At 41.5% G+C, this 139,650-nt stretch overlaps 10 protein-coding genes, 1 long non-coding RNA gene and 3 other non-coding genes across 24 annotated transcripts in view; 8 read left to right on the plus strand and 6 right to left on the minus strand.

Annotated features, from left to right (window-relative positions):
* Nucleotides 1-1,806: 1,806 nt before the first annotated feature.
* chd4b (chromodomain helicase DNA binding protein 4b) lies at nucleotides 1,807-26,037 on the minus strand. Of its 3 annotated transcripts, XM_005455452.4 has the most exons (40): nucleotides 25,755-26,036; nucleotides 25,216-25,376; nucleotides 24,612-24,736; nucleotides 23,065-23,319; nucleotides 22,841-22,956; nucleotides 22,619-22,718; nucleotides 22,318-22,528; nucleotides 22,103-22,224; nucleotides 21,845-21,968; nucleotides 21,489-21,661; nucleotides 20,730-20,975; nucleotides 20,219-20,422; nucleotides 19,907-20,118; nucleotides 19,020-19,151; nucleotides 18,681-18,780; nucleotides 18,373-18,564; nucleotides 17,792-17,992; nucleotides 17,470-17,607; nucleotides 17,183-17,304; nucleotides 16,901-17,074; nucleotides 15,605-15,746; nucleotides 15,273-15,522; nucleotides 15,053-15,177; nucleotides 14,868-14,960; nucleotides 14,631-14,772; nucleotides 13,362-13,531; nucleotides 13,009-13,198; nucleotides 11,119-11,205; nucleotides 10,134-10,225; nucleotides 9,869-10,002; nucleotides 9,335-9,479; nucleotides 9,069-9,225; nucleotides 8,450-8,535; nucleotides 8,106-8,346; nucleotides 6,623-6,679; nucleotides 6,223-6,393; nucleotides 6,013-6,121; nucleotides 4,972-5,104; nucleotides 4,674-4,869; nucleotides 1,807-3,063 (listed from the first exon to the last, which is right to left on the minus strand). In XM_005455452.4, the coding sequence occupies exons 2-40, from the start codon at nucleotides 25,277-25,279 to the stop codon at nucleotides 2,861-2,863; spliced, it is 5,934 nt and encodes a 1,977-aa protein (XP_005455509.1). In that variant the 5' UTR covers nucleotides 25,280-25,376; nucleotides 25,755-26,036; the 3' UTR covers nucleotides 1,807-2,860. The 3 variants fall into 3 exon arrangements, with proteins under 3 accessions (XP_005455509.1, XP_005455510.1, XP_019220376.1); XM_005455453.4 differs by having other exon boundaries at nucleotides 13,021-13,198; nucleotides 25,216-26,036; XM_019364831.2 differs by having other exon boundaries at nucleotides 2,947-3,077; nucleotides 25,216-26,037.
* Nucleotides 26,038-26,305: 268 nt separating this feature from the next.
* Nucleotides 26,306-39,555, plus strand: wnt4b (wingless-type MMTV integration site family, member 4b). 6 transcript variants are annotated; one of them, XM_025911494.1, is made up of 12 exons: nucleotides 26,306-26,690; nucleotides 30,268-30,458; nucleotides 35,306-35,402; nucleotides 35,502-35,544; nucleotides 35,788-36,015; nucleotides 36,271-36,507; nucleotides 36,611-36,695; nucleotides 36,814-36,945; nucleotides 37,239-37,381; nucleotides 37,474-37,614; nucleotides 38,483-38,645; nucleotides 38,741-39,555. In XM_025911494.1, exons 5-12 carry the CDS (start codon nucleotides 35,980-35,982, stop codon nucleotides 38,908-38,910), a joined length of 1,107 nt encoding a protein of 368 aa, XP_025767279.1. In that variant the 5' UTR covers nucleotides 26,306-26,690; nucleotides 30,268-30,458; nucleotides 35,306-35,402; nucleotides 35,502-35,544; nucleotides 35,788-35,979; the 3' UTR covers nucleotides 38,911-39,555. The 6 variants fall into 6 exon arrangements, with proteins under 6 accessions (XP_025767279.1, XP_025767280.1, XP_003450628.1 ...); XM_003450580.5 differs by having other exon boundaries at nucleotides 26,310-26,690; nucleotides 30,268-32,705; nucleotides 36,354-36,507; XM_025911495.1 differs by lacking the exon at nucleotides 30,268-30,458.
* A 1,097-nt stretch (nucleotides 39,556-40,652) lies between these two features.
* Nucleotides 40,653-46,832, minus strand: cdc42l (cell division cycle 42, like). Its single transcript, XM_003450581.5, has 6 exons — nucleotides 46,694-46,832; nucleotides 44,244-44,348; nucleotides 44,023-44,095; nucleotides 43,796-43,905; nucleotides 41,879-42,076; nucleotides 40,653-41,757 (listed from the first exon to the last, which is right to left on the minus strand). The coding sequence occupies exons 2-6, from the start codon at nucleotides 44,346-44,348 to the stop codon at nucleotides 41,668-41,670; spliced, it is 576 nt and encodes a 191-aa protein (XP_003450629.1). The 5' UTR covers nucleotides 46,694-46,832; the 3' UTR covers nucleotides 40,653-41,667.
* A 1,186-nt stretch (nucleotides 46,833-48,018) lies between these two features.
* mlf2 (myeloid leukemia factor 2) lies at nucleotides 48,019-55,662 on the plus strand. Its single transcript, XM_005455457.4, has 9 exons — nucleotides 48,019-48,350; nucleotides 50,892-50,906; nucleotides 50,996-51,107; nucleotides 51,214-51,249; nucleotides 52,712-52,765; nucleotides 52,880-53,008; nucleotides 53,257-53,416; nucleotides 53,615-53,830; nucleotides 55,198-55,662. The coding sequence occupies exons 1-8, from the start codon at nucleotides 48,307-48,309 to the stop codon at nucleotides 53,824-53,826; spliced, it is 762 nt and encodes a 253-aa protein (XP_005455514.1). The 5' UTR covers nucleotides 48,019-48,306; the 3' UTR covers nucleotides 53,827-53,830; nucleotides 55,198-55,662.
* On the minus strand, nucleotides 55,303-60,702 carry LOC112848119 (uncharacterized). Its single transcript, XR_003222061.1, has 2 exons — nucleotides 60,640-60,702; nucleotides 55,303-56,250 (listed from the first exon to the last, which is right to left on the minus strand). It is a non-coding gene; the product is annotated as an uncharacterized LOC112848119 (long non-coding RNA).
* LOC100690209 (gamma-enolase) lies at nucleotides 56,535-63,364 on the plus strand. Of its 3 annotated transcripts, none has more exons than XM_003450583.5 (13): nucleotides 56,535-56,680; nucleotides 57,234-57,319; nucleotides 57,479-57,574; nucleotides 57,712-57,770; nucleotides 59,231-59,300; nucleotides 59,423-59,556; nucleotides 59,648-59,870; nucleotides 59,945-60,142; nucleotides 60,660-60,736; nucleotides 61,100-61,224; nucleotides 61,312-61,420; nucleotides 62,530-62,588; nucleotides 62,762-63,364. In XM_003450583.5, the coding sequence occupies exons 2-13, from the start codon at nucleotides 57,235-57,237 to the stop codon at nucleotides 62,829-62,831; spliced, it is 1,305 nt and encodes a 434-aa protein (XP_003450631.1). In that variant the 5' UTR covers nucleotides 56,535-56,680; nucleotide 57,234; the 3' UTR covers nucleotides 62,832-63,364. The 3 variants fall into 3 exon arrangements, with proteins under 3 accessions (XP_003450631.1, XP_005455511.1, XP_005455512.1); XM_005455454.4 differs by lacking the exon at nucleotides 56,535-56,680 and adding an exon at nucleotides 56,712-56,880; XM_005455455.4 differs by lacking the exon at nucleotides 56,535-56,680 and adding an exon at nucleotides 56,712-56,876.
* A 7,774-nt stretch (nucleotides 63,365-71,138) lies between these two features.
* Nucleotides 71,139-80,149, plus strand: atn1 (atrophin 1). The gene is given in 7 exon segments (XM_019364684.2): nucleotides 71,139-72,785; nucleotides 72,922-73,138; nucleotides 73,274-74,638; nucleotides 74,641-74,779; nucleotides 76,388-76,531; nucleotides 76,706-76,886; nucleotides 79,393-80,149. Coding segments are annotated over 7 exon segments (3,606 nt in total). The 5' UTR covers nucleotides 71,139-71,259; the 3' UTR covers nucleotides 79,427-80,149.
* Nucleotides 80,150-93,512: 13,363 nt separating this feature from the next.
* On the minus strand, nucleotides 93,513-94,950 carry LOC102081247 (zinc finger protein 92). Its single transcript, XM_005455462.4, has 2 exons — nucleotides 94,545-94,950; nucleotides 93,513-94,433 (listed from the first exon to the last, which is right to left on the minus strand). The coding sequence occupies exons 1-2, from the start codon at nucleotides 94,705-94,707 to the stop codon at nucleotides 93,748-93,750; spliced, it is 849 nt and encodes a 282-aa protein (XP_005455519.1). The 5' UTR covers nucleotides 94,708-94,950; the 3' UTR covers nucleotides 93,513-93,747.
* Nucleotides 94,951-97,790: 2,840 nt separating this feature from the next.
* tpi (triosephosphate isomerase B) lies at nucleotides 97,791-102,758 on the minus strand. Its single transcript, XM_003450585.5, has 7 exons — nucleotides 102,554-102,758; nucleotides 100,631-100,754; nucleotides 99,245-99,329; nucleotides 98,981-99,113; nucleotides 98,755-98,840; nucleotides 98,588-98,675; nucleotides 97,791-98,510 (listed from the first exon to the last, which is right to left on the minus strand). The coding sequence occupies exons 1-7, from the start codon at nucleotides 102,660-102,662 to the stop codon at nucleotides 98,392-98,394; spliced, it is 744 nt and encodes a 247-aa protein (XP_003450633.1). The 5' UTR covers nucleotides 102,663-102,758; the 3' UTR covers nucleotides 97,791-98,391.
* LOC112848289 (U7 small nuclear RNA) lies at nucleotides 100,112-100,167 on the plus strand. The gene has a single exon (XR_003222332.1). It is a non-coding gene; the product is annotated as a U7 small nuclear RNA (small nuclear RNA).
* A 1,193-nt stretch (nucleotides 102,759-103,951) lies between the features above and the next one.
* LOC112848288 (U7 small nuclear RNA) lies at nucleotides 103,952-104,007 on the plus strand. The gene has a single exon (XR_003222331.1). It is a non-coding gene; the product is annotated as a U7 small nuclear RNA (small nuclear RNA).
* A 779-nt stretch (nucleotides 104,008-104,786) lies between these two features.
* On the plus strand, nucleotides 104,787-104,842 carry LOC112848287 (U7 small nuclear RNA). The gene has a single exon (XR_003222330.1). It is a non-coding gene; the product is annotated as a U7 small nuclear RNA (small nuclear RNA).
* A 1,533-nt stretch (nucleotides 104,843-106,375) lies between these two features.
* Nucleotides 106,376-111,019, minus strand: LOC100690935 (triosephosphate isomerase B). The gene is made up of 7 exons (XM_003450586.3): nucleotides 110,807-111,019; nucleotides 108,281-108,404; nucleotides 107,490-107,574; nucleotides 107,239-107,371; nucleotides 106,987-107,072; nucleotides 106,820-106,907; nucleotides 106,376-106,742 (listed from the first exon to the last, which is right to left on the minus strand). The coding sequence occupies exons 1-7, from the start codon at nucleotides 110,913-110,915 to the stop codon at nucleotides 106,624-106,626; spliced, it is 744 nt and encodes a 247-aa protein (XP_003450634.1). The 5' UTR covers nucleotides 110,916-111,019; the 3' UTR covers nucleotides 106,376-106,623.
* An 11,776-nt stretch (nucleotides 111,020-122,795) lies between these two features.
* Nucleotides 122,796-139,650, plus strand: part of lpcat3 (lysophosphatidylcholine acyltransferase 3) — a 17,769-nt gene continuing 914 nt past the window's right edge. The window contains exons 1-13 of one of the 2 annotated variants that reach the window (XM_005455464.4): nucleotides 122,796-122,952; nucleotides 126,113-126,220; nucleotides 128,431-128,537; nucleotides 128,948-129,041; nucleotides 129,219-129,256; nucleotides 131,471-131,649; nucleotides 131,781-131,889; nucleotides 131,996-132,082; nucleotides 132,315-132,478; nucleotides 136,360-136,549; nucleotides 136,814-136,969; nucleotides 138,899-139,042; nucleotides 139,118-139,650. The exon at nucleotides 139,118-139,650 is cut by the window's right edge and continues 914 nt beyond it. In XM_005455464.4, the coding sequence (XP_005455521.1) occupies nucleotides 122,868-122,952; nucleotides 126,113-126,220; nucleotides 128,431-128,537; nucleotides 128,948-129,041; nucleotides 129,219-129,256; nucleotides 131,471-131,649; nucleotides 131,781-131,889; nucleotides 131,996-132,082; nucleotides 132,315-132,478; nucleotides 136,360-136,549; nucleotides 136,814-136,969; nucleotides 138,899-139,018 (1,437 nt within the window). In that variant the 5' untranslated portion in view covers nucleotides 122,796-122,867 and the 3' untranslated portion in view covers nucleotides 139,019-139,042; nucleotides 139,118-139,650. The remainder of the gene's footprint in view (nucleotides 122,953-126,112; nucleotides 126,221-128,430; nucleotides 128,538-128,947; nucleotides 129,042-129,218; nucleotides 129,257-131,470; nucleotides 131,650-131,780; nucleotides 131,890-131,995; nucleotides 132,083-132,314; nucleotides 132,479-136,359; nucleotides 136,550-136,813; nucleotides 136,970-138,898; nucleotides 139,043-139,117) is intronic. The other variant, XM_003450645.5, reaches the window with a different exon arrangement.

Genomic DNA, 139,650 nt, shown 5'->3' on the forward strand with positions numbered 1-139,650 from the left:
CTTCATTACCGGCCCAGTAACCCTCCCGCCCTGTAATTTACTCCAATTTTCTTAATTAGGATTCTATCTGTGGAAGAAAATGTGCCTGTTCCTGCCCCGCTTCTTCTCTGCTCTTCCTCTAACAAACTCTTCCATACACAAATTCTCTCAGGTTTTTCCACCTCGCTGCATTTGCTTCCATGTAAATTCCACTTTGTCTTTCCAGGTTTGCATGCAAATTATGGCATGTTTTGTGTGCGAGAACAGTATCAGACTGTTCTGAACGTGCACTTTTTTTGTGCATGCAAACGTTACAAATTAAAGAAAAAACCTTCCTTAATGCAAGTTTTTTAACGCCCCTTTATAAAAAAATAAAAAGGAAAATAATAATCTATGACCATCTGAGCCACTTCGTGACAGCGCGGCTGAACATGTATGGCCAACTTCCTTTAAAATGGTCCCTGAACACCTTGAAACCTAACTTAGAAACAAGAGTGGATGTGTAGTAAGGCCTCTGCACATTTGACGATATGGATTATCGTGTAATTTTAGCATAAAATTCCCTCTAGAAGAAACTGACCATTTGTTTTTAGTTTCTCTAACATTTTGATTGTATTTCAATGATAACTTGAAGCTAAAACTGTATATAAAGGGTCACTTGATAAATAAGATATAACTTATCTGAATCATTTTCTTTTTTTGCTGATATTAACTCAAAATAAGGTTTAAAAAATCTCCTGGAAGTCACACCTCTTCCACCATCTTTCATTTCCCCCCAGGTTTCAGTTCAGGAGTGTTTTTTGGTTTTTTTTTAACTTCATTTATTTCTGTCTCATAACTAGTTTTACTAAAGACACAAACCTCATGGTGACCTTAGAGGAAAAAGCCAGGAGGGTATCTCGCAGTCTCATTCGCGTACACGCAACTTGCGCGTGCATGTTGGCAAACAGGACAGGGACACGCCCCCTTCCCCCCCAGAAAGAACACATGGCTGAAGAAAGTAATTTAAGGTCATTTTCAGTGTTACCTGTGTCTCTTTAAACGGGAAATAAATGAAATGTTACTTTATTTATTTCACCGAGGTTTAAGTAAATCAATCGTTTTATACTTTGCTGTGAGTTAAAGACCTTTGTTTGTGTCTAGCTGACGGTTTAATTGAAATATGTATGTTTACATTTTCTATGACAGCCGGGCATTCATCATCCATGCAGATGCGTCTTCTGAGGCACTGCTCAAAAAATTAAGGAAGCACTCGATCATCCCAGTACGACACGGCGTCAGTTAAACTTCAGGGAAATCAATCTGTCCTGTTAGGAAGCGTAACCAATGTGAACACGATACAGAGGTGGAGAGGCAACAATGTGTCAAAAATGTGCCATCCTTGAGAAGCTGGATTACCGATGAACCTAAAATAACTGCAGGTACAATCACCTCATGCTAACTGTCGTTGCAAGGAGACGCAAAAAAGCAAAACCAGAGAAAATTGAGTTTTCTGTGTATATATATATATATATATATATATAGTGTCAGTGGCCACTTTGTTGGGTAAATTTGTTAAACTGATTGTTTAAATTGAGATTCGAGTAGCATGTCTACAACTCTGGTTTTACTAAAAATGAACCTATGAATAACGTGTCTAGTGTCTAAATAAATTTTAACAGTAAACCACGCAGAGTTTGGCGTTGTCACTCTTCACAGAACTTGCCATCCCTTTAGTATCAACGCTCACATGGCTAGAAACAGAAGTAGAAGAATGCAGTGCTCAAGAAAAAAAGGAGAACCAAACGTATATAATCAGTTTAAAAATAAAACGTGGTAACAATAAGAAACTGTTGAGTTTTTTTTATTGTAGTCCATAAAAACAAACAGCAATGATAAAAACAACAGGGTGGTAACCATAATAATAATATTCAATAATGCAAAACAACATAACAATAGACAGTAAGAAATTAAATTAACTTAAGATTGCCATCAACCTCAACGCCATCCCATGTACCTAAAAAGCTGGGGAGCTATTGCGAGTTTGTATTACAGGAGACTTCCCATGAAGCAAATCTGTGGTGCAGTTAGGAATGTCAAGGTGCTGTTTGGGTTTGTGAGCACAAAGAGTTGATCCCCGACTGGGTCACCCGTCGGATCAGGCAAGAGTTTGAGAAGGACGGAAGAAGAGGTAACAGATCTGACTGACTGACTGATACAAAAGTGACAGTAACACCTTCTCAGTGTCGGGGCATTCTGCAGTAGAGATGCATGTCACTATGCCCTGTTTAACACACACATACATACAAGAAAACACACACACCTTCACTCTCCATACACACATACAGATGAGGACATTAGAGTTAAATGACTTCTAAAAAAACATACAAACAAAAATTTCACAATTTCCTAAAGGTGAAAACAAGCACAATAAAATCCCTTGAAGTCTGGAATAATCCAAAAGTTACCACAAAGCACCAGTATACTCCAAACATGCTGCTTTCCCTCCGGTCTAAGCCTCTTCTGCTTCATTATACATATAGTTACACACACATGTTAGATCCTGCTGGAAGGACAGGTCAGTTCAGTGTTCAGGACAGAGGGGTTCAATCTGATTCCCAGTGGAGGAGAAAGACGTCTGTATCTAGTCTGCCGCAAAGAAAGAGAACCGATTCTTACATTCGCTCCCACCCTACATCTACAGTCCCAGTCTTTTCAAAATAAAGTCCAGCAGCACAGCTGATGCTCTTCTGAGTCCGGAGATGGGTTGTGGGTGCAGAGGAAGAAGTACTAACCTGACTGTGCTGTACATGGTGGCTGAGGGGGAGGAATTCTGCTACATGGCGGTGAGGTGAGTGCGACTGGCCTCGTTTGGGGAGTGTGAAATGTGCGAGGGGATTGGTCAGCGCGGCACCTGCATCTGCTGTGCGGTCTGTGATTGGTTCTGAGCGGTGACCTCGGGGCCCCGGCTGGCCAATCGGCTGAGAATATTCCTCTCGGACATTTGTAGCCGCACGGCCACGGGGGGTATCCTGGCGATGGTAGCTGGGAGACGGGTGACGTCGGCCTTCATGTCGCTCAGCAGTTCCTCGAGCTGTTTGAGAACTAGAAATGCAGCACAGAAATCGGCATAACAGGGGTGAGCAGTCAAATTTTGGTTTTTGGTTAAAATTAACAGCGTGGCATGCCAAAAAGCAGCAGGGGACAGAAAACAGTAAGGATGGGTTTGTAAAACTTTAACAGGAATCTTCCTGTTAAAAGGAAGTTTTTCCTTCCCACTCTCGCCAAAGTGCTGGCTCATAGGGGGTCGTACGATTGTTGGGTTTTTCTCCGTATGTATTATCGTAGGGTCTATCTTACAATATAAAGCGCCTTGAGGCGACTGCTGTTGTGAATTGGCGCTGTGTAAATAAAATGGAATTGAACTGAATTAAATATGGAGCACAAGAGTTACACAGTATCTCTCCTTCAGTACCATTTGTAACATTTCACCAACACTCATAAAATAACGACAAATATAAACCTTACACATTTCCCAGATTGAGCTCTGTGTGAAATCAAGCTTGGAGGCAAAAGTGTCTCATCTCGTTCCAGGCCCATTAAAGATGCACTGAATCCATATTTGTGAGTTTATAAGGCTCTTTTTCCTGAATTTGAGACAGTTTACCTCTAGACAACAATGTAATTGTACAGTGTGGATGCAGGGGTTTTTTGCACTTGATGCTAATTTTTGTTTATGGCGGAAATGTCTGTTTATGTAAAGTAAAACAATACTGGTGATGAGTTAAAATATGATGGAATATAATGGAGTTTTTGGACAAATATTTACTACAGATTGAAATGCATTACCTACACAGCCCTTTTCTCAGTCAGAAAACGTACTCTGGTAATTGAAGCAATTGAAGCGGAACTTTTAAAGCACTGAAGAATGTCCAATATGTCTGCCTTAAAAAATTTCCAACGCTCCCTCTGTTTGTTTTTAAACAGCGTGTGTAGCTGAAGTTGTCTACTGTCAAACAACTCAAAAAACCATGACCCAGACATGAAAAAGCAATTATTCTAATCGTTGTAGTGCAGTTTTTCAAAATAACATAGAGAATTGAAAAATACAGAGAAAGCATTTCAAAAACCAGAGCACCAAAAGCAAAACACAAGAAAAAAAACACATTACTTTCACCATTTCATCACCACTGGATTGTGAAATAAATACATTTCTTCATCATTCATTCACTATTCAAATGACCTTTAAACATTACTGTTTTCACCAGACTCACATGCTTCATCAGCTCCACGATGTCTTTTTTAAATAAATATAAAATATGTCGCATTATTGTTTCATGCCATTTAATAAAAGTAGTCTTAGTGTTAAACAGCCCCTGGCCCAACGCCGGCACAGTGGGAGAAAACTGAGCAACTATGACTGCTGCTGCTATAACTGAGACACTTTTCATTAGAAGGAGGATAATTACTGTGAGTTCATTGATGTCTAGGCAGCTGCAATTACGTATGTCATTATGTGCATATACTGTCATTTTGGTGAAGAAGCACCTGCAAGCAGCTGACTCTGCAGTTACTTGGTAAAAGGAAACCATGTGCAGAATAATGTCCCTTGACAGTCCCACTGTTTTAATCACGAGACTTCTCAGTGTTACAGATATAGATTTTAAGTCAGTGAGAACTTTCGCTTTACTTTTCTGATTTGTAACGTGTCTCACCTTTATGCAGCACTGCATTGGCAGGCTTGTTTCCAGACATTGACTCTTTGCTGAGATGCTGGTGGGACTCGGCGAGACACTCCACCTCACTGAAACGTGTGTTTAGGGCCATGGAGGGGTGAGCCGGGTCCTCTGTCATGTTCAGGTAGGCCGCCCTGCGCAGCTGCTCCTCGATCACAAGCGCCTGCTCGAGTAACTGTACAGGAAACGCATGTGGACCAGACGTGCTCAGTGAGATATGACACGCAGACAAACATTCACACAGAGAACTCAAATGATAACCGTGTACTCGTTTCACCTTGAACCTGCGGGCCAGAAACTTGTTCTTGATCTCTAGGAAGTTGCCTCTGCTCATCTCCCCTTTGAAGGGCTCATTGAGGATGGCAAACCTCACATCGTTCTGCACATCCTGCCACCGAGCGTAGCCGTGTCTGAGAGACGCCAAAGTCAAGAATAACAACACAGGTGTGTCTGGATGGTCAATGCCATTTAGAACAGGGTAACAATTTGGGTGGAAAGACTTTAAACATACATCACTGTCCTTCATTCAATTAATAGCAGAGCTATTTCCAGAAGATGAACGCCTCAAATCACACACTGGTTTCGGGACATCACCATGTAAGCTTCTTTTTTTTTGTTTTTTTTGTTTTTAGACATAAGTGACCATAATTGGACAATCCAGTGAAAGAAATCTATGCTGACTGTATGATCAAATAGAATAGTTGCACAAGTAAGTTTATCTGTCAGATAATTTAACTAAAATGCTCCAAAAGGCATTAACAGCACAAACATGGAGAAGTCCAGTTCAGTTAAAGTTAGCTATCAGCTACAGAGTCTACACCGGCACACCTGTCATTTTAAGCAGCTAAGCTCCTACATTTAAACCAAAAGAACGCATTATATGTTTCTGTAGCAGGCAGCAACTATGTGGCTCTACAGACACTGACCAATTAGCGGAAATGCAATTTTTGGCACTTGTGTATTGATTTTTCAGCCCTAGAGGCTGCTACTGGTCGAAACCACTCAAACCACTTCATAGAATTGATATCTATATAAATCCAGGCACATTTTAATGGATCAATATTAGCTAAATCCTCTCTTTATTCAATTCTGTGGTCAGCCTGAAACAGCCTGCTCCTCCTTCAATTGACTTAATATGAGTGTGAAATTTACAGTCTGTAAATGTGAAATGATATTTGGTCACCCTGGTGTCACGAAACCTGTTTATAAACCTGCAACAACTTTTTGCACCTTGTTACATTCTCTTAACAGAAGACAGCAATAACCTATGAAGAGTGAAGAAGAGTGTGTTAAAGATATTGTCCGTCTGAAAGGATACTGTATGATGCCAGCAAGCAGCCAGTAGTCATGGCGGCGGTGCCAAATCTCAAAGGTCTTCTTGGTGACGGTAGCTGCTCTCTCCTCATTCTGCCACAGAGAGTGAAGCTCTGGAAAGCAAGGCAGGAAGGTCAAAACAGGCAGAAACGAAACAGAAGAAAAGAGAAGAGAAAGAAGAGAAAAAAGTGTGAACGGCTGCATGTGTGTCCACCTGTGAATCCTCCGTCAGCGATGTTGAACATGAACCTCTGCTTGGTGGCTTTCTTCTTCTCTTCACTGACATTAACCACAGGTGCAGCTGTTCCTCCGTCTTTGGCGTTCTCTCCATTCTGCAGTTTGCCAGACTCGTCTGGTTTCACACTGTCCTTCTCCTCTTTTTGTTCTAAAAAAAGAAAAAAATTCTAATTAAACATTTTAAAGCGGTGTGAACAAAATCCTTGTGTAATAACAAGCCCAGAATTCATCAGCTGAGGAGTCGAAATCTTGTAAAGTATACATTTAAAGCGCAGCTCAATCTTAAAAGGTCAAAAATAGCAGAGAAGGTTTGTTCCAGTGCTGTCATCTGTGCTTCAAATGTAAGACAGAGTGTAGGTGTTTGACTCAGAGCTAACCTTTTTTCTCCTCTGTAGCTGAACCACCTTCCATTTTCTCATCTTTGCCTTCGTCAGCTAAAAGAAGAGAAATAAAGTTAAAGACTGAGAAGGTGAGAAAGGAAAACCAGAGAATACTGTACGTTGTTTAACACAAGATAAGATGATATAGGATTGGGAAATTCACATTATTACAGCTGCAAAATCAAGAGAGCAGGAAAAGTTAGATTCAGCATTAACTTTAACAATAGCACTATACAACAATATATGTGTGTATACGGTTGTACCCACATATACATGTGTGTGTGTGTATATATATATATATATATATATATATATATACACACACACACACACACATCTTTTAGCAGCAAAATGGGATCTTGCATGGTGTAGTGGTTGAATGTTTCTATCAGGACACAGAGTAAAGAAAGCATTGTGCAGTTTCATTGTAACTATTGCAGATTATGATATAATAGAACCCAGCGTGTGCATATATGTATACACGTGTGTATTTTTAAATGTGGTCTGCTGCTGTTGTGCACTGTCGAAGGAACAACCTCCTAAATCTCCCCTTCACACACTGTAGGTGTGGCCAGCCTGTCACTGAAGGAGCTGCTCAGTGCTTTCAGGGTGGTCTGCACGGGGTGGGAGGTGTTCTCTAACAGGGATGACCGCTTCGCCACCATTCTCCTGTGGCTCACTACCTCCACTGCTTTAAGAGGACATCACAGAACAGAGCTGGGCGTCTTGATCTGCTTGTTCAGTTTCTTTTTGTTACCAGCAGAGATACTGCTGCCCCAGCCCAATGCCATCACAGAGTCATAAAAGGTCTTAAGGAGCTCCCCCTGCACTCCCAAAGACCTACGTATCTGCAGCAGACACATCCTGCTCTTTCCTTTAAATGGCATTTATGCTGTTAGTCCAATCCCATTATTGATCACATGAACATCACCATCCATGTTTTCTATCAAGAGATGGTCACATGGAGCAGTAAGGGTGGATTTTTCCCTTTGCCCCATAAAAGTGCACATTCTGCTCGGCTTATTTTTTATTGAAGTTGTTCATTAAGACAATTGTTATGTCTCAGATTCACCTGACCTCTAAGTGCAGTCTGTATGCACCCATGAGGATGTGAACATTCTGGATCTCCAATTTTTTTATTTATACAGGTAAATCTCACGAAGTCTCATTTTCAAGAGCGACCTGTTCAATAGTATACAACAAAGTACTGAGACAAAATATCAATTCTACTAAACATGGATCAAAGCTTTTTAATTTTGTAACGTTATTAAAGTGGAGTGAGACTATAAAACTGACAATGGACCACAACTGAGACGTAGCTTAAAAGTGACCTCCAATGGTCCTGTACTGTGCCTTTAAATGTGAGTAAATAGGACTTCCATGAGAAAACCAGAATAAAAATGGATATTTTGCAGACTAAAAGGCCTTAAAAGCTTTTTGTACTGTTAAAAACAGATGTTACAATCATCTTGTGCCTCACCTCTAGACCTGCCCTCCACTAAATCCATCTTGCTCTCTGAACCTTCACCCTTGATCTCGGCAGAAGCGTCCTTCTCCACAGACTTCTCTTCTTTCTCTTTGCTCATGTCTTCAGCTTCTTTCTCTTTCCCTTCAACTCCATCTGTCTCCTTCTCTCTGTCCTCCTTCTCTGCAGCAGAGTCTGCTTCCTCTTTCTTGTCCAGAACCGGGGATTTTTCAGACTCATCTGGGATTTCAATAATCTAGGCAAGAGATGGACAAAATAAAAGGAGATATATCTTCAAACTGTGCAATAGCTAAAGTGAAAGCAGAAGTTGATGATACGGATATGAGAGCAGAATTTACCTCTGGATCATCTGCCTTCTTTGCAGCTTTGCCATCCTCTCCCTCCTTCTTCATGTCTTCCTTGTCCTCTGACTTAGACAAATCCTCTGAAGACAGAAAACACATATGATATTACAGATATGGGGGATGTGCTTTCCTCTGTTATGTGTACAACTAATTAGGATTCCTATTTAACATTTAATCTTAACAAGTGTGTGTTTCTTGGTTTATAACTTATTCATTGTAGTCTTTCTGAATGCATCCACAAGAGGGAGCAAATCTGGAAAATCTCTGCGGGTCAAAACAAACCTGATTAAATAATTACCTCTGAGGGCAAAACACGAAAAATATCTCTTACATATCAAACAGTTATTTCAGGGTTACCAGGTGAATTGAGTCTTAAACTTAGAATTCACATTACATCTGGTTCAAAACTAAGGTCAAGCATGTGGTGATGAGGTTACAGCTCAGAGGAAATGACAATGTGTTTCATCGTCACGAGTGTCCCCTTCTTACAACATGTAGTCAAAGTGTCAGAAACCGAGTCTAATTATAATGCATGCATCATGTACTGAGTCTAAAAAATGTTAACATTTGTTTAAAAAGCTCAGTAGTGAGTGCAAATAGTGTGTGTGTTTACCTGGCACAGGAGTGTTGGGCTGTGTGTCTGCAGGGGTCCCTGTGGAAGGAGTCTTTGGGTCTTCTCCTGCAGCCAAAGCTGCGGCTCTTTTGTTTTCCTCCAGCTCGGCCATCCAGGGCATCGACCACTGACCATTCACATGTTCAAACTCCTGCACCTGTTAAACAACATGTGACTCAATGATTAAGAGTTTGGATAATTTAGACCACATTCTCAAGCAGGATGACACTATTTTGACCATTTCTACCGGAGCTGTTGAACCATACCTTTTTCCGTATGAGTGACATCACACCGATGCGAGTGAGCACGTGCTGTCTTGACAGACCCTCCCGAGGGACGCCGTCAGCAAACGTCTCGGCTCCGTCGGCCCCCGGCTCACAAAGGTGACGCATGAACAGAGACACATAGGCCCTGCAAAGAAAGCATGACATACTGAATAAATTTGAGCCAGGTGTATTTTATATTAGACATGCAGAGAGACAACATGCTAATTAAGCTGAATGTAACTATCCTGCTAGTATTTAGTACTAAGAGACTTCAAGTTCAAATGGCTCAGTTACCAGTTTTAACAATAATTACTTTAGACAGTTGGCCAATTTATAAAACTGTCATTAATGGAACAGCTTAAACCTTTAACTGTGTAGACAAGTTTACAAATTTTAGCAGATGATTGATACTAAAATTTAGCACGCAAAAGTTTTCAATTAAGTTTTGGTTCATACCAAAAAAAGCACTTTACCTCGATATTAGACTGCACACATAACAGTCGGAAAATGACAAAAAATACCCATCAGACTCACTTGAATTCTTTCTCTGACTTTCCTCGTAGGTCTCTGACCAGCCACTGGTTAGTGAAGGCATCTTGGGGAGGCATCCCATAACGCATCACTGCATTTAAGAAAGCCTTTCTCTGCCGAGCGTTGAATCCCAGCACCTGACAAGTAAGAGGTCAAAATGCAAAAGAAAAGCTTAATAGAAAGACAAAGAAAGATGTGATTCCTCCACCACTGTGCACTTAATTTTTGCACATTCACTCCTGTCTTGGGGAAGGAACCAAAAACTCACCTCGATGTTCCCACCAACCCTGGCCAACAGTGGGGGTAGAGGCTTGTCCCGGTCGTTCCTCAGCCCTTTGCGGTTTGGTCTGCGGGCATTGGCTATGAGCAAAGAAGCACGGTTAGTTAGTCTGTCTGAAGGTCTGAAAGTCAGCGCCAACTCCATCGAACCCATGAGGATGAAAAGTTCAACAGTAAATTTTGCATGATGCATGATCGTGTGTGCACTTATCGTCCTAAACTTTCCACTTACGGCTCATTGGCTCACTCTGATCCTGCTGACGCTGACCCTCTCTCCACACTTTACAATAAATGCTTCTTGAAGCGCAACACTTTCAGAAAATTTACTACTGAAAGCAATCTGGCAGTACACATCATTTAATAAAACTCCAGTTACAGTAAGAATAATACAACTGGCATATAAATGCACACCTTATTGCACCTTCTAATTGGAAAATAAATTTTATACAACATGTTTATTAACTGATACAAATTTAATAAATACAAGTGAACAGTTATATAAACAATTAATATAAACACAAACAATTTAATCTGCAAAGCGGGCGGCTCAGAGGACTGGGAAACCGTTGATTTTAATTTTCTTTCCCTGTTTCCTTCTCTTATGCTTTTTCCTTTTCTTTTTCTTTCTGCCTTGCTTTGCCTCTCTACGCTCAACGCAGATGATGCAGTCACATTTCCTTATTCGGCAGTTGTTGTTGAGGTTGTCAAGGAGGATATCATAGCTCTCGTCTGAATCTGAATAAACATCTGCGGGGGTGTTGGAAGGATGTTAGTGAATTATGCATCTCAGATGTGGAAAGACTTCTTATCATCTGTTATTAATCTGAACAGGAACTTCCGCCTCCATGTCAGCTTGTTATCATCAATAACTTCACTCAACTCCATCTTTATGACTAATGCCAAACTCCTCAGAGCACATACGTCCCAGTGTGAAAGCTCTTACGCCCCATTCCCAACTGTTGTAACCAACTTACCTTCAGTCCGTTCATCAAAGTCCTCATCGCCCTCCTCTGAGGCCACCGAGTAATCGGACTGGTTATCCGACTGATCCTCCTGCCAGTCTAAAGAGACCACAGAGAAATGATGAGATGAGCGAGGAGAAAACACCAAAAAAGGACAAAACTCTTCCCCACCAGGTCTGAATCTAACTGATCAACAACGAGATAAAACTACACGTACGAGTACACAATAAAAGTATCTCCTCGCAGATGTTTAATAACAGGTTAGTAAGAGTTCAACCAGTAGGGGGAGTTACTGTGTTAAAACTGCATTTCAACTACTAGATTACTGCCACTGATTAGCTTTGACTGCTGCAATAAACAAAAAGAAAACATCCTTCGCTGATCTTGTTAATGTTTACACAGCTATATACAAGTGAAAAGCCTACTGTGCCTCTAACAGCATTAGTTTTTGGTTTATTGGGGGGCTGACACAGAAAAAAAAAAAAAACCCAGATCATTAAAACAAAACTAGTTCAACTGCTTCTGTGTTTTGCAGTGTGAGGTTTGTTTCTTCATAACTGTGCAATCACTCTCCCAAAATAAGCTCTTAAAACGTGAAGCAGAAGGGTTAGAGAGAGGACTGGAGCTTTGGTGATTTTATCAATAAATCCTAATACATGTCCATGTTATTGCTTTTCCTGGACCTCAAAAATCTACAAAAGCTACTAGAAATATACAATGAATAGTATGGACGTTTTTATATAATTAATATTAAAACTTAACATATTTGAACAAAACCTTGTTTAAAGCTGCACTTATTACAATCGCCATGGCTTTTTGTTTCCAGCTCTGACAATGGAGTTCACTGAATGGAATAATGTTTGAGAGCAAATAAGCACTGAATGAATGGAATACTGGCAACTGATGATCGATTTCCTCCTTTTATTAATGTTTGGGTGTTTTTCTGCAAGTTTCACGATGTAAAACTATAACATCAAGATTTTGCACCCCTGAGTAATGTGCATGATCTCCCCTTCCCCCTCTATGTCTACACTACGTTTACACTCAGATAGAAAAAAAGAAAAGAGGTCAGTTGAAAACCAGTGGAGGCCTGTTGTTCCCCACACAGGAAATTAATGATAAATAAAAAAAAGGTTGCAGAAAAAAGTTGAATCTCCCTGCGATAGACTGCACTCCATCTCTCTTCTTATGAGAGCTGGGACAGGCTCCAGTCCAACTCCCCGGACCCTGCGGTTAAATTGGTCGGATGGATGAGGAGAATAAAAAGCAAATAGTCCGTGACAGATGCATTTTCTCATGTCTGTGCAATCAGACATCATACAGACTATACTCAGAGCTGGCAGGTTAATCTCCACTTAATGTGCGATCACACACAGCTCAGCTGAGTGACATCTAAAAAATGTTTATCAGCACATGAGTGAAAATGGCTGTTGTGTTGTTTGCTGTGCCCTATCACACAGTCTTCCTGTGCATCCAGCCAAATCTGCTGCTGCCCCCTACTGTTTTAATGCTAAGCCAACGGCTGTACTGTAATAATATTCCCTTTGTGCCATTTTCTAGTCGGAGCAAATTACATCCAGAAAAGGGGCCTAAAGTACCTACAATGTGACTCAGTCTATCCGCCTATTTTGTGTGAACTTAACTCCTAAAGGAAGGTGACATATTTCTGGCTTAGTGAGAGGTCTTATCCTTCTAATAAATAGATTTTAAACTGGTCTAAACATTTAAAAATAACATCAACTACCACATTTCTACACCTGACCACAAACTAAAACATGCCATAATCTCACTATCGCTGCTACTATATTACCACCACATCAACACCACACAAACACAAATCCACCACTGGTACCGCACTCCACACACACACAAGAAGAGGTTGCATTATATATTGTTCTGTACCCTGTCTTATACCTCGGTCCTCCTGGGAGCCATCATTGTAGTTGACTGGCTTTCGAGTTCTTTTGCCTTTGCCCAAATTGCGGGCGAGATCCTCCTGTTGCTGCTCATAGTGGTGCCGAAGCAGCTTCTCCCAGTAGTCTGGATCGACGCTTTCTTCCTGCTTGATCACCTCCCTTTCCACCTCCTCCTCCTTTAAAACATTTTTTTTTAATACAGTGCACATAAAGACTGTTTATTCGTGCTTAGACTTTGAGTTTGACTACTGAAGATGCTCTAAAATGTCAAAAAATTAAAGCCCGATAGGTGGAGTGATATACTCATATACGCACATTGTAGCCATGCTAATACCGTACCTCATCATCTTCATCTTTCACCACATACTGTGCCACTTTGAAGGAGCTGAGGTATTCGTTCATGCTCTGGAGCTCAGTGTCGTCTGTGGCATCCTGGTTCCTGTCAAGCAAACGGTCAATTGCCTGATCATCGTAGTGGATCACACTGCTGTCATCCTCCTTGTTGTCCCCTGAAAGTAGAATAAGTGGAAAAAGAAGAATAGGAGGAAGCGAAGTTTGAATTTAATGCTCAAAACATCTCTGGCATCCCAGTGGAGAAGTCATAATTCCACCTCTTTCTCTGTGCTTTTACACTCAATGCAACTAGTGATGCGCAGAACCAGCCAACCGGATAATTAACCAATAAAACTTTGCTGCTTTCACTACTCTGCACCAGGGATAGTTGTTTAAACTAGTCATTCATATTTTTTTGTATAAACCAGTCAAAACCCCCCCACCCCCATATCTGACAGGAAGTTTTAAACAAGTACTGTGGAAAGTAACACAGATAAGAGACCTACAAACCAGCAGAGTTCTGCACTATCTTGATCTAGAAAATGAAACAGCTGTGAGTTTCAAGAGTAAACTGGCATATAACCACTCAACTGGAGCAATGCAAAAACCACATTCTGCACAGTGTGGACACTATGGCCTAATTTAGATTTCTGTGGTGAGTCTTTGTAGATTCTATGACTTAACCTACGCAAGTGGCCAATATTGATGCTGGTATTTATGCTTGTGTGTGGGGTATTATGTGACAGTTACCCTGTGGTCATGTCTCGGCTTCTTATATGCGGTGCCAGCCGGCAGAACTAAATAAAATGCTGTGACTTTTTCCCCTCCTCAGTCCTTGCTCTGTGTTGTGTGTGGGTTTTTTTTCAAGGGCAAAAATATTTAACTTTTTCCACTTCTTTGCACATTCCCATTACATCTAATCAGATAGTTTCAGCAATCCTCCAGGAATATGCTGACATTTGTGAGTCCTTTTATCGATGCTATGATTATTATTCCTATTGAGGCGCTGATTGTTATTCTCTCGCTGATCAATTCAAAAACTGCAGTGAAAACATGGCTGTAGATGCACAGGAGTACTGAACAGGTACATCACGTGAGGTTACTCTGTAGGCTTTCAGATGGCTTTGCAGATACGACATATCTATAGGATAGATTAACCAGTAACATACAGAGAAAGAGGCTCCCAGTGCTAAAATTAATATCAGCCCCACTCACCAAAGTAAGCTGACATTGTGTGAGTGTGTGCCATCTGTCAGAGGCTCAACACTGACTCACCATCTCCAACTTCATCTTTAAACAGTTCTTCAGTTCCAAACTTGAGAATGTCATCAAGCTCCTGCTTGGACATGGAGCCCATCTTAGATCCGAGGCCGGGTCGCACCACCAGGTGGGTGAGCATCATCTTCTTCTTTGCCACCTGGTGGAAGCAATAAGGTGGAGGTCAAGCTACCAGTCAATATGTGATCATTGCAATTCAATACACTTGCTAAAGTGGTGTTAATTTTCACAGACCTGTGTGATCCTCTCCTCCACAGACGCTTTGGTAACAAAGCGATAAATCATCACTTTCCTGTTCTGGCCAATACGATGAGCTCTGCTGAAGGCCTGTGAAGCACACATGAAACACAGCATAATCACCCCTCAAAACAAAAGCTCATGCTGGCGCAGATGTGAGGTTCGTCATGTGGTTTGCATACCTGGATGTCATTGTGGGGATTCCAGTCGGAGTCATAGATAATAACAGTATCAGCAGAAGCGAGGTTAATGCCCAAACCACCAGCTCTGGTAGAGAGGAGGAAGGCAAACTGCTGAGCACCAGGAGCTGTTGGAAAGAGGAGCAAAATTAAAATTAGAAAAACAGACATCAACTCTGCTGTCCTGAGAGGCAAAACTGACAAATAGCTACACACGCCTCACCATTAAAGCGATCAATGGCCTCCTGTCTCAAGTTGCCGGTGACTCCTCCATCAATCCTCTCATATTTGTAACCCTCGTTCTCCAGGAAGTCCTCTAGCAAGTCGAGCATTTTAGTCATCTGGGAGAAAACCAAAACCCTGTGGCCTCCTTCTTTCAGCCTTCTCATCATCTTCTGGAGCAGCATCAGTTTCCCTGAAGCCTTGGTCAGGGAAGTGCCTTCATACATGCCATTTGGAAGTTTTGGCGCTTCCTGAAATTAATGAAGTGATGTGTTAAAAGTTTAAAAGAAACACAAAAAAACTAAATTAAACTAAATGTATAAAAAAACATACATTGGCAGCTGCTGGAAAGAGGTAGGGGTGGTTACAGCACTTTTTGAGGTCCATCACAACATTGAGCAGAGATACTTGATTTCCTCCTCCACGAGTGTTCAGGGCCTCAAAGTTACGTGTTAAAATGAACTTGTAGTATTTCCTGAAGAACAAAAAGAAGTAAAAGAAGCGTGAAAAAATAGACTGCAAAGATAAAACAAAGGAAAACATGAGCAGGATTAAAGCTTCAAGGGTGACCCGTTATGCTCATTTTCAATTCCATATGTTGCTGCAAATGGTTTTATATGAAGTTTGTATTATTCACAGTTGAAAATAATATTTATCATAACATTCATCTTATACTGGGAATTGCTGCAAGCCCTCATTTAACCTCTACATGAAACAAACAGTTTAAGCTTCCCTCCCAACCACCTTCTGACTGACTGCCGCTTGCAAACAGAAGATGGTTGTGAATGCTGAGTTGAGCTTAGTGCCTAAGAGGACCATCTTATGGTGTGTTCAAATCAAAAATCAAGCCTGTTGCACAATTCCATACAAGGTTTTATGCAAAGATTATGGATTGTTTCCACGTTTCAAAGAATTTGCTTCAAGCTGGAGTGTGAAAACCTGTCAGATGACATTGCAAAAATAACCAAAGAACCAAAAATAGAAGACAAGTGTGTTTTAGTCATTTGTGGGCAGGTTCAGTTGTATGATTCAAGCTGACTTTTCTGTAGAGACGGGAACGCCAGAGAGGCCTTGAAGAAAAGACAGTAGGACCTCCTGGTAAGTCCTGAATACATGTTACTGTCAATCTAATTGCAGCTATCAGCAGTATTTATTACATTTACTCCTTCTCCTCCAACTAGCAGCAAATATTTGTGGGTTTCCAAAACCATCAGACAGAATCTGTGACCAGCACAAGGCAAAATTTTGCTTTGTCTTTTGTTTGACCACACCATTAGGAATATCCCCTTTCACTGTCGACAGCAGAAAAACTATCTGAGCTGTTTGAAGTCTGAGCTTCAGGCTCACAGGTATAACTCTGCCATACTCTGGGCACATTATTTGAAACTTTGGCATGTTTAATTCAATTCAATTAATTTTAATTTTATTTATATACTGCCAAATCAACAACTGTCACCTCAAGGTGCTTTATATTGTAAGGTAAAGACCCTACAACAATACAGAGAAAACTCCAACAATCAATGACCCTTTATGAGCAAGCACTTGGCGACAGTGGGAAAGAAAAACTTCCTTTTTTCATTTTTCCAAACATATGGATTTGCTACTGCTACAAAGCTTTTTATTGCTTACTTTTGCATGGAGCTCAGCTCCACTCGAACAATGAGCTCGGTCTTTGAAGGCATGTGTTTAAATACATCAGCCTTCAGCCTCCTGAGCATGTGTGGTCCCAGCATGTCATGGAGCTTCTTGATCTGGTCCTCTTTGGCGATGTCCGCAAACTCTTCCAGAAACCCTTCGAGGTTACTGCATGAAAAAAAAATTAAAAAGCCACATGAATCAAAGTGGATGTCATCACTGTATCTGCAGTAAAGCTACATCTGCTGTAGCCCTGAGCTGTGTGGAGGTACTGACTTGAATCTCTCTGGGGTTAAAAAGTTCAGCAAGTGGAAGAGCTCCTCCAGGTTGTTCTGAAGTGGAGTGCCTGTAAGCAGCAGCTTGTGTTGCAGGGGGTAGTTGTTCAACACTCTGAAGAACTGAGAGAAAGACAGAAAACTTACAGTACAAACCTGGGCACTGGAGCCAAGAAAATTACAGCACTAAACTGTTATGTCCCGCATTGTGTGTCCAGTGATGAAGGGTCACCAACAAACTTTTGTTTTTGTAAAAGAAAAAGAAAAAAAAAAAGCCTTTGTCGTTACCTTGGACTGGTTGTTCTTCAGTCTGTGTGCCTCATCTACAACCAGACATGCCCATTCAATGGAGCCCAGCACAGCCTGGTCAATGGTGATCAATTCATAGGATGTCAACAGAACATGGAACTTGACTGGTGAGTCTTTCTGTAATATGCAGAGAAAGGTGATTTTTAGTTAAGCTGCAAAACTGGGAAATAAGTGGAAACGATTACAAATATTACAGCTGCAAGTGCTGCAACTAAAGCTGATGGGACCTGGCAATCACTAGTATGCAAGGTAACACTTCAAAGCCCCTACACTCTGAAAAAGCAGTTTGTTTTTTACTTACCTTCATCTTGGACGCCTTTTTTCCTCCTCTGATGGCGTTTCCCTCAAAGGAGAACTCGTTCTCTCTGATAACAGCCCTGCTGTCTTTGTCCCCTATATAGGTGACCACATACATGTCAGGAGCCCACATCTCAAACTCCCTCTCCCAGTTAATGATGGTGGACAGAGGAGCGCTGACAAGGAAGGGACCTTTGGAGTGACCCTGTACCAATGGAAAACAAACTTAGAATAAATATTTTAAAAATTAACATGCAAAGATGATTCATAATTTAATATCAGATAAATTACACAACTGCATTTGTCTTGCCCTGCCTTTAGGATCGAGCTCCTTACTTGGAATTCATCCCCTTTAATGGGCAGAGTTACTGTGTGTCACATGTCTGCAACCCCAACCACTAACACTGACTGACAGGGGAGGGCAGACTGGACAAAACAGTGTCAGTTAGCATATATAAGTCTTACTAAAGATAAAACAATACAGCATTAGCCTTAATAATCAAACATTATCAGGTGCCGTGTTGTACTTTTAACTGTTAAAACAAGGTTAATGCATTCATATTTATAAAATAAATAGCCCCTTACCTCCTTGTACAATGAGTAGAGGAAGACAGCTGTCTGAACTGTCTTGCCCAAACCCATCTCGTCAGCCAGGATTGTGTCAGTGGCTTGAGCCCAAGAAAACCTGAGCCAGTTCAAACCTTCCAGCTGGTAGGGATGCAGAGTTCCTCCTGTGCTGTCCAGGTAGTCAGGCTGACGGTCAAACTTGATGGTGGGCTGGAAAGAAAAAATAAAATTGCTGACCTGATTTGAGGAGCGAGCTTTTATACAGTCATCAATAATCCATTAGAATAAAGCAATTTAAGAAAAAGGTTGCATTTTGGTGCACGTACATCTACAACTGGATTAGCAGGCGGTCGCTCTGCCTTCTTCACTTTGACTGTCTTTTTCAGCTTCTTGCCAGGTCTGCCTTCCTCGCCCATCATCAACTCTCTTACAGACAGAGTAGGAAAAAAAGGTAAGACTGACTAATTTATTGACTGTTTTTTAATGCAAACAGAAAAAAAGACATCAAACTGCCACAAATATCTCTATATGCCACCTAATTTACATCCTAGAAAAGGAGTAGAATTAATCTTACAATTATTTGATCTTACCCTACTTTAAGATATCAACAGTCCTTGCACAACCTGAGCAAACAGCTACATGACACTTAGTACACTACTGCATACCTGTGATTCCAGTAAGTCTGTTTGTAGGTGTCATACTCTGGAATGTCCATGTCTTCACTCTCCCAGGTGGACTGATCATATGGCAGATCTCTCCACTTGATCAGGTAATGCACATTATTCTTTTTATCAACACTATCAGGATAAAACAGACAGAAGATATTCCGTTGTGATAAAATGGTATAACTAAATGCTTCTGCTTTGTTGTCCTATTGTCTTTGACAGTTTGACAAAGTTTTTCTGGTGTTTTTAATGGTGACATTATAAGACACTGGCTTCAAAATACTTCAATATGTGGAATCAATCCCTCTCATTCACTCTTCCTCTTACTACTCCAAACTTGGATACTTTGTCACCCTAACCCTTTATTGACAAAATAACCACAAAAAAACCCAAAACAACAAACACCTAGTGACAAACATTCAGCATTACTCCTGCACAAGCATAAGCAACACTGTGCACTGTGAATCAACACTGTGCACTGTGTTGTCATTGTGGTTTGTTATCGCAAGTAGACAAAGGCCGTACACAGCATGAGAAAAAAATAAAATAAGAAAGGCATTGTGTTCTACTCTGAGTGCATGTTATACATGCACATATAGCATGAGAGCAGCTGTCGTCTTCACCTTATGTGCACAGTGATGCTGTATTTATAGAATAATGTTCATTAAACATTAATGTTTTACTTTGAACTGAAACTCCTTCCTGACACTCCACACACACACAAAGCATACAGAATACAAATGATATGCATGTGTTAAAACAGCAATACTGCAGTGCTAATTCAGTTTGAGGTCTCCACTCAGCAAATTATATTTACTTTGTTAACTTACTTTTATTGTTTCTTGCTTCAAAACCTGCTTAGTGTTCTTGTTTCATTTGTATCCTACCTGTGGTTAAGGACACGGTGGATCATCAGCCACTCCATCTTAACTCCATAGCGGCAAAACTCCTCCTCCATGTGGACAAAGAGTGGATCTTTGTTCTTCCTCTTCGTGCTTTTGTCATCGTCACCCTCACCTCCAAAGTCAGCAGGCGGCGGTTCATCCATGTCAGTCTTCCTTTGGTAGTTGCGGAACATCACTTGGCAGTTCAGCTCCAACTGGGCGAGAGTAAACAAGGGGGTGTCATGTGCTGAGTATGTTACAAAAAGGAAAAAATAAAACCTCATTCTCATCTACAAGTGGATGCAACGGTAGTACCTGTAGCTCCTGCACCCAGGAGCAGTGCCAGTACGACATGTTGCACCACTTGACAAAGAACTCCCTCTCTCTACGGCCTGCCAGAGGTGGTGGGTCAGGAGCATCAGCAGGCAGATCAGCAGGCCGGGGTACAGGCATAGGGGCTGGTGCTTCTCCCCAGCGCCATGTTAAAACCTTCTGCACTTTTCCCTTCATCGGTGGACACTGTGAGAAAGTGTGGATGGCAGAGGAAATAGTTATAAAAAGGAAGAACAACTAATCAACAAAAGCGTTGTGAAACTGAGAAGAAAATCTGTCCTGAAAAATTATATGAGTGCTTAATTGTAAAAACACAAAATATCTTCAAATAAAAACTGTATGACTGCCATTTTTTCCTCTAAAATGCTGCAGGTAAACTTATGCACATCAAGAGAAAAGGCTCTTTATCTCCAGTGCAACTTGGAATTTGTAATCCACATGCACGCCCACGTGAGCACGCGCAGTCTCGTATGCACCAGTGCTCAGTGCTCACCTTGCAGCGGGGGCAGATCCATTCTCCATTGGGGATCTCGGGGAGAGGAGGGTTGAGGCAGTGGATGTGGTAGGAGGAGGGGCAGGTGTCACAGCAAAGCAGCTCTCCCCCGTCCTTACACACACGGCAAAACTCAATGTGGTGGTCGTCTTCCTCCTCCATCCCTTCATCCCTCCTGTCGTCATCGTCCTCACCTTCGGCCTCGGACAGATCATCCCTGGCTTCCCACTGGATTCCCTCCTTCTCCTGGTGGCAGAATTACAGACAGAAGGAGGAGGTGTGCACGCGGGGGAAGAGGAGGGGGGGGGGCAGACAGGCAGGGAAGGTATGCGGAACGAAGTGAAAGAAAAAAAGGGAGGGGTGTGTGCATGCGTGGGGGGGATTGAAGAGCGCCGAGGGGTAGGGAGGGAGGGTGGTGTGCATTGCGTGCGTGTGGAGCAGTCAGAGGAAGGGAGGGAGGCAGGCAGGGGAGGGCCGAGAAGAGGAAATGGAGGACGGGTGAGATGTGTGGTGGGGAGCAGGAGAGGATTGACGGGAACATGAGCAAAATGGTTGTTGGGGTGGGGGGAGAAAGGGACAAAGAGAAATGGAGAACACTACAGTCAACCCTGCTGCCAGTGCAACTTCCACACAAAATATTTTAACATCCATGTTTCATGCAATTTTTGCCCTCCTGATTCAAACTTTGAAAATTAGGCGTATTTGCTCTAACAGTCTGCCATGCACATCTCTCAGAGGATTCAGGGCTCCAGTACTCACACAGTGCGGGCAGCTCCACTTGCCCTCAGGTGCCTTCTCCATGTCAGGGTCCAGACAGACCATGTGATAAGCTCTCGGACAGGTGTCACACAAAATGATCTCTCCTCCCTGCTGACACACCTCACAGTAATCCTGGTGGTCTGTCTCATAGCCGTCACCATCTTCTGTCTCCACTGAGAAAAGACAGAAAAGTAGCAGGAAAAAATACGTACAGAGAACTGACACATAGGGGATATCAGCCTTCACTTCAGCCTTGACTTTGCTCTTGTTAAACAAACCACCTACATTACACACATTTCTTTTCTTCCTGGTAATGCTGATATAATATCACACTTTTATTTCAGTATGTTTCCAACCTTTTTTCTTTTTCTTTGCACTTTTGGGCTTCTTCTTAGGACGACTGCTGCGGCTGGAGCCATCTGACACCGAGAAGCTCCCATCATCAAAGTCGCTGTCAACATCAGGTTCGTCTTCATCGCTCTAATGAAGTCAACAAGCGAAGGGAAAAGATTGATATGAGCGCCTTGTTTCATTACAGCACATCATCAGTATTTGGATCCCAGTGATTAAATATGTAGAAATAAAGTCACTGTGTGCCAATTTTAATATCTCACAGAGGAGCGCTTCCTCTTGCTGTTGAGGCCTCCAAGTTTAATTTTGAGTGGAGCCACCTTCTTAGGTTTTGGTTTCGGTGGAGGCTTAGATGTAGGCTTCGACCTCCTACGAGCATTGGGACCTCAAGAGAAGAGAAGATATAAATTTATTTAAAACAGCTAAAATCTTAATTCTGTATAAACTTCATAAAGTCATAAACTCTGTCCTATTTTACCTTTGCCCTCTTTGGTCTTGGCCTTGCGGAGTGGAGGTGCTGGGGCTGCTGGGGGTGCAATAGGCGCTGGAGCAGCAGCAGGAGTTGAAACAGGTGGAGTCAATGTAGCAGGAGCGGTATCTGCCCCGCTCTCTGTCCCTGCCACCACCATGTTCTCCACAGCTGCCGCCACATTGGCAGCTGCCAGGGCTGCATTAGCAGTGGCACAACCCTACAGCGAAACAAAAGCACACTGTGAGAACCTCTGCTCTCTAGAAGTGTATAGTATTACAGAAGAACAAAATACCTCAATATTTAATACCTTCAGAGGGTTGTTTGTACTGAATTCACGCCACTTAGCCATCATTAAAGTCATCATCTTGGACACAGCAATTTTGGGGTTCTTAGCTGCAATTAATGGCCTAAAAACACAAAGTGGGAAACATTTTTATACTGTTACATAAACATTTATTCACAAATCTGTAGTAACAGAGTAGATGCAGACTTTAATATCAAAGCCTAACAATGATGAGGGTGTCTTCACCTGACAAACTGACTGAAGGCCTTGTAGTTGGTGAGGGAGCTGTAGTCTTCCTGAGTAAAGACGTGGTCAATGTCTTTCATGCCCCAGGCTTCCAGCAGCTGGGTGGAGCTTTTCGGCTGAGGTGGGAGGAGAGAGCCGAAAAGGACAACGAGGAAGGTTAGTGTCACACGTCAGCCCTGCAGTAAGTAAACAAAGTCTGCATGAGGGCCTGAATTAAACTCTACCTGGCAATCATCGTCATCGTCCTCATCATCTTCTGGCTCTGGGTCTTTACGTTTGCTCTTTGAGCTGGACGAGCCTCCTTTCTCTGCCGCCGCACCTCCCTTCTTCTTGTCTTTGGCGGAGCTGGACCGTTTCTTCTTTTTCCTCCCTGGTGCATAATCACTTCCTTCACTCTCTGACCGCATACCTCCCTCATCAGCATCCCTCTCTGCTGCCTCCACTCCAAGCAGGTGCTCTGGGGAGCTGACTGGCAACTCCTGTAAGACAAAGAACCACACTGCTAATTGCATAAAGACACTGGGTTTTATGTATAACACAGAAATTAGACACTAAAATGACATCTTTCTTTGTCTTGTTTCTTGTAAAGGTCCTGGCACTCTATTAGGCTTGGGGAATGAAAAGACACTGGGCTGTCATTCACAGCGCTGCTATGGTCAACATATGACTCATCACTAATTTCAGAAGAAGCTGAAACAGTCAGTCGCTTCATCTATTGTTCAGCTGACACAGAACGGGTCTTTTTATTTATTTTTCAGCAAAAATGCTAAATATTTCCTGATTTTAATGTTTGTTTTCCCCGTTTTATGTGAGTGATAATTAAATATATATTGTAGACAATGTGTTTTAAATGGCCTATGGAAAATTATACATTTGCTAGTAATTGGTTCATTATACATTAATTGATTTTACCTCTTCTTCGTTCAGCTGCTCTCCTTAAGGGCCACCACAGTGGATCATCTGCCTCCATCTCACCCTATCCCTCCCTATTTACCCTCCTCTGTCACACCAACCTCTCTTTTACTGCATCCATGAATCTTCTCTGAGGTCTTACTCTTTTTCTCCTGCCTGCCATCTCCATCTTTAACATCCTTTTCCCAATACAACCACTATCCCTCCTCTGCACCTGTCCTAACCATTTCAGCCTTGCCTCTCTGACTTGGTCTCCACACTGCTTAAATTTATAATATAAGTGCTACACCCTTATTTCAGGGTATTTGGGACTTGGTTTCCCATCTCATGAAATTACTGTTTGCAACACAACCACCTATAGTTTAGTCAATTTTGTTTAGATTTGTACTTGTTCAGCTCCTGTATTTTAATTAATTTTCCTATTAAACTTAAATCCTTTCTTTTGAGTGCCTTATTTAGCTATTTTGTTTTCCATATTTCATTTTACCAAGCGATTCTACTTTACTACTTTATTTAAACCTAGGCTGCACTTTCCTATTGAATCTTGTCAACTTTTTCTAAATAAAATCTACACTATTTTGTATTAAATACACCCTACATCCATGCAGGTTTTTCCACAACTTCGCGGAAAGAATAAAATGTGTAACTGTGTGAAAAGAGCACTTCATAATTCTTCACTTGGCTGCAACATAATCCATTACTTTTGGTTGTTTCATGCATGTGCAGTAAAATCAAGAGTAGAACAGCATCTGTTGTGCTGACAGCTGACAGAAATGTTTACAAAGACAAATCTGCCACAATCTTTAAAAAAAGAAAAGAGGATTCCCTCAGTCACAGGCTTAAACTTTGTGCAACTCACCTCTCGGATCGGTCTCTGCCGCTTGCTGCTCCTATTCTCTCGGCTGCTCTTCTTGGCTTTCTTCTTCTTCTTGGACTTTGGTACCTCGTCTACGTCAGACACAGCATCCTCCGGCTCGTCCTCATCTGCCGGCGACACGCTTTCATTAGAGACACAGTGCGCACACACACACACACACACACACACACACACACGGACAGGAGCACCACCGCTGCAGGCCGAAGGGAGAAAACAGGAGACCGCGCACTGGCACGACTGGCACACGTCCGTGCACGCACGCAGACACACACAAGGCAAAAGCCACAAAAGCGCAGGTTGAAACTTGTCCGTTTTCTGTGTTTAAAACTTTGACAGCTCACGCCCACGCTCGCGGAGGGACCCGCGAAAGAAGAAGGGGGCCGAAGAGGAAAAGGAGAAACTCTAAACACTTGCTTGCCAAGTTAGCTAACTAATCTATCATGGCGAGTGACGGACGGCCCGAGCAGACTACTCACGGCTAGCTGAAGCTAACATTAGCATCGCGTTGAAGGCGAGCTCAAGTTACGGAGATGGACCTTCTTCTTCAGAGGCTAAAAAAAAATAAATAAATAACAGGCGAGCTTACCGTGAATTAGTGAGTGCTCGTCCGCGGTCCCAAAGTCGTCCCTCTCATCCTCGCTGCACGACATTTTCCCCTGCGTTTTAATTTTATTTCTTGCTGGTCGAATTAATCCCTCCTAAACCTTGCTCCTCGGTCGGCGAGGGAGGAGGGAAAATGACGTGGGACTGGTGGAGAATGAACCGGGGGTGTCCAGGAAGGGAGGGGGTAGTAGTGGTGGTGGTGGTGGTGGTGGGTGTTGGAGAGAAAAATATATATAATAATAATAGCAATAAATGGCATCGGAGGGTAGCTAAGCCTTGCCCGTTTCCTATTATTTACACAGCATCTAATTGTCCACCTGCCTGCTCAAACAAGTTGGATAACTTCATTATCTGTGACATTTATCGGCTGTTGATTTCCAGGTATATTTTTACAATGAACTTCAGCGTGGCATCCGTGGTTACTTCAAATGCACACCGTCAAATCGGACTGTTGAGTTAAAGCGTTGTATGAGAGCAAAGTTGAAGCATTACGAAGGCAATCCCCTAACATTAGAAACTTACAGTAGTGTGCTTGTAGTCCCGGCTCGAGGTGTGCTCTCCCCCCCTCCCCTCTTCCTCTCTCTCTGTCGGTGCGAGAATTGCCACAAATCAGCCTGTTTGTGTGGTAAGGTTCATTCATTAAGCCCGACTAAACGGGTGATGAGGGAAATTCAAAAAACGAGCCGTCAACGACCCCAAAACACGCTGCTCCGTCCCCCTCTTCGCTCTCTCCCCCAGCCCTTACAGGCAGCGCTTAGCTAACATCCTCACAAACACACAAAGGGGGCAGACATCCCATAATAATCTCCCCCCCCTCCCACACTCACACAGGACTCTGCATAGTTACCTCGCAACGGACAGACCATAATACTCAAGCCTGTCCCCACCTCCCCACCCCTCCACCACCACGCGCGCGCCCGCCCGCACGCACACTTCCACACGCACCATGCTCACTGCATGCACTCACACTCCTTCCACTCTCCACTGGCAGTCCCAGCCCCCTTAGCAACCCCGTTGTCATGGTGACACTCCCCCCCCCCCCCTACTCCCTGACAGACCATAATACTCAAGCAGTAGCAGTATACATCCCATAATATACAACTCCTAAAAAGACAGGAAAGAGGAAAAAAAACACTAGTGCGCTGGGTCTCCAGGGGAGCGCAAGTCGACTGGTGACAGACCATAATACTCACAGAGCATCCACCTGGTAGTGAGCAGGACTACAACAAGAAGTCATTTAGCCTTCACTCTTTCCTTTGGATTCATACAGGTAGGCAGCATGCCGACTGCGTTCGGGTCAAACAGGCCTGCTGAGCAGGAAGTGCTGCACATCTCTGAGGCCTCCTGTTCCTGTGGTATCAGCACAGGTGGAGAGTACCCAGGGCCACCCCAGTGACGGAGAAGACTGCCATCAGTTCCTCCAGGATTATCTCCTCCACCTGCATCACAAACCAGCAGGTATGTATCAGCACAGCAGTGGTTAGAAAGTAATTCGTTCATTTTAAAAAAAAATAAACAAATGTTCCCTGCTTAAGTTTAATTTGTGACTTTCACAAAACTTTTTGAGAAGTTTTGTAAAAGTGTATCGACACCCACCCACTAGATCCTCACCTCCACCCTCTGAATATTTGCAGAAATAATGAAAGCCATGATATCCAAGTTTTAAAACCTGTTTGTGTTTAGAGAGCGGATCAGCGTAGGGGTAGTTACATATGTTGCATTTAGCAACATATGTAACTACCCCTAAAGTAAATGACTGTACTATAAATATAACAGACATGTGTTTTAAATGTACAGAGTCCAAAGTAACATTACTTCACTGCGTGTGACTTTAGAGAAGGATTAATATATTTTGTGACAAGCTCAGAAAGACACATGCAGAGATCATTTAAAAGTTTTTTCTACTAAAAGTTGTTTCTACTTGGTTTGTATCCAGAAGAATGATTTAAAAACACCCATAGACCTCCATTATTTAAACGTCAGCATTGCTTTAGTGAAAAAAGGAAACCTTTAAATATCAAATGTTACACATTATTCATCCATCCATCCATGGGGACCTCCCTCTCCTCCTAGAACACATCTACTAGCTCTGGGAGCGGTCACCATGGCATTCCCAAGTCAGCTGACAAACATAATCTCTTCAGTGAGGCCTGGGTTTTCTCAAAGATTATAAATCGGAAAGACTCAAAACACCTCACCCATGACACGTCAAGGCAAATGTTACGCATGAGGAGACGAATGACCTGTCACTGGAAAAATTATACAAAATACACAATATTGAAAGACTAGTTGTAAAACAGCTAACTGACCATCTGCAGAGGAATGGTTTATTTCAATAGTTTTGGTCAAGTTTCAGAGCTCATTAAAGTACAGAAACAGCTTTAGTGAACGTTACAAATGATCTTCTTATAGCCTCTGACAGTGGACTTATCTCTGTGCTTGTCCTGCTTGACCTCAGTACAACGTTCGATAGCACTGACCATTACCGCAAGTACAGCATGCTGTAGGTATTAAAGGTCCTGCATAGGGCAGGGCGATATGGCCAAAAATATTTATCACGATATATATTTGAAAATTTGCAATAACGATGTAATTGACGCAAGACAAAATACTTTACAACTCCACAACTTTATTAGTGCAAAAAAAACACATCAATGTATTTTCACTTAAACAAGCAGCTGTTTTTATGTGCATTAAAGCTATATAAAAATTTAACAGTGCAAATGCAAATTCCTCACTGACAGTTTAACCAAAAGGCATTTCCAGTGGAAATTGGCCGACATATCCTGAGCATAACCATATCCACAAAACTTAAAAAGAGGTTATACACACAATACAATAATATTATGTTAAAGCACAGTACATATCACTCCGCCAGGCTCCTGACTACGGTAGCCGTAATGCTCCAACAATCCATCAAGCAGTGCGGCTTCATAGCTTAGCAAAGTCGTACTAAAGCATTTTTTGACAGATTTTCGAGCGCCGTGTACCACATAAAATCGGTTCCGTAATAACGATGGCCCGCTTGCATGCGCTCCCAAAAAATGTGCTTTGGTGTGTATCTGACGGACGAAAGCCAAACCAGTTCCACACCACTGAAGCTGCACCATTTTTACAAACCAATTCTGTTTCATCTGTTTCATTCAACGATCCGCTTTCGCCCTTCTCATTCTCCGTCGCCGCCATGCTTTTTCCACCATGTGCGTATGAAAACAAAGGCACTGCGCATGCGCGTTTTACCCATATTCTATCGCAATATTTCATTTTCTTATCATTGCCTAACATTATACCGGTATTACCGTGAACGGTATGATATGGCCCAGCCCTAGTACTGCACTGCAGTGGTTTGAGTTATTTATCTATCTAATAGACTTAAATTTGTTCATGTAAATAGAGAGTTCTCTTCACACATTTAGGTTAATTGTGGAGTTCCACAGGGTTCTGTGCTAGAACCAATTCCGTTTGCGTTACACATGCTTCCCTTAGGCAGTATCATTAGAAGGCATAGCACACGTTTCCACTGCTATGCAGATGACACCCAACTTATCCATCCATGAAGCCAGATAACACACTCCAATTAGTTAAACTGCAGGAATGTCTTAAAGACATAAAGACCTCGATGACCGCAATTTTTCAGCTTCTAAATTCTGGTGAAACTGATGTTATTGTTCTCGGCCCTAAAAATCTGAGATATGTGGTATTTTACCAGATACTTACTCTGGGTGGTATTACCTTGGCTTCCAGTAACACTGTAAGAAATCTTCGAGTCATTTGTGACCAGGATATGTCCTTCAAAGCACATTATTAAACAAATAAAACATCCTGTCTCAGAGTGATACTGAAAAACTAGTTCATGCATTTATGACTTTAAGCTAGACTACTGTAATTCTTTATTATCAGGATGTCCTAAAAACTCCCTAGAAGGCCTTCGGTTGATTCAAAATGCTGCAGTGAGAGTACTGAAAGGGACTAGAAAGAGAGAGCGTATTTTTCCCCTACTGGCTTCCCTTCATTGGCTCCCTGTTAAATCCAGAATTGAATTTAAAATCTTGCTCCTCACATACAAGGTCTTAAATAATCAGGCCCCATCTTATATTAATGACCTGATAGTACCATATCACCCTATTAGAGCACTTCGCTCTCAGCCCGCAGGCTTACCTGTGGTTCCTGGAGTATTTAAAGTACAATGGGAGGCAGAGCTTTCAGCGTTCAGGCCCCTGTTCTGTGGAACCAGCTTCCAGCTCAGATTCCCCCTCTCGGCTTTTAAGATTAGGTTTAAAACTTTCATTTTTGATAAAGCATATAGTTAGGGTTGGATCAGGTGACCCTGAATCCTCCCTTAGTTATGCTGCAATAGGTGTTGGCTGCTGGGGGATTCCCATGATGCATTGAGTGTTTCTTCTTCAGTCACTTTTTACACTCACATTTTTGGTTCTTTATATCTGTGTTTATACATCTCACTGCATTTAATTTTTAGTTATTACTCATCTCTGGCTCTCTGCCGGTCGTGGCAGGTCCCTGAACCTGGTTCTGCTGGAGGTTTCTTCCTGTTAAAAGAGAGTTTTTCCTTCCCACTGTCGTCAAAGCGCTTGCTCATAGGGGTCATATGATTGTTGGGTTTTTCTCTAATTTCTCTATATTATTGTAGCATCTTTACCTTATAATATAAAGCACCCTGCGGCAACTGTTTTAGTGATTTGGCAGTATATAAATAAAAATGGGTTGACTTGAATTTTTTAAAACAGGGGCTGGGTGTTGAAACAAATAAAAAGCTAACAGCACATTTCCACCACAGAAAAACAGTGACTTAAAAGAAAAGTAAAATTAGGGGTGCACAGTGATGCAATGGTTATAACTGTCCTGGGTCCTGAGCTTGAATCCATTGGTTGGCTGGGGCCTTCTGAGTGGCACTTGCATGTTCTTCCTGTGTGGCCTGTGCGGGTTTCCTCTGTCCCCCAGTCCAAAAATATACATGTTGAGTAAATTGTTTTCAGTGCTTCTCTGTCTTTCTGTCTTTGTGTTGGCCTTGTGATAGACTGGTGACCCATCTGGTGTACCCCAACCCTCATCCCACAGCCCTGAATTGGATAAGAGGAAGAAAACGGATGGATCGAAAAATAAAATCAGACCCTGACTAAAACCTTCTCCCAGCTGGGTTTGCTTGGTTCAATAATTCCAAAGTAAAATTACCTGAATGTGCAAATAAGAGCTCAGAACGAACCACATGTGAGTTTGATCGAGTACAGATTTATTGATACACTACAAGAGAGCCACACTCAGCATTTCAATCACAGTGATTCAGTTTTGATTATGTACACAAATGATTGCTGTTATCCTGCATAGAGTTCCTAAATTAGACTGTTATTAGTGGGTTCATTACAACTCGACTGCAACACATCTGTCTCACATCTGGTCATCTACTTTCAAGGGCCAACAGATTTGCAAGTACACACATATCTTGTATCTTGTGTAATAAAGTGCCAGTCGAAAGGGAGTAACTTTCTCTAAAGTGCTAAAATTGATCCATAAAAACATGCACTGCTGCTGCCTTCAGGTTCTGTCTGGAGTAAATACAACCAGAGATCAGCGCATCCAAAACCATCGCAGCAATAATCATGATAGATTTTATATATATGTAAGCTGCAGGTACCAAAGATAATATCTAATACAAAAGCAAAAGTACCAAATAAGTTAACTAAAATGTGCGTGCTGCAGCAGCACATTCCTCTGCTAAATTCAGCTCCCTGTTGTGGCTTCACTGATTGATTTATAAAACTTATTATTTTAAAAAAGAAATAAATGAAAATGGCTGCTTTTAGCTGCTCAGCGGGGCCTCTTCATTTCTGAGTGGCTTCCCAAAGTAAAATCCCTTTAATGTTAAGTCCAATTTGAAAAGTTTGAACTCATAAACGAGTTTAGAAGGAGCAATCGAAGGCCACATGGCGTCTAATCAGGCTCCAAAGATTTACTCATTCACCATGAGAAACCTTCATTTCTACTACTCTGAAGAGCACTTTGTAATCACACCGAATCAGATTTGCGTACAGTTTAAGCATCATATTCCTCTGTCACACACAGACATATGCTTGCACACACACACATACTTTGCCTACTAAAAAAAATCAAGCAGCATTTTATGTTGTTGAAGTAACTAATTCAAAACAAGCTGTCACAAACTACACTTTTCATATCAACTTGTTTGTCAAGGGTTTCTTGTGCTGCTGTTGAGTTTTGTTTAGCTGCAGCAGTTTAGCATTCAGTCAGGTGTTTTGTGCAACGTTCAGCTCAGTGTGTTTGATATGTGAAGAAATCTGACAGACATTTTATGTCAATTTGAGCAGCATGTGGCTTGTTATGACTAGCTCACTTTGCAGGCTGCTGCTCGTTATGGCATAAGACATGTTACTATTTAGACTGTCAGCCATGGATAACTAAACTGTAATTATGCATTGCATTTTAATTGGATTTCCTGCCCATTAACTTACTGTATTTCTTTACTTTTCGCAGAGATATATGTGCTTCATTTCATTGGGGAAAAAAAACTTACATAGTTTACATTAACACTAGTATTTTTTTCACTGCTAAATAGGCAAGTGATTAATATTTTCTTCTGCTTTTAATTTGTGGGTCTTGATTATTGATACCTATTTTGCTTTGATTCATAAAAGAAAGATTCCTATGGTATCAGATTCAGATCTCAATGGGCAGGAGCTGCAAAGATGTGAGCCAAAAGGCCTTTCTCTACACTCCAGAGGCCACTTTGCAGTATTCCCCACTGTACAGGACATGCAGATCGCATAGCAACAAAGGCCTACGTCTGGTCATTGTCCGTTACTTTTGCTTGAATGCCCCTTACACATGCATGTGCGGGTGCACATGCGCTCACGTGCAACACCGTCATCTTCAACGCCTCATCTTGCTCCCTCTATCCTATATGCACAGCTGTCCTTCCACCTAAAGCAGGCTGCTACACCCCCCCAACCCCCAAACACATGCGCACGAGCACACACATACGCGCACCACCATATTTCCATAACATCCATGGGTCGTCCATTCCCTCTGCCCCCTTCCCCCATGTGCACACAGCTCGCCGCCCACTCTGCCACCCCCTCTTCCCTGCCTGACAACACCACCGCCCGCCATCCCATAATATTCATGCACACGCTCCGCACACATTCATACACAGCAGTGCGTGCAGTGCTCTTTGTTGGCAGAGATGCCTGAGCAATGTGAGCCTGCTCATGCACAACAGTCATGTTCCTGCCTGATATCTGCATTCAGACTGCTGAGGCAGGTAGCCCTCAACTGCAGGGAAGTAACAAAGCAGATCAAGGAGTGAGAAAAAGGTGGTGGGTTACATTTCTGTCTCTTAATGACCTTGGGAGGGGTATGGGGGGGAGAGAACATGTTCGTGAAGTCTAGACTCACCCTGAGGCAGCCCTGTCCGAATGAGGCCAATCATCCATCCCAATGGTAAGAATCAGTGGACAAAGTGAGATCAGTTAAGAGTTGTCTCTCAAAGTCTGCTGCTGTCTCCCACTTTAACAGAGGGAATGCAACTCATCTCCACATATATGTCGTGCTGAAGCTTTAACAAGCATCTCTTTAAGCTTCGCAACCTGGCTACAGTCAATCAGTGTGGGACCATTTCGGAATGATAAAATGTCCACAAAATGGGGGAAAGATAAAGATTTAAAAAAAAAGACGGCAGGTTATTTACGAGAGAGGGGTGAAGGGACGAGCATAACAGAGGCGCCGGACATGACAGTGGCCAGCTCATCTCCATGGTGTTGCTGTGGGAGACAGCAGAAGACGTCACTTGGAGAAACAGGGGACACAAAGGAGTAATACGACATGTGAACGACTAAAAAAGGAGGGAAGGGAGCCTCGAAGAGACCTGTCTTTGCTGACACACACAGAGGAAAGTGCGCAAGAGAGATGGGTGACCATTTACTCTGGGTGTCAGGTAGATGGGCCACCAAATCTTAGACGAGGACTCCCAACATTTGAGTCTGCAAATGTTTGGCTTCAGTGACGCACTGACTGATTCAACACATGAGCCTGTAAGAGGAGCAAATGGGGTTTCATTAGGTGTCACAAGACTGCTGCACATATGTTAATTTATAGGCCTCTGGGATTAAAAAACACGTCTTTGAAGTCAAATTTTAACTTTAAAATCAACCAAAATTACCATCAGACATCAGTGATGGCAGAATATGTGGAAATCAGGACCTAAATTAAACATTTAAACTCTGAATTTAAAAAAAATGGATAAGAAAGCAAAACTGCATTTACCACCATCTGGTTATAGTTAGCTGGTGACGTAGCTGCAAGTTTCACCATGTAGCTAATTTACCTCTAAAAGTCACTTTGAGGCTTCTCACTTAGTTTGTTGGACATCAGCTGAATCTCATCATAACAGAGGAAACTGTAATACAAAACTACTTTCTATGCTAACAAGCCTAGATTAGCAGAACAACAGAACCAGATTTCTGGTTTAGGATTCTGGTTGAAGTGGGATTTGTGTGATTATGTGCAATTAAGCTGCATTTAAAGGTCATGTTTTATTCATATTATAATCATATACTGATCGTTTAATACATTTATGAGCTATATTAATTTACGAGTTGATGCTCAAGAAAGCTGAAACAGCACATTTTGCTGACATTTTACTGATCTTGTGACAACCTGATTTTTCTTTTCCCGAGGGAAGCAGGCAACTGAGGAAAAAATATAGGTCTATAAAATTTTATTTTCTTATATCTTTTACAGTTTGACTTAGTAGGCCTTAAAGACCTTACATTATTCAGTAAAAACCATAAATATGGGGAATGAAATAGTCATAATTTACACGCTTCTTCTGGTTGTTTCAGATACAGTGTGTTATAAGACTGGAATAGGTCCCAAAAGTAGCTTAAAGCTAAAGGAAACACAAATTTTTAAAACACTGAAGGTAGATCTGGATTTTTTCCAGTATTACTATGACTGGTTTGAATGAGAGAAAGGGAGGGAATACTACAAAATAAAAAATGAAAATATATGCAGCGATAAATATTCTTTAAAAAATGCTGTACAGTTTATCTCATGCTCTTGATTTTTCTGTGCTAAACAGCCAGCATGCAGTAATCAAAAAATATTGTTAGGGTATTTCAAATTCTCCAGAAAATCTATGTTCACATGGATAATTTGATTGAGAATTTGGTCTTCAATTCATATACCACAAACCTGGTTTATTATTCTTTATTGCTTTTCCCAATCCCCCGTGTGACACCCATCCGCTCTGTCCTCGTCCCTCCCTTCCCTCCCATCTTGTGATTTATTTGCCTCAGTTCCAATATTTGTCGGCAGTCTGTTTTCTTCCCCTTGTCTAAATGTCACCCCTTCTTCTAAGACAATATAGGGAGTGAGAGAGAAGGAGAACGAGAGGGCAAATTTGGGGGACATGGAGGAAAAGGGGGGGGGGGGGGGGGGGGGGGAAGCTGGACTCGTAAAATGAGCAACAAAGTTTGGGAAAATTACACATTAGGTAAGACACTTTCTCACATGCATGTACATATATGTGGAACTGGAAGTGCTGTGTTTCAGTCACTGACGAGGATTTTGCTGAAACGTTTATTGAAACAAACAGGTTGGAGTTCTCATAAGTTTCTCTGATATAAATCATATATATATGTTCATACATGTGTTAAGGCATGTATGCACACAACCACATTTGTGATTTCAGTCCAGCTACCAGCCCAGGCTCAGACTTTAGTTTTCATGCCAGATTAACACAATAGAGGGCATACTTACGCTTGTAATGCTTGCGTAGTAAAACAATGACCCTTTTCCAAACCCTCCTCCTCCCTCTGTCAGCATCACTCCACACCCTGGATGTCCTCTCTCTCCCACCCTCACTCTCTACCTCCTTTATAACCCATCACTCCCAGCTCACTGCCCTCACTCATTCTTGCTTTTTCAACTTGCAATGGACACATTTCTTTTCCCTGGAAAGAACTAACCACAAGATGACACTGTGCTACTCTTTGCCTGACTAATAAAAAGTGACTTTTATTAGTGTTTCTGGATTTTAGGTTGTTGTTTTTGGGGGTGAATTCAATTAATCTGGGACTGAAATCGGACATATGGACGTCTTTTTGTGCATCAAGGATGAGTTTGTGAAACAGTCATGTAAGTATGCTTTTGCTTTTATTGGCAACAATAGAGAGAAGCTGAAGAGCAGCTTTGCTGAATAAAATTGTGATTCATTTTGAAATTCTGTCCTCTCAGTAACAAAAAGAAGAATAACTGGCTATCACAGAAATATCAACTGGTAAGAATCAATTTTAAAACTCTTGAAACCTGAAGGAAATTTCACGAGTATAACGCAGTAATTTTGTGGTTTTATCTGCTACAAAATGATGAACTGGATATACAGACTTAACTTCGAACGCCAGTAACTTGCATAAACCTTATCATTAGAAAACTAATAAGGAAGTTATTGTTTACTTGACCAAAATACCATGCAGAGCATCTCTGCATTCATCATTAACCTGCTAACTTGTGATTTCAACAGATATGTGGGGATCATCCCCAGACTCTGGACTTTAAACTTAAACGGCAACAAACACACAGACGGACGGAGCGATCACTTCAGCTGTGGACCCAAAGACCCAGCCTGACGCACGGAGACGGACAGAAGGACAGACAGTCTGATGCCAACTGTCTCCACTGTCAATCTCACGGCACCACTCCTCCTCCTGTTGCTATGGGCAACCCACCCCACCATGGCAACCAATTGGCTGTAAGTCTAGTGTGTGAAGGAGGATGAGAAAGAGGGAGTTTGTTTGTCATGCTATAACTTTTAAAAGGTGGTGACATGTCACTAAATCTCTTTCAGTCGCTCCCCTCTCTTTCTTTGTCTCGCTCCTGGTGACCTTTTCTCTTTTCTCTCTCTCCCTGCCTTCACTGTGCCTTCCCTGTCTTCTTTGCCTGTTTGTCTCCTTGTTTTCATCCTCTCTATTTGTTACCTCTTCATCTTTCTGTCACTCTTTTAAAGGCCCCAACCTTGTACTTAAATATGCATCTTCCCCCACGTACTTGCTGTGAATCACTCCTCTGTCTTCCATTTTTATGTCCCAGCTCCCTGGCGAGGCTGCCCCGCTCCCGGCCTGTGTCTGGTGCTGCCCCATGTGCACGGCTGAGGGGGCTGACCCCAGGCCAGGTGGGGGTGTGCAGAGCACGGGGGGAGGTCATGGAGTCTGTACGCAAGGCAGCAGAGATGGTCATAGAAGAGGTATGAAGCATAACTTCTGAGTAATTTAAATAACAATCACCATTATCTGTGTCAGAGGTGGAAACTTTTACATCCCTGGTGTGTAACTCGCTGTCCAATTCAGTGCCAGCACCAGTTCAGGAATCGCCGCTGGAATTGTTCCACCACCCCACGTGGGATCAATGTATTTGGCATAGTGATGAACCAAGGTAGACCCATTACTGGCATGAAGTTAGTGAATTTTCTGAAGAAACCTCGATTCACTGAGCAACATTTATAAATATTCTCTAAAAATAAAGTTGTGTCATGTGTCTGCTGTGGTTTCAGGCACTCGTGAGGCAGCCTTTGTGCACGCTCTGTCCTCAGCAGCTGTGGCGGTTGCGGTGACCCGAGCCTGCACCCGCGGGGAGCTGGAGAGGTGTGGCTGTGACAGGAAGGTCAGGGGGGTCAGCCCGGAGGGTGAGCTTTAAGTCTATTCCATGAAAATATAGTGAGTAAATCCACTCTGACTCACACAGAGCATAGAAAGGCTGCTACAGTGCTGATTGTGGGTCTAAAGTATGTGGCAGTAATGTCAGCTGGTAGTTTCCCATCAGCTGTCACATGTAACACACCTGTGCTGTGAGACTGTAGCAGCTGCCCCCTGCCTCACATGACCCAGATGGGATTTTCCATTTAACATCTAACCTTCTTTGACCTTAAAAAATCACAGTAACACAGATCATCTTAATCTAAGCCTCGTTCCACCACAGGTTTCCAGTGGTCAGGGTGCAGTGACAACCTGTCCTATGGTGTGGCTTTCTCTCAGACATTTGTGGATGAACCGGAGCGAGCCAAGGGGCTGTCAGCAGGCCGGCCGCTCATGAACCTCCACAACAACGAGGCCGGTCGAAAGGTTAGCAACATCACCAATGTCCTTACAGATTTCCAACTCTCTGTGTGAATTTACAGAATTTTTTTTGTCCTTTATGATTATCTCCTCCTCAGGCCATCCTTCATAACATGCAGGTTGAGTGTAAATGTCACGGTGTGTCTGGGTCCTGTGAGCTGAGGACCTGCTGGAAGGTCATGCCTCCATTCAGGCGTGTGGGCGTTGTGCTCAAGGAACGTTTTGATGGAGCCACAGAGGTAACAGATGATACCTTCTGCTTGTTTTCTCTTCCCTAGCTTAATGGGTGAGCAGATGTCACATGAGCTGAAGTAAATAATTTATCAGAAAAAAAAATACCATTTCCTCTGAAACATCTCGAAATGAACCTGTTATGCTTTTTCAGCTCCATGTTTGTATTTTTGAACCTTGCTACAGTAGTTTTATATGATTCACATTGCAAAATAAATCTTTATTTTTCTTGTTGCTTATTGCAAGCCCTCAGCTCATCAATTCATGAAATATGGGGGCTAAAATCAATTTAACTTCCCTCCTCTTAAATCAGTTTTCTTCTGATTGGCTGCTCCTTGCAAACAGAAGGTTTAAACATCAAGTTGTGGGGCTACTGTCCTCACAGCCAGAGGTGTGTGCCCGGGATTACCATATTAACCTTGTAACACCAAGTGTCTCACATTTTTCATCATCAGTGTGATTTTTGTCCCCATGAAAACGAAATAAATACCAGCACAATACATTTTTGTGCAATAAATCGCCAAAAAAAGAGTATCAAAATGTATCAAATATGTTACAAAAATAAATTATGTGTAAATGAATTAAATTAATATTTATTTCATTTTTTTATTTGTCAGAATGTTCAATAAATACTTCATTTTCAGAAAAATAGAATTTCCAGGTAATTATTTCATAGTTCAGGCTTTAAAGGGTTAAGGATATCATCTTTGACATCAGAAATAGCCAAGAGAAGGAAAAGCAGTTTAAAATAAGCTGGGAGCTTTTGGATCACTTCTTCATTAGCTAACCACATATTTTAAAAACGTTGACCATGTTTAATAAAGTCACCATTATTACAGTAAACATTACTGTATTGTAACGTCACAATCCTCCCAGGTCCGCCTGACACGTATAGGCTCCAGGACAGCCTTGCTCCCCCGAGATTCACAGGTCAAACCCCCTGCTGCCAGAGATCTTGTGTATCTTGCACCCTCCCCAGATTTCTGCCGTCTCGACCCTGAAAATGGTATTCCTGGGACTGCAGGTAGAAGATGTAACGGTAAGATCACCAGAACCACGTCACACGTCAACTTACCACTCATATCAATTTAGAAAGTGATGTTGCAATGTTTTGAAACACCCCCCTCCCTCCAGGAACGTCTCGGCTGGCACCAGATGGTTGCGAGCTGGTGTGTTGCGGGCCAGGCTACAAAGCAGGCCGGGCTGAGGTGGTGCAGCGCTGCTCCTGCAAGTTTTCCTGGTGCTGCTCGGTGCGTTGCCAGCAGTGCAAGAATACGGTCACCATTCACACCTGTAGAGTGTAAGAAGTCCTAACAAGGCCTGACCAAGTGAGCCCAGATCCTAACCAACCACCAGACAGACACCGCTGGACACAACGCGGGTTAACTTTGACACCAAATTATCGTAATTATTGTCCAAAGCAGCCTTTCTTTGTCCACGTTTTCCCTTAGAGAAGTGAAACTGCAGTTTGGTGTGATTGTTTTCTTGTAAAAGCTGCAAAATTAGAACTAATGTAAAGACAAAGCTCCATCAGGAAATACAAAAAAAAGTCTGCTCAGCTTTTAAACTGTTCAAAATATTAAGACAGACAAACTGACAGGCACAGACATGCATACAGGTGTAGGCATGAACACACACAAACACAGCAGTTAATCACACGCTGAACTGACAAAGCTTTTAAAGCAGAGCTTAACCAGAACTAACTCTCAAACACTGAAGATTTCTTTTATGTTGTATTCTGTTGTAGGCTAGCACGTCTTTGGACTTGTACTGTATTTATGTCTTGTTTTTGATTCTGGTTTATTTATTTGTATATCAGAGTCTTTGCTGCACTTACATCTTGTGTTTTTGTCCCTCGTCCTTGTATGAAACTGTTCTGTTTCCTGCACAATCAGTGCGTTTAGGTCTTTTTGAGTTTCTAATAAATAGAGTAGTTTATTAAAAAAAAATACCAAAGTGTTTCTTTATTGAATGGTACCCTGTGAGACTGTTTGGAACAGAAGTTGTAGTTGCAGGTCCCTGTACATGTTTAGTTTTGCATGACTATACCATTGATGGATTTATTATTTAAAACCTACAGTGAAACTCAATCACTGTCAGACTGTCATTGCTAGTAGACTTTGTATAAAAAAAGAGATCTCACTTAGTGATTTGTAGAGTCCTTTTACATCATGTGACTCTCAAACCCTGCCCACTTAAAGCAATTTTTCAATCACAAAGCCTCACCCTAAAACATGCGCAGCTTAATCATGTTTTTAATCTAATAGGAGCCATAATTTACACAATAAGCATCATGTTGCTTTCAGCAAGACTTGAAACCAGCGACCGAGCTCATAAACTCATCAGGAAAGTGGTTATTGAGGTCATGTTTTCCTATTGACTTGTAAACAACTGAACTTCTTTTTGCAATCAGAGAAATCACCACCTACCTGGCGTCATGTTAACAATCCTTTAATCCTTATCTGGATTGGCTGGATGGCTCAAGTCCACCAAATCCATTTAAGATGCTTTGTCATTTCGACCTGAAACAGGCCGTTCATACTCGAAAATCCTCCAATGTGGCTGAATTCAAACAATTCTGCTGTGAAGAGTGGGACAATATTCCTCCTCATCAATGTGAAAGACTGATTGCTATATATCAAAAACCCTTGATTGCAAGTCTAGCTGCCGAGGGTGACACAACCAGTTACTAGGTTTAGGGGGCAGTTACTTTTTTCAAATAAGACCAGGTAGGTTTGGAGGGATTTTTTTCCACTTCACTGTATGGATGCCTTACGCTTCCTCAACTGTGCATGCTGCAGCTTCTAAGAAGATCCAAAAATAAACAACAAAATGCATAAAATTATGAAGCTCATTGTGCTCTGGTAGAGCAAGTGTGTGTGTACAACAGAGAGAGGGGGAGCATGTGAGAGAAGCATACTCAGGCCCAGATCATTAACACAGTGCGAGTACAGAGGCAAGTGTGACTTGTGTGATTACACCCTTAAACTCTGTAATACTTTCGAATTCAGTCTTTTGGCTTCAAACATACAAAACAATGATTACATTTCATTTGAGCTCAACCATTTTATTAAAAACATCCTGTGATTACAAACACCCAGAAATTTACTAGAAAAAGTTCATCTTCTCAAGAGCCATGAAAAATATTACAACTTGAATCTTCTCATCATTCACTCAAATGTTGGAGGTCTTGCAATTAAAAAAAAAAAAAAAAAAAAACACAAACAAGAAAAAAAAAACAAGTCAAGTTTCAAAATGGGAAAAAATAATTAAAAAATGCTAAAACTTTCCCAAAACAGCATTGTGAAATTCTTACAATATACACAAGAAAGAAAACAGAAACTCATAAGTAACCTGGATAAGGGAACTTGGTGAAAACACTTTTCATCCCTGCAAGTCACCACTAGTTAGAAGAAAGTAACCGTTACAGACAACTGCTTTTGTTTGGAGTGACAGCAAATGTTTAGTTTTTTGACATTATTCAATTGAGGAAGGTCGGAAAAGAAAGCAAGTAGAGTACCACTTAACATCAAGTTGCCCCCTTAAACGTACTAATGTTAAATGTAACTGAAGTATTTCCCCTTTTATACTTCCCTATACTGAGTTTAAAGGACCCAGTAGGCCACAGTATGTAAAACACAGGAAGAGGCCAATGTCAAGTTTATAAATGAACATTTCTTTGGGGGGGAAAAAAAAGAAAAAAAAAGGTGACAGGCAAGGGGGGGCCTGCCCCACCTGAATATTTATAGAGAGAACACTGTGATTTCTAAAGGTTTCAGAAAAGGACACAGGTGGTGCTTAAACTGCATTCACTGCACATCTGATGCTTTTCACCCTCAGCCTTTTTCAGCTTTTATTTTGAAGGCACAATCAGTGTACGTGTGTACCGGAATACATTTCGATGCCACGGTACCGTCCCTTCCCCTTTGGTTTTGTCCTTTGTTTTTTGGAGGGTTTTTTTTGTCAAAATGTTCACTAATCTTTATGTTTTCAATCATCCCGCCTATTTTTTATTTTATTTTACTTTTTGCACCGTTTCGCACCTCGCGGTCAGGACTGTTCTATAGCAGAGCACACCTCTTCTTTGTTTTGGTCTCGGGGGGCTCCAAAGCTGCCAGTATGGCCTCGTCAAACACGTTCTTAAGTCCTCGCTGGTTAAAGAAGAAGAAGAAGAGGAAAAGATGATGTAAGCATAACAGAAGGAAGCATAACTTTCTATTTCAAACAAATCTGTCACGTTGAGTTTTAAATGTGTGGTGAGATTTTACATACCTGTGTGAGGGCAGAGCACTCCACGTATTTAACAGCCTTGAGCTCACGAGCCAGCTTCTCGCCGCTCTCGGGTAATAAAGGGCGCTGTTTGTTCTTTGCCAGCTTCTCCACCGTGTTGCTGTCTTCCCGCAAGTCTACCTGTGTCCCCACTAACAGGAAAGGGGTGCTTGGGCAGTGGTGTGAAATCTCAGGGACCCACTGGATACAGACAAAAAGATAGAAAGTTTATCTTAGATACCGAATGAAATATGCGACTATCAAAAGCTGGTATGCTTTTTCTTTAATCCAAATAGTTTTTCAGATAGTTTCTGATTCATGTTTTTCATTTCATAGAAAATAATGTGAAATAAAATGTCTGGCATGTAAAACGGTGGGATTGTAGAGGAACTGAAGTAGCAGGAGGCTTTTTCTTGTGACATTTATTGAGAATAAGGACAACAATTAAAACAATTACTTAAATTCCAAGCAGTCCAAGCAGAAAGGACATCGGGACTGATCCTGATGTGGAGGTGTAAAAGAACACACCTCCACATCAGGATGATCATAAGAACACAGTGAAAACTTCACTATTTTGAGCAAGTGGCTCTTGAACAATTGTGTGTTAGAAAACTACGGCACTTTCTTCACTCTATTACATACAAAATTATTTAAATATAAGCATTAGGCCAGCTAGAGAAAATGAACAGGAGATCTTCAAAAATAATAATTATGTTTAGGTCTATATGCTTACTGGCCACTTTATTAGATTCACCTTGCTAGTACCTGGTTGGACCCCCTTTTGCATTTGGAACTGCCTCAACTCCACATGCCTCAAACATTCCTCAGAGATTTTAGTTCGTATTGATACAACAGCATCACAGAGTTGCTGCAGTTTTGATGGTTGCACATCCATGATGTGAATCTCCCATTCCACCACATCCCATAGGTGCTCTATTTGAGACCTAGTGGCTGTGGAGCCCATTTGAGTACAGTCTACTCACTCTAGTGTTCAAGAAACCAGTTTGAGATGATTACAGCTTTGTGACATGGCACGTTATCCTGGTGGAGCAGCCATCAGAAGATGGGGACACTGCTTATATAAAGGGATGGAGACTGTGGTGTCTAACGATGCTTGGTTAGTTGGTACTAAAGGCCCCAAAATGTGCCTAGAGAACATCCCTCACTCTGTTATAGCAACAGCCTGAACGACTGATACAAGGCAGGATGGAACCATGCTTCCATGCTGTTTATGCCAAATTCTGACCCTACCATCTGAATGTTGCTGCAGAAATTGAAACTCGTCCAACCAGGCGACGTTTTTCCAACCTTCTGTTGTCCAATTTTGGTGAGCAGACGCAAACTGTAACCTCGGTTTCCTGTTCTTAGCTGACAGGGGTAGCACCCGGTGTGGTTTTCTGCTGCTGCTGCAGCCCATCTGCTTCAAGGTTCAACATGTTGTGCATTCAGAGATGCTCTTCTGTATACCTTAGTTGCAACAAGAGGTTATTTGCGTTCCCGTTGCCTTCCTGTCAGTGTGGTCATTCTCCTGTGACCTCTCGCATCAACACGGCATTTCCCCCCAGAGAACTGCTGCCCATTGAATATTTTCTCTTTTTCAGTCCATTCTCTGTAAACTCTATAGATGGTTGTGTGTGGAAAATCTCAGTAGATTGTCGGTTTCTGAAATGCTCAGACCACGTTTAAAGTCATTTAAATCCTTAACCCCCCAAGTCTGATGCTCAGTTTGAACTTCAGCAGGTTATCTTGACCATGTCTAAATGCCTAAAGGTACTAAGTTGCTGCAACATGATTGGCTGATTATAGATTATGATTAAAACAAAGTGGCCCGTGAGTGTAAGTCTGCCAACACATGAGACACATTTAACAAAAAAATAGTCAACATCTCTGTTCCCAAAACAGTGAGATTTCAAAACTGACCTTCTCTTTGACATTTTCATACGATGAGGGCGAGACAACAGAGAAACATACAAGGAACACATCTGTCTGTGGGTAACTGAGAGGACGCAGCCTGTCATAATCCTCCTGACCTGAGAGCAGCAATCAAAAGAGAAGCAGAACAAGGACATTTTTTTTCAAATTTTTTTTAGATTGACAGAAATGAGAGAGAAAAAGTGAAACTGAGAGACTTTCAAAGACCAGCTTACCAGCTGTGTCAAAAAGGCCGAGCGTATACGGCTCTCCGCCGATCATCACTGTCACGGCATAATTGTCAAAAACCTTTGAAAACACAAAAAAGAAGTAAGCAAAAAAGGGCGGCGTCTGGTAGTGCAGCATTATAACCATGAATAATATAAGAAAACAGAAGTTTTATAAGTGAGCGTGTTTACAACAATATGGCTCGGTCTTTCTTAAATCCTCCTCCTACCGTAGGCACATATTCTGAGGGGAACTTGTTGGTTGTATAGGAGATCAGTAAGCATGTCTTTCCTACAGCCCCGTCTCCTACTACTACACATTTTATCGTCTGCATCTACAAAGAAAAACAGAAAGTAGGAAACATGATAAGATATTTGCCAGAAACAGTACACCAGACAGCTAGCCAGACTCTTAGAGAGGAAGTAATACACAAGCACTCAGTACTGTCTCTAGAATCATGCATGGGTTCACATACAGGCAGTGAAACAACATGGAAACAAACACACAAGCACTAACTGTGACAGACTCACAGAGACATGCGATGCATCTAACCAGCACATCTAAGGCTGGAATTAATATTTATATTCACTACTGAATAATCTGCACATTATTTTGAAGATTAATCAATTATTGGTCAGTACAATATGAAAGGTCAAACAATTATAAACTTACAGACTGCATCCTCAGCAGAGGCCAGTGTCCTACTTTGCAATTTGAAAGAAAACTATTTAAAACTTTATGTTTTTCTGTCGATATTTTCCTGGAATTTGGCCTGGTGGAATTTGCACCCTCTTGCTGTCTGACAGAAAAGCAGAATGCAGCAATCACAAACCCTTCCTCCACCTTGGGTGGGGGTGCAAAACTGAAACCAGCAAACGCCTGACATGCCTTTCTGAGACGAAAGACATGTCAGGCAGTGGTTGAAAATAAAAAAATAATATATGGAAAGACTGACCATTCATCTGATCTATAATGAATTTGTCTCTAATCTTGCAACTGCAATGATTTATAGTGTAGATGTGGGAATAGACTGCATATAAAGATTTTATAACTTTATATATGAAGTAATTATCTGTATTCAGCATCACAGGATTTTAGACATAAGACATGCAAATACTCGAAAATAAAGTACTTTAACAAATAAAAACTGAAAGTTTTAAATAGCTCAACCTCTGTAACTCTGACAGTAAAATGCTTACACATTACATATTGCAACAGCAGCATTTCAATGGGCATTTTCATAGTTTTGATCCATTAAGCTCACACTGCTAACATATTTTGTCCTAAGATGAGCGATAACATCAAAGCTGGGGCAGGGTATGTCTTTTTAGGACTAGTGGACAAAAAAGTATCCATAATAGAATTTCAGCATCTTGTAATTCAAATGGCCTGAGCCAGAACTAGACTTTTGCGCTGATGCTGGGCTTTGTGTTCAGGCTTTTGAAAATCCAGTCATAGATCTATTTGGACAGGCTCAGGTGAGTCATATAAAGTAGCATAAAGGGCAAAAAAGTCCACACAGGTACTAAGCTGTAGTGTTGCAATGGATTAAACATAAAACTTTCACATCAAAGGGAACAAAGTTTGAATCCCGTGTGAAGGTAATACTTAGTATTAACTTATTTTTAGCTCAAATAAACTATTTGCATATTTAAACAGTGCCTGCTCACAGATTTCTTGGTGCCACACCTTCCTACAGTACATGTTAACTATTAAATTCATCCCACTTATTTAAAAGTCAAAAAAACAAACAGATACATTTGCCATATGATGAACAATGCTAAAAAAAAAAAATGAAGAAAAAAATGTATTCCATCAAATAGGCTCTGATCAGATCAGATGAGACAAGATAAACTATTTATCCCCAAAACTGAGAAAATTGTTTGGCACAATCAAAACACCCTAAGTAAATACGTAGAATAAACAAATGACAAACGATTTTGCAAAGTTAAAAACTACTTTGAAATAAAAATGAATGCTAAATTAGTCTAAATGAAACAAAAACATGAAGGATACGGCTGTATATAGATAGGTGTGAGTTCAAGCAGCGTGCATACCGTTTGGAGGTACTCCTACTCGGCTTGTTATTACATGTGCAAGAGAAAAATTAATGACAGTGAATAGCTTCCGCATAAGCTGCATAGCGAGGATGTTAAAGGAAAATGCCGCCTATTAGCAAAATGACATTTAGAAGCGGATACTGCAAACACTTCCGCTAAATAAGCACTTCATCTGTTAATCTGTTATCTGAAAGTTTAACACCTGCAAATGAGACGTTTTAGCCAACATATAAAAAAATAATAATCATTTAAGGCTGAGTCTGACTAAATAAATTAAATCAGATTTGTGAACAGTGGACAGGCAGCGTGAAAATACTGTCACTGTTAGATTTCTTATTTAATTACAATGTACAGCGGGATGTAAATCGATCAAAATCAAAGTAATCACACTACCAAAGCTGACAAACAATCATGACAGCTTCATTAAAGAAATGTTTGTCCGCTCTGAATTAAGCCTGATCGGTAGAAAACTTTAACCACCCCGCAGATTTAAAACACCTAGAAACAAACGTTTCATTTCTGTTAGACTGGACATTGTTAGAGGGACTCTCCTGCATGTGTCGCTTACTCTAATTAGCCACAAATAGTAGTTTTAAGCAGTTTTTGTAACTCTACTCACCGTTTTTCTTCACACAGGTTAGGCGTTGGTTACATCCGGGTTTGATGGCTGAATTACTTTGTGCGCAGGCGCATAGCAAACCGGGACCCAGTCCCGATTGTAGAATCGATACAAAAGAAAGAGCGTCGCCTGCTGCCCAAACTGCAACACGTTTCTGCTTTTATCACATGGCAAAACAGCACATAAGGCATAAACAGTGTTTATGCAAATCAAATGAGCTTGACAGTGAATATTTTGTATGACCATCTTTATTATCCAACAAACCTGAACTGTCTTAGGCAAGCTTTCTAGTAAGATCTTTAAATAGTCTCCAGAAATAGCTCTTCAGGCTTTTTTGAAGGTCAGTCAAAGCTTTCTCTTCCCTAACAATAGCTTCTTGACAGCCATCCTTCCACTGAGGCCATTTCTGATGAGGCTTCAGTGAACAGTAGATGAATCACATGAAGGGCCAGATGCATCCCTTCAGCTGGATCCCCCAGCTGGATGATACTATTTTTTAAGGAGATGATTTTCAGATTTTTCAGTTTCCTCAATGCCAAGATCTATTAAGTTTGCACCTAATAGTTAGACAGTGAGTCCTTCCCGTTACTCATCCAGTCTAAGGAAGCATTGGTTGAAGGGTTTGTGTACTTATTGATTTCTTTTTAGGTAATTGTGAATTTGATTGTATATAATATGGTTTTAACTAAGGACATAAAGTCTGTCAGTAAAGACTGATTGATTGATTGATTGTAGATTCAGCTAAAGAAATGGGAGCAAACTATATGTTTTGTAACATGGGGCTAGTAACAAAGTACCTAAACATACAATTTTAAAATGGTTCTTTGCTAAGTTGTTTGTTGTGTGTATACCTAGGACTTGTTCCTTCCTTGAGTTAGTTGCTCCTTTTTTGCCCCTGATTTATAGATCAGTGTTAATTGGTTTCGCAAATGAAAAGAAATCCTGTTGAATGATAAATGTTTAGGTACAAGAAATTGACTGCGAATTAGTAGGAAACCGATGTTTACAGAAAAACTTCAGAAAGACCGGAAAACTAAAAAGATAAGATAAGACTTTATTTATCCCAGAGTAGGAAAATTCTTTTAAATTGTAAGTTAAACACAACGAAGAAGCAGTCAATAAAATATAAAACAACAAAAATATCTTAATAAAGTATAAAACTAGAATAAAATAAAGTAAACAGATTAAATTGAAATAATAATATATTCAAATGCATGCGTATCAGTTACCTGTAAACACTCCTAATCTGCAGAAAAAGTGCCAAAAATTGCCCTAGAAGCCTCTCCGGAAATGTGTTATTGTGAAAATATGCTAACCGGAAGTTAGCTTTGTTAGCTTTGATGCTAGCTTGATAGCAGCGTTGCTTCCCTTTGTCAGAGGACTGACTTCCGTTTTTGTGTTTTCTCCAGGTTTCTGGAAATCGCTGTTTATTGAGACGCTACGATTTCTGCCACCTTGTTAAGCAGTAGTAATTGTGCGTGGTTTTCGAGAGGGAGCTGGTAAAAGATCCCCAACTTCAGCTTAAATCGAGTTTGAGTTCATTTGCTATCAGCCTTTAAAAACTGTTTACCTTGCTAGCTGGCTCGAATCAGCCAGCTGAGAAATCACCTAGCATGTTTCGGTTCTTGAGTGACGTTGATGAAGATCCCTACATGATGTAAGTACTGACATTTCACACTTTTTTCTTTTGACACTGGTGTCTTTGTGTTCTATAAGTGATTGGTAGCTATATTGTGGATTGCTAAGTTTTAAAAATTTCCACTGTCCCTTGTAGCAGGTACCCTCCGTTACTCCTGCCAGCTGTGGGGGCCTACACTGGTCCACCATATTGGATAGACAATAACAAAAAGGTGTTAGCGTTCAACAGTATTTAGTTATAACCAGCCGGTCACTACATTTAGCAGTCAATTGCTCTCATTGGATTTCCACTGTTTCTTTAGAAATCTCTTGTTTTTTAGGTTTAAAAGTGCTCACTTTTGTAGTCTGGCAGGTTTACATTAGCGCATTTCCCGCTGGCAAATGGATGAAAAAAATCCCTAATCTCGCTGCCCTCAGTAAATACAGCATATATGCATTTTTTTGTTTTTATTTCAGACAAAAAATCTAAATAACAGGTGCAAGTAAATCTTCTATTTTGGCTCATCTCGCACAAACAAACTATTTTTTTTAATAAAGGCGCACCGCTTGCTCAGTTATGGAGTATAACCACGATTTTATTTTCTGCTTATCTCTCTGCTCCTCTATCAGGAAAAATAAGTAAATAAACACACATACCTCTGAAAAAAATATTCAACCCCCCCCCGCCACACACACATTCAAGTCTGAGGCTATGTTTGAATGTTAATATTTTTAAAAACTATCAAAGGTAAAAGCCTGAAATTTCGACTGTTCTCTCTTCCTATAAAATGTCTTACTTGGGATCTGTTACTTGGAACATTAAAAAAACGTCTGAGTATTGGCTTGTTAAAATTTAATTATGACAAAAAAATAAGATGTCCTATGAATTCTGATATTTGAACACACATAAATAAACTTAAAAACATCACATTGCAAAAGACTGCTAGTGACAATTTCTGAATGGCATATATTTGTACTTTACAATAATGCAAAATAAATCAAATTCTTATTTGCAAAAATGAAAAATAGCTATTTTTTTCATTTAACTTTTCATACAGGTTTTTATCAAAAATGACAACATGTATCACAAAAACAAAAATATCAGTGTAGTCTAACCCAAATAGTACATAATTCTAGATTTTCCAGATGGTACTCTAATTATAACTGAGAAATCATTTTGAATAAATATGTATGCATATTCTTTTTGCATTCATATCGTTCTCAAGACCTACTGTCTTGCCAGTATTGCATTTTTATATAAGTGCATTTTTCCCTCAGGCAAATGGATGGAAATGGAAAAAAATGCATAATATTTTGCTCTTTTAATAAATGCAGTGTAAAAGCATTTTTATAATGGAAATTAAAACCAAAAAAACAAAAACACCTTTGCAGGTGGAAATAAACTTTCTGTATTGACTCATAGGCCTTTTATTAATAAAGATGCAATGATTGCATCTCAGCTCTTCATCACACTTATTTTCCATTTAACAGATAAACATCAGCTTTCTGTTAAAACCACAGCACAATCTAACAACACAGATGCACAAAATGCAAATTTCAGTATTTGATTTGGGTCTTGATGTTATACGAGTCAATGTTTGGTCTGCCTCCAGGCTTACTGGATGTTTATTAAACTAATTCATTGGCAGTTGTTTTTGTCCTTCAATATCTTTTTTCTTCTTCTTTTTTTAATCATTTGGTCTATTAAATTTTAAGTTGGCAAACACACTTTAAAGGAGCAACCAGACAGACACCAATTTTCAGCAACAATGCAGCCATAATCACAGAAAAATAACTAAATTAAGGGGCTTAAAGCAAGAACGGACAACATGAAGTGGGGAATCATTTTGGACGACTATTCGTTAACAACCAAACATCAAGGTGTGTCCTCACTTTAAAGCTAGTTGCTAGTGGGTATTCCAGGCTCTGGTTGTCGAGGTAACCCACTAAAGTATTTACTACCCTGCGATAATATCAATCATTGGTATCCTGTGCTCTCATTGGAAGTCTCTCAAATCACTCACCTGAAAGTTGAGAAAAGTTTGTTTCTTCCCACTTCATGCTGCCAAAGTTGTTGCTCGAAGAAAAAAGGTTAATTTTTTAAAAAAAGAAAAAGAAAAAACAGTAGCAAAATTTCATTCACTGGTCACTGGTTGGAAAATCACTTTAGCTACAAAACGATGTGCAACAGAGGGGTCTCTTTCTGTGTGGACGGGGCTTTAGCTTCTGAAGCTTTATGTGTCAGCTGATCGACTTAATTGTTGAAACAATATTCAGATTATGAAAATAATGAAAACAAAGGTCGCTGATAGCCTGGTTAATAAAGCAGGGTGCATGAGAGAAGAGTTCGCTCTGTGAATTATTTTTTTTTTTTTTTTTACATGTATACAAAATACACTATAATAGATTTTCTTTCATTACTGGCTTTTCTTGTACTAAACCCCCATACTGAAGAAAATAATAAAGCAAAATAATGGATGGCTAAACTGGGCTCACAAACCCAGTGGAACCTGAAACACTTTGTTGGAGTATTTGCCTTGTACTTGAAAATTTACAGTTTTCCTCCTTGTGTCGTTTTCAGTTTACCTTCACCTATGTGAGTACAGTTCACACAGCTACACTCAGTTGATTCATACATGTCAAATCGAACACAAAAGTCTGATAAATGTTTTTGATTTCTTCCAGGGATCCGTTTGCAGCTCACAGGCAGCAGATGAGGAGTCTATTTGGACCATTTGGCATGGAGCCTTTCCCTCTTGCGCCTCAGATGCAGCCACACCGTGCATCACGCAGACAGGTAACAGACTCTGTGCGGATAGATACTTTGTATGAATTTTGTATTTCCAGATTAGCTTTTTGTTTAGTGCCTTTTTTAAAATTTAAGGTGTGTATTTGTCTTTTAGGCTGGCCCACTGGCTCCTTTTGGCATGATGGGAATGGTTAGTAACACCTTCTGTGACCTCCTTTTACAACTGCAAACACGGTGCATGGTGACTTAATTTTCATTAAAGGAATTACAGAACTCTTAATTCTGTCACCAGCCTCATGATGATATTCTGACTGACGATTGATAGGCTCCAGTGTAATTATATTAGACTTCTTAATGGGTAAGACTGAGGTTTACATCCCCAAAACTCTGTAGCCCTGAACATTTCAAGGTATTGCACAACGTAGGTGGTGCAAAGTTTATGTGATGTCTGATTGCATTGATTTGCTCGGATATGAAAAAATAGCAGCAGTAATAATGGTTAATAAAAGCTAATGAGTGGGCATCGAGTGTCCTGCTTCCTGTACCCTCTCATCAGGCAGCTCCTTCGCCAAGTATGTTCTCTCTAGAGAGAACACACCACAAATCATCTCCTGCTGTGTCTGAACTTACTTTTTCTGACTTTTTACAGAGTGTCAGTGTGAAACCAGCTCAATATGGCAAAGCAAAATCTCTCAATAAAGTAAAAAAATATGCAAGGAAGGAGCTCGGTTAAATATAGAAAAGTAAAAAGTCAATCTGAATAAAAATGCACATTACCCAGATCTGTTATTACCTTAAAAGAATCTTAAATCTTAAAAGAATGACTGCTGATTTAAAATAATTTTTGTCATTTATTATATGGATTTTATGATTATGGTGGTTCAGCGGTTATCGCTGCTGCCATACAACAATAAGTCACCAAGTTTAATCCTGCTGGCCATCTTTCTGTGTTGAGTTTGCATGTTCTCCTTAGCCTGGGTGCCCCAGCTTCTTCACACAGTCCACAGACATTCGTGTCAGGTTAATTGGTGACATTAAATTAACCAAGGGTGTGAATAGTTATTTGTTTATCTTTGTTTGGCCTGTGCAGGGTGTATTTCATCTCCTCCCCAATGTCATCTGGGATGGTTCAGCATCTACAATCCTGAATTAAATAAAGGGTTAAAAAATTAAAGGGGATTGCTCAAAGAATGTTTTCTCCTACAAAACTTAACACTTTTGGGCGTTTTCCAACAACAGGAACTGCCGTCATAGAACATCTTTCAGTCTGTTTTTAGGATAGAAGTGCATACTCTAGGTTAGATATCTGAGTGGCCCAGTTAATTGGTTAATCTTGAAAACAAAAAAAAAAACGTCTACCAGTCAGAAACAGGAAGAAGAGGAGCTATCAACACTGTAAAATTCAACAGTATTGGTGGACACAACAGTGTCCACTGTTGTTATTGTCAAAGGGTTCTAGACCACAGTGGAAAACAGAGAGGCTGAAAGGGCTGTTTATGGGGCTGTGCAGCACCTCATGGCTGCCATGAGCTCCTGCACTGGAAAAGTGGTTAATGACACCTGTGCACTCAACACACAATGTATGCTGCTTTTCTGCCTGTGGTTGGGGATTACTCAAATGAGAAATGTAAAGATCCTCTTATTGCTTGCAGGGTGGAGGGTTCATGGATATGTTTGGCATGATGGGAGAAATGATGGGAAACGTGGTGAGTTGTTTTTCTTTCCAAATAAACAGAAAGCGATTACTGTCGTAAATGAAATGTGTGTCTCACCAGTTCTCCATCATTTCTATTTACTTTCCATTATTTTTCTTCTTCCAGGACAGAATGTCTGGTTCGCCAAACTGTCAGACGTTTTCCTCCTCAACAGTGATCTCATATTCGTCAACAGACCCAGGGGCTCCTAAAGTTTATCAGCAGACCAGTGAAACAAGGACAGGCCCAGGGGGGGTAGGAATAACTCATATTAGTTCAAATATTATATATATGAAGTTGTGGTCAGAGCCATGTAAGTAGACCTGCTTACTGGCTGGGGCCTAATTAGTCTGCTGGCCTCATTAACACCAGTAAGTGTAGTGACTGTAAATAGATTATGTACAGTATAAATATCAGAGATGAACTTAAGTTCATTCCTTCCTGCCTGATTTTGTAATCTGAGGGTTTTGGGGTTTTTTGTTTTGTTTTTTTTTTCCCCCCAGATCCGTGAGACGCGGCAGTCGGTGAGGGACAGCGAGAGCGGCCTGGAGGGTCTTGCCATTGGCCACCACATTGGAGACCGTGCACACATAATGGCGCGTTCACGAAATCGCCGCACTGGAGACTGTGAAGAACGGCAAGACTACATTAACCTGGATGAGAGTGAGTCGACCCTGATTACAAAACTAATATTAGCTCAGGCTTCACCTACTATTCAAGCCAATTGGAATTGAATTTTAAAAAGGGGCAAAGGAGATGAATGAGGATTGTTTGGAATTGTGACTTTGATGGTCTCACTTCACATACGTGTGATTTATTTTTAGTCTTTTCGGCTCTTAACCCGGTGTTTGTTCCCGCTAGGTGAGGGTCCAGCATTTGACGAGGAGTGGAGAAGAGAAGCAGGAAGATACGCTCCCCCGAATGCTCGTGGGCTGGACTACGCCCGGGATCGGCGAGGAGGCGGCCAGCAGCTCGCTCTTACCGCTCCTCCCAGTTCAACGTCTCCACCAGGTCATCGGCACGAGTCCCCCAGACACCGTCAGCCCCAGACCCGCCCACGTTACGACTGGTGAGAAGGTAAGAGAGATGTCAGAGATCATTGTGCCACTATTATTATAATTGTTGTAGTCTGTTGTGAGCTCATTAATTTCTGAACGTGTGTTATCAGACACAAAGTTAAATGGCCATATTTTACTCTTATAAATATTGGTTTGCACAGTATGTTTGCTGATGAGTTACAAGAAATTATAAATGCTTAAAGTTGTCACTGCTTTTTGATTTGCTTTTTTTCATTTGTACCTTGAATGCTAGGAGATTAAACAATGCCAGCCATTTTCCCTACATAGTTCTACAGAATGGTTTACTGCCCTTGTTTTAGCACTTTTCTGAGACTGCTCTTCACACATGAGTACCTGCTGCAGTATCCTCCTGAACAATAGGTGCCATTACTCAGAGAAAACCTCCACATTACTCTTAGTATAGGAAGTGAAGAAGTGAGAGGTTTTTTTCCAAAGTCTTTTTTATTTTTCCAGAAAGTCTCCCTCTGTATAACCTTTGAATCTCGGAGCTTCTGTGTTCATATATCGTTAAAATGGCAGGGGCACCAGTTTAGCTCACTGGGATGAGCGGGTGACCATATGCCGCATCGCAGAGAGTGGCCGGCCTCACTGGCTTCCAGTAAAGTTCAGAGTTCATTTAGAAATATTAATTATAACATATAAAACCTTATATGGCCAGGCTCCTGTGTATATAGAAGAGCTTCTGTAACCTTATAACAACACTCGGCCTGTCCGATCTATCTGATCATGTCTCATAATTTCATCGACTTAATTTCAGCAATACCCAAATAAACATTCTTACCTTTAAAAAATAAATTAAAAATAAGGTTGTTTTCTTCTCTGTTTACTGTTTGCACCTCCAGCGTACCCTGATCATTTTATTCTAGGAATCTTTTAGGTCCTTTAGGCTAATGCACAGCAGCCACAGCAGATACGATGTTTTCTATTACAAAATCCCAGCACTGTGTTGGGGTCTCAGTGCTGTGCAAAGGTGTAAGCAAGCCTATTAGTGCTTGTGGACCATAGATCACGTCTCAGATTTAAATGTTTTAACCCACAATTTCTGCAGCATACTAACGTAGGTTTTGGTGGGTATACTGATTCCTCTTAGTCTTTTGACTTTTAGTGAAATAGAGGTTTGAACGAGATCATCAGAACATTCACAAATTTCCCTCCAAAAAGTATTAATTCACTTAGTTTCACTTCATATTTTTCTCCTGCCCCCCCTTGCACTGACTTTGTGGCCCACAGAGAACCACTGAACCAATGAATCTGCAGTTGTCAGATTAAAACATTAGACTCACTCATCCATATATTAAACATCTCCTTTGTCTTTTATTAGATTATCTCATGCACTTTTTTGGCATTGTGTGTCTGTCCCTCCAGGTGTTCCGTATAACAATGCGACCAGATTGAAGGAGTTGAGGATTTCCCCGATGCTGTGAACCACGATGAGGACGGGAAGTTGATGCCCGCCATAAATGTTTGATATGACTGGACTGTCTTTACATGAACAACATATTATACACACACACACCCACACGCACACACAATGGTTAGAGTTTAAATTCTTTACTCTTACACACACAGACACACACTTACAAACGCCCCTGTGTAAACATGGGTATAACTACACTCACTTAATGTATAAATATATATAAACACTCATTCTCTAAACTTGACATGTGTCTTTGCCCACTGCACTAAAGTGCTACAGTATACAGTACATCTGCTGTACAATCCATTTTATGTTTGTGAAGACACTCGTGTGTCGGTGAATTGAATTGTATACTGATAACTAATTAATGTAATAAATAAAAAGTTCATTAAACATTGTTAGATAATTGCGAAGTGTGCCTCTGTTCTGATGTTTTGGGGTTGCATGTCTTAAATTATGGAGTGTTGTTTAAAGAGTTTTCCGATTCTGTATTTTTCCTTTTGTTTTTTAAACCCTTGCTTATTCATAAAATGTATTGACAGCTAAATAACGTGTTCATTTGTGTCAATGCAAGTCTACATACACATGCATGCACGCGTTCATAGGTATGCGCCCTCTTCATCTTCCCCGTGCCACCATGTCTGCAGGTCATGTGATGTCCAGATGGCACGTTCAAGCGGGGCAGCCAATGAAAAACTTTCCTTTTGTCCAAACACTCCCATAGCGAGCTTCCCGTCTGCATTTTGCTCATGCTGGCTGTATCTTTAATTACATCTAAGACTATTTTTAAATGCACATCCACCCTCCGGCAGCGGCTGCTCCCGTCTACCTGTCTTGTTTCCTTTAATCCCTATCATTAGATCTCTAACGTTCCCCGACAAGGCGCCTTATTTTCTGCTGTCTTTGCTAAGATGCATCCTCCTTGTGGTTGCTTTGTTGTCACATCTCCTGCCTGTCATCCACATGCACTTACTTCAGCTGTATCGCAGCGCTGCTTGGACCTGACAGGAAGCACAAATGAACGTTTCATGTATCAGTTTGCTGGGACTATATTTTGATGTCACGAGTGCCTCTGTAGTTATCAGCAGTGAGCAGATGTGTACACAGCACGTACGACAGGACTGCGAGGGTGTAAAGTAGCGGTGTATGTTAAATGCTCAGATGGTTACAATGTTTCCTGCACCCCTAGTAATACACAAATCCACATTACTCCAGCTCTTCTACTCCATTCCTCCTTCCCATCTCTGTTTCCTCTCTCCTTGCTTTGTTCCCTCCCCTCCTCTGTATCTTCCAATGACTCACACGCTCCCCCTCCCCCCCGTGTGTCATACGTTTTCACCCCTTCTCCTCCCACCTCCCCTTCCCGCTATCGCTCCTTCTCATTCGCCCACATTCGCTCACTTTCTCCACCAGGCTTCAAACAAGCTGCAGGTAACGTTTAAAAAGATTGATCTGTTTCTTCGGTCCCTCCATCCCTCTCATCCCGCTCCCCTCCCCCATCTCCTCGTCGCTACCTGCTCTGTCTTTTGCGTCTCGTCTCTCAGTTGGTCCGTGCTCTCTGTCACTGACTGAAACAGGCGAGAAATTGAGCTGGTTTGTGGTCTGGAACAGGTTGACAGATTTTTAAGTAGGTGCGCATCACTGGTTTCTGATTTATGTCTTTCTCTGTGCGAGTGTGAGCATCTTCCTTGGGAGCCTCTTTTTCCACAGCTTTCCATCCTCAAGGCTGCGTCACTATCATCACAGTGTGTGTTCAAGTGGAAAAGAGGAAGAGAGTGTGAAGTCCTTGTTTTTCATATGAGTGCTTTTGGTATTTCACAGGCTATTTTCATACCGAGCTTCATCTTCACACGCAGCTTTGCTCGCTCATGTGTTTCCTTCTCTAATTAAAATAACATAGACTGAGTGTATGAGCACTGGATGAAATCTGCATTTGAAATGAGGCCAATGTTCCCTTGATTTTTTTGTTTTTTTTTTTAAACAGGATGTCTATAGTGAATATTGTTGCCAGGGAGATCTTGGACTCCAGGGGAAACCCCACTGTGGAAGTAGATCTGCATACAGACAAAGGTTTAAAAAAAGAATCTTGTGTAATGTCTCAAATTAATGTTTAGATTATTTCATTAAGGTTAACTACATCCTTCTCCATCCTCTTTCCTCTCCCTCAACCTTTCACCCCATTACGTCTGCCTCCTCTATCCACCCACCAATCATCTGCTTCGATTCCAGGTCTTTTCAGGGCTGCTGTTCCCAGTGGTGCCTCCACAGGCATCTACGAGGCTCTGGAGCTCCGAGATGGCGACAAGACTCGCTACAAGGGCAAAGGTGTGAACACTTACAAAGATGTCTCCCTTGCACTAAGCGCTCTTATTTTTCTGCCTGTATCTGATTTTGCATGATGGTTCTTTTCCTTCTTGTAACAAAATTGGGGACTAACTGGCTCCACATGTTTTGCACTAAAGGTGTGACAAAGGCTGTTGCTCACATTAATGACACCCTTGGACCCGCCCTCATCCAGTCTGTGAGTACTTCACTTTGGCTCAGTTCAATTTTGTTTACTGTACATAGCACGAGTTCACAACCAACAGCAACCTCAAGGTGCTTTCTGTTGTAAGTGAAATGTTATAGTATTACAGAGAGAACCAAAAACATCACATGTGCCTCTATGAGCAAACAGTGTGGGGGAAGAAGACTCCACAGACTGTATATAGAAGATGGGTGAAGCCAGCATGACATTGATTTCTAGATTGGGTCCACATTATGAAGCCTACGTGTTGGTGTTTTGTTTTTTTGGAACCAGAAGTGACCTCATTAAACTACAGGGTGGAGTGCTGTTATACAGGCACACCTGCTAATTAGTGCTAAGTGACCTGCTTAAAATGCGAGAGGTTTACTCATCCTTTTGGATGGGCCATACTTCATTGCAAGTCATATTATTAGTACTGTTGGTGCCAAAAGGCAGAGGTCCTGTTCATTAAGTGGAGTTTACTGCTTGAGGCCTAACAGACAACAACTGGCTTCAGCTGTTTGTGTTGGAATATATGCAGGTCAGAATGTCCACACTCCTGTAATGTTAATTAGCCATAGAGACTACAGTCCCGTGTAAATAGGTTATTTACCAGGCTAAGGTTTTGACTTTAAACACGTGAGTCACTGTTGGACAGAACCCCAAGTCGCCATACAAGGAACTGCAGATTTAGCATTTTGGCATTGGCTTTGTTTTGCTCAGAGGAAATCTTCAGCAGCATTTGGCTCAGGGAGGGGCAGCCATCTGTTGCAGCCAGTTAGGCTGAGGGTAAAGAGAAAAAATGGGCAAAAACAAAGGGAGAAGATACACAGTTAATGCAGTGCAATAGTGACATAAAAATGCATAGGAAGAGAAGAAGATGGGAGTGGAGAAGAAGTGATCAGTGCATCAGCTTAAGGCTACATCAGTGTAACTAAAGCAGGGGGTGGCCAACTCCAGGCCTCGAGAGCCGGTGTCCTGTAGGTTTTAGATATCACCCTGGGTCAACAAACCTGATTCAAATGATTAGTTCATTACCAGGCCTCTGGAGAACTTCAAGAAATGTTGAGGAGATAATTTAGCCATTTAAATCAGCTGTGATAAAACCTGCAGGACACCGGCTCTCGAGGCCTGGAATTGGCCACCCCTGAACTAAGGGATACCTCAGGGTCATCTAATCCAACACTAACTATAAGATGCATCAAAAAAAGGGAGAGCTTGAACCCAAACCAGGAGAGATGGGTGCGATGGCTGAAGCACTGCCTCCCTTTAAATCTGGAGGAACCACAAGTAAGTCTGTATTGTGAGAGCAAAATCCTCTGTTAGGATAATACATGATGGGTATTCATCTGGCAAAGTGATGGGATAAACAAAAGAATATCAAGTTTATGCTGCAGAACCTGATGAGCAGCAGAGCAGGACTGAAATGAAAAAAATCTGTTTACTGTATGAGGAATATTGTGTTTTTCTTCCAGGGAATCAGTGTGCTGGAGCAGGAGAAGCTGGACAATGTGATGATTGAAATGGACGGCACTGACAACAAATGTAAGCCTCGCTCACGTCTCGTGTGGGGTGATGGTATATATGTGTACTGACATGTTTCCGCACCAGTGAGTACCGACTGCATGTGTGCGTTATGTTTGTGACTGCCTCTATTTCGCCTCCAGCTAAGTTTGGTGCCAACTCTATTCTGGGAGTATCGCTGGCCATATGCAAAGCTGGCGCAGCAGAGAAAGGTGTCCCCCTGTACCGTCACATTGCTGACCTGGCAGGAAACGGAGAGCTGGTCCTCCCTGTTCCTGTGAGTTTTAAAGTTGGTAAAAAAATAAATTTTTCTCCAAACATAAATGACCAACTATAAAACCCCCCACATCCCTCTGACATTCTTTTAGGCTTTTAATGTGATCAATGGAGGCTCTCACGCTGGGAACAGGCTGGCCATGCAGGAATTCATGGTTCTTCCAGTGGGTGCCGAGTCTTTCCGTGATGCTCTGCGTGTGGGGGCGGAGCTCTACCAGACGCTGAGAAGTGTCATCAAGGAGAAATATGGTCAGGATGCTACAAATGTGGGTGATGAAGGAGGGTTTGCCCCTAACATACAGGAGAACAGTGAAGGTAAGCACAGCGACCACCTGAAGACGATTTCCTTCAGCCTAATCTAACATATCGCTCCTGTTTCTTCCTGTCAGCTCTGGAGCTGATAAAGACAGCCATAGAGAAGGCGGGCTTCACAGATAAGGTGGTGATAGGGATGGATGTTGCTGCTTCAGAGTTCTTCAGCGAGGGCAAATATGACCTGGACTTTAAGTCTCCACCAAACGCTGCCCGCAATATCACAGCTGATGAGCTGGCCGCCATCTACCAGGGGTTCATTAATAACTACCCAGGTGTGTAATGTGGTATGTGAACACACAGAGAGCACAATGTGGGCACTTCTTAGTCATTAAAAAAAGGGGGGGTGGGGGGGGGGTGTTATTGATTTCTCTAAGCCTCAGTCAGCTTGAATCAAAACATCTATTGCAGTCAACTCCATATTTTTTTTCCTCCCACCATATTTCTTTTGTCACATTTTAGAAAGAAATAGTCGAAGAAAAAGAGAAAAGGAGAGGCAGAAAGAGCCTGGTCTCGCCTCCCGACACATGAAGCTGTTAAGGAAGATTTAATTATGTGCTACATTGCAAATTTGGCAAGCGGGGTACTGCTCTGATGTGGGTCTTTACCCTGTAAATGGTGTGCATACGGTTTGTGGGCTGTGTGCATGTTTGCATCTGTAATTAATATCAGTAGATCTAAAGGCATTAGAAGAGCTACTAGTGATTTCAGCTAGCCTTGTGTTTCTCCTACACTGTTGTAATATTTGAGTCATGGAGGAAAATGATCTTACCCATGTGTCCTTCCCTCTAGTGGTGTCTATTGAAGATCCTTTTGACCAGGATGACTGGCCCGCTTGGTCCCAGTTCACAGCCTCAGTGGGTATCCAGGTAAGATATTACAAATTATGCCATTATAATGTGGAAGTAGATCAGCGCAGCTCTTCTTCAACAGGTAATCTGGTATTCCTCCTCCTTCCATTAAACAAAGAACAGTCAAAATTAATGGTGCAGAAGTAAAGTCATCCTGTTTTTATTTAGCAGAATGAGCCAAGCTGTAAAAAGCAAGTTTCTATCAATATCCATACACATTAAAGCACGTACCCCTCCTCTCCCCTCCAATACTGCTGTCTTATTTGTTCAATGTGGGCCAGAACTTCATTTAAACACTTAGGGATACAACAAAGGTTAATGCCCCCTGAATAAGTACACGTGATACTAATCCCCGTGCCCTTCACTTCACTCGCTGTGCAGGTTGTTGGAGATGATCTGACGGTCACCAACCCACGAAGAATACAACGAGCTGTGGAGGAAAAAGCCTGCAACTGTCTGCTCCTCAAAGTCAACCAGATTGGGTCTGTTACAGAGGCCATCAAAGCGTGAGTTGACTTTATGTGTTTCAAGCCAAAAACTGTGGGCACACACACGGATTGCAGTTATACTGATTTTCCCCTCTGCTTTTCCAGGTGCAAGCTGGCACAGGAGAACGGCTGGGGCGTGATGGTGAGCCACCGCTCAGGAGAGACAGAGGACACTTTTATAGCTGACCTGGTGGTTGGTCTCTGCACTGGACAGGTAACACATGCAGCAGTCTGACAGCTCATATCCCTCTGCTAGCTTAACTGCTTATTACTGATCACACGTTTCGTGTTATAAGTTTTCCTCGGGTCCCGGTGCATAAGCAACATAACAGCAACATAACAGTGCACCATCACACTTTGGGACCATACAAAGCAGCAATAATCAGAATCAGCATACTTTATTAATCCCTAAGGAAATTATGTATGATAATATGTATTATACATTGTAAAGCAGTTCAAATAAGAGCATGAGGTAATAAACAGATGTGGAAATGAAGCAGCTCAATATTCATTAACTTTTTACTGTCCTTCTAAAAACAACTGAAGACCTAAAATTAATAAGTTGACTAATCAGTTGATAACAACAGTGAAATATCAATACAATCAATTCAGTTCAGTTCAAGGTGCTTTATATTGTAAGGTAAAGACCCTAAATTGTTAGGAAGAAACCTTAACAGTCAGCCAGCCCACTTGGCAACAGTGGGAAGAAAGAACTCCCTTTTAACAGGAAGAAACCTCTGACAGAACCAGGTTCAGGGTAGAGGCAGCAGACCACTGTTGCCAGTTGGGTGTGAGAGGGAAAAGAAGAGAGCAGAGACAGAAACGGGACAAAACGCAAACTTTAGGAGAGAAACATACAAATGTTTGGTCATAAGATCTTCATAATACTAATAATTTGCAGCTTGTTTTTCTCAACACTTTTGTCTAAAAATATAATTTTAAGAATAGTAGTCAGAATTGGTAACATTATACACAGAATAATATATGTATTAAATATCAAAATGCCAGTTAGTTATTGCCTCGGTACAGAGTATTAGTAATAAAATGTGCAGAACCTGCTTGAGGGGAGTGTAACCCGGTTACGTTGTTCCCTAAATGCTTCATATGCAGGCAGTCTAAAGCTGAAAACAAGTAATAATCAAATTGTGAGGACTGCAGATCAAAAGAACTTCATCCTCAGCACTGCACTTACTGGAGACTCCAGCAGTCCACCTCCCAAGTAGGAAGAGATCAGATAAACGTCGACAGGCGAACAGACACCACTGAATTAGTGGTAAAAGTTCAGCCACGTCTGTAACTGTTGGTGTTTTTGTCTTCATTCAGATCAAAACTGGAGCTCCATGTCGATCTGAACGCCTGGCCAAATACAATCAGCTCATGAGGTGGGTATCTGTAGCTTACATTGCATAAATGTATGTACATGGTATGCGAATGGATTCCTGTATAGCGCTTGCACTATTTTGATATTTCTCCTCTTGTCTTCATTCTTTTATCTGCTGTCAAATTCTTTCAAATTCATCTTCCTGCTCTGCATTTCGCCTCCTCTTCCTCTCAGGATTGAGGAAGAGCTGGGCGATCAGGCTCGCTTTGCTGGACACAACTTCCGCAACCCCAGCGCCATTTAGGGAGGGGGGTGCCGGTGTTCTTAGCAGACAAAATGAGAGAGAACAAAAAACCCCACGCATACATATATATAGTGTCATATTTCCCTGATTAGTTCTATGTGGTGAGAGGTTTACGTGTATCAGCAAAGCACTAAACACACAAAGATGAACTTAAAAGCATCAAAACGAATTAGTTTTCACATTATAGCTACAATATATCGATCTAACACTTCAGTGAGTGATACAGATGATTGCCTACAGCCAGCCTCCACGAATCCTAACAAAGCCTGGTGGAGGAAAAAAAAATCTACTGAACTACTGAGTCACACTCCCCTTCACGGGCTTGTTAGTTTCTCTCACTTTCCTGAACCCCCTGACTCTCTCCTTTTCACTTGCTGCAGAAGTGTTTTGATCTTTTTTGTGCCCTGTTGTTTCCTCCTCTTCCTCCTCCTCCTTCTCCTCCTCCTGTTTAACAGCTTGCTGCAAAGTTGTGTCTGCTACTTTGTCTGTTCAAAGTGAAGCTTAATAAAGAGATGGATATATGTTAACTCGAACCAAAGATCTGGGTGTGTTTTTTTTGAAGAGAAGCTTCACTCTGTCCTTTTTTTCCATAATTTGAGAGGTAAATATAATCGGTTATGGAGCAAAACTAGAAAGCCTTGTAGCTCTGAAATATTATCCTACAGGATTTATGATTATAATTTCAAACTGGTGATGAAATAAGGGAATCTTTTAGCACAAATGTATTTTTTCTATAGCGTTTTTTTTTTGTTTGTTTCATGGTCTTTGTGACTGAAACAACTTCTGGATCAGAAGAATGAGTTGTTCATACTTAAAGACTTCCCATAATGGTTTGAATATTTCAAGCCTGTCCCGTGCCTCCAGGTAAAAACACTTTTGCAAGGAAACCTGTGCATCCTCGATTATAGCTCCTCCTGCAGCCTCCTCTGTCCTATAGATGCAATTTAGGAATGGATTTCTGGGTCACAGTCAGGAGGACACAGAAGATGAGGAGACACAAAGTAGTAAAATGAGAAAAGCCCTGTGCCTTTGTCAGGTCATAGTTGCTGTAATGTTTCCTTTTAGTGACCCTGTGTGTTTTGAGACTTATCTTGTTTGTCTCTTTTTTTCATGCTCTATCCTGCCGTCATTGTGCAGCGTTTGTGTTTTAAATTAAAGTAACTTTAATTACTTTAATTTAATCTGTGTGTGTTTGGGTCAAAGAGTCGTTCCAGCTTGACAGTTTGGTTTCACAGTTCATGCACAACAACAAAAAATGTTAAAGTTGTGTAGCTGTCTTGACTTCTTTACACATTGCAACTTAAACAGACTTCTGTGATGCACAGAATCGCGTCGTTAAATATAACCAGCTGTCAGAGGCAAAACACCTGCTGTGTTGTCGTCAACAGTCTGTGTCATAGCAGATATTTTTGATACTACAGGAAAAGCACAGGTATTATTGGGAATATTAATAAAGACCTGTTGCCGAGTGAAAAGTGGCTCAAATGCTACATCCACAGGCAGCAGTGCAGCAGCTTTTTTTTCTCTTCATTTTAATAATATTAATCTTTTATACTGCATAAAAAAAATAGTCTTTAGAAACTATTTTAAACAATCTTATTACAGCAAGTATCACAGAAGGTGCTGACTTTATATAATCTAATACAAAGAAGTTTATATTAGGAGAAGAGACAGTACACACACAAAGCAAAGACAGCTATACATATAATGGATAGATTAGTGTAAAGTGGATGTAGGAGTGGAGACAGTTGAAGCGTGGGCTAATAGACGTGTAAATTATCTAAAGTAGTATATAAATATACCAATCTTTTGATAAAGGTGTAATAAATGTACAGACCACATAGAAAAAAACATCATAATAGGAAAACTAAACAACCCCTCCAAAACAATGTATACCCTAAGATTTACATTAGATCTACCAGCTTAACACTTTAATACAGTAGAATTAATATATTTCTTAATGACATATGAAGGAAAAATCTAAATAACCTCTTTTTCTTTTCTTTTAAGCATACTCAAAAGAAATAAACCCAATAAAATAAAATAAATTGAAATAAATTGAGGTTAATAATGAAGTTTGTGGATTGTGGAGCTCAACAGGATAAAATGTAAATGAAATACAATAAAACATCATGTAAGCTATTTTAATTATGTTTTAGTTTGTTTACTGAATTTGAGATATTTCACTTAATGAAGCCATTTTATTGTTATATACTCAGCTTTTATTTAATAACAATAATTGTAGTATTACTATGTAACACTTGTTTACATTGTACTATTTTAATATTGTTGGATTTTATTTGGATTTTAAATGATTAAGATTGGAACTGTATTACAATTAAACTTGTCTACTCCTTTTAGTTTTTACCTTGTTTTGTCGTTTTGTATTTTTTTTATTGATTTATCAATTTATAGATTGATTTATAAATTTAGCCTGCCTATTTCACTTTTGTTGCATGTTAGGGAGAAATAAAGCGTGTCTTATCTTAAAAGCTGAATATAATGCAGTAAAGTGGCTTTACAAAGTAAAATAGCAAAAGTAAAGCAGAGTATTGTAAAATAATCTGCCACATTCATGCAGTTTGAGTGTGTGCACCTTCACTTTATCCATGTCAATGTGGGTCTTCTGTAAAGAACAAAAAAAACATTGAAATACAGAACATGATATTATTTAATTAGTTTAAATTGGTTACATAGCCTCACACCTGGCTCTGACAGCTGCACAGGTGTGACTGCAGGTCAGGTATCAGCTGCACGCGCCGGGCAGCAGAGGGAGCGCGAGCGGGGCTCGGTTCCTGTCTCGCCCCGGTTGCTAGTGATGATGATGAAGGAACGCTGGAGCTGCGCAGGCGCACCGCGCACAGTCTCCGGCCGGGTTTCCATGGTTACCACACAATAGGAGACGGGACAGGGGGCTGAGTGAAGGGGAGAGAGAGGGACGGGAGCGGAGAGGGGAAGAGGAGGAGGAGGAGGTCTGCAGAGCCGCTTGACTGGACACACCGCTGCAAGCTTTCCCCAGACAGACAGGAGCTGCTGGACAGCCGGGCGGACACACAACACGACAGAGATTTAATTGATCGTTTATTAATTGCCTAATTAATTCGCACGAGCCTTCTTTGTTAACTCGCACACACTGACATTAAAAGGCCCAGTTTCCTGTTTTCTCTTTAGTCCACCTTCAGCAGAACCTCTGAGAACAAACAGCATTTGTTCTCGTTGTTTTTCTTCTCCTCCTCTTTCTGTTTCACTGCCAGATAAAACCATAGTTATTCACTGCGAGCCTCTCCATACAGTAAAGGTGACTCTGGAGGGACTAGGCAACAGAGACATAGAGACCCTCCCTCTTGATCCCCTCCCTCTTCAGAGTTTTGGCCCTCTCTCTGCGCCTCTCTTCCTCTTTCTCCCTGCCTCACTACTCCCTCCTTCTCCTCCTCCTTCTCCTTCGCCAGCCTCCCCCCACCTCCACCCCCCTCCCCTCTCCTCTCTCTCTCTCTCTCCTTATGCAAATCACGCCCTCTCCTCTCTCCCTTTCTCTCACCCAACGTGCATCCCTCTCTCTGGCTCACCCCTCCGCTGAAAAAATTTGTGACTGTAAGAACAGAAGAGGGGCATTAAAAAAAAAGTGCAAGTCGTCTTAGAGGAAGAGGGGGGAGTAGGTAGGGTGGGAGAGGGGGGGGGCAAAAGAGAAAAGGGGGCGAAAGGGGGTGGGGAAGAGGCGAGGGTACGCATCAATTTGTACAGTCTTCAGTTGGCACCCCTGTATTTTTCCTACAACGAATAGCAAGAGATTTCCTCTGCATTATTGTTATGATCGGAGCCCGTTGCAATATGAGCCAGCACGAGTCTCTGTTGACAGACGACTGGGCTCTGAGGTGTGCGTGTCAGCGTGCAACATAAAACGACAAAACAGGGAGAGAAAGGAAAAGAGAGAGTGAGAGGAGTGGGAGCACGCATCGCTGGATATTATAGGTAAGGAGAAGGAAAATGGATGCTTATACTTATGTGTTTGGAGCTATTCCTGCTGGCCACGCTTGTGCTCTCCCTCCCATTTTTTCTCCCCCTTCTTTGTGCATTAATGATCATCCTGCGTTATGGCTAAATTATGTCCCGGTGAATTAATGTGAACTGAGCGCACGACGCGCACCCACATTCCAGCGAGGAAAAGGGAGAGCCGGTGCGAAATGCCATGATTCGCCATTCCATATCATCTTTCCTTTAAAAAAAAAAAAGAAAGAAAGAAAGATATGTGGAGCGTCTGGAAACAGCACTGCACAGGCATCCATTCTGACTGGGGAACATGTATGTGCTGCTGAACACGTCTCTTCCCCCCGTCGTGGATGGTCTGTGAAGGCAGACCATAGAGCAGCTTTGGCCGGTCTCCTCTGCATGTGTATCAATAACATTAGCAGCAAGAAAGAAGAAAGAGTCGTTGCAGTGCCCCGCTCGCTGGTGATGTAAGCAGAGCAACTGCATGCTGCTGCTTTGCATCACATGCAGTGGCCAATTTGTTGATAATATACGTGCTGTGTGCATGCATGTGTGTGCATGTGTGTTAGGAGGGGAACTTGTGGTGTAAATGCAGTTGTTTTCCGACCACAGCTGAGGACTTGCCAGTGGACCACAGACAGGCCAGTAGCTGCCACCTGTAACTGAGATGCATTGTGTGTGTGTGTGTGTGTGTGTGTGTGTGTGTGTGTGTGTGCAGAAACCCACCAGGCAGGCTCTGAATGCTTCTACTTCAGTGTCATGAACTTCGTCGTGTGTGTGAATAAGGGGACTGTAGATGCACACAGCACGCACTGCATCGCCTCTAAATATGTGTGGAAAGTGTGTACAGTGATGAAGATTTTACTCATAAAACTGAATCAGTCACTGCAGCATGCACTAATTAATGCATAGCCATGTGTAGTGAGGCTGCTACGGGCTTTACTTGCTTTAAATAAACACACATACAGGCGTATTTACAGACTCCACGCCACAGCTCTGCTAACTACTCTTTTTTCTTTCTTTTCATCCAACGGTGTGCACTATTTATATCCTCATTCAATATACATGAGCCATTTTTTCATCATAGTGGTACATGAATGGATGTATTAGCCGGGCCCCTGCGAAGTAGTCTGGCTATGTTGTCGATCAGATGGATAAAAAATCTTGACATTGTGCGTTTTTCCTAATGGTTGGCTTGGCTGGATAAATAAGCATGTGATTCTGCTGGCCATAACCAGGTCATGTGGGTTAACCACAAGTGGCTGTGGGTTTGGGCTGTTGTTGTGAAGGTGGAAGGAGGGAGGAGGGGGGTGTGGCCGCATATTCCCAAGATGTTTTGCTGGAGTTCTTCTGCAGACTGCGATCCGAAGTGAAGTCTACCAATCAGCACCTTTTCTGCTCTGCATGTATTATCAGTCACAGTGGGTTAACCTATTGTGCTGTTAAGGTTTTGGGCCGCTGTGGTGAAAACAAGAGTGCAGAGTCCAGTGGAAAGCAGTTGTGCCGATACAGTATGAAGCATGCTGGGAATTTAAATGTTGTAACTGGGCTTTTGCAGTTGTAAACTCAGATGTTTTCAACAATGTCACAAATTCCTGAACCCCGCGCTCAATGATGACACCAAATCTTGCCATCATATCATGAACTCATGTTACTCAAAGCCTTGTATTCTCATTAGGTTTTCCATGTTTTTGTTTATGCTTCTTCACAGGTTTCGGTAGCTCTCTTCGTGTAGTACAGCCCAGTCAGTAAGCAGCTGGAACCAGTTCAGTCCCTGCAATGGCTTGTGTTGTAAAATGGACGTTGTAAAGAAGAAATAATGAAAACAAGGACACACAAAGAATCGGTATGCATAAGGCCTATGTCTGCTTTCCACGATGATGTCAGCGATTGTGTACCTGCCTAACTCTTGATTACTGCTTCCACATCATAATTAGTTCAATATGTGATCAAATTTCAAAATGGCCAGAGTAACTGAGATATAAATTATTTATTTGGTTGCGAGAGGCCGTCTAAAAAACAGATTCCACATGTAAATTTGATTTTTTTTACCTCCCTCCCTTCTTCCCTGTATCCTCCTGTTCCTCCTCTCTCTTTCCTCCTCTTTTATTCACTACATCTTGTCGTCCTTGTTAAATTCCACCTTGGATTGAACGAGGTTGACTTCCCTTCAGCTTGATTTAACTCTGTGTTTGCTACAATCACTTCTTTATTTCTCCGTGCATATTGCGATGTTCCTGTATAATTGTCCAGTTTTAACACTTTCCCCACATGCCACGTTTCCTTCTTTCGTTGCACTTTGCTTCGCAGATGCCCATGCGCAGTGGGCGACGGCGGGGGGCAAGTGAGGAAAGAAGGGGCAGACGCCCGCACCCCAGCCCCTCTCGCCCTGAACGCAACGACAGACAGACGGTTAGACCCCGCCTATCTTATTATCTCCTTTCTCCTGTCACTGTTTGGGCCATACATTAACGTGTACGTGTGCATAATGAACAATAAAGGCCTTCCTGTGTTTCTTGAATTTTTGTGTGTGAATGTGTTGTCAGTGAATGAGTCATCCCTGTGATTGCCATAGATGTACCCCTTGCAGTGTCAGAATTGTTAGAGTGTGTGTTTTACACCGTAACACTTTGAAATCTTTGATGTTTCATGTTTGACACTAATGTGTGTGTGTGTGTGTGTGTGTGTGTGTGTGTGTGTGTGTGTGTGTGTGTGTGTGTGTGTGAGCGTGACTGCATGCAAGCGAAGCTTTGTTCTAAAAACAGACCTAGGCCTATTAGGGATTCAAAAGCGTCACTACAGAATTAAAAGTCTTGTGTTGTTTTAGCAAAGAGGTGCTGGTGAGGAATTGGCTGGAAATCGCTTCAGTCGCAGATCACAAGGGCATGATTCATCAGAGAGTGAGGGGGAGGAACTTGTGTCTCCTCCAAAGAGGCAGAAGGTTCAGGTTTGTGTTACATTTCATCAACTTGTTATATAAAGACCTAATACAAAGCTTTGATTTAAATGAATCACCTAAAAGGGGATGCCTCAGCTTGATATATCTTTATTTTCTGCCATCATGTAGATAGCAAATATTGCAACTTAATTTTTTTCCTCACCCTCAAATCATCTTTTCTTGTTAGGATTCAGCCCCTACTCCAAACCCTCCAACATCAACACACTCGACTGACAGCTCAGCTCCTTCCACTGTCCCACCTCCAACCTCAGTTGCCAGCCAATCCCGTGAGAGTGACAATGAAGATGGCCAATCTCAGGGCAGCAGGAGTTCAGTTGTAGGGAGCCTGGCCAATAGCAGTAGCAGTCTGAGCAGCGGGAGGGATATAGACCAGGACAATCGTTCCTCATCTCCAAGTCTTTCCGCTTCCCCTTTGGGCAGCCTGGACTCTGACTCTGATGTCCCTGATTCACCAAAGCAAGGAGACCGGGAGAAAGGTAAAGAGGGGGGCGCGGGGAAGGTGACAGGAGAGGATAGGAGAGTGCTGCGGGAGGGGAGGGGTGAGGAGCCCTGTGGAGATGGAGAAAAGCGAGATGTGGATGCAAGAATTGAGGACTGTCCATCTCTTAAGCCCCCCTCCACTCCCTGCTCTTCTTCTGGACTGACTCCCTCTCTCCGTGGAGCAGGAGATTCATCAAATGACAGCAATAGTGGGAGAAAGTCATATTTCTCTCTGGACTCTAAGCTGATGTGTAAAGTTGAGTACAGTGGACCGACCAGCGTTGATGCTGCGCTGAGCAGCAGAATGACTTCCAAAGCCAGCACACAGTGCGTGACCAAGACAACTATCTCCGGAGGAGATTATTCCCATAACAGCCCCAACATTCCCCATTCCCTGCCCCCTCCACTTCCTCCTCCACCTGCCCTGAAACCTTTGGAGCTTGGGGGACAAAACATGCCTACTGAGGTTAAGACAGAAAGAGACAAAATGGAAAAAGGAGACAAACTTCTGGACAAGTCTCAGTCCACTCCACCTTCTCTGTTGCCACAGACTGGCCCCCAACCTCAGTCCCAGTCTCAGCCTCAGACCCAACCCTCCTCCCACCCTCACCACTACAGCTCCACCGGCTGGCAGGGTGGCACGGCAACTGGTTGCCAGGCTAGCTGGGGCTACACCCGTTACCCTGGCAACCACCACCCACACCAACCACAGCACCAGCCCCCAGTTCAGCAGCAGCAACTTCCCTCCGTTTACAACCCTCCATCCTCTCGCCACTCCTCTTCCCACCCCTCTTACCTCCCCCATCCTCACCCCCACCCTCACAGGGAGTACCTTCCCAGGTATGCTGGAGGGGAGGAGACAGAGAGAGGGGGGTGCAGGAGAGAGGGAGAGGGGAGTGAGGGGGAGTGTGGGGGAGGGAGATCAACCGGGAGTTCTCCGCTCCGATTGGCAACAGTAGTAACAATAGCAGCGGGGCAAATAGTAACAGTGCTTGTGGTGGGATGGGTGGGCCCAATAGCATCCAAGGCAGAGACTTTGGAGCGCTGTCAGTCAGTCAGAACCGGGAATTCCAAGGTTCTGGGAGAGATGGACCTAACTTGGGGCCAGAAAGAAGAGACTTTGCTCCGGCTTTCAGAGACAGGGAGCGTGAAAGGGAGCGTGAAGGAGGAAGGGAGTTTAATCTGCCAAACCAAAACCAGAGTAGAGACTTTGGCCCCAGTGGAGCCAGCGGGGGGCATCCCAGAGACAAAGATGGGAGCAGATGGGGTGAGTTTGGGGGCCAGACGAGAGACGTTGTGGGCAGTAGTAACCCTAACAACAACTCCATCCCACAGGGAAACCCCCCAAGTTCAACCAGCGGGCTACCTGTCACCCCCATGCTGAACCGTGACCCACCTGCGTCTCCCCAAAACAATCCCAGTCACCCTACCCATCCTTCCCTGCCGCCACACCCCCACCCACATCCCCCAAACTCATCGAACCGGGACTTACCTCCTCCCATCGACCAGGCACAAACGCCCTCCTCTGGGGCGGATCACTTTCACAGGGAGTATCCACCCACTGGAGGAAAAGACTTTCCTGCTGGTGCGCCTCCTTCCACTGGCACAAATCGGGAGTACCTAAACTCCCCTGGAGTAACTCCAAACCTGGGACGAGAGTATTCAGGGCCCGGGGGAACGCAGCACCCCCACCCACCTCATCCCCACTACCAGTCTGGGCCAAGAGACAGAGAGAGAGACTCAAATCTGCGAGACACTTCTCTATACCAAAACCGTGGAGGCCCAAGTCAACCCCCTGCACTCTCTCCTTCCTCCTCTTCTAGCCATCACGGACACCCTTTGAATGCTCCTTATCCCCCTCCACCACCTCAGCCTCCTCTGCCCCCACCTCAATCCTCCCACACCCAACCACCCCCCTCAGGAATGGCACCCAATGTACGTCCTCCACACTACCAGTCTTCTGCCCAGACTCCTCCGACACCCCTTTCTCCTTTACCCAGCCCATCGACCAATCAGATGGGAGCTTTCTCATCTTTTCCTCCTGGCTCCTCCTCTGCAGCCAGCATGCCGCTTCCAGCGACAGGTGTGTCATCCAGCTGTTCGCCTGGATGCCGCCCTTCCCCTTATCATAGCACTTTGAACAACCACCCTCCTTTCAGTGGATCTTACCACTCTAACGGAAACAACAGCAGTACTATGGCCAACAGCAGCAGCAGCAGCAACAGTAGCGCACCCAACAGCAGCAATACCAATCCACAGTCACTCTCGCCTCAGAATGTCTCAAAAGGACCTCCACCTCTTAGTAACTCCGCCAGCAGCAACAACAATGGTATCTCTACACCTGCCTCCAGTTCTTCGCTCCCTGGTGGAGACGGACATTCGGATTCAGGCCCGCCTCCTACACCGGTCATTAAGGAAGAACCAATAGAAGACAGGGAAGAGAGTGAAAGCCCACCACCTGTGCTGAGAAGCCCCTCGCCTGAACCAAAAGCTGTAGACATTCCTATCCACGCCAGCCAGTCAGCACGGTAAAGTCAGCCTAATTGAGATTGTAAATGTCTACACTCCCTGTAATTAACAGCAGCTATAATTGTTACGATGGTGCTGCTGACTCCTGATGATTGTAATAATTATGTACTACACCGGTGTCTCTCATGACTTTAGGTTTCACAAGGTCCTCGACCGCGGCAGTGGGAACTCCTGCGCCCGCAGCGATGTCCTCTTTGTCCCACTCGATGGCTCCAAACTGTGGAAGAAGAGGAATGAGATGATTGAAAGGGCCCGCAGGGAGGTGGAGCAGCGGGCCAGAGACCTGCGAGAGAAAGAAAGGGAACGAGAGAGGGAGCGGGAACGTGAGAGGGAGCTCGATCGGCATCTACAGGTGTGCACATTTCAGGGTGATAATCATGTCAGATTTAATGGATTTGATGTAGTTTAAATTGGTCAGTTTAATGGGAGGGGAGTAAAGCAGACCAAAGCACATGTGATTTACTGTCTTCTCCTATTTCCTCTTCAGCAGCAGAAGGACGCCAGCGCTGCTGGAGGAGGTCGCCAGGGCTCCTCACTCTTCTTCCCTTCCTCATCCTCGATCATCCTCGATCCTTCGTCTTCTTCCGCTTCTTCCTCGGGCAACCCCGTCTCCCATCCTCCCCCACATCCACAACATCATCACTCACATCCTCATGCTCACCTTCCTCCGACACACCATCTCCACCCTACCCTCTCCCACTCTATCCCCCACTCCCTCCTCTTACCATCCATGGGTGGGTCACCAGCAGTGGTTGGCGGCCCTCAGGGGGCCCTGGGAATAGGTTTAGGAGGACCATATTTAGGCCCTGACACCCCAGCGCTGAGAACTCTGAGTGAATATGCTCGCCCCCACGCTATGTCTCCACTTGGGGTGGCAAGTCGTGCCCCGGCACACCACCCACAAGTTCATCATGGTCATCCCCACGTCCACCCCTCATTCTTTCTTCCTCAGTTTCAGAATCATGCTTTAGGTCACCCACACCACTTGCCCACTGATGCAGCTACTGCAGCAGCCATCTTGGGATTTTTGTATGGTGGCAGCCTGGAAGGTGGTCCAGGTGTTGGTGGTCACCCGGGAATGGCAGGGGGCCCAGTACCTGGAGGGATTGGGGGTGCAGGATTGGGAGGTGTCGGCTTTCCTCATGCAGTGGCTGCACACCGAGATCGGATAAAGCCAGGATTTGAGTTTAAGAGTGATGACCGGGTTTACCCACCAGGGTCTATACCTGATCCTGCAGTTCTTGCTCACTCACATTCACATGCTCATGCCAGTGCCCATGCGCATGCACACTCCCTGCTCCTTGGAGGCAGTGCAGCGGGCAGTAATGAGGTATCAATCTACGGCACTCCGCCTCCACCAGCTCCACTTGGCCCACCTCACCTCCAGAACCCAACTCTGGCCCCTGTAACTCGAGCTCCCAACCCTCCTGCTCCGCAGTCCCTGTCGAATCCACCCCCTTCATCTCTGCTCCCACCCACACTCCCCTCTCACCCTTCATCTGCTCCCCCGGCTCCCCCAGCTGCCTCTGCCGCTCCTCCCCCGGCTCCTCCTCAACCTGCCCCACCGACCTCCAACGCCACCTCACTTCACCACCCTGTCCCCCATTCTTCCTTTCTCAGCTCCCTGTCCTCTCATCAGCCACCAGCCCTGCCCCGGCCGCTGCCCCTGAGACCTACCCCACTCCCACTCGCTCTCCTGCCTCTTACGAGCGAGAACGGAGTGGAGAAAGAGAGCGGGAGAGGGAGAGGGACAGAGCAGCTCTGCCGGCCTTTGGGGACAGAGAGCGAGAAAGAGAGAGGGAGAGAGAAAGGGGAGGAAGTGTTGGAGGCGGAGGAGGAGGAAGCGGAGGAGGGGGAGGGGGAAGTGGAGCCAGTACAGGTGGAGGAGGTGGAGGAGAGAATCTGGGGCGTCTTCAGATGCTAAATGTGACGCCTCATCATCACCAGCATTCACACATCCACTCACATCTTCACCTACACCAGCAAGACACAGGTACCCACTGCTACTAACTATGCAATCGTCTATACCGACTCATCAATCTTCAGATTTCACAGACGTGTAGCTCAGAAAATTCCTGGAGTCAAAAGTTCATCTTCCAGAACTTGTTACAGGAAGGATAAAGCTGGTGATGTTCTGTAAAGCACAGACACCAATAAAGAAGAAAGCCCGAGGTGTTCCTTCTTTACACAAAATTTAGTGTCTAAAATCAGCCCAGAACAAATGCACGTTTTTAAGAAAAACGAAAAATTATATTTGTGACCCATTTTAAAAGATTTCCCTCTTTATTGTACGAGTACATCTAAAATGGGCACGGGCGCTGAAAAGTGTTGACCGAACACACTGATGGTTCTGCTCATTGGAAAAACAAAAAACAGTGCCAGCCTTATCCTTTAACTCCAGTATAATTACTTTTTGTATTAGTTTAGCTCGGCGCTGAACACAGCTTTTCTGTGATTGCATAGTTTTCTCTGAAACATCTGACCATTGTTATTCAAAGAAATTTGTTTTATCAAGAGAAGTAAAGAGATGTTTGTGCACTCAGATCTCTGTTTGGGAACAACAAGGAGCAGCTCACCCATCTTTAAATCCAAATTGTACATATTGACATTTGGAATGCACACTGACAAGTTTATATCCGGCTGCGATCATGAAGTTTCAGGACTTTTCTCATAAAAAGAAATCAAAATATAGTTTGGCTGTTCTCCTCTTTAAGGTCGTCTCTGTGTGAACTGCTTCTAGCACTGCTTCTATAGTCGGAAAGCTCCTCGGAAGTCTCGATTTGACCGTTTGCACCGTGTGCTCTGTGAACTCGAACCTTTGCAAGGAGCAAACATCTACTTTCGTGTCAAACCAACCCGACTTTCATGTCGAGGATCGCCCCTTGTGATTAAAAGCCGAGTTTGTGGCTAAAACGTGAAGACCTAGCAGCTGTTTTCAGTGGGAAAATCTGCTATGTCGAAGCTCAAAGGTGTGCAACCAGGAGCATGCTGATCATTTGAATTAATTCCCCTGGTTGAATTCTGTTGTAGCATCCTGAGGCATCTGAGGGAAAGCATTTGGCTGAAACAGCCTCGATTATGCGTAACATCGTATGCCGGTACACAGCTTAATGAAAACATATTGTTTTTTTGGCAACAACACCACAATATTAGCCCACCACCAGATCTAGCCAGATTTGGCTCCTTGTGGATTTGTCCAATTCTATAAAAAGAGATCCAGAGCCTATCACAGACACATGGGGTAGTGCTTTTGAATATAGATGACCTTAAAGGGGGGATTTAAATCAATAGTAATGAGTTTTTATGGGCGGTGCCAGATTGTCATATGACAATTTATATTATTGCTAAAGTGCAATCTCTAAAGAAAATCAAACCGACTTTATTTGTACTTGTCAATGTTTGTAAGGCTCTTGAGTTCACATTTTTACCCCTTCATTGAATAAAATTGTGTAAAAATGAGTTCCTCGATGAGAGCCTAATGTCACAGTATCAGTAGTGACAGCTGCTCTGACTTAATCTAAAGCTTTTAAGTGTTAACAAACAGCGCTATAATGCAGCAACAATAATCTCCTGTATTTCCTATTACATCACTGGCATCCAGCGGCGGGCGGGGTTCACCCCCTGATGGACCCGTTGGCATCGGGGTCTCCATTGGCACGCCTCCCTTACCCAGGAGCCACACTAGGCACCCCTATCCTGGCACACCCCCTCACTGACAGCGAGGTGCTCCGCCAACAGCTGTTCGGTGAGGAGAAGGCTCCTCGTCCATGTACTAGTTCAGTTTTCTTCTCTAAAAACACCGTGTTGAAAGCTAAAGAAGAAACATTTTGACTCTGGCGCTGATGAATGATCCCCGTTTTTCTTTCTCCCTTTCCCACTTGCTGCTGCGGCTGCTCTTTCCCCTCTGTTTTGGTGGCAGGTGCTCCTTTCCGTGACTTGCCCCAGCCTTCCTCTCTCACCGGCCCCATGTCTGCAGCCCATCAGCTCCAGGCCATGCAGCAGGCACAGAGCGCAGAGCTGCAGATCCAGAGACTGGCCCTGGAACAGCAGTGGATTCATCACCATCACCACCACTCCCTCACCCAGGATGAGTATTACAGGTACAGAGGCTTTGCATCCACTGCAGCTGCCAGTGTTTGACTCTAACTATTCAATTTTTTCAGTTGCTTTGTAACACAATAACCACTTAACAGTATAAACTTTAGGTTCTATCCTAATTACGACAAGTATTAACACAAACCACACTTAAATGCACTTCACAGGAAAATGTTGAGGTCACAGTGATTCAGCTGTAGAAACAGGTACGACAACAATGCTACAGCATCTCTGTTTTCATTTCCTCATGAAGGTCAGGCTGCTTGGTTTGGGGTCAGCATACACTCTATTTTAACAACATTGTGGGTTTTGAGTTCTTGGCTGCTAGCTTTTTGTAGCGTGTTGTCTTTGATAGATGCTGGTGAAGCGATGTCGTGTTAGCTGGAGGTTATAGTTGTTCCTGGCCCGGGTGCATTATGCACTTTGTCGTCATGTTCATGTTCTTTAAGTAAAATTAAAGTACAGCTCATTATCTCCAGTCCTCATAGACCACATACTGTTTTCTCCTTCCATGTGAACCGTGTAGCACAACTGAGCAGGAAAAGCAAATGTTGATTAACTATTTTTAAATCGGAAAAAATGATGCAGAAAATTGAAAAACTGATGGAACGTAATTGTTCGATGAGTAACGGGTTGATTAGGGAAAGTGTGATTACTGACTTTAATACAATAATGTGCTACTTTTCTTCACTGCGGGTAAATATAATTTAATTACAGTGCTGCGTGACACCCAGCACTGCCTGGGGTGGTGGTGTCTTTTTTTGCTTGACCAACAGTCAAACCCTGAACACAGCTGGGTGGCTGTCATGTAAGACAAATAGAAACTGAATCTTTGAACATATAGGAAGCCAGAAGCTTTTTATTCATCCAAATATGCTCTGATAAATATGTTCTGATATAATGACCACTACTGTTACTGTTTTACAGACTAATCCATCTGAACCCACTGCTGAGCCTTTAAGCTTTATTTTCTGTATATTTAAAATTAACATAAAAAAATACTACAGAGTACTATCTTTTAAGAAATAATTAAAATTCCTTTACATTTTTTTTGGTTTAGAAAGGACCTTTGGGTGGTAACAAAATGCTGCAAAGTCTACGTTACCTTATTTGACATTTTACAAGTTTTCTTGGTATTTCTGATTCACTGAACACAAACCTGGTTAAAAACTGTTACAATGCTGGTGATTTTCCATCGGGTGATAATTTTCCATGGAGCCACTGGCCCTTATTAGTCTGTTCCACTGATAGGAATCTTTAAATCTACGACTAGGCTTTGTCAAAGTACTGTCCAAGCTTTGAAGACTCCTATGGGTGGAAAACAATCAGAATTAGCTCCATGTGTCAGTTTGCAATGAAAATAAAGCTGTTTCTTTTATCCTTCATTTTTTAAGAGACTGTCTTGCATTTTATCACCTTAAACAAATAAAATCTGAATGCAGGAAGCAATCTTCCTGAATGTACTAGCATTTCTCTCTGTATATTTATATTTAGTTTTTTATCTGTTGTTCCCTGGTCACATTCATTAATACACAGTCCTGGTAAAAAGAAAGTGCATCCTCAATTTAAAGGATATATCAGGACGTAATAAAAATCACCAGAAGCTTCCTTACGGCTTCCATAGCAAAAGAGGTTAAGTAGCAGCTAGGAACTGCTAATCAAATTCACTTGATTAATTGATGATCAATGAGTGTGATCATTAATAAAAGCAGAAGTTTTAGCAGATTGCTGGTTTGAAGCATTCAGGTTTGTGTTAACATAAAGCCAAGAAGGAAAGAATGAGCAGTGATCTTAGTCTGTTAGTCTGGGAAGGGTTATAAGGCCAATTTGAAGTGCATCATTCTACAGTGTGAAATATTATTACACAAATGGAAAATACTCAAGACAGCTGCTAATGTTCCCAGGAGTGGATATCACAAATTCACCCCAGAGCCAGAGAAACTTAAAAAAACCCAAGCGCTACATCTCAGACTCTATAGGCCAAGGTGAGCAAGTTAAATGTTAAAGTTCACGACAGCACAATTAGAAAAAGATTGAACCAAGTATGGCTTGTTTGGAAGAGTTGGCTGCAAAGCTGCACCTGGATAAACCGCAAGACTTCTGGAACAATATATGGTCTAATATGCCATGTTGTTTTCCTACTCAAATTTAATAATGTCCTGATATGTAAAATCTTAGAAGTTAAAGAGGGTGTACTTTCTTTTGATCGTGACTGTAGCTGAAGACCAAAATGAGTAAAAATGGCCCTAAATCTGACGTTTGGCCTCACACGTGTTCAGTAGCAGAAATCTGATTGCTACATTTTGATCTGCCTCTAACCAAGGCTTGATCACAGGCTGACTCTACAAACATCACTGATGTTATTTTTGTAGATGAAGACCGAAGAGAAGTTTTAATCACGGGGACGAGTGTTTGAAGCGTTTTCCGACACGCTTGTGCCGAGATGATATCGAACCTCTGTCCAAAACCTTAGGTCAATGCACTCATTCGATTCCTCCTCTCACTTTTTAGTCACCTGAAGAAAGAGAGCGACAAGACCCTGTGAGGGAGGGGCACCAACAAACAGCAGCATGGAGAAAAACCAAGGGAGAGCGTGCGCAAGGAGAGAACAAATACAGCGAAACAAAAAAAGCACTGAAAACAATGAGGGAATACAAGACTCCGAACAGAGGTCGGACTCATGGACAGGGAAATCGCAGAAGGAAACAAGAAGATTTTGAAGGATTAACAAAAGAGGGAGGAGGGCGTGAAAACCTTGCACAGAGTCCCCGCGAACGGCACCAGACTCCAGCGCTTTCCTGCATAATGTTGTTTTGTATTGTGCTCTGTACAGTATATTAGATGGGGGCGGCAATAGTGAAGTACAGTATATGTAAAATACTTGATGCCAGAAGGAATGTGTACATGAGTCCCTTTTATGTCATTGCATGTAGCTATAGGCGCTTATTCTGAACTGGTGGAACTTTTGGTTCTATTTTTAGTAATTACCCCCTCCTTTGTATCTGAGGGGCGTTCAATATGCATGAGACCAGCATTTTAGTGTTCTGTTATGTTTACGATCAATAGCATTGTTATAATGATTAATGTTGTCCGTTTATTGATAATGATATAATTATATATACAGCACATATTATTTGTATTATTTTTTTACATTTTCATGGTATGGCAGTCAGTTTTTATTTTTTACGTTCAATTTAACTTGTGAAACAAGATGCAAAGGAAGGCAAAAAAATCTGGAAATAAATTATAATCTTTTTTTTTGCTAGTTTCTCGAGTGCTCGTGTGTGTGTGCACTGTGCCCCCCACCCCCTCCACCTCTGCTCCAGCTCTTACATACATTCAGAGTATTTCCCCTGTCTTTGTTTTATACAAGTCACTCATGCACAAAGCATATCAAATTCTTCTCCCCCCCCCTCTCTCTCTTTCTTGCTCCCCTTCTTTCTCTTCATCGCTCACTCCCTCCCTCTCTTGGTGAGTGTGGCTAATAGGAGACACATGGGATGAGTGTGAGACATGGGAGTTGAGTCGCTCCAGTGAACACCAGCCACCCTGTAGAGCGAGCATTCCTTACTGCGCTGTAAAAATGAAGAGGGGGGAGAAAAAAAAAAGATATAAAGACAGAAATGAAAAGAAAGGAGGAGCTGTGAGAGTGTGATTTACGGACACTGCTGAAGGCTCGGGGCTGTGTGTGTTCTCACCGCGTCCCGCCAGAGGAATCTCCTTCAAAACGGATACGGATCAGTGAATACGTCCTTTTTACGTCAGACAGACTCTCTGCTGGCTCACGGAGCTGCTCAAACAAACTTCACGTTATCACAGCCTTTAATATTCTTACTGATGTGTTCTGTCTAACGTGGATCCTCAGAGGCCTCAACTCTGCATCCCTTTTGTGCAATAAAAGCTCCTCGTACTGTTGTGGCACTGACTGATGGCCTTACGATGAAATATACATATTGTACAGGCCATTCTGTTGAGTTGGTATGTAGGTTGTGGGCCATTTAAAGTCACCTTGAATAAGTGTGTCAGTGTAATGTAAAGTGATTTCTAGCAGGACAAACCTGATTTCCCCCCCGGTGACATCGCATCTGGGGGTTATTATTAGCACTTCATCAGTCCTTTCCCAGGATGGATGAGGACGTAGGGAAAGGTATAGATGAAAGACATATGAGGTTGTTTGAGGGATTCTATGTGGCTGGCATTTGCCTCTTTTTATATGTGGACATAAAACAAAGAAATATTATTTTACTGCTTGTTACTGCAAATATCCAATCAGCCGATCATGTGGCAGCAGCTCACAGGATTTGGGCTTCTAAACATGGTCAAGACAACCTGCTGAAGTTCAAACTGAGCATCAGAATAAGGAAGAAAGGTGATTTCAATGACTTTGTGCGTGGTGTGGCTGCTGGTGCATGGGTATTTCAGAATATGCAAATCTATTGAGATTTTCCAACACAATGAGAAAATTGTAGCTACTCTTTGGGTGAAAATGCCCTGTTGATACCAGAGGTCAGAGGAGGGTGGCCAGACCGCCGGCAAGAAGTCAGGTGAGTAAAGTTTTCTTAGTGTATTTAGATACCTGCTAATTACTTATTAGCAGGTATCTGTGTTTGATACAGTTTGATAAACAACTGACAGCTTAGCACTCAAACTTCTTGTCCACATACTGGCCCCCAAGCAGCAACATGGTGTCAGCTAAATGGCTAAGGTTGATGTTTCAAACCAATGGGTAATGTCCTTAGACAGTATAAAACATAGATGTAGTCACCGTGACATTACCTGGTGACTTCCCTACTGCTGTGATGTTTTGAATCCAGAAGTGACAGATGAAAGGGAGAAGTGCTAAGTTATTCACCTTAACCATACTTAGCTTGGTTAGCAAGCTATGTTCATAAAGTGAATGGGTGCTAAGAAAGAGTTAGCTAAAATGCTAGAATTTCACTCACCAAAACTGACCCGCTCAGGTGATCTGCATCACACAACAAGCCATAATGTCAGTAAGATAATCCAATAAAGATGCTCCAAAAGTCTCCAACAGTTCACACATTCTGAAAAAGTCCAGTTTATTGACTAAAACTCATGCATGAGGTCTAACAGGCTCAGATGGGAACACCTGTCAATCAAAACGGCCACGACCCTGGATCCAGGTGAATGAGTTATGAAAAATTTTCCCCACTCATAGATTTTTTTAAGAAAAGGGAAAATGGAAGTTTAGTCTCACCACTAAAAATACAAAAATTCTTCGAGCTACCTGACTGAAAAATCTAAACTAAAATGTAAAGTTATCTCAAAACTTGACATAATAACTCAAGATTTCTAGTTATTTTCTTAATTTTTAGTTCTTTTCTCAGATGTTTGAGCTAATAAGTAGAAATTAAGAGATACCTAACTAGAAAATTTGGACTTATGGATAGCAATTTATGTATTTATTTATTTATGCCTTCAAGTGGTGGAAGCTTCCATAGAGAAACTACCCATGAACACAAAACCTTTTTTGCACCAGGCTGTAACGATGCTTTTTAATGCTATAAAGTTGGACATTTTAACAAAGGAGTCTGTAGGGATCGATTCCCATCTGTAGCCAGCCAAAAGTTGCCCCAAAAATAGTTTTTGTTTTTGCTACTTTCATCTCAGAAGTAGGACCAGCTGACCAGACCTCCCTTTCAGACTGTCTTATTGAGATTAGATCCTGGTTCTCCTCCAATTTCCTCAAACTTAACAGTAATAAAACTGAAGTTTTACTTGTTGGTACACCATCTATCTTAACCAAATCCCACAGTTTCTCCATTAACATTGAAAACTCTCCCACCCTTCCCTCCCCTCAGGTTAAGAGTCTGGGTGTCATACTTGATAATACTCTTTCATTCCAGTCTCACATTAATTACATAACCCGGTCTGCTTACTTCCATTTACGTAATATTAACCGACTCCGTCCCTTCCTTACCCCCCATGCTGCTGCCATCCTTGTCCATAGTCTTATTACATCCCGTATTGATTACTGTAATTCCCTCCTATTTGGTCTCCCTAAACGGTCCCTCCATAAACTCCAACTTCTTCAAAATTCTGCAGCTCGGGTCATAACCCGTACTCCGTTAAGTGCTCATATTACCCCAGTTCTTCAGCAGCTTCACTGGTTGCCCATAGAAGCCAGGATAAATTTTAAAATCTTACTTCTTACATACAAGTGTATCCATAAATCTGCTCCTTCATATTTGTGTGACCTGCTCCATATCACCACTGTTTCCCGCTCTCTCAGATCATCATCTGCTATTCAACTTACTGTTCCGTCCTCACACCTTATTACTATGGGGAACAGAGCTTTCAGTCGCTCTGCTCCCCGGCTCTGGAACTCTCTTCCTCCTGCACTAAGAAATATTGACTCCCTCTCCGTATTTAAGTCACAGCTCAAAACACATCTGTTTAAACTGGCTTATTCGCTTTAATGCTGATTTTATCTGTTGTCACGCTGTTTTGTCATTTTAACTTATTTTATGTATTCTATGACTACTGTTCCATTTATTAATTGTATTTTTGTAAGGTGACCTTGGGTTTCTGAAAGGCGCCCTCAAATAAAATGTATTATTATTATTATTATTAAAAATTCCCAGGAGTTTGCCTCAGGTGACTGTCATGTTTTCCAGCCTCAGCAGATGGACTAAGAAACCAGTACCTTAACTGCTTAAAAAAATCCAGTTAACCTGGAGAACTTTCAGGTCACCATTTGTTAAACCGTCTTTATTAGATTAGTGTTTCAACCATTCATTTGCTACCTTACCTTGCAGTTACACTCTACTCCATGTAACTGCCATTCATTTCATTATGTTTAATGACCAGTTTCACCTATTTATCCATTTCGTTTGGCTATCAGTTTAATAATTTTAGCTCTCTATATCATCTCACATCTTGCTGTAATTGCATAATTACAGCAATACATGACATGATACTAATTTGCTTTAATTTTTGTTCACAGTAAATTACTGTATAAACCTATTAGAGTAGCTTACTGTTGGTAATTACAGTATAACACTGGTCAAATGGCAGAAATCGGTTACAGTGAACACTACGTATGTACACCAGGATTATTTCCCAACATTTCTGCTTCTACTTTCAAAATTTGAACCAACAAGGCCACAGATCAACACACTTAACACACCATACAAAAATAACAGGGCCAGATTTAATACTCAAAGAAGTTTATTCATGCTCTACGTGCTACAATCATTCATGTGCCCCTGGAAGCTCTTTCCATGTATTTAAGTGGCCTGGGTTACTGCATATAACTTATTTAAGATTTATTCAAAATAAAGTTGATAATAATAAAAAACACATGTTGCAGCAGCAATAGTATGTTTTTGAAATATAAGCTCTACATCAGTATTCAAGAATCTGAGAAGGTGCGAGACTTGGAACAGACGAAAAGCCAAATATGATGCACTAATGTTCAAATGGTGCCACAGACTATGCAAAGTTTCAGTGTCATATGTTTGGGTTTGAACACGCAGTGACTAATTTGGTTTAGTTCCTGTTCCAAATTTCCCTCCAGCAAAAATATCTTCTCCACGTGCTCCGTTTTCATTCAGCTGTTTTGCCTAAGAGAGAGTTTTATAACACGCTTTGCTTCTTCCTCTAAAATATCTGCACCGCAGTCATCTTTCTTGTCCCTTTAGAGCTGTCGTGTTTTTGCCTGATGCTATCACATGATTACACCTGCTAACTCTCCCTTTCATTGTCCACTTTTACTGTTTCAGTCTCGTACCGTGGCTCCTCTGTTAGTCGTACCTTTCATAGCCCTGAAGCCTCAACACTCTCATAGTGATGCTGAAATCTACTGGGAGAGACACTCACCCTGGTCAATGAAACTTCTACTTGAACAAATCCCCCAACATCTCATTCATCTATTGGAGTGTCGTCCCAGCCTGCGGCAGTGACAGGCAAACTGCAAAGTGGCACAATTGCTGGCGGAGAACTGAGTCTGTGGCTTTTTCACCTTCTCTCACCCAGACAATCAATCTCCCCTGACCTCTTGCTCACTCCAGCCCGGAGAAGATGATCCCAGTGGATGATCTTGAGGCGTTGCTGAGCATCTTTAAGCAGTTGTAGACAACAGGCGATCAGAGTGAGAATTGGACCAGAGAGGCCTCTGCCTCCTTCCACTGCACATCGGTTTGACAACATTTCAGCATCGAAACTGAAATATGATTTTCTTTAGTAAAAGCTAAACTAGCATTTTACGAATAAAAGTTATTGCTTTAATGATGCTAGCCACATATTTTGCCTCTTGGAGTTGTACTCGGGTAAGGCTCTTCTGTGTTTTCAGTTTGCATAGTCTCTCCATGTTGTGCAAGATTTCTCTGAGAGCTTAGGTTTCTCCTGTGATCAAAATATGCATGAAAAGTTAATGTTAATAGCTGGATATGGGACACACTTCCAAAAGAGATTTGCAATCCAGTTCGATTAAAAACGTATCTACATCAGACACAGGGAACTACAGCTGGACAAGCAATGATGTTATCAGATTCTGATCCAGTGTAGAAGATTTCCCTGAACCCTGGTAAGGGGAAACAGTCCTGGGTGTACGTCGCCTCTCTCCCTTTGATAGCTGGGTCAACAGTGCAGATGCTTCTTCAGAATATGAAACAGATAACAGACAAGTATGGCACAAATCATGCACTGCAAATGCTTCCACAGTATAACAACCATCCTCCGTGCCACCTCGCTCTCTGACGTCGACATGTGCACTGACACGAATGATGGCAAACCTACGAGCTAGCTTAGGCAACCAGTCCAAGCTGAAAAACACCCTCTCAGTTTGTCATTCGATTTAAGCTGCAGAATTTCCCTGCATCACTGCCCGCTGTTTCAACCATTCCACCACCCCGACATCCACCCGTGTCCTTCAAAGGGATGTTTAGCTCATCGCTCCAACATTTCTATGTGTATCATATTTGCAGGGAGTGATGAGCCAGACCCCAAACACAGACTGTAATTGGCTGGTGTTATAAGTCATTTCAAATGTGAGATGTCTGACTGAAATGTAGGATTGGGTGCGGCTGCACGCAAAGGATGTGGAGAGAAACAGCAAAAAGAAAAAGAAAAAAGGAAGGGGCACCGATTTCTCATTTGAAAAAGCAGCATGATTACTTGAAACTCAGATTGTATTTCATTGAACATTTACACATGCTGCATTATGTTATCTCCAAGCCAGCAATGCAGACACATATGAAACTTGCAAGCATGTGCACATATGGTCTGCAATGATAATTATCTTTACCTTCCTGCAACATTTATTACACCTATTATTTTACTACTAGCCATAACTGAACACAGACCATAACAAGAAGGCAGGGGTGACTACATATGTCTGGGTGCCATCACCTCCATGCGAGTCTTTTAAAGTCAGGTTTATGGTGAAAATCTGTAGATATTTTTACTATAAAACAAATCAAATCAGAATGACAAAGGTGACTGGACAAATGAGAGAGTTTTAGAGTGCCAATTCGAATAGAAATGGAAGCAGTGGTGCGTTGGTGAGTCAAAGGCGCAGAAAGGGATAAAAAAAACTCAGTCACTGTGAGGATCAGCATGTGGTAGTGCGTGTGTTGGAGCAAATGCAGTGCTGGGTTTGAACATGATGTGAAGGGCACATTGTTATTAAAGACAGAGTAGTCTGATTTGAAATATTTATGAAATTCAACACATTTTAAAAGCACGGGTTTCCCAAATGCATTTGTAGATGAATAAGATGCCACAGAGCAAGAAGTGGACAGAAAGCTTTTGATGGTGATAAATTATTTCACAGTGGGTCCAAATGAGCACACGTTCGTTCATGTTTGTAGGTTTCAGGAGAGGCTGAAGGATTGCTTAGGTCACGCTCAAAAAACAAAAAGGAATGCAGGAAAAACATCTGAAGAAAGAAAGCAATGGTGTTCAGCAGAGATCTCTCAAGTGAAATTATAAAACAAAGCACACATAAAAGCCATCTTTTCTTTTGTCAAATGGTGGTTGGATAGTTTTCGGATGAATATGTATGATTTTTCTTTTTCATTCACACATACAAAATAAAAATAAAGTAAGGTTTTGCACATCAGGATGCAATAAAACAAATAATCTAATCGTTAGCAGGCCTTAAAATGAGAAAAATACAACCTTGGGTGAAGTACAAAACAGTGACATATTACACTGCGTCTTTATTTATTTAACAAAAACATGAAATCCAAAAGTTTTATGTCTAAAATCTAAGTAAACCCTTACTGTTTATATAGGAATTAAGAAGGTAAGTAGCTGCTAGGTGCTTGATTAACCGATGGCATGGATCAGATAGCGTGTTGAATGTTAAAGTTCATGAATTAGGAGACTGAACACGTATGGGTTGTTTGGAAGGGTTACTTGGAGAAAACCTCTATTCTTAAACAATGTCCTTTGGGACAGATGAGACCAAAGTGGAGATGTTTGACCATAATGCACAGGAAAATCAAACGCAGCCTCATACCAGCTGTGAATCACAGTGGTGGAGTGGGGATTTGGGTTTGTTTCGCAGCCACAGGAACTGGGTACCTTGCAGTCGTTGAGTCGACCATGAGCTCCTCTGTATACCAAAGTGTTCTTGAGTCAAATATATATGTGTTCGATGGCTAAAGCTTGGCTGAAATTGGGTCGGGCAACAGGATGATGATGCAAAAAGCAGCAAATGTACAACAGAATGACTGAAAAAGAAAAGAATTGAGGTGACTGAAATGCTGTGATGGGACCTTACGAGAGCTGTGAATAAACAAATGAACCCACAGTGAACTGAAGACACACTGTAAACTAGACTTGTAGTCAAGACCGCCTAAACCAAGACCAAGACAATACCAAGACCAGAGGGTATCAAGACCAAGACAAGACCAAGACAGACCGAGTCAAGACCAAGACAAAGTCGAGACGAGACCGAGACAAAAAAGTCTTTCAACTGCAGCCAAATGCTGCTTCGTTTACGGGTGTCAGGCATATTTATGTGTTTTTGCAATGCACTCGCACAGCCCTCCTCACTGCTGTCTACTGTCTCACTCACTTGCTGAGATGACAGACGCACGCTCCACTTGACTGTCGCGTCTCTCACCCTCTCTGTTTTTCACATAATGATATTATCCTATATCCTCGCATGTGATTGGCCACAATATGGAGGGATTGGAGCATAGCTGAGCCACTGTGTGAGAGCTGAGCACCGAAAGGAAATTAAGTGAGGAGCCGGCTCTCGCTCAATGGGAGTCGACTCTTCTGATTCACTACAAAGCACTCTCTAAGCACGGCTCTTAGAGCTGATGCTTTTGCTCATGACACATTATCGAACGTTACGTTGTGTGTCATGGATACTGTTGACTCCAAATCTCCCGACCACTATGTCGATCTGAGACAGCAAGACCAAGACCGAGACCAAGACAAGACCGAGGGATCCGAGACCAAGACAAGACCAAGACCACGTAAAAGTGGTCTCGAGACCAAGACCGGTCTTGAGACATCCAACTCTACTGTAAACGAAGAGTGAGCCAAATTTCCCCATAGCAACGTGAGAGACTAATAAATTCATTAATAAAGCTTTAACTTCAGGTTATTGCTGCTAAAGGTGATTATTATTTTAAATTACATCTTAACACATAAAATTTTAAAATTGAAAGTGGGAGTACTTTCCTTTTCATGACTGTACCTGAAACATTTAATATGAGCACAGAGTTTCAGGTAAGTACTCTCTGAGAGATTCTACCAAACACCAGAGGTGTGATGTCACAAAACAAGGTCATCTGCGCTATTGAGACATTTTTGTATTCACACTTCATGAATATTGTCCTATAGCATCTTTGACTACATCCAAGTCCTTGACTTTATAAAAAATAATTTGTAGTAGAAACTCCAGAACGCAATCCATCTCTGTTATAATCTGGATGTTCAGCTTTGAAGTAGTTATTGTGTCATTATTTTAATTGTCTCTTCGGCACAGTTGTTGTAAGTGGTTTACTGAAAGGAGCACCTGCGTGTGCATGAGAGCTCTCAGCGGGTCTCTCTCCAATAAGTGAGTGTACGGTAAAATAATGTTGTTCGACATTATTATGAGACATGAAGTGTGCCTGCTGAGCTTTTTCCACAGTTACAATCTGGAAGCATTTTTAAATCAACCTAAATCTGAACTTAGAAACGCAGCATTTAGATTAATTTACTGACTTATTAAACCTGTCTATATACTGAAGTCTGTCAGCCAAGTTCCCAGACTTGAATGGAGCCTAGTCCAGAACTAATCCAGTGAAGAACTCCAGTGGAAAGACTGACTTAATTCATATCTGGGAAACTGAGGCTGGAACTTCTAAACTGGTCTAGAATTGAAGTTTCTTTTTATTTCACCTTAAGCATATTTGCAGTGCACATTTGGTTTACTGTAAAACCAACAAAACAAACCAGGAGCTCTCAGAAAGCGCAACTCCCCTCGAAGGACAAGCACTATACTAAAACTTTGTTGTTTCAATATGTTTTTATTTCAGCTTGCTGACATCAGCCTGTTATGACATCACTGTGACATTGTAGGGCGTCATATTGAAAAAACAAAGCGTGTAAAATGTTTTTTCAAAGTTAACTTTGACTTTAAGCACCAGCAATGAAGTTTAAGGTTAATTATTTAGCCAACCTAGGTACTCATGTCCACTAAGGCCTTGTATATTATTGTGAAGTTTGAAGACAATCCATAAAAAATCGGGGATAATATAATTTTTTTTTACTGATTTTCACATTTGATATGACGTTGACCCAATTTCCACTCAAGTTAAATCAGTTCAAACTGTTATTGGTACCTACAATCACACAAAATTTTAAAAGATATAGTTGAAAACTGTGGACATTATGACTGCTAACAAACAGACAAACGGACAAACAAACTAACAAAACTGATTACATGCAAAACTCCCAAAGTAACTTGGTGGAAATGTCTGATTTAAAGATTAAAATCTGAGGGCTATATCTCGGTTAAAGTAAGCCCCTGGCAGTAATTTACTTATAGCAGAGCTTTTATTCCAAGGCAACTGCAGTAAGTTAAAAGTAGGAAGACAAATCAAGTCATATTAAGAAACCAATCCTGACCTCAAACTGCTTACGATTAACACAACTACCAAACCAAACTTGGCACATTCCTCCAGGAACTTGACCATAAAAGGGGTCCAAAAAGGCCTGGTGTGGCTTTGCACTTGGTGGGTCCAAACCAGGTCTGGATGAGAGGCAAGAAATAAAAATAAACTAAATATAAACACATCTTCAAACACAGCTAGCTTGCAAGCACTGCATGTTTCATGTTTAGAGGTCACAGGGCAGTCACTGCTGCACACCTATATCTGCTTCATATAACACAAAATACTCGACCCTGCTGCTGCTGCATGTGTGCGCTGACAAACAGGCCAAGATGCTGTTTTGATGCATGCTCAATCATCCAGGACGTAGCATTTTCAGTGCAAGAAACGACTGAAGAAGTGACAAAATGTATCTCCCACTGAAAACGCCACGTCCAGATGAACAGAACTTTTCAGGAGGCCAAAATGCTGCGTCACAGCTGCTCGCAATAACAAGTCCCAATGTCACCCCTGAGTATAGATAATGGCCACATGATGCCAAAAAATGGAGTGAGGAGTTGGTGAAAAACGTCTTTGTGTTTCCTGGTGAATCAAAGCATTATTTCAAACTATTTTTCTAAAGATCAAACATAGCAAAACGTTCTGTGGTCTCCTAAATGTTACACCCCTTTCCAGACCCTGAAATACTAATTAAAGTTGAACACCCTGTGCGCTGCGCTCTGTGCCTGCACGCCACACTGAGGAACGGTTTCCCTTGCTTTGAGTAAAAATTCAAAGGATGTCGTTCCAGTTTCTCAGAAATTTAAATTTAAATATATTTTAAAACTCTGTCCTGAGTTCTGTATCTGTCCTTTTAACGCAGCTTATATTTTGGCTTATTATGTTTTAAAAAATCACAGGTGAAGCTACATTTTTGCCATATTAACTGTTTAAAGCCTGAACTATCAAATAATTGCCAGAAAATTATTATTTTTTTTTTAATTCAGCATTTATTGAACCTCCTGACTTAAAAAAGATATATAGATAACATATAAATGAATTTGTTACATATTTGTTACATCTGGCCTTTTATTTCTTTTTCTTTTGCAATTTATTGCCTAAAAATGTGGTGAGCAATTTATTCATGTTTTTCAATGTATCAAATATGATATACTATGAGTTAAGGAGTTAAAGGTATCCTCTCTTTGGCATCACACAGATCAATCAGGCTTAAATCAGTCTGATGCTTGAGCTTCTGGCTCACAGGAACTACTTGTATACATGCCCCCACCAAAGAGGTGACAGTGTTCAGTGTCCCGATGGGGGATCAGACTGCCCCCTCCTGTACGTGGTGGGCGTATGAGGGGGCTGGGTGCATGTAACTCTTTCTGGTTACAGGGTGGGACCAAGGCAACTCTACCCTGGGGAGGATAAACAGATCCCTTGTTCTTCCCTTCATAGGGGTTTTCTGGATAGCTCTTGTCTGACCCCTCACCCAGAAGCAGTTTTGCTTGGGAGACCCTTCCAGGGGTAAATTGCCCCTCACAATATATCTCCTGGCATCACACAGGCGCACAGACCCCTTCATCATGACAAGGTGGAGGGATTTCTGGATCCTAGTTATGCATCTGACCAGGATGCCTACTGGGTGCCTCCCAGGTGAGGTTTTTAAGGCTTGACCTACTGGGAGGAGACCTTGTGGAAAACCCAGAATACATCGGAAAGATGTAGCAGGCTCAGCAGGCTTGGGAAGCTTTGTTGTCTCCTTGGAAGAATTAATTGAGTTGGCTGCCCCCACTAGTGGTGATGGATGGATGGATGGATGGATGGATGGATGGATGGAGGGATGGATGGATGGATGGATGGATGGATGGATGGATGACAGTAATTCGGTATGTGCCAAATGTGCCTTTAAACCAAAGCAGTAAAGTCAAAGTGAGCCATCATCTCTTTTTAAAACCGGGTAGGAGCTCAGAGTTGTATAACTTTGAGCATGAAGTGCAAAATACAGTCAAGAACTACAAACTTTTAGTCAGCAGGAGAAAACGTATCATTTTACAGTCAGAGGCATATCTGCCAAATCTGTCCATGAGTTTGGAGATTACTACACACACCATCAGCCAGGACAGTGTGCTACCAACCCACCTCCCAGCAGCCAAGTTTTAATTAGTTCATACCACTTCTCATTTTAGTCTCTCACCAGGAGCCAAGTACACGAAGTACAAATGACACAAAGTTGTCCTCCAGACAGAAGGCGGGTGTAAATGTACAAGTCACAGTACTGTCATGACTTACTGGGACTGTCTTCAGCTTAACTAGCATCACATGTATGACAGGAAAAAGGCCTAATTCAGTTATTTGTGAGGCATAAATCACGCATCCATGAAGAATAAATAATGTGACCTTAATACCGCTTTCAGTAGAATTTAATCTGATTCTTTTTAGCAGATTGTTTCATATATGCAGTCAAGTCAAGTGAAGAGTAAAGTGTGCTATTAATGTTTCCATAGGAATTAAAGGGGTATGCAAAAGCCAGGTGCTGCTAATCAAAAGCAGTTTTAGACCAGTTTGCTAGTCTGGAGTATTCAGTTGTGTGTTAAGACAATGCCATAGTCGTCCCAGGACTAGACACTTCAAATTCACCCCAAGTTGCACTGTGCAATATTCAGAGAAACTACAACTATGTTGATGTTACAGTGAACGATGGCTAACACGTCTGGAGTAGCAAGATTTACTGCTGTGGAAACGTTGAATCCCAAAGTGATGATAGAGATGAGTGGGGTTAACTTGTTTTTGCATCAAAATGATTCAAACATATAAATGAAATACATTAAATCACATAAAATATCTGTTATTGATGATAAACACAAAGAGAAACATTAAAGAAACCATAAACATCCGTGTTTAAACCATAATGGGCTCATAGATAATCCCTCTCGGTCCCTAAAATGGCTCAGTGAATACATGAATTCAATATTGTATAATTATGGCTCATTCTTTACAACAAATACTTTGGGTATTTGTGGTTTAAAAATCAGAAGAGTTCTCTCACCACTGCTTCTTACGCATGCATTTATGCTGCAGAGGTCTATATTATGTGGTGACTAGACTACCTTCATATTTTAATATGTGAGTGCACCAGCTCACAGAAAATAAATCCACACGGAGTATATTGGACAGGAGACGATATGAACCCTGCCAATACTTAGATTGATGGGAAACTATGAAGGAAAAGCTCCACCTAGTGGAGTGCAGTGTAACTTTTTTTTTTGCCTTCCTTCTTCTTCTTCTTCTTCTTCTTCTATTCCTGCAGCAAAAAGACACATATCCCATTAAGCACCCATTCAGCTAAAAGGGAGAATATGTCAGGATTTTTCCCATATAGAAAACAGGTTTTTGGCATTTCCCCTTTAGGAGTTTCAGAAGAACTGTGGTGAAAATATTTTAAGCATTTTAAAGTAAAAATTATTTTAGTAAAGGACTAATTGTCCCCCAAAGTCCTGTTTTGAGCCAGACCTTCATGCAAACTGACCATGGAAAGCAGAGAACAGAAGACATAAAAACAAAACAGGTTTTTAATCAATATTTTATTCTGAAAGGATCAGTCTAAGGTTATAAGCAGTTTATAAAAGTTTATTTACACATCATCTACTGCTGCTACAGTTTATGCACACAGGCTTAATGAGATCCATGCACATTTGCCAACATAATCCACAACTAACATTTCACACTTTACATTCCCTGTTCGAGCTCATTGTGTGTTTTTCTTTAAAGATAAATACTACGTGATTATAATTTCACACATTCATGGATCCTGAACCACATTCTCCCTCTTGTGCACACTTCTAACGTGTCTGCCGAGAGACTCCATCCATTTGAAGGATTTGCCACAGCAGTTACACACAAAGTGTTTCCCCTCGGTGTGGATCGTCTGATGTCTGTTCAGAGCGCTAGTCGTGATGAAGGTCTTGCTGCATATTTCACACCTGTACGGCCTCTCTCCCGTGTGAGTCCTGATGTGAGCTGCCAGGTGGGAGCAGTTACTGAAGCGTTTTTCACAGACGGAGCAGCTGTAGGGCTTGTCTTTGCCCTCCTCGTTGCCGTGGAGGTGGTGGTGATGGTGGTAATGGTGGAAATGTAAGGCTTGGTCCTGCAGACTGGCTTTCAGACTGGAAGGAGAGGAGATGAAGTCTTTGATGTCTGACTCGAGGGCTTCGAGCTGGTCAGCATCGTGACCCATCCAGAAGTCCCTGTGGCTCTTTTGCTGCTCCTCCTTTTTTACCTCTGAGGTCTCTGGATGCTCCTCATCCATCTGCCCCATGCTGCTGCCTCCATCCTCCTCCTCCTCCTCGCACTGCTCAGGCTCGGCCTCAGGCTCAGAAGCATCCACTGCAGGGTCTGACTGAAGAGGAGGAGGAGGAGGAGAAGGACGGTGGTGGTGATAGGTTTGCTGCAGCAGCTGGGCTGCAAGACATTTGTCTGATGGAGGCTCTGAGTAAAGGACAAAAGACACCGGAGTTATTCATTTTTAATTCAAAATACAGAAATCATAAGGAAAAGCTGCACGGGTTTGGCTATAAAGCGGATTTGATTCAAACCTACCTGACTTGAGAAGCTTCAGCTCCAATCTGAGACGGCTGATTTCCAGATCTTTTGAACGACAGAGCTCCTCTTTGTATTCGGCTATTGTCTTTTCAACCGCTCCAAATATCTCCTCCGCGGCCACCATCAGCCTCTCGCTCAGAAAAGCTTTCAGTGAATGCATTCTGGACGTTTAGATGGGAGGCTGCCAGCTCTCGGTGGCTCCCGAACACGTATTTGTGCGGGTCCGTGAACGTCACGCTTGGATTGTAAACACGGACATGAAACTAGTGAGGTGAGAAATGTGCAACACAAGACAACAGCGCCACCTGCAGGCGTGGAGGACAAGAATAAACGTTACGCCTTGATGATAAAATAAAAAATATCATTTACTATGATTTCTATTCTATTTAAATATTATAAACAGTGCTGTTAAAAAGAATTTTCCTCTTTTTTGAATATTTGTGACACTTAAATGTTTAATATGTCCTTCTTCAGAACACCAGTGTGCTTGAACTTCAGTACAGAAAAGAAAGCCTGATATTCTCCTCATCGATTTTCTGGTAGAGAGCAGAAATTATGGTTCCCTCAATTACAACAAATCATCCAGGTCCCGAAGCAGCAAAGCAGCCCCACTAAAACCATCATGTTTGAGTTTCGGTGTGATGTTCTTTTTATGAAATGCTGTGTTAGTTTTATGCCAGATGTAACAGGACTCAAATCTTTTACAAATCTCAGCTTTTGTCTCATCAGTCCACATAATAGTTTCACAAAAGTCTTGGAGATCATCAAGATGTTTTTTTTGGCAAATGTGAGTCTTTGTGATCTTTTTGGTCAGCGCTCTCCCATGGGCGCCATTTTTGCCCAGTCTCTTTCTTGTTGTTAAATCATGAACTCTGATCCTCTGACCGAGGCAAGTGAGGCCTGCAGGTCTTTAGGTGTTCTGGGTTCTTTTGTGACCTCCTGGAATTACTCCTCCTGGAGTAATTTTGACAGATTGATCACTCCTGGGAAGCTTCACTGCTGTCCCAGGCTTTCTTAATTTGTAGAGAAGTCTTATAAAAGGTTTTTATAACCCTTTACAGACTGACAGATATCAGTGAGTTTGTTTCTCAGCTGTTATATCAGGGTATGATGTGTAGCTTTTTAGATTTATGTATTTTTAGCCTACTTCATTTATTCAGGCAAGTTCTATTTAAAATATTGTATATTATCCTGTATGTTTTTTTTTCTTGGCTGTTTATTCTTGTCTGCTGACAAAACACACACACACTCTCGCACACACAGTTTCACTTCATCATCCCAGCTTCAAAGCCCTTCCTGTGCAGGCCTGGCCCCGATATTGCTCACAGCAGGATATCAGCTGTGAGCCTGTTCAGTACTGTTGATTTCTCCTGTTCATTCCAGCAACTTTTTCAACTCACTTTTTGAAGTTTTCAGTTAAGAAATAACAATCATTGCCTCCATATAAGGACCCATATGTCAACAAACCCCTGAACTCATTGCCCTAACTCTAGGAAAAGCTTGTGAGGGAAGAAGTGTAAAGAGCTTGGGTACATATATGTCAACAAAACAGCAACCACAACAAAGAGAGGGGGCAGGAGGGAAAGGAGTTCCAGGATTAAAGGAGAAATTGTGGGAAATATAGTTATTATAAGGGCAGCATGGTGGCACAGTGGTTAGCACTGTTGCCTCACAGCAAGAATGTCCTGACTTCAATTGCACCATCAGGCCAGGGTCTTTCTGTGTGTTCTCCCCGTGTCTGTGTGGGTTCTCTCCGGGTACTCCAGCTTCCTCCTACAGTCCAAAGACATGCAGTTAGTGGGGTTAGGTTAACTGGATACTCTAAATTGCCCATAGGTGTGAATGAACCCTGCAACAGACCAGTGATCTGTCCAGGGTGTACCCTCCCTCTCGCCCTATGACATCATCAATAAAAATCAGTGGCCTGGTTCCACTGGCAGCCATGCATGCCGCATTTCCTTTCGGTATGCTTGATGACCTATTGCTTTGCTTTATCCGTACTTTTTTCTTCACATCATTCTGCCAAAAGCTGGTTTCATCTATGCATTTTTCAGGCTTGTGCAGGCTCTTTTAAAGTCCAATCTGACCTTCTTGTTCTTGAGTGTAACAAGTGTTTTTCACCTTCTTGTAAACCCTCTGCATTTCCATTCATGAGGGCAACTCTTGATTGTTGATAATCACACATCTACTTTGTCCAACCACTGGTAGGACCTGGATGTCAGCCACTTCTTCTAACTGCTGGTGGTACATACTGTGCAGGAGCTTATCCTTCCACGATGGTTCCTCCTCTTGCTCCTCTTTTTTGGGTTTCTGCTGCCTGAGGCATTCACTGAGCACGCGGTCAGTTGGGGCCATCTTCCTGATGTATTCATGGATGTTTTTTGTCTCATCCTAGACTGTTGTACTGACACTCCCCCAGCCTCCTTCCTTCTGCTTAGCATACAGCCTCAGAATGCTGGACTTGGGGTGAAACCCTCCATGCATGGTAAGGTGGTCTTCCTGGTCTTGATGTCAGTGGCTTCTATCTCCTCCTTTGCCAACTTATTATCCCAGCAGGGTACCTGATCATGGAGAGGGCATAGGTTTTGATAGTCCAGATCTTGTTCTTACTGAATAGGATGAGGGACCTATGATTGTGTTGAAAGTAATCACATGTTGATTGATATAAAAGGGTGGTGTACAGAGACAGAAGTACTAATATATATATATATATGAGTTCAGAAATTTATAGACCTAACTGACCATTTACAACATGACTTCACTTGGATGTCTCAGGGGAGATCAGCCCTGGCCACATATGTATCGAGTCTTGCGCAGAGCAAGTGTAGAGTATTTTAGAGTAGCATAAAAACTGGGACCAAAAATGACCTCATGAAGGCATCCTGAGAGTGATTAGTGGTTTTATTGAAGCCTTCTTACAGTAAACAAGTTGTCATGACTGAAGTGGTGCATGTGCTTTTGCTTTTATTAATTGTAAACAGTCTAAAAACAATTTCTCTACACAAACTTGTAACTGGCTTCAATTTCCTCGATTCATAAACCTTTCACTGCCATGTCTGTTTTAGCTCAGCGCTGGGATTAAAAATAGCACTGCACTTCTTCTCTGCATGGCATTGTGCTAACAGGACTTCACTCCTGTAACATGATACTCCCTCTCCATTTTGAGAATACCACTGGGATTACTGTGTATATGGACACACAGCAGCCTCAAGTGGATGTGATGAAAGACACGAGGCACTGGAAGAGTCTCTAAACCGTTTATTATGTTTCCTTACAGCTTCCCTACCCTTATTCCCATCAGCTGTGACACACAATGTGATGAACATATAATTGACACTTTACTGTTGGCCGGACAACCAATGAGAGAATGGATCATGCACAACTAGAGGGAGGTAAAAGCCACAGAAAAAAAACAACAATCATAATTACACAAAAGAGACGCCAGTAAAAAGACAGATTTGATCGACATGAGCTGTCACACAGTTTTACACAGAAAAAAAGTTCATGAACTTTTACTTAAAGTGTGGACTGCCCATCCACCTCAAGGTGTAATCATCAGTCTTTACAGCTTGAGCACTTGGTGTTGCTTCTAGTTTGCACAGACTGTTCTCAGTGGACTTGACTGTTATCAGTGCAGTACAGTGTGTGTCAGCCTGTCCCTTTTCTTTGTGACAAAATACAACCCCCCGCCCCCAAAAAAAGGAAAATCAGGGAATGACATCATCACACAAATGCTTTGAATGAAAAAGGGGAAAAGGACTAAGTGCTGAGAGCGAGGGATGAAGAACTGGACCGTCTGAATGGAGTTGGACTCTAATCCAGTCGCATTGTAACTGCCCGCATTTTATGCCTTGGCGTTGATGATGTCGATGAACTCTGGCTTCAGGGAGGCTCCGCCTACGAGGAAACCATCAACATCCTTCTGGGAGGCAAGTTCTTTGCAGGTACCACCAGTGACAGAACCTGAGGAGAAGAAGCGATGCTTGAGAAGAGATCGATGTGGGACTCAAAGGCAAACAGCTACCCAGCACAGCACTGACCTCCGTAGATGATCCTCACAGAGTTGGCTACGGCCTCAGAGACGTTGGTCTTCAGCCACTCCCTCAGTTTATCATGAACTTCCTGAGCCTGAGATATTACACAGGTGACATTGTGTTGCAGGCTGTAAGCACAATAAGTTAAATATTCAGTGATTTCTAATATTTACCTGCTGTGGGGAGGCGGTTTTCCCAGTGCCAATGGCCCACACGGGCTCGTAGGCCAGCACGACCTTGCTCCAGTCCTTTACATTGTCTGTGAAAGAGACGCGTGATAAGACTTTATATTTCACAAGAGTTCGGATTTCCACCACACTCTGGCTTGCACAAGCATGTACAAGAATGTCTGTTACAACATTTCAACTCATGCTGGCATAAAACCTGTGAGCTGCGTACCTGCGATGACCTTGGTCTGAGCAAAGACGACCTTCTCAGTGATGCCTCCCTCCCTCTCATCCAGCTTCTCGCCAATGCATGCGATCACGCCAAGGCCGTTCTCCAGAGCGTGAGCAGTCTTCTGACCAATCAGCTAACAACATAGGAGACGATGATGAATATTTAACATTTTTTAAAAATCTAAACCACTGTCATTTAAAAAAACAAACAAACAAACAAACAACAAACAAACAAACAAAAAAAAAACACCACTATCCATGTTACCTCATCACTCTCTCCAAAGACGTGGCGCCTCTCGGAGTGTCCCAAGATCACCCAGTTCACACCGCAGTCCTTGATCATCGCAGGGCTGGAAGACGAGATTATCACACAGTGAACATAAATCAGAATTCCACGAATTCCATTGTAATGGATGTTTTCTCCCTCCCTGCCTGAGCGTGACACAGTTTGAAAAGACTCAACTTTAGCATTTTTGGCTGTAGCCATCATGGACTTTGTGGTTCTGAAATCAGGGAGACACTGCATGCTCCTATTGTAGTCATTTGTCAATTTCAAAGTAGGCCCATCCTAAACCGCACTCTGTTTCATCATCCATTTCCATGTCAATGTGGCTATAATTTACAAAAGTGAGATAAGACTTAAAATTAGTGAACAAGACCAATAATTCATTAGGAAAATGTTTGAGGCCCCAAAGCAAGCAAGAAGAAGCATCACTTCCTCAGACTTCAGGAAGAGTCGCCCTCTGCTGCCCATTAGAAAAACTGATCTGTCTTGATTGGCTTTAACAGCCTAGGCCACACCCACTCCTTGTAAAGAAACATTGTGATTGGTGGATATTCAGGCCAGTTGTAAAATATTTGCATATCTGACACTCCGTGAACTAAAACTGCACTTATTACACCAAAGTATAATCATCAAGTGCTTTTAGTTGGCATTTTGACTGTATAAGTATATACACACACACACACACACACACACACACATCTATATGTATATACTCATACATACATAAACAATTTATTTTTATATGTTTTGGTAATTCCTGACATCATGTTTGGAAGTAGAGGAGCACACTGTTACAACAGTGTCTGTGCCCGGTGTCCTAGTACTGAGAGGTTTGTGTCATCAGGCAGGACTCTTTGCTCTTACATATTTCTCTAGTAGGTTTCTCATAAAGAGAAGCCACCATATACTTGTTAAATATAAAACAACTGATAGCTGCAAGATGTAAAGTTATTTTTGATGAATAGACAAATATTAGATTTAATGAAAGCAACCCTGCAGGAAGTGTGGATAAGAGACTGATTTTAAATTGTAGGAGGTAACTCTAAGAAGATTATTCTAGATTGATTTGATTGTCCTCACCTTGACATCTGTTCTACTGTTAAATGAATCAACCCAGTTAAGAGTGAAAGGGGGGGGGGGGGGGGGGGGGGGGTGTCACTTTGGCAACACTCTGGGTTTCCCCTAAGATCACCCCTGGATTAATTTATTTTTACATTTATTTATATAGCAACAATTCACAGCAACAGTTGGCTTAAAGTGCTTGAAATTTTAAGGTAGGGACACGAGAACTCCTTGTAAGATTCATACCTCTGCATTTTGAGAGTATGAAATCAGGAATTAGGAAGAATAACCTGAATTAAATACCTGATCTCCCCAGTGAAGGCACCCTTGGGAACTTTGTAGCAGTTCTGAGCAGCCACACCGAACTTGGGGTCCAGCTTGGACCTGACAAAGTCCAGGTAGATCGATGGAGCGCCGCACACCACCTCTGTTAAAGGAGGACAAAGCAAAAAGCTTAGATTACAGTTAGTTAATCCAGTTACTCTTAAAACCAAATATTAGAATATTTATGACCACCTGACATCCATCAAGCAGAGTTTGAAAACTCCTTGTGGTACCTCAGAGAGGCAGCGGCTAATAATGTGCCTTTTGTGATTAGGAAAAGGCCCGGAGAAAGCAACAGTAGTAATTAGACTATCAAAGCATCCTCAATGATTAGTTTGACATGTTTTTATATATGCGTATCTACAGTTCAGCTAATCTGAGCCATGCCAAACACAAGAACACATTTTTCCACACGGCACTACTGGAACTAAAAGGCTGAACTGAATCCATCTTTAAAAATCAATAATCTGAGAGCTTAATGGTCCAGTGAGCAAAATTCAAAGCGAATGACTGGAAACTGTCCTCACTCTCAAACATAAAGTGATTAATTCTGAAGTTTAACTGTTACAAATTGAGTAATTCTTGCAGCATAAAATAAAAACCACAGGAAGCACTGGTCCAATATGAGGTACAGTCTGCAGCGGTCAAGAAGAGTACAGTAAAGTTAAGACACTGACATTCACATTGTAACTATATCTTTGGGGTTATGGAGTCTATATTAAACACTGCCCGTTATTATTAGTTTGGCAAAGGTCAGTCAGGTCTCCCGGCAGTAAAGGTCTGAGTTCAGCCTCCAAAAGGTCACCTGCCACGGCTGCATTCAGTGGAGGTCAGAGACAACCCATGCAGCAGAGTTCAAAGGGTCAAACAGAAGATCCAGAGTTTAAATATCCAACAGGTCAGCCTGAGGATGAAACAGGTGAACTCTGACTTTAGAGGCGAAAGCACGGGGGAAAAAAAGCTCGTCTTCATTTTCAATTCAGCTCTAAAAATGGGGTGGATTCATTAAAGGGAGCAAGGTCCAAGGATAGTCTGAGCAGACTTCAGTCCTGAACACTCAGGCCTGTGAGTGGTGCACACAGCATTGCAGTTGCATAACAAACACACAGGAGGAGCTAAACGGGCCTGTGACAGCGGAAACAGGCCTGGACACATTCAACAGCTCCCCGGCTGTCTTCAGAGTGTCATGCACTTAAAAAAGGGAAATAAAAGCAGAGCGCAGTTTTTTTTTCAATGAAACAGCAGCTGCTGCCTCTGTCTGGCTCATCTGCAGGAAGTAGACAGCAACAGGGCAATGTCTTCTGCTGCATTCAGGGCAGGTTGGGAAAAAACTGACTACACACTCACGTGTGAAGAGCTGAAATAAAATGAGTGCATCCGTTTTTTACTTATTTTTGACTTCTGCGCTGTTTAAAGCTTGAGCTGCTGAATAACACGGCTCAATATATGCTGACGAAAGAGCAACCCCATTAACGACCAGGCTGACTTGAATGCACCCCGCACATCCACAGCAGAGGCAGCTCTGCTCTGCTGGTCTACGTGCCGCTGCAAACGCACACCCACCACGACATGAATGGAAAAAGCCATCCGAGCTTCCCTCGTCTGAGCTCCGGCACGTCTGCCAGCCGCTGGTCACGATTTAGCTCGGTTTAAAACGACCTCACGCTAATCCCGACTTTATTAAACACGGCCTGAAGCAGACAGAAGCTCCTGGCGCCAACACTGTCATTGATTTTTTTATATATATATTGAATGAAACGGAAATTTTGACCGCGGAGGATCATTCAGCTGTGACACGAATACGCAGAGATAGGCTTAAAATAACTGAAAATATGGAGATAAGTGGCCAAAAATACTGAACCCCATTCAAGAGGGGTGATGGTGTCAGAAGAAGCCACATACCGACATTGGGGTCCACCTTGGCTCCGTTCATGGTCTGGATAAGCTCCCCCAGGCTTTTCTTGTCGCCGTTCATCTTCCAGTTTCCACCAACGAAGAATTTTCTGGTCATGTTTGCGATTTTGGAGGGATGTTAGCCAAAGAGTGAAACGGTACTGAAAGTCCACTGAGGTCCTTCTAGTCTGGGGCAAGAGAGCGGACGTAAATGAGCAGCTCGGGGTATTTATTAGCGTGAAGGTTTAACCCCTCCTCTCCCTCAGCGCCATTGGTTCACGCTGGTACGCCCGTAAAACGCGTTTCTGCCTCATTTTGAGGAAGAGGAAGAGGAGAATGTCATGCTGCGTTCAAATGCCGTGCGGGAAAACTAGCTTTTCCCTGGATGAACCCGTTAGTGAGGGCAACAGATATGAAGTGTAGCAATCGACAGTCTTGTAATTTTCACTCCTTCTAATTAAAGAAAAAATTTATTTAATTTAATTTAAATTTAATTTAAATTATTATTATTTATTTTTTCGGTTTTTTTGAGTTAGTCTCCAGAGTGTGTTCGTTTTTATTCCTTAAATAGTTTTAAAGATTAGCTTTTCTTAAGTATATATATATTTAGGGCCTTGCAGGATTGTCGGGGAACGATGCATCTTACCTCTATGTAAAACAACTACAGCTAACAAAAAATATAAATAAACAGTTGCAAAAAAAACCAAAAAAAAAACATGTAGGGATTTTCTGTTTATCTACTCGTTTAAGAGACTCGTTAATAACAGAGGAAGTTCATGGATGTAGTGAATGGGGGCATGCACAAGGTTCGTGTGATAGAGTAGGGTGGTCGAAATACGGTGAGATGAATGCAGATGGTACGCTGTAGCGACATCTAAAGGGAGCATCCGAAAGAAGAGGCAGTTATTACATTTAAGTAGTCTTGTTTCGATCAAATTTCAGCATTGATATGTATAGTATTAGCCTTTATTTGATCTGAATCCTCTAAATGATCAGACTTACGGTACCTTATTTTTTTCAATCATAATTATGGAAGTATGACTCGCTTCTGTTACTCAGTCATGACGGTCAACCATTTGATTGGCTGTGACGACACCGATCCCGCCCACCCACTCATTGACGGCTTGTACAAAAAATCTTGTGATTGGTGAACACTCGGGCCAGTTTTAAAGTATTTGCATATCCGGCATGCACTGCGCTAAGAATGCACTTATTATACTTCTAAAGTATAACTTTCAAAGGGTTTCAGTTGCTATATTGACTGTACATGTATTTAAATATATTATGAATTAATATTTTTAAATGTTTCCATTATTTCAGACATCGTATTTTACACCTACAGAATCACACCGTAACAACAGTATCTGTGCCTGGCGTTCTAGTACCGATAGGTCTCAATTTGGCAATAGGAATCTTTGCTCTTAGATATTTGTCTAGTAGGTTTCTCATAAAGAGAAGCCCTCACTCACGTGTTTAAAAGAAATACAATTGAAGTATACGTTCTGTTTTATATCAAAAGACTGAATATTCTGGAGGTTTCTTACTGCGTCCCGGGCCTACTTTACTCTTGCACTTTATTTCAATTTGTGTTATACTTATAAAATACAGACGGGGCTCAAACAGTGTTGTCCAACAAAAAATATTAATGAAATAATACACTTTATTGAAAACATATGTAAGATAAAGTAAACATATGCGTTCTTCGGTGGCCCTGGTGGAATAGAATCTATAATGTGAGCCTCTTATCTCTTGAACTCTTATCTGACTGCTCTCGTAAAACTACGTGATTTTTAAGACTGTTTAATGCAGGGGTGCCCAATCCCAGTCCTCGAGAGCTACCGTCCTGCAGCTTTTAGATGCATCCTTGTTCCGACACACCTGAATCAAATGAATGGCTTGTTATCAGGCCTTTGCCAAACTTGATGGCACGCTGAAGAGGTAATCAAACCATTTGATTCAGCTGTGTTGGAGTAGGGATGCATCTAAAAGCTGCAGGATTGTAGCTCTCGAGGACTGGGATTGGGCACCCCTGGTTTAATGTCACTGTTTGAAACCCCTTTTGTGTACGAGTGATCCCGGCCTGTGAGTCGTAACCACCCGCCTTTTGATTGGCCATAGTGACACAAGTCCCACCCACTTCGAGACGATTTCGTGATTGGTGAAAGTCACTGACGCTTTATACCACCATAACAACAGTGTCTGTTTCTGGCGTCCTAGTACCAATAGATTTCAACTCACTGACAGGAATCTTTGCTCTTTGATATTTGTCTAGCAGGTTTCTCATAAAGAGAAGCCCTCTCTCATGTGTTCAAAGGAAGCTCAATTGAGGTATGTTTTACTGAATCCCACAACTAGTTACTCTTACCCTTTAATTTCAATTTGGGTTACACTTATTAAGTCCAGACCACGCTCAAACAGTCTTGTCCAGTAAAAATATCGATAAAATAACACACTTTATTGAAAACTTAAAGTGAACATGCGCATTCTTCGGTAGCCCTGCTGGAATAAAATCTATAATGTGAGCCTAACTCTTATCTGACTGCTCTCGTAAAACTACGTGATCTGTTTTATGTCACTGTTTAATATTGTAGGCCAGTGTCAAAGAGGCTTCAAAAACAAAAGCAATTCCTCTGAAAATGATCAGGTCCAAGGACCATTTTAAATTTTCCCTTTAAATGTCCCTTTTCTTTGGGACAAAATATAACCAAGTAAAAAAAAATAAATTACGATAATAAAGGAAAAGAAGGGAATGACATCATCACACAAATATTTTGAATGAAAAAGGGAAAGAGGACTAAGTGCTGAGAGCGGGGGATGAAGAACTGGACCATCTGAATACTTGGACTCTAATCCGCTCACGTTGGCCTTTGCCTTGGCGTTGATGATGTCAATGAACTCTGGCTTCAGGGAGCCTTTGCCCACAATGAAACCATCAATGTCCTTCTGGGCGGCAAGTTTAAAATCACCTTTGTGTACAAGTGATCTGTGCCTGTCATTTGATTGGCCATAGTGACACAAGTCCCACCCCCTGCGTGACTACTTCATGATTGGTGGAAGTCAGTGTCACGAACCGGGCGTACGGTCATGACAAAAAAAAAACAACCCAGACATGGTTAGGAATGTATTCCAAGCTGCTTTATTCTTTTAAACAAATAAAACAGAAAAGAAACCCTATTGTCAAAAACAAACAGTGGTATGTGTAATCAGTACCACCAGTAGTGTGTGAAGGAATGGATGAGTGGAAGATGATGCATGTAATAGTGTCAAAAGCAAAAAACAAACCTAAGGCAGCCAAAGTCCAACCTGGTGTCTCAGAGCCACCCAAAACTATGCCCTAAAGGCTTTTTATATAGAGTCCTAGCACACTGGCCCAGGTGTCACTGACTGTAAACGGGAACTCCGCCTCTCCAATGCCTGCAAACAAGACACACATGAGCCAAAAGGAAGGCAGGGTGCAGTGGGCCATCACATATACTAGTACCAGAAGGATGGGGAAAGAAAAGTAAAGAGGAGGAGAGAAATAGCTCAATGTTAATGAAGCTGGAGCCAATGTTATGGAAAGTATGGCTGCCAGTGGAACTGGGTCACCAGTGTTTATTGACAATGTGACTGCTGATAGAATTAGCAGTAACACTGGTTCCTTCCTTGACTTAGCTGCTGTTGTTATATATGGATAGTTTTATAGGCCAGTTTTAAAGAGGCTTCAAAAATAAACAAGCATTCCTCTGAAAATGGTCAGGTACAAGGACTGGAAGCAACTAGTCTGAACCAGTCTGAGACTAAAATGAGTACTGTTATGAAAGGTTATAAAAATGAGACAAGACACTGAAATAGTCTTTAAATCATTTATATTTATTATGTTTCCTTACAGCTTTCCACCCCATCCCATGTCTTTGTGACAAAATATATAATCAAATAAAAAATAAATTAAAATAATAAAGGAAAAGGAGGGAATGTCATCATCACACAAATACTCTGAATGAAAAAGGGAAAGAGGACTAAGTGCAGAGAGGGATGCAGAACTGGACCGTCTGAAAGGAGTTGGACTCTAATCCGCTCACATTGCAGTTGTCCGCATTTTATGCCTTGGCGTTGACGATGTCGACGAACTCTGGCTTCAGGGAGCCTTTGCCCACAATGAAACCATCAATGTCCTTCTGGGCGGCAAGTTCTCTGCAGGTATCACCTCTCACAGAACCTGAGAAGAAGAAGCGATGTGTGAGAAGAGATCAAAGTGGGACTCAAAGGAAAACAGCTACCCAGCACAGCACTGACCTCCGTAGATGATCCTCACAGAGTTGGCTACGGCCTCAGACACGTTGTTCTTCAGCCACTCCCTCACTTTGGCATGAATCTGCTGCACCTGATATATCACACAGGAGACATTATGTTAGAAACGGTAAACACAATAAGTTAAATATTCAGTGATTTGTAATATTTACATGTTGTGGAGAGGCAGCGTTCCCAGTGCCAATGGCCCACCCAGCCTCATAGGCCAGCACGACCTTGTTCCAGTCCTTTACGTTGTCTGTTAAAGAGACATGTGATCTTTATATTATTGTAGGGTCTTGACATTACAGTGGCAATTTTACTGAAGTGAACTGAACTGATAAAACTTTAACACCTTTAACAATGCAACATTCCAGCTCTCATGTGCATATGAAACCCCAGTGACAGTGTGAGGAGCTGCATACCTGCGATGGCTTTCATCTGAGCAAAGATGACCTGATCTGTGATGCCTTTCTCCTTCTCTTCCCGCGTCTCTCCGATGCAGACGATCACGCCGAGATCGTTCTCCTGAGCGTGCGCTATCTTCTGACCAATGAACTAACAGCACAGGAGGCAATGACACATGTTTTGTGTGTTTTACTTGTTTTGAGGAATTCAATTCTTTACATTTGCAGTTGAAAAACTAAATGAACAGGATAAAATTATCTGTAGTTACCTCATTACTCTCTCCAAAGATGTGGCGCCTCGTAGAGTGTCCCAGGATCACCCAGTCCATACCACAGTCCTTGATCATCGCAGGGCTGGAAGACCAGAAGCATTCCCATGAAGACAAACTGATTATCTTCTTTTTTTCATTGATAAACAATATTATGACCCAGAGTCATTAGTTGTATTCGACTGTGATGGATGGTTTTGTCCTAACTGTGTGAGGATAGTGATTTTAACATGGTTGAGTTTCAAGGATAAGAGATTGACCAAAACATGATAAAGTCCCACTTTGAAGCCTCAGTTTGAACATGTTAGCTGTCACCATCGTGGTCATATATAAATGCATACAGTGTTGATTTGTGAATCACAAGGTAGTTAAGTCCTAACCCATACCTTGGTTGGCTGTAGATAGAGCAGGTCATCTACTAATTGAAAGGTTGGTGTTTCAATCTGCTAATACTCCTGATATTAACCCCAAGTTTCTCTCTGATGAATCAGAATGTGTGTGAATGATAAATAGAAAGCACTTAGATAGAAAAAGTGCTGTATGAGTGGGTGAATAAAGTGCTTTTAGTGCTCAGGTAGAGTAGAAGAGCACTATATAAGAACCAGTCTATTTACCATTATTATATTTGTGTAAATGGAGCTAAAATTTATAAAAGGAAACATCATGCTGTGATGCTCTGCTTTTCCTAAGATCCAGAATTTGGATACAGACTTTTAGCACCCAAAGCTAGCACCATGATACCAAATAACTGAGTTTATTCTATCTTAAGCAGAATAAAGTGCACTGTGTACCTGATCTCTCCAGTGAAGCCACCACTGGGAACTATGTAGCAGTTCTGAGCAGCCACGCTGAACTTGGGATCCAGTTCGGACCTGGTCAGTTCAAGATAGATGGCTGGAGCAGCACACACCACCTCTATTTAAAGAGAGAGAGAGAAAACACAATACTTGGGTTACAGATATGTATTCCATTTATTTATCAGGGCTCAAACGAAATATTACAATATTTACAACCATCTTCCTTAACATCCATGAACTAGCTGGAGTTTGACACTTCCTTTTGGTTCTTCAGAGAAACTGTGGTCATTAGTAATGTGGTTGTGATGGCTCAACATAAAGCTGCATCTCTTGACATCTGATTAAGAAAAGCCAGCCGAAGAAAAACGAAACTAAACTACGTCACTCTTGACGTTGGTCTGCAATAACTGTTTGTGTGCAGTTTGTCCCACAGTGTTGCAGGCTAAACGTCCAGCTGCTGTATTTCACAGCTGATCACTGCATGTATACTAAGAAAATCTACTCAAGCAAACTGAGTACATTCATTAGAATTAAAATTTTGAATCAAATATTTGTATTCTCATGTACTAATATTTTATTATTACTATATTAATACAGCACAAGGTTCCATTGCCTGTGTAAACAAATGGTTAGTAGAATTGTCCTTCAAGCAGTTACTTTTTACTTTGTTACTTTGAGTACATTTCAGAGCCTGTACTTTTTCACTTTTGCTTGACTAAAAAAGTTACTTCTGTACTTCAACTTTTATTGGAGTATTTTTTAACATGGGTATACTGCTTCAGTTAAATCATTTGAGTCCAATGCTGAGTCTTTAAATACTGACCAGTCAGTATATACCATGCATCCCTGTAACATGGAAGTGCCTTCTCCATACCAGACCTCACTTCTCTTCTTATCAGTTTCCCTCCATTAGTATAGGCTTGTACACAGTGAATAGGGACTGAAGCCTGTGCATTTGCCTTGGGGTGTATTGTTGTTTTTTTATGGCTTATAGACATTGGAATGACATATGATGAGAGTGCTTTTATAAGTAGAGTGGGAATTGTTATCTTAAGCATTTTGACCTATAGACCCATTTGTGTTGACCTATATACACAGGCTAAGTTTTATTTTGGCAGTGTAACCTGTTTTTAAGTCATAAAGATGTCAAGTAATTACTTCTTACTGTAAGACTGGCATAATAGCCATTATTTCTGACGCTATGGTTGACCTTGATCACATGGCAATATTAAAAATGAGTGTTTTTCCTTTTCTGCTTTTACACAAATACTATTTTGTTTGAAGCAAAGCTTTTAAATTCAGTCTACACAAAATGTCTTGTGTCCATGACTTAGTGACATCATAGCACAGAACATAAATATAATAAATAGGATTTATTTTTTTTTTTAGCACATAAACACAGCATGTTATAGGTATGTAGGGGCTAAAATATGTATTTTTGGTTATTGTTTTGACTCACATTTGTCACTATGGAGAACTTCAACAAACAGTAACTGTTACAATGGGTGTGGTTTCACCTTAATTACCTGGTCACGCCTCAGGTGGCGTGGAAGGAGAGAGGATGAGTAGTCCTCAGATATTTTCTGTTGATCCGACTCTCATCACTCATGCATCACTGACTGATTGGAATGAAATATTTGGTTTATTTCCTGTTTGTTTGATTAATTTCATCATCCATCTAAGGAAGAACGGACTTTGTTGAATGAGTCACAGTAAAAGCCCAACTTAGCCTCTCAGCGGCTTTTCTTAAAGGAAGTTGTTCCTACAAGATGCTGCAGAAAAGTATATGTACAGATTGAAAACTTCCTAAGAAACTAACTGGGAAGAGCTGGCCACAATTGTGCAAAGTAAACCAGCTGACAATGGATTGATGAAATATTGACCGTTACATGTTTGTGGAATACCGTGAGGTGTGTTGTGCCATTAATTCAAGTTGCAGCTAATGATATTTCGCAAGAATGCATAGTGAGAAACACCCATGGACTAAGGCTTAATCTCAAAATGAACAACATTGTTTCTCTTTAACAAATGACCCCAATACGTCTTCCTACTTTTTACTTTAAAACAAAAATATGAGTTTTTTCCATAAAGCATTTTTAAATTCAATGTTGTTTAAAAACTTGTGGTATGCTGATGAAAGAGCTGCACCTTAACAACCAGCCTGACTTGAGTGTATTTTGCGCTTCCTCAGCAGCCTGTGGACTGTGTGCCACTGCACACACACACCTGCCAGCTGGACTAATGAAAAATTCTCCCGAGCTTTCCTCATCTTCCCTAACATTTTTTTCTATAGAAGTTAATGAGGTTTAAAATGACCTCAAACTACTCCTGAACTTTTGCAGATGCTCCTGGCATTAATAGTGTCTGTGATTTTTTTTTTTCCTTGAATGAAAGAGCAATTTTGACCATGGAGTTGTGACATGAATACAAGGAGAAAAGCTTAAATTAACTGAAAATAGTGCAACAAGTGTCTAAAACGGGGAACCTTCAAATGGAGAAATAATATCAGAACACACATACCGACATTGGGGTCCAGCTTGGCAGTGTTCAGGGTCTGGATGAGCTCCCCGATGCTTTTCTTGCTGCCGTTCATCTTCCAGTTTCCACAAACAAAGAACTTTCTGGTCATGTTTGAGGAGCTTTGTGGATTGTTTTCTGAGGATTAAAACACTACAAAGCCAACCGGGGTCCTTCTCTTCTAGGGTAAGAGAGCAGCTCGGGATATTTATTAATGTGAGAGATTTAACCCCTCCTCTTTCTCAGTGCCATTGGTTCATCCTGGCATGCCCATAAATGTAGTTGTACCTCATTTAGAGGAAGAGATGAGTTGTGTTATGATGTGCTCATGTGTCGTGTGGTAAATGTCTTTTATAGCAAATGAGAGAGCATTTTCAATTTATTTTCACTTTTATTTTTGATAAATGTAGAAAGAGTTTCATTGTGAGAAAGCATACAAACGGGTACCAAGAGAGGAAGTGTGGCACTCTTTGAGGAAGTCAGGAGAGGTGAAGGGCTTGTATGAGGAAAGTGAGAAATCGGTGAGGCAAGAGTGACAGATGACTTCAAGGTGAGGGTGGGCTTACATCACTGACCTTGCTCTGAGCCCCTTCTTGTTCGCACTGGTAATGGGTCGGTTGACACATGAGGTCAGGCAGGAGTCTCTGTGGACCATGGTGTTTGCAGACGACACCGTGATCTATAGTGGGAGTGTACCTCCACCTCTTCAGATAGAGGTACAGGGTTTAAGAGTATTTTCCTCTTGGTAATAATTTTCACACAGATTATCACCAGCATTTTAATATTAAACAAATATAACCCGAGTGAGTTTTTAAATGATGATTTAATTTATTAAGAGAAAAAACTATCCGAACCTAGCTGGCCCTGTGTGAAAAAGTAATTGCCCTCTGATTAATCACATTTTTTTTCTTTGTTCAGTTTCACTAACCATAGCAAGGGCTGACTGAATAAAGAAATAGCTTAAATCAGGGATGCCAAACTCATTTTACATCATAAGCCACATACAGCCTGCTTTGATTTCAAGTGGGTCAAACCAGCAAACCGCCCCTTTCTGTCAGTGTAAGGATTTTTAACTACACGTTTAATCCCATTTCATATAAAAACAAGTGCAATTTAAATAGTAAATGTTAGTTTTTCTACACTGTAAATAAATTACAGAAAAATTTCTAACAGTAAAATTTCATGGTATGTTCACATTTTGGACAGTGAAGACGGAGGGTTTAAAAGAGTGAAAGAGGCCATCTATGTCCACTGTGAATGACCAGTGACCCTTGAACAGAGGGGGTGGCTTACGACACCAGCTGTCTACCACTTATACTCCAGTTTTCAGATCCCTTCCTTAACACCCACTCACAACTTGCGTCAATTGATCTCAAAAGGTCACATGATAGACTGAGGTAAGGTCTCACTATTAGAATGACCCACACCCTTTTTCACACCTTGGCACATGTGATGAGGCACATGTTCAATAATTGGTCAACAACCGTCTGAAGGGACAACTCCCTCTAGGTCTTGATGCATGCTGAATCATCCAGGTAAGGAAATCCCAAAGAGCTGATTCTGTTCACCTGGATGTAGCGTTTTCATAACATAACATTTGCATAACAACTGAAACTAGCATGACTAATATTGGGCCGAGAGGTCATTGTTAGTCAACCTCGCTGAAAACGCTACGTCCAGATGAACAGAACAAACTCTTTGGGAACTTGAGTTTAAATACCTGGAAATCTTCAGCATTTGGTTTTAAAATTGAAGAAGCTTCTCTTCTGCTAGGTGAAACATCTTCTAGACACTTAAAGAAGTCCACTTGATTTTCTTTCCAAGCTCCTTAGATTACCACGACCTGGATGACTGAGAACCTACACACACAAATTCTTTTTCATTGGATTCCATGGATCTTCTCTGTGGTCTTATTCTTTTTCTCCTGCACAGCAGCTCAGCGTCCAATGTCCAATAAGATTGTCATCCAGCAGTTTTTGTCTTATTAATATGTTTCAGTGCCACTGAAAACCATACAAGCCCATCTACATGACATAATGCTCTGACTTTTCTTTAAAAGTTACATAGATTATATCAGTGGTTTGTCATGAAGTGAGTGAATCTGTGCATTTGGTAGAGCTGGGTGACATGACCTCAGATCACTTTGATGATTAGTTGAACATGTTAGATTCATCGTTATTAATTAGTTATTAATGGGTTTTTTCTTGCCCTTCAAAGTTCATTGACAAGGTTTGTAATGTAAGGTATATTTCAAGCTACTGAAATCACACACAAATGGAAATCTCTTATGAAAAAGGTGATATTTTGGTTTTAGATTATCAGGGCCATGTTAAGAAAAAAACATTGAAGAGTTTTATTCATTTTGAGAATAAAGTGTTGAGAAAAGGGTGAACTGTCTCAGTCCTCGGGGGTTTCTCGGTATGTGTTTCTCTGTGCATTCTTGTAACATACCATTAGCTGCAACCTGATTTTCTTATACAACACACCTCCATTTTTACTACACAGTTACGTAACCATCAACATTGCATCCATTCACTGACGGCAATTTCACGTTGCACCATTGTGGCCAACTCTTCTGGGATTGAGTGTGTTTTTTGTTTTCTGTTTCTTTCTTAATAGACCCTTCACAGGCCTCATATTTATCACGCAGCAGTTTATGTACAGAAAGAGAAAAATAAATCCCTTGGTACTAAAAATGATTCTGAAGCACAATGTCTCAGACTCATCTACACAAGGTATTTTGTAGAGGGTGCAGCAGGTCGTGCACTAATTGGCAGTAGTTATTTTAACTTTATAGTCAAAATCAGAAATAAAAAACAATTTTTACCACTCAGCCGTTAAAGGCTGACGGGGCATTGTTGTTACCCTGCCAGGTGGGCGGGCGGGCTGACAGACAGACTGGACAACCAAAGTTTGTGACTTCAATAACTTGAGAATGAGGTGACATATGATTTTCAAACTGACACCAAATCTCGGAGTGGTTTGAATCCTGGTGACCTTGACCTCAAGGTCAAGGTTTTTTTCTGAAAATCTGGTGAATACAGTAAATTGAGAAAGATGTCAGATAGGATTTTCTAATTCATATCATAAGTGCATTTACTAAAAGTACTGGAAGAATTTGAATCTCAGTCACCTAAACCTCATGATCAAGGTAAGAGGTCAGCTTTTCTGAAAATTTCTTGAACATGATAACTTCATGTTTACATTTACTAAAAACCTCAAACAAATCTGATCACAGTGATCAGATTTGAGCTTTTCTCAAAGTCAGATTTTTGGGGGAAAAAATCAAAGATCAACTTCATTAGTTTAAGGGCGTCTCTCAGTATGCATTCTTGTGTTTTCTTGTGAAATATCATCAGTTGCAACCTGTTCTTCTGAAACAATACACCTCCTTTTTGCACAAATGTGCAACCAGTGATATTGCATCTGTCCACTGCCGGCTGTTTCACCTTGCACAACTGTGGGAAATTCTCCAAGATTGTGTGTGTGTGTTCTTAATTTTTTCTTTCTTCTGAGCAGACACAATCATTTCATATTTATCACCCACCATGTTTATGTGCTGAAAGTGGTTCAGCTTTAATTCAAGGCATTTAACAAAAATGTCCCCAAATTTTAAAAGGCTCACATGTAATCGGACAAATTATCGCTACCATCAGTAAAAAGCAAAGTTGGGTTACCTCCTTTAAGATGCTCTGCTAGGCTGTTTGTCTTCAGCATTCTCTACTGAGTTGAGTTCAGGTGATTCATTTGATTGCTGCAGAATAATCCTCTGCCCTTCAGAAATGACTGAGTTGCTTTGTGTTTTTTGCATCGTCTATGCTTGAAGTCCGTATTGTGAAGCCTTACCTGCTGCACGTCTTGTTTCAGCTGCTTCCTTTAGATGTCAACACAACAAATCATCTACCTAGGATTTTACTTTGATTACTACTAATGATTTTTTAAATTTTAATCATACGTTTTTTTGGTTTTCACCCATCAAAGTTCACTGACGAAAACACATTATATTTTTTCGAAATTTGACAATCACCTGAAAATCTTAGTATCTTAGTATTCGTTCTTATGTATTCTTGTGAAATATCATCAGTTGCAACCTGATTTTTCTGATACAACATACCGCCACTGTAATGCGCATATGTGTAATAATCGACATTGCATCTGTTCATTGCCAACTTTGCACAATTGTGGCCTTCTCTTCACAGTTTGTTGGGGGTTTTTTTGTCCTCCTGAACAGACAGAAGTTCTCATACATACCGAAAACCATGTTTATGCGCAGGAAGACAAAAAAAAAAAATCCCTCGCCACCAAAACCAATTCTGAAGTCCTATGACGCTGACTCATCTACACAAATATTTTGTGGAGGGTGGGGCAGCTGTGTACTCATTGGCAATAATCTGACTTGAAACAACAACTTTAATCTTAACATTTCAAATTTTTCTCAACATATTGGATCCTGGTTGATGTTATTTGGACTCAACATCTGAAAATCAATTTAGACTTTATTCTCAAATGAACAAAAAAACCCAACATCGTTCTTTAGGGTTAGGTTATGAAAAGCATCCGGTGTAAAACTCAAATCAAACATCTGCAGCTTGTGGGAAGAAATCTGCTGATACATATATATGGTATTACCTTTGCTTACTGAAACCATTTGCATTTGACTTCTTTTTGTTTGATGACAATATGAAAACACAGGCGCCAACAATGAAGCCAGTTAAATATAAAAGTAATGAACAAACTCCTGATGCTATAATATGGAACTCTTTTTTACTCTTGCCTATAATTAACTAAATTATACATGAATATTACCTACTACTCAAGGATAAGGATAAGGGGAAGCGAATGGATGGATGGATGGATGGATGGATGGATATTATATTGTATGTGAAAAGGGACCGTGTACGATATTAACAGAAATGTAGCCATTCAATGCATTGTACCAGAGTTAGCTTAAGCTAATTTGCATCTGTAGTCCATTGGCAGGTCATGAAAAAATATATCTCTTATATAAAAGACAAAAGATGTTTCGGTAATTGCATGGTGGAAATTACTTTTTGTTCCATGTATTCATGTGACATTGTTTTGCAATGATTTCCAGTTAGTATCATGTAGTGCTGTGTGATGGTCAGGTTGCTGACCCAAATGCAGAACTCGGGATGCAGAAGTGGAACGAAAATAGACTTAATGGCTGTTTAACAATTTCAAATAATTCAGTAAAAAAGGCTAAGTATGAAAAAATAGACTTTTAGGGACTGAGACAAAGAGGCCAACAGTGGACACTCGGTAATACTGCAGGATGAGTGTTGTTTTGTTCACCTGTCTTGAGCCAAGATCATCCATGGAGGAAAAATGAAGATATAAAGAGAAAGTATGAATTTTGGGGTCTTGTGATCCATCTTCTGTCCCAGCAGCTTTATTTAAATCCCTGAAAGTGATTACATCTCTCCCAGAGCTCCAGTTCAGTGGCACATCTACATGTATCCCTTAACTTATACTGCTGCCAGGATGAAACCTTTAAAAGTATGGACAGTATGGACAATAATACCACCATGTGGGAGGTTCATCATTAAAGCAAAGATAAGTGCAACATAGCAAGCTTAAACAAACTACCAAGTATAAATCTTCTGTTTTCTCAACCTGTAAGTTTACAGCGTAGGCCCAGAAAAGTTCCTGTGCTATTAATTTGTCACATTATTGTTGTGTCATAGTAGTAGCTGACAGAGTATTTTTACAATGTCAGGTAAATCATTCCTACAGTTTAAATGAGCCACCAATGACAGCATGTGTCGCTCTGGGGAAGCAGGGATTGGTAACATTTGGTCTGTAAGGCAGGGTTAGGAGAGGTGTGCTCACATGTTGGTGCCATACTCCACACATTTTCTGGCAGTTGTAAATAAACGTGTTCAAATGATGGCTGGATGGCAAAGGACTGCAGTACTGTTTTTGACCTCTGAGAAGGCGTGTCCCAGTAGCTTGGATGCCATGTGAAAACTACAGTGGCTTGCAAAAGTATTCGGCCCCCTTGAACTTTCCCACATTTTGTCACAATACAGCCACAAACATGAATCAATTTTATTGGCATTCCAAGTTAAAGACCAATACAAAGTGGTTTACACGTGAGAAGTGAAACGAAAATCATACATGATTCCAAACATTTTTTACAAATAAATAACTGCAAAGTGGTAGAGATGGCACGATACCACTTTTTTATGTCCGATACCGATATCATAAATTTGGATATCTGCCGATACCGATATGAATCTGATATAGTGTGTTTTTTAATCAATAAAACTGTTTTTTAATATATTGCTGCATTTTGTATAAGTTCATACTCAGGTTTAAATAAACAACAACACTAAAGCTATTCTGTTATACCTGTATGTAAAAAATACACTGCGCCCAAAATATTTCATAGTTCAGCAACACTGATCAATCTAATAAACTTAAACCTGCTCCATCCCTCCTATTCTGGTATTTTAAAGAGTACTTAGCAGAAATTTTAAGCAACCTAACTAATAGGGTTGCAAACTCCCAGCAAAAAAAAATAGGGAACCACCCCCCACCTTCCACCTCATGATGCTTAATCGACGTAATGAACTTTAATTTGATGCAGGGTGAAAAAAATGCACAGAATTAAATTATTTTTCAAGAATAATTAAATAGATTCAACATCTTTCTTCAACAGAACTGCAGACTGCACAGATGGTACCTTCCCAAAGGAAAAAGTACTATAGCTTACTAGGGTATATTAGACTTAACAGTTACTATATACAGTAATGGACTTCTATACATTTTACATCAGATTAAAACTTTGGGTGTAAGATTCAGATAATTATTTATTAAAAGCTAGACATTTTAAATGAGAATAAGAAAGAAAAGTATGTCTTTGTGCCCCCCTTTCCCTTTTAATGCCCTATCGGCCCCCCTGGCTAAACTTTGCTAGATCTGCCCCTGCACAGTCACCAGCCGTCAGCTACGTAGAAAAGGATCCTGGTGTAGAAAGTAATATTAAATAAATTCTAACAACAGCTTATCAAGCTTAAACGTGCTGCTGTTGTTCAGCCGCTGGTTTCCTCTTTCTGGGGCCAAAAAGTGGGCCAAAAACAAAGAAGAGAGACAACAGAAAAGCCGATCAGCTGATCATTGATCAGTTTCGTGATTGAAGTAGCAGCAGGAGGGGGAGGGAGAAGAGGCATCGGTTGTTAAGCTTAACGTGGGAATGCTTTACAAACATTCAGAGATGAACTTACACACTTGCTTTACTTCTCTCTGGGATAACTTCCTCGGAGATGAAATGCTGGTTTGCTAGCCAGGCTACAAATACACACAGCCGCTCTATCACGTGAAGCATAATGCTCTGACGTGCTACGGTTATGAGCCCAGTTACCGTGTCGCAAGTTTTGTGAGATGCTTTTTTGATATTTAATGGATCGGATTACATTTTTTATTTCTCTCCGATATCCGATCCAGTAATTTACGTCAGTATCGGACCGATACCGATACGTAATATCGGATCGGTCCATCTCTACAAAGTGGGGTGTGCGTAATTATTCAGCCCCCTGAGTCAATACTTTTTAGAACCACCTTTTGCTCCAATTACAGCTGCCAGTCTTTTAGGGTATGTCTCTACCAGCTTTGCACATCTACAGACTGAAATCCTTGCCCATTCTTCTTTGCAAAACAGCTCCAGCTCAGTCAGATTAGATGGACAGCATTTGTGAACAGCAGTTTTCAGATCTTGCCACAGATTCTCGATTGGATTTAGATCTGGACTTTGACTGGGCCATTCTAACACATGGATATGTTTTGTTGTAAACCGCTACATTGTTGCCCTGGCTTTATGTTTAGGGTCGTTGTCCTGCTGGAAGGTGAACCTCCGCCCCAGTCTCAAGTCTTTTGCAGACTCCAAGAGGTTTTCTTCCAAGATTGCCCTGTATTTGGCTCCATCCATCTTCCCATCAACTCTGACCAGCTTCCCTGTCCCTGCTGAAGAGAAGCACCCCCAGAGCATGATGCTGCCACCACCATATTTGACAGTGGGGACGGTGTGTTCAGAGTGATGTGCAGTGTTAGTTTTCCGCCACACATAGCGTTTTGCATTTTGGCCAAAAAGTTCCATTTTGGTCTCATCTGACCAGAGCACCTTCTTCCACATGTTTGCTGTGTCCCCCACATGGCTTGTGGCAAACTGCAAACGGGACTTCTTATGGTTTTCTGTTAACAATGGCTTTCTTCTTGCCACGCTTCCATAAGGCCAACTTTGTGCAGTGCACGACTAATAGTTGTCCTATGGACAGATTCCCCCACCTGAGCTGTAGATCTCTGCAGCTCGTCCAGAGTCACCATGGGCCTCTTGGCTGCATTTCTGATCAGCGCTCTCCTTGTTTGGCCTGTGAGTTTAGGTGGACGGCCTTGTCTTGGTAGGTTTACAGTTGTGCCATACTCCTTCCATTTCTGAATGATCGCTTGAACAGTGCTCCGTGGGATGTTCGAGGCTTGGGAAATCTTTTTGTAGCCTAAGCCTGCTTTAAATTTCTCAATAACTTTATCCCTGACCTGTCTGGTGTGTTCTTTGGACTTCATGATGTTGTTGCTCCCAGTGTTCTCTTAGACAACCTCTGAGGCCGTCACAGAGCAGCTGTATTTGTACTGACATTAGATTACACACAGGTGCACTCTATTTAGTCATTAGCACTCATCAGGCAATGTCTATGGGCAACTGACTGCACTCAGACCAAAGGGGGCTGAGTAATGACGCACACCCCACTTTGCAGTTATTTATTTGTAAAAAATGTTTGGAATCATGTATGATTTTCGTTCCACTTCTCACGTGTACACCACTTTGTATTGGTCTTTCACGTCGAATTCCAATAAAATTGATCCATGTTTGTGGCTGTATTGTGACAAAATGTGGGAAAGTTCAAGGGGGCCAAATACTTTTGCAAGCCACTGTATGGATAAGCTGGGCCCTGGCCACCCTCACCCTAAGTACTGGGACGGATGCAGCGTGCTTAGCCATCTCCACTATTACCAACTTGGGCCACAGAGGGAGCTAGAAGATCAAACTGGTCAACTGCAAGGGAACAGCCTCCAGACTGTTGCTTCGAGCGGACTTTGAAGAGGTTAGCTTAGGGAAGCTAACCAGTCTATGGCACAGCTATTTTTGGAAGGAGTTTCACTCTGAGGCACACAGTGAGCCATTTCACTTTGAGGTACATAATGAGGAGTTTCACTTTGAGGAGGCATAATGAGCAGATTCAGATTCACATTGTGAAGAAGCTGAGACTGTGGTACACTATGAGCAAGTTCAGCGTGAGGCACTAACTAAAGGAGCAACAAAAAAACTCTGATTTCATAAGTTAAAAACAAGGATCAGTGTCTGAATTGGCAAGTTGGAAAACACAAAATTCAAATTCATACTGAGCCAACTTGGCAACATGAAACACAGTCTCTGACTTCCTAGCAGGCTCGTCAACACGAAACACAGTCTCACGTTTGTCTGGCTCGGAAACAGAAAATCCAGTCTTCATTTTTTCCAGGCTTATATAAATAAAAAACATGGATTTCAAATTGGCCTGGAACAGAAAGTTCAGTCTTACTCATTTATTTGGCTGTAATGATTGATTTATGCATATATATTTTGTTATGTGTTTGTTGTTGAAACTTGCTTGAGGAATAATGCAATAAATGAAAATATATGATGTGGCAGTGCATAAAATCTGAGTAAATGGTCCTATTTGTCCTCTCATCCATTGGTGTTAACAGCACTCTAGTCCAGCGTTGGCTGAGGCCCCCTCGTGGTCCATAGTGGAACTGCAGGTGGGCCCCAGTAATAACAGAAATTCAGTTTGAAATTACTCACAATTATGTACAGCTACATATCTAAGAAAATGTAAGAGTTATATAAAAAAAGACTTAAAACTGGTAATAGGAGGTGGTTAGCTTGTGATATTACTCATTAAGCTCAGCTAAATTTACTGCTTGTGTATTAAAGTTTGGCAGCTGTGTCATGGTTTGGGACTCAAAATTGATGGAATTAGATATTTTTCTAGAAGGTTTTTCATAAAGAGAAACCCCCGATGACTGTGGTAAAACAAGAACTTTAAAGTTGATTATACGAATTTAGATTCTAGAGTACTGCTTTCAGTTTGCGTTAGAGGCAAAGGTAAAACAGAAAATATCTCATTTTCTGGATGAATGGCCAATCTGCCAAGCCCCACCCCCTAATAACGGCTTAGTATAGAAGCGCTCTGATTGGTGGGTAGTCGAGTCCTCTTTAAAATCATTTGTATTATACTTAAATAGTTTATTTTTCAAGGATTTCTAATGTTAATTATAGAGTACCTTTTAATGTTGTTGTCGTTGTTTTTTTTTTAAAATGACATATACCCACAATATTTAATTACCAAATGGGAATTTCTTTTGTTCACGTTGTTGTTGTTGTTGTTGTTGTTTTTAATTCAGTGTTGTTTGTTGAAAATGCAGTGTACTAAAAAAAATACATTAACAACATTTGCTGATCATCATTAGTATGACAAGTTGTTAAAAAAAACCGTAGTTTAAGCTGTGCTCCAATAAGCAGAATAAATATGAAGCTCGATCCAAGAAAATAACATGTTCCCCCGACTAAGATAAAAACCCAAAATAAGTGGAAAGAATGAGCTCAGTAAATAGTCAAAGTAGTTTAAAATAAAGGAGTAAAGTAAAGAAAATACAATACAACATCATATTGTTCTTCCAGTTGGTCACATCTACTTCTGCCTGCTGTATTTTTGTTAGTGGTACTATACAAAAACCACACACCATAACAGGTCTCACCACCATCACGTAAACTTTCCCTTTCAATCTTGCTGCTATCCTTCTGTTACAAATCGCTCCTGACATTCGTCTCAGTGTTGATATAGCTGAATGAAAGGCTCCATAGTATCATGTTTTTGTCTTTATATAGTTCTCTATTACAAAATACACTCATCTGTACAAGTTATCTTTTGCGCGTTATGTCCTGATTGTATTCTGTGACCGTGGTGGGGAGATAACTTATTCCTATAAATTATTCCATGCTTGTTATTACTTTTTGTCAAATGCCATGTGGACATCTCCTGTACTCTGTATAGTTGTTTGACTTAAAATCTCAGAAAGACAGCTTGTTTGTGTAGATTGATTTATTTCAGATTTCCGTAACACTTGTCTGCACTCGAGACTGTTGAAATAAACAAAAAGGGGACATTTTCCATTTTTAATGTTTAACTAAGTAAACTGCAATATAAATTATAAGGCTAGTTAAAAAAGTTAAAAATGACTTTTTGATGTTCTTGTTCAGGGAACATCTCTTAATGTTGTTTCTTTATTTCGCCACATGGGGGCACACTTACACCACCGTGTAGCATCTGTTTTCTACTGTCATGAGTTTTACCCACAGGGATTCAAAAAGTGGGGCTGATACTGACTTACCAAGTTGTCACCAAACGTGACATGTTAAAAAAAAAGAAATTAAATTATTATCATAAATGTTTGTGCAGTTGTTCTTTTTGTTTATATTTTGTTTATACATCCACTTATTGTTAGCTATATACATTAAACTAAAACAAATCCTTGCAATAATAAAGCTAATAACATATGGAAATCTTAAAAACATTAACAAAAACATAATTAAATAACGTTTATGGCATTTTTAAAAGCTCTGCTGATTATTCCTTAAGTAAAAGAAGGATAATAAAGCTTTGTGTTAAATTCAGTGGAGACCAAAGAATGGGTTTGCTTTGCTAATAATATTTTATTTTATTATATAATTACTTAACGTTTCATTTAAATGTATATTTATCTTACTTTACTATATTTTTTCGTGTGATATTTGAGCTATATTTTCTTATTTATCGCAACTGCCCACCTTTTTGATAAATTAAGTATATCTTAATTTATCAAAATCTGACCGCAAAAGAAAAAAAAAGTTGACATCATAAAGGGGAGGTAAAGAGAGGAGGCGTTGAGGGATCCTTTAAAAAGTTGATGTTTGCGTCCGCACAGCTCTCTGAACTGTGGCGAAAAGACGTTTCCGCCCACAAGAAAGATGGCGGCCCCCTTGCTGGAGCAACTGTCGGAGTCTTTAGGTTCCCCGGAACCAGCGATTCGGCTCATTTTATCTATTTTAATCGGTGAGTTTCTACCCAAGATACACTTACAGGTTGTTGTCGCGGACAAAGGTCATCACACCCACCTGTGCGTTAGGTGTGAGCGGCTCCTATGGTGGTCTAACTGTTAAATAGTTTCAGCTAACATAACGCTCACTCAGCTGTGACACTAACCAGTTGTCTGTCGGTCTGCTGGTGTTGGTAGCGAAAACATTAGCTTTATATTTAAATCTCAGGCTGCCCCTCAAACAGTAGCTTTATTTCCAGGAAGCACACACCCTCAGAGTAGTTTCCTGCACAGCCTCACCACAAACGGCTAACATGTGGCTTTTAATTGAACTACATTCATTTTCTACCTGTTGGGATTGCCAAACGGGAAGCTAGGATTGTGCAGCAAAATGCATCCTTCTGCACTTTTATGGAGCTATGTGTGGCCTGCTCGTTGTCGTATGAGATTGGGGTTTTGGGGGCACCGGGGTCGACAATAATAGCTGCAGTGTTGTTGGGAGGGAGAAGCACAGGCTGCCAAAATATGCCCCCTTACTCCCCTTTTTCCACACAAAGCTGTGCAGAGAGGGGACACACTCTGAGGAGGGGGTTGCACTGGTACAAGAGCTGAATTTCATTTGACAAGTCTAACATTACTTTTGTTGGTTTAGTGCTTTGGGATTAACACATAGCACTACTTTAGAGCTGTCGGAGGTGTGTGTGTGTGCACGTTCACGTGTAGTTGTCCTTGTGAGGACCGGTTGCAAAGCTTGGAATTGTAAGGACATTTTAGCTGGTCTTCATTTTTTCCAACCTTTTGCCTGTTTTGGGTTCAAACTTAAGACCATGTTGCTGAAGCTGTGCAGGGGAACGTGCCATTAAGGACTGCAGTATGTCAATGTGGGTCCTCACCAAATGGGGTGAATGGGGTGGGGGAGGGTGCTCCACACTGTCCTCGCTGAACTTTGCTCCAACACACGGACACGTCTGTTTTCCCTCGCCTGACTCCAGCCCTGCTATAGACTGAAAGGGGCTATTCAGCCGAGACTTTGTTTGGAAACTTGTCACCTAACCTGTTGCACGATCCCCGGTCCTGAAGTTGCTTAATGTGCGTTGCATAGTAGTGTAGTTCAGTAGTAACGGCTGCACACTACAACAAAAACAAAGTTGCCTCATCTGTTCCATTCTTGCGCATCCTTTTATGTGTAGGTCAAGTTACTTATAATAAACCGCTGTGTAGGACATTACAAAATTCAAAACTTTTTCCTTTAATGGGGCTTTTGGTTTCTACTTGAAGCATGTAGGATTTTGCATTCAAGGGATTCAGCGCCTTTTCACCCGATTTTTCAGATTGCAAAAGTTTAAAAGGATAAAGCTGGCACTATTCCATACTTTTCTACAAATACCCTTGGAAAAAACAATGTGTTAATCTGTCTTTCAGTGCTTTCTGACTTCCTTACCCCGTCTGTGGCACTCTGCCCCAAGTTCTTTTTGGTCCTCCTGGAGTCTTTGGATTAAACAGATCAGTGGTGTGCAGTTTAATTTTTAAACTCTTAAGCCACCAGACACTGGAAGCCAATGTTTCTCTCACAGAGGTGTATAAAGTACAGCTTTGTATTAAAATGCTGCTGTTAACAGATGGTAGTAAATGTGTATGGCAGCAAGATGTTGCGTGTTCGGCATAATAAAAGTATAACCAGAATGTAGGCTAGATATGAAAAAGAAACATTGTCACTGCTACGTTAAATTCCTGAAGCTTTGCGCTGAGCTAGCCAGGTCCTAAAACATACCCATTTTTGCCTTTAATAAGGACAATAAAAACACAGTAAATGCCATGTTGTAGGGCAGAACAGGAAAAAGGTTTGTGTGTTCTCCTTGTACATGTGTGCTTTTTCCTCTGAGTACTCCGGTTTCTCATAGGTGATTCTAAATTGATCATGTTGACCGTACGTGTGTTTCTGAGAATGTGTGGTTGTCTGTCTCTTTGTTAGCTCTGTGATGGGCGAGTGATTGGTTTCCTGTACATATCACCTTTTTGGCCTTTAACACCTGGGATAGGTTCCAGCTCCCCACAGCCCTAAATTAGCCTAAGAAAATGGATGGATGCAAATGATGTTTTAAAAAGCATCTGAGGTTAATTTTACCCCCGAGTTCTAGAGTCAGATCACTTCTTGCAGCCAGCAGTCGCCCCTTGGTAGCCAATTTAAGGCACTTTTGCCTTGGCTTCACTCTTCAGACCAGGACCACACTGTTTACTGGAATATTATTTTAATTGCTTGAGATTACATTTTGCAATAGTTGCCACGGCACCACAGAAGGACCAGCCAAAACAAATAGATGACCTCGTTCCTAAACGAGGGCCTACCTCTGTAGCTTAGACATGGTTCGATTATGAAAAGTCTGATGCAGAACGGGAAAAACGTACTTGAGTTGCTGCGACTTCTGCAGAAAATTGGTTCCAACACAGACACTGACACAACAAACCTCTTCTACCACCTTAACAAAAACTGTGTATAGAGTATAGAGAAAATTTACAAATGAGAAGCAAGAAGAGCCGTCAGGTGGTCTGGTGACCTGTCTGGGATATTCCCTGTGACAGGTGGGATAGGTTCCACGACCCAGAATTGGACGAGTAATTAGTCAAATGAATAAGTGGATATCCTGACTCAGTCTTGATATATACTGAATAAGAACTTTTTGTTTGAGTTTGTTTGTTTGTTTTGTGGGGTTTATTTTATTTATTTTTTTGCTATGAAAATGGATAGATGGACTTGATCTTTGCATCTCACAGGGTACACCTAGCACAGATGCTGGTTTGCTGTTATTCATTATCCTTCAGATGCAGAGAAAACTTTAACATGTAGAATTTTTTCAGTTTGTAGCCTTTTACATTTCTGATTTATATCATATAAATATCTTTAAGTTTTTGTTACCTCACCTCAAAATGGTTCACGCTATATAAAAGAATTAGTCTTTCGCCATGGAGATAATCTTTCTCCTTGAGATTCCTGACTTGTCACAACGTGGCACACAAACCCACCAGTGTTAGTTATGCGCTAACTCACGTCATCTGTTTAACCTAGAAGGTCGGTGCTAGTGCCAGGAGAGATTAAAAGTAGCCTACTCGGCTGATATGAAGAACCACACTCTAGTTCCCATTAACATATTTTCCTGTTTCTCCTTGTGTGTTCTGCAGGGTATCCCTTTGCTGTGGTGTACCGGTGGTTCTTGTTCTACCAGACTCCCACAGTTATCCATTTATTCCACACCTTCTCTGGATTGGCTCTAGCAGCATTCAACTTTGGTGAGATTAAGTGGCATGTCTGGAAAGACCTGATTTATCTCTTATGATTTGAAGTGAATGTATGTTTGTCGTAAATGCATAAAAGGATAAATACATTTGCTGTTATTAACCAAAATGTGGTATCTGTGTCTTTAACATCTAACGGTCTGTTGATTGTGCTCTTTTTAGAGATTTGTTTTTAACCTGATTTTGAATTCTGTACTGTTAACATTGCTGTTAAATCGCTAACAGTGACCTTGTTCCTTTATTTTGGTTAAGCTTTTCTGTGTTTCTTGTGTAATCGTAACAAATAACAGTCTGAGGATGAATCAAGTCAGAATTTCTAAGGTTAAGGCTCTCAACACGTTTTCAGGATGTTCAGAGTCAAGTTGTTTTATCTGTTAAGTCAATCATTGCTTCTTTTTTTTTTTCCAACAAGAAAAAGGGCGAAATTATTCAGTTTTCAGGGATTCTGGTTCATGTCTTTAAATTAATTTTTAATCCATCATCTAACACTAGAAAAAGTTCGGCACTGTGCCTGGGACGGGACGGGCGGGGGATAAAACAGTGAACAAATTATAAAAGTAGTTGCAGATTAATCTGAATGTGAATTGAGTAGGAATATTATAACATTAAATAATGTTTCTAATTTCGAAATTGAATGTTTTGAGGGATGCTGCCCTTTTTAATTCATTTTACCGATATTAGAGTTGTTACATTTACTTATGATTATTTTGATGGTATTATCATTTTCTCCATTGCTTGCAAATCATAATTTGCAGCTGTCAGATTTGCTCTGAAATTGAACACATTTATTATTTCACACTTTGTGAGGAAAAAATCTGAGGTGTGGACATGTTGAAGTACGCCTTAAATTAGCAGCTGTCCAAACTTATGACTAAGAACGGAGACACTTTGACTTTATAAAAAAAAAAAAAGGGAAAAAAAAGGAGAAGCTGGACTTGAACAGAAAGCACTTTTACCTCATTTTCTTTTAAATGCAGTGTGGTTTTAATGCCTCTTTTAAAACCACACTATGGATTAGTCATCAAGTTTTGTCAAGTCACAGGGAAGTAAAAGGTCCTCCCTTCAACTATGCTTTGTTACCCGCACATAGCATATGATGCAGTGAGCTGCCACTTACTTTTAAAAAGTTCCTGCCAGCCGTTTTCTTGTTCCAATCAGTAGCAATAAAAAGCTTCTCAGAGCTCAAGGTGATGTTTTGAGGAATTTGTGTAACTTAACAGAAAGAAAATCCACCAATTATTGGACAAGTAAAAATGCCAAATATTTTCCAATTCAGGCATCTCAAATGCTCAACGCAGTTATTTGATGTTCTTCTTTGCCTTCATAAAATAGTAAATTGAGTTTCAGTTTTTTAATATTTCAGTATTTTTGGAATAAAACAAAAAATGTTGGCTGTCACATATTATACTTCTTTTCATTCTGCATTTCTTTCTTTTAAAAAGGGTTACATTTTCTTGTTTGTGTTTTTCAGAAATGAAAAATCTGAAAATGAAAATAATCATTAGTTGCAGCCATGACATTATTATTAAAAGAAAACCAGCTCATATTCAGTCTGATGACTAATAAAAACACGTTCTTTCAGCCACACAGAAAGCTCATCTAGACCAAATGTCAAACTCGTAACACTCGGTGTACCTTTTTGTAGACTTTTTTTTTTTTTTTTGGCACATCCACTTTAAAAAGCATAAAAAACCCTCAATTACCACAGTATTTATAAATGATTAATACCAAGAAATGATCCAGGTTGTAATTTCCTGTGGCAGCAGCAAACTCTTGTTTGTTGTTTGTATTTGGGTTTCCTGCTTCTGGTCTTCTGCACCCCCTCCTGCGCACCACAGTAGGCTGCATGTACCACCAGTGGGGCCTGGCCCTCAGTTTGAGGTCTGCTGCTGGTAGACAAAGAAACCGAGTGGCTTGTGCTCACTCTTGGGAGAGTGGTATGCTGGAGTAGTAAACAAACTGCCAACATTGATTTCTTTCTCTTTTCTTTATTTTGTTGTTGCTGCACTTGGATTTTACAGCAGGTCTGTTGCTTTACCTTTCTCCTCGAGTTCGTTTCAAGTCAGATGTTGTCATGTCTTCGTCTTGTTGTCCTCTCTCTGTCTCTGCCAATTCTCAACTGTAGAGGAAAAACGCTGTTGTCATGTCACACTTGACTACACTCGCCATCTTCCCCCGCTCACCGTCTCTTTTTCTTTTTCCAGGCTCTCAGCTCTATCACTCCGTAGTATGCGTCCTTATCCAATTTCTGATGCTGAGGCTCATGGGAAGGACGGTAACAGCCATCCTGAGCAGCTTTACCTTTCAAATGGTGAGGTTTTATTGGGTTTATCTCTCCACTGCTATTTTTCTCGCATGTACTATATTGTGATTCAGGCAAAGTTTTAAATCTGATTTCTTGATCCGCATTTTCTGGTCTACTCTTTGTCTTGTTGATGCCTAACTACTGTTTGTTCCATTTACTTAAGGAGGTCTGTAATCTTACAACACAGTCGCATGCTTCCTGTAAGGAAGTGGCACTTTTTACATGCTTTATGATGCCCACAGTCTGACAAACTTATGAGTACGTTCATAAAAAGAAATGTGCCAACTCTGTATTTTCACACTTTAAGCAGCTTCCTGTGAGTCCTTTTCTTTCTTCAGGTTTTCTCTAAATCTAAAAAACAAAAACAAAACAGCTGCTCACACTATATTTGATACCTGAATGTCATCTTCCTACAGTTATACCTACTAGCGGGGTATTATTACACAGCCACAGAGGAGTATGACATCAAGTGGACTATGCCTCACTGTGTCCTCACACTTAAACTTATCGGTGAGTTGATGTAGCTCAGTAATTGTTTTCCTTTTTTCCCATTGATGTCATTACAACCTCCTGAAAGGCTGCACGTTGGGCCTTTACATGCTTTAAGCTGTTTTTGATCAAGTGCTCCTGACAGTAATGGTGCCTTTGCCATAGTCTCATAGACACATTTGTGTTTTCTGATTGCAGGTTTGGCGTTTGATTACTATGATGGCGGGAAGGAACCGGTGAGTTATTGCTCTCTCTTGCTTTTGCCTAGAGGCTTTCCTAACATTCATCTTTGTTAGAGCATGTAACAGTCATTTCTGTATTGTTTTTTTGTGGGGGAGGGTTTAATCTCTGCATCAGCAGAGTCACGTCTCTAAGTTGGGTTTTTTTGTTTTGTTTACACCAGCAGGGCTGTTTGCGTAAAAAGTTAATTATAGAAAATATTTAGAATCATGTGAAAAAGACTTTTGATTGTACGCTGTGCAGTCCTGTGGAAGAAGTACACCCCGTGATTCAGCAGCTTGTAGAACCACCCGTGGCAAGAATAATTTGAAACGATTGTTTTCTGTAGAACTTTATCAGTCTCTCACATCGCTGTGGTGGAGCTTTTTGCTGCGCTCTCTTTTTGTAACGTTATTTCACTTCATTGAGGTTTAGAGAAGCATAAACAAATGCATGCAAAGTCCCACCGCAGCATTTCACCACCACCACCCTGGCACGCGGTTGAGGTCTGGACTTTGGGCCGTTGCAACACCTTAATTCTTTTCTTTTTCAGTGTAGATTTGCTTTGCTTGGAAACATTGTCCTTGGGCTTCAGCCATGCTTTAGCTGTCAGACACAAGGCCTCACATTTGACTCTTTAAAAAAAAATCTGAAAAACACAGACGAGTTCATGGCCGACTCAGGGACTTAAAAGTGCCCACGTCACGTGGCTGCAAAAAAGCCCAAATCATTACACCTCCACCACTGTGTTTAGCAGTTGGCATGAGGCTGATCTTCTGTTTGTTTTACCTGTGCGTTATTCCAAAGGTCTTGTGGTTTGTTCTGCTCTGACTTTGCAAGCCTAAACTGTGCCATCATGTTCTTTTTAGAGAGAAGAGGCTTTCTTCTGACTTTCTCTTTCCAAATAAGCCATACTTGTTCAGTCTCTTCATAACCGTAGTGATACGATCTTTACGTTCAAGTTTCCCTGAGCATCTCGCAGTCTGACTTTGGGGTGAATTTAGTGAGCTGTCCACCTCTGGGAAGATTATCGAATTGTGTTAAAACACCTGAATTCTCCAGAATACCAGCCTACCCAAAGTCTCACTTACTGATGGTTAAATAAAGTACATTTGATTATCACCACGTGGCAGCTACTTGCCCTCTTAATTCACTTAGAAGCCGTAAGGGTGTGCTTAGTTTTTTCACATGACTATTTTTTTTATCAGTTAAATAATTGTAGTAAAATATGAAGTAATCAGAAAGGCCTTTTGGTGCCTACAGGTTTCATAAGTGAAGTAACCAAAATAGACAGCACACAGTACGCCACAGTTTCCACGGGGGATGTAGAGTTTATGATCAGAGGCGGAGCTGCATGCCTCTCCATGCCATTTTTATGACACTACACAACAGTGCGCTCATGTGCTTTAGGCTTAATCCAGTGGGACTTGGAAAAAGGCATAATGGGTACCAAGCGCCCAGTGTCCTCAGCGACATGAGGACTAATTGCAAAACAAACAATTGTTGCAATTGTAAGAAGTTGGTATATAGTAGTTGGACTGCCTCAGGCGCTGCAAAGCAGTGGGCAGTTGGAAGCAGATATTCCTGTTAAACTGCTAAAACGACGTGAAACTAAAGGACTGAAAGCAGGTCTACCAGCAGCTCAAAGCGACATAATAAGAAATCTTTATGGTGGTGAGGATCTGCGCTGATCTTCTTCTCAGCCTTCTCTGCTTTATGTCTCAGTTAGCTCAGGCTCTCAGTTAGCTACAGCACTGTAGTGCCTATCACAGTGGTTTTCTTCATGTTACTCCCGACTCATTAATGCGTCTCCCCATTTCCCTGACTTCACCGAACCAGTCCATTAATAATCACGTTGCAACAATAGGTGTTACTGTTTCCTCATTCCTTCGCTTAGTTTGAATTCTGTCTTTTGCTGTTGGCACATCTATGATGGCTGTTAATTACCCACACTGCTCTCTCTTTCTAATCTGAGGATTTTTGCTTTTAACTCAGTTTTTTATCTCTTATCTGCATAGACGCCATTCAACGATGTCATTACTCAGTACTGCAGCTGAATGCTAAGGGTCATACTCAAGTACACTGTTTACAGCCGTCAGTTAATGAGTATTTAGTGAAGCCCTATTTGTCTTTTATTCAATTTAATGTCTGCTAACCTGCCTTTATTCTGAGCCTTTTAATGTCCATTTGGTTTTTCCCTGTTGCTTACTTGCCACATCTTTAAATTCCAGTCCAAGCTGAGCGCAGAGCAGAAGGCGTCGGCCCTGCGGTCCGTGCCCTCGCTGCTCGAGGTGTGCGGCTTCTCCTACTTCTATGGCGGTTTCCTTGTGGGTCCCCAGTTTACACTGCGCAGCTACCAAAGACTTGTGGCAAGGGAGCTCACCGACTGCCCTGGAAAGGTTCCCAACAGGTTAAAGAAAAATGAACTGAACAATAATCCTTTATTAGATCTCTTTTAAAGGGGGGAAAAGCAACTTCTCACTATCACAGCCCTTCAGTTAACGTTATTAAAGTCTCTTTATCTCTCCTTATTTCTCTCAGTGTTGTACCAGCTATGAAGAGGTTTGCTCTTGGTTTCCTTTGCCTGGTGATATATGCGATATTTAGTCCTCATTATCCAGACAGCTACTATTTAACAGATGAATATGAGGTGAGAACAGCAATAGCATTCCCAATAATCACGATATAAACAAAGAAAAGATTTCTTTTTTTGTTTTTTTTAATGTCTTAATTGCAAAACGATTTCCTTTCCACAGGCGCAGCCATTCTGGTATCGCTGTGTGTTCATTCTGCTGTGGGGCAAAATCATTTTGTATAAATATGTCAGCTGTTGGGTTATAGCGGTAAGTAGACTCTTGATCTTGAACAAGTACCTCACTGCAAACAACTAAAAGCTAATAAAGCCTCAATAATGTGAAACTGTACAAGCTGTCGGCAGTATCGCCGGTTTTGCATGCATTCATACATTTCTCTAAGGCACACCTCATTTAGCATGAATTCCCAGTTAATCAGGTTTGTGTGCTTCATGGTGTGATCTTACATGAGCCAGTAAAGTGCGCGCTTTATGTGTTACAGGAAGGTGTATGCATATTAACTGGACTGGGATACAATGGAGTAGTGGACGGTAAGCACCAGTGGGACGCGTGCGCCAATATGAAGGTGTGGCTCTTTGAGACGACGCCACTCTTTGGAGGAACCATTGCTTCTTTCAACATCAACACTAACGCCTGGGCTGCCAGGTCAGTGTGCAGTCTGAAATCTGAGACGTTCTCTAGCTGGTATGCAAAGCCATGCTATAAAAGTTAAATATTTGCTTGGATGATAACGGGGAGAGGGAGGAATAACAGCCCAATCCAATATGCATACGTGCCAGTCTGTCACTAAATAAATAAATAAATTACCAAAGCCTCTGCCTTTCTGCAGTTTAACAATAAAAGAATCATCACACAGGTGGGTGAAGGCATCCTGGGAGGATTTTAACTTTGCAATTAAAGACAATTATTGACAGTTTTCGTGCAGAAGATTCATGTGTGAAATTCTTTGAAAGTGTGGCAGTTTTACAACAACCGCCGCAGTGAGCAAAGCAATTTACTGAACATACAGTTTATTACATGCTCCGTTTCAGTTCAATGCATTAACAACCCACGCTTACTTTCTCTTTCTACTCCACGACACTCCTTCAGATGTAGAGTGGCAGTAGAAACTGGCTCAAATGGAAATTAAAGTGGCTGGGATGTAGAAATGCAACCTATAAAGTCAGTTAGGACTTAAGGGGGTATTGTATTGGAACTAGTTGATGGAGCGTTTTCAGGCATTTGGTAGATGTATCACAGGCTTGACACTTGCTGGGCTCATTGTTTAACCTATAAAGGAAGTCGTATTTTTAGCCTAAAATGCACCACTTCTGAGTTACTCCTGGTGCACATGAGAAGTTTTAATAATGAAAGGCTTCAGATGCACTGGTTAATGTGAGGCTGTGTTATACTGATCTTTTTGAGGGGTGTGCAATTAAATTCATGAATGATGCAATAAGTCACAAACCTTAGGGAAACGGAGGCGAAAGGTTCAGCGTTCTTATACACGTATAAAATATTTATACAGAAGGGTCGTCTGAACATATGTTCAGATTCAGAATTGCCACACTGGTAGGCAGAAAATGTTAGGCTTTAGATTTTAATTTAGAACAAATGAAGAAAAAAAAATCCTCAAAATAAAATGCTAATTGGAGTTTCAGTCCACTGCTGTGGTTTGAATATATACACATGCAGCAAGGTCATGTGTTTATGAAACTAAGTGCAACCTGAAATGATTTGAAAACACACTGTGCATTGTACTACAATCATTGGTGTCTTCATTGTGCCACACAGATCTGGGGTTTAGTCTTTGTGGTGGTTTGTTTGTTTTTTTTCCCCAAAGCCTATAATGGCTACAAGTGTATATCTGTCCCATAGACCGTATATGCGAGATGTACATAGCCACTGTGACATCACCATTTTGTGGTTCACAAGTTCAAGTCTTAAAGATAACAATTTGATCCTTGCTATGTTTAATGTTCTGCCGCCAGAGGTGACTGTATTTGGATCACAAGGTGGATTCCTAATGTCTTAGCCAACAGTAGCAGGTTTAGCTCGTAAACTTTATGAGTGTCTGACACAGACTAATAGTAAGCTAGTAAAATGTTATAATTTCAGTGACTTAACTGAAGCACAGACTTCTTGGAAAGTGTTGCGTGTGCGTGTGTGTCTTTTTAAGAATCTACAGGAAAGCCTGTTGTTAGCTGTTAGCAGACGGCTAACAGCTACACCTGCTTGTGTCAGGACTTGTGCTTGTGTAATTAGTCTTTTAAGACGTTTCACCCTCTGTACTGGTGTTACAAAGGAAGAAGTAGCAAAAGAATTGACTGTTTGTTGTCACCGAACCTTCATGTGTTTGGATTTTTGTTCATTAAGGAAATGTTGAGTTTTCAGCTTTGGTATCATTTTTGTCACTCCCAGTTGTGACCGTCGTTCCTTCAGTTAACATCATTGTTGCCAACCTAGTTAGCTTTAGTAAAGTTTCAAAGACTTTTAAGATACTTCTTAGTTCAGCAGGCTGAAGGACCAGCATATGCCATGGCAAGATGTCCGTTGTCTGTCGGTCTGTCAGTCAGTTGTTTGTCCACAGTTCACAAGAGTTACTGCTCCTCTACAGCACTGGTCAGAATTTAAACAATTAACTTTTGGAAACTGGGACCGTTGTTGAGGTCTTCACCAATAAACCGAACTCTCCTATAAGCTTATTTGTGTGGCCCTCCACAACAGTCCCAGTTTCTCATGTGGCCCCTTGGGGAAATTAATTTCCCAACCCTGATTTAGGCCTTCACCCATATTGTGGTCAAGGTTGCATTTACAATAAACTGAACTGTGAATGATTGTGAACTGGATGGGCTGCTGCATCACTGATGTTCCGATTTCTTGTTTATCTATGCATCTACAGTCTATAAACATTACTGGCTGTCATACAAGTTCTTGCTTATTTCACTGAGTGGCACATCACTGTCAACCTCCCAACCATCATTTTTACCACTTCTAGCTTTCTCTGAGTGACCTTTGGAAATGTCAATCTATTCCAAATCACAGCATGGCCCTTATTTTAACATTAGATAAGGTCCTTAGTATAAAATCAGACACCTGTGCCCCTCCAGCTGGCCAAAGCTTTGAATATTCAGTTACTATTGGATCCAAACAGTATTGTGTCCTGGTATTCAGGATCACTCAGTTCGTGTTTGTGTGAGTGACAGTGGGGAGGATGGATGCTGTTAATTATCTGAGAGGCGCTTTGAAGCGTACTGATGCTTTTACACAGCACCACCTCATGTACCCCCGTGTCTGGTCCCATTCCATTCAGCTAACACTGCAGCTTCTCACCTGTGTGCAGTATAGAAGAAGAAACTCTGGTTTGAGGTTTGATTTTAAGTTGTTATAATGTTCCAGTCTGGGTCACAGTTATATTTAGTAAAGTCCGTTTAGTACAGGACACAAAGTTGTTGGGTTTTAATATAACTCAGTTGCTATGCAACAACAAATTCAAGGTGAATGAGTGCTCGCCAGCGTGACAGCTGATGCATTAAGTGTGTCTGGCAGCCTGGATTTCCGGTTAAAGAGATAATCTATAACTCTAACTTCTTTAGAAGAGACCGAATGAAAGACGCGCACAGTTTAAGGTTTTATTTAACCTGAAAATGTCACATTGACTACATCAAAAAATCTCAGAAGGATCAAACTAAGCTCCATCAGTTTCTTTTCACACTTCTTATCCAGGTGCCTGGGTGGTGGAGCCCATCTCAGGTGTGATAGGTGGGGATACACCCCGGCCAAGTCAAGTCAAACTGTTATAAGAAATGGGTTGTCCCCCTCAAGAGGTCAATCGAAGAAAACCCCACTAAAAAATAATGTTTCATTATTAAAACAAGAATTTGAATTTTAAAGAAAAAAGGAGAGCTCAACCAGCAGTCATCATTAGGCACACCTCTATGCTAATACCATGGTGTGATCCCCTTTCAGCCTTTGGTATAGATTCGAGAGGATGCTGGACACATTTCTCAGAGATTTTTGGTCCATTTTGACATGATAGCATCATAGTTGCTGCAGAACCGGTACCGGTCTGTGGCCCGGAGTTTGGGAACCACTGTCATAGAGGATTTTTGTGGGAAAATCCCAGTAGATCAGCAGGTGGTTTTATCCACCTGTATAGATCGATTTTAACCAGCACACCCTCAGTCTCCTCTTTCGTCTAACTGGGAATGACTGGAGCAGCAGTTATGTAACTCAAAAGACAGAAAAAAGTAATTAAGATAACGTGTGTGTGTGTGTGTGTGTGTGTGTGTGTGTGTGTGTGTGTGTGTGTGTGTGTGTGTGTGTGTGTGTCATCTTTTGAAAATAAAGTGCTGTGTCATAAAATGAGTCGAAATGAATTAACTAAAGCGAGCAAAGTAGTGGTAATGTGGTAGAAACCATAGACCTGTGTGTCCAATTTGTGGAAAGTGGATGAATATTCACAAATTGTTGTTTAATTTGTGGTTGTGGATACAGCCAGCTCATTTTATTATTTTTTTTTTTCCTCTTCCTCAATCTTTACAAAGACATGTGTTCAAGCGGTTGAAGTTCCTGGGCAATAAGACTTTATCTCATGTGGCCACGCTCTTCTTTTTATCGATTTGGCACGGCCTTCACTCCGGGTACATCTTGTGCTTCTCCATGGAGTTCTTCATCATCACCGTGGAGCGACAGGTCAGTTACAGGGCGCAGAGCTGGGACTGGGTAACTCGAGCGGTACGTTTTACTCAGAAAGTAGTGATTGTGCTGTTTGTCAAACTGTCCTCACGCTCTGTATAAAATAAGAGTGTTGCATTTAATGTATATTGATTACAACTGTGGCATTAGCTCTGTTATAAACTGAGTGGTGATGCTCTTATTGAATCAAATGCTACTATTGATTAAATGCACATTACTAATGAGAATAATTGTGACTTAAGGTTATAGATTCATTCTTCTATCTTGATGTGACCTGTGTGTGTGTGTGTGTTTGTGTGACAGGCCCAGGCACTAGTAAAGGACAGTCCTGTGCTGACAAAGCTGGCCAACAGTCCACTCTACCCCCTCATCTATGTAGTCCAGCAGTTTATCCACTGGCTCTTCATGGGGTATCCTTTAGTGGCATTCTGCATCTTCAGTTATGACAAATGGCTCAAGGTAAATCCAGACGTCACAGTTCTCTTGGTTCCTTCTTTCACTTCTCTTTGAAAGGAACCCCTGACCATTCACTTAGGGCAGCATTTCATGCATTTTAGCCACACGCTGAACAGGAAGTTTCAACTATAAGATGTTATTTTTCAAATAAATTCTCTTTAAATGCAATTTAATTGTGCCGAATAGTTGAAAATTCCCTGTAAAGGTGTTGATGTAAACCCAACCCTACCTTCAGTCTTTCAATCCTACTTCAGTGGATTCGTGGTGCCACATTTGTGTCCATGGATCAGTGATTCTCAAACTCTTTTTTTGTCAAGCCCCCAGTTAAGATAAGAATCTTCTTCATTCACACCCACAGAAATTTATGACAGGATTCATAAAACTGTGGTTCTATCAATAAAAAAATAATAGCATGTAAGCATAATGATCGCAATAGCACAAGTGAACTTTTGTTTCCTTTCCCTTAGGCACAAAAAATCATTTATTCAAATTGGCTCCACTCATTATTTTTCATATTTGTCCACACCCCACCTGCAGCGATTCTGCATCCCACCTGTGGTGGCTGTGCTACGGGTGTTTGTATTTGGCTATGCAAAGTCAAGCTATCACATAAAGATGTGCTCACATGCTGTCCTCAAATAACAAACAAAAAACCCTCGATGGTAGAATGCTTAGAGAGCATAGCTCTCCACAAAGGAAAGGGAGTGCCAAAAATGATCAAAGATCAGAAAAGCAGGATGAGCAGCTGCAGGGAGCGGTGTTCATTATCTGAAACACTGTTTCACTTCACTGTGTTTGTGCTGTTGTGGGTCCCTTAGCTTAGCTCCTTATCAGACGACAGAAGTCTCAACAGACAGTCCGTGTGTGTTTGACACTGCCCCCTGGTGACGGTACACAGCTACAACATTCAGATGAGGGTATTCAAAGTTCTGTGTAGGACTTAAGTGCAACCACATCAGTCACTTAAAGCATGCTGTTTATAAACATGTGCAATATTATCTTTATTTTTTTAATATTAAATGCTTAATACACACTTTGAGCCACAAAGGCTGCTATTTTTTTTGTGTGCAGTGATCTTTGGATTTCTGATATCAACTAGTTGCCGTGTTTACAAAGCTGCTGTTTGTAGCGTACCGCTGTGCTGCCCTGATGGCGGAAAACCTGACCACGTCTGTGTCGGTTTAATTTTTCTGCAGCGTTTCAGCAGCAGCCTTTAACAAAACCTTAAGTGCTGCACTGAAAGATCTTTTGTGAACTCGACCACGGGAAGGTCATTTGTGAGGAACACAAACACAATTTTTGTTTGTGCCATTTCACATCTTTTGTTGTGCAACATACTAGAAGCACCTCTGACTAGAGGAGAACCGGAGGCGTTTAAGTTTAAACTTGAAGGTTTATCGGGTGCTAAAAGACTGCAGCTATTCATGATACGATGATTGGCACTTTTCCGGTGTGTTGTCACATTGAAACTTTTTGCTGTAACACAAAAGTTTTTATTCTTGCCAGACAACCTTGTGTGTGCGGGTGGTGGTGGTGGTGGTGGTGGGGGGGGGGTGTTCTTTTGGGGGTTTTTTTTTTTTTTGGTTTTTTGTTATATTTTTTTGTGTTTTTTGGTTTTTGTCCCCCCCCCCCCCCAAGAGGCCCCCGTGTCAGAACTCCCGCGGCGTCGATGAAAAGAAAAGCCACTGAAAAGACTGATGGGATTGAATTTTCGTCTTTCTTTTCTGTACTGCCTTAAAGGAGATTTATAAGGAACAGTCAGCAACAAAGCACAAATAAAGCATTTATTTAGGAAATAGAGTGGCTAAGTGAGTTACACAGATGGTCTGAGAGATGGAAAGCAGCCAGGCAGGTTTCAGCAGAGAGAAACTGAGCATTGCACGTGCAGATTATGATTTGACTGTTCCGTCTTCTTTCTCTTTCCCCCCTCAGGTGTATTCTTCTGTTTATTTCTGTGGTCACCTATTCTTCCTAGCAGCATATTTAATAATGCCATACCTCCGTAAGGCGCTGGTGCCTAAAAAGGAGGGAAGAGAGAAGAAACAGGAATAAGACTTGATACTAGAACTTGGCGTGGTAAGCAAACTACAGCTTTGTTAAAGACATTTCAGTTGTGCGTGAATTGGTTTTTAACATGTCTGTTTCCTTCAGGTCCATCCATCGTTGAGACTGAGTACTTACTTAAGGGAACTACGACTTCCAAGGAGCAGAACGGAAAATATTTTAAGGCCTTTTAGTAATATATGTCCATGTTTAAAAAGAAAAAATAAATAAATTTCTATATATTTTTGTGTTTCAGGCGGGAAGGGTGTTTTATAAACATTTGGAGAGATGTTTACAGGAAATTACCATTGTGCCACAGGGGTGTAATTGTGAGCCAATCAGGAGCAATTTCCTGTTTTTTGTCTTTTCTTTTTTAAAATTTCACCACATGTGGGACTCAGAGATTCATTTGCTGTCGACACAGAACTGCACACGCTCACAAGTCACGGGTTCAGAGTCTGTTTTTGGCTCTTTTTCTTCTTTCTTTTTTTAAAAAATGCGTTGTTCTTTATTCCACGTCCACATTGAGCAGGAAGTGTGAGCACACATGTGGCACTTTCTGATGTTGTGCTACGACATGTGTAAGAAGATGGATGGTAATGGTAATCATCATCAGGGCTTCTTCTTCCTAAATGGCTGCC

The sequence above is a fragment of the Oreochromis niloticus genome, linkage group LG11, assembly GCF_001858045.2.
Source record: "Oreochromis niloticus isolate F11D_XX linkage group LG11, O_niloticus_UMD_NMBU, whole genome shotgun sequence".
Lineage (NCBI taxonomy): Eukaryota > Metazoa > Chordata > Actinopteri > Cichliformes > Cichlidae > Oreochromis > Oreochromis niloticus.

Bases quoted from the DNA above. Each gene is read 5' to 3' on its own strand.
- LOC102081247 (XM_005455462.4), bottom strand. From the start codon at position 94,707: ATGCATTCACTGAAAGCTTTTCTGAGCGAGAGGCTGATGGTGGCCGCG. The intron at 94,434-94,544 runs GTAGGTTTGAAT...TCCTTTACTCAG, and splicing joins GCTGAAGCTTCTCAAGTCAG to AGCCTCCATCAGACAAATGT.
- chd4b (XM_005455452.4), bottom strand. From the start codon at position 25,279: ATGTCGTGCAGCGAGGATGAGAGGGACGACTTTGGGACCGCGGACGAG. The intron at 17,305-17,469 runs GTAACGACAAAG...TCTTTCTCTCAG, and splicing joins TGAAGAACAACCAGTCCAAG to TTCTTCAGAGTGTTGAACAA. The intron at 15,523-15,604 runs GTATGTTTTTTT...CATTAATTTCAG, and splicing joins TCTTTCCAGCAGCTGCCAAT to GAAGCGCCAAAACTTCCAAA.
- cdc42l (XM_003450581.5), bottom strand. From the start codon at position 44,348: ATGCAGACGATAAAATGTGTAGTAGTAGGAGACGGGGCTGTAGGAAAG. The intron at 44,096-44,243 runs GTAGGAGGAGGA...GTGTTTTCAAAG, and splicing joins CCTCAGAATATGTGCCTACG to GTTTTTGACAATTATGCCGT. The intron at 41,758-41,878 runs GTATGTAAAATC...TTCTTTAACCAG, and splicing joins AGTGCTCTGCCCTCACACAG to CGAGGACTTAAGAACGTGTT.
- LOC100690209 (XM_003450583.5), top strand. From the start codon at position 57,235: ATGTCTATAGTGAATATTGTTGCCAGGGAGATCTTGGACTCCAGGGGA. The intron at 60,143-60,659 runs GTGTGTAATGTG...CCTTCCCTCTAG, and splicing joins GTTCATTAATAACTACCCAG to TGGTGTCTATTGAAGATCCT. The intron at 62,589-62,761 runs GTGGGTATCTGT...TCTTCCTCTCAG, and splicing joins AAATACAATCAGCTCATGAG to GATTGAGGAAGAGCTGGGCG.
- wnt4b (XM_025911494.1), top strand. From the start codon at position 35,980: ATGGGCAACCCACCCCACCATGGCAACCAATTGGCT. The intron at 36,508-36,610 runs GTATGAAGCATA...TGTCCAATTCAG, and splicing joins CAGAGATGGTCATAGAAGAG to TGCCAGCACCAGTTCAGGAA. The intron at 36,946-37,238 runs GTGAGCTTTAAG...GTTCCACCACAG, and splicing joins CAGGGGGGTCAGCCCGGAGG to GTTTCCAGTGGTCAGGGTGC.
- tpi (XM_003450585.5), bottom strand. From the start codon at position 102,662: ATGACCAGAAAATTCTTCGTTGGTGGAAACTGGAAGATGAACGGCGAC. The intron at 100,755-102,553 runs GTATGTGGCTTC...CTCCTTTAACAG, and splicing joins CAAGGTGGACCCCAATGTCG to AGGTGGTGTGCGGCGCTCCA. The intron at 98,841-98,980 runs GTACGCAGCTCA...TCTCTTTCACAG, and splicing joins TCAGACCAAGGTCATCGCAG to ACAATGTAAAGGACTGGAGC.
- mlf2 (XM_005455457.4), top strand. From the start codon at position 48,307: ATGTTTCGGTTCTTGAGTGACGTTGATGAAGATCCCTACATGAT. The intron at 51,250-52,711 runs GTTAGTAACACC...TATTGCTTGCAG, and splicing joins CTTTTGGCATGATGGGAATG to GGTGGAGGGTTCATGGATAT. The intron at 52,766-52,879 runs GTGAGTTGTTTT...TTCTTCTTCCAG, and splicing joins GAGAAATGATGGGAAACGTG to GACAGAATGTCTGGTTCGCC.
- LOC100690935 (XM_003450586.3), bottom strand. From the start codon at position 110,915: ATGACCAGAAAGTTCTTTGTTTGTGGAAACTGGAAGATGAACGGCAGC. The intron at 107,575-108,280 runs GTACACAGTGCA...CTGGTCTTCCAG, and splicing joins GGCTTCACTGGAGAGATCAG to CCCTGCGATGATCAAGGACT. The intron at 106,908-106,986 runs GTAAATATTACA...GTGATATATCAG, and splicing joins ACGCTGCCTCTCCACAACAT to GTGCAGCAGATTCATGCCAA.